The following is a 144,179-nucleotide window of genomic DNA, read 5'->3' on the forward strand; positions in this document are numbered from 1 at the left end:
CATCAGCTACAGCCTGTGTTACACGGATTTCCTGAAGGGAAGGGAAGGGAAGGGAAAGAGGAAAGGAAAGAGGAAAGGAAAAAGGAAAGGAAAAAGAAAAGGGAAGGAAATTCTGCTGTACATCTTCCTAAGACTTCTCTCATCTCCCTCTCAAAACTGGAGTTGGTTTTTGTGGAAACAACCAGTTTAATGCCACAGTATTAGAAAAATGGACACTAAAATTTATTTCATAGCCAGGACTAGTTGCAGAACCATATGTCTACTTTCCATGCTACATTTATAGAATTAGGGTTCCAAGATCATGTAGATGGAAGAGGAAATAGAAATGGACATTTCTTTGAGCTTGGAACACAAGAGATGAGCATTTCAGAACAGAAATCAAATGGAAAACTGTCAGGGTTTATTTTTCACAGAATCCCAGGGTGGGTCAGGCTGGAAGGGCCCACGGGGGCTGCTCTGGTGGCACCTCCCTGCTCCAGCAGGGCCATCCCAGAGCCCAGGGCACAGCAGTGTGTCCATGTGGCTCTGCAGTACCCCCAGGCAGGAGCCTGCACAGCCTCTGTGCACCACCTGCTCAGGGCTGGGCACTGCCCAGGGCAGGAGCTCTGCCTCCTGGGCAGGGGCAGCTCCTGGGCTCAGGCCCTGCCCGTGGCTCTGGGGCCATGGCTGGGCCCGGAGCAGAGCCTGGGCCCTGCTCTGCCCCTCCCTGCACACGGGGACACCCAGGGCTGAGGGCCCCTCTCAGCTGTCCTTAGGCTGAACAGGCTTAACAGCCTTTTCTGAAACAACCTGTAAGTTTCTGGAAGAGAGAAGTTGGCCAGAATGAATAAGAAAAATAAAACAAAACCCAAAATAGACAAACAAAAAATCTGCACAAATCTCTAGGAATAGAAAACTACCCCCTTGAAACACTTAAGGGTTAAATTCTAACCCTCTTGATGACAAATATTCCTAAGTCTCACCATCAAGTCCTGCCTAGGTTATTAAACAAGTATTTACATTTTAACTTTACAACCTCCAAAATAAGCCATTTTTAAAATGAAATTCATTTGCAACCGAAGTACATTAAACTAAATTTAGACATATTCTGCCTTCCAAGGGAGGGATCCAGGTTTGGTGAAGGATCTAGAGCAGAAATCTCATGAAGACCAGCTGAGGGAGCTGGGCAGGGGCTGAGCCTGCAGCAAAGGAGGCTCAGGGGCCCTTGTGGCTCTGCACAGCTCCTGCCAGGAGGGCACAGCCGGGGGCTCGGGCTGTGCTCCAGGGAACAGGGACAGGAGCAGAGGGAACGGCCTCAAGCGATGCCAAAGGAGGTTCAGGTTGGACATTGGGAAACATTTCGTCATTGAAAGGGGCTCTCAGGCTGCCCAGGGCAGACTCCCAGTCCCTGGAGGGAAAATCATAAGGGTGTGGCACTTGGGGACATGGGTTAGTGGTGGCCTTGGCAGTGCTGAGGGAATCTTAGAGGTCTTTTATAACCCACTCCCATGCTATTCCTAGGACACCTCTTAGTACTCTAGTCATCTTCATGCTCTCCAGTTTTTGGAGTTTATAATTTCTATGGCATACTTAAAATGAGCAGCTAAAGGAATATTTTTATAGTGTAAAGTGAATTTCAATAACATAGATCAAGAGTTCTTCATTTTAAGATTTTGAGATAACTTCTTATCTGAATTGGTAGGTAACATCTTGATATTAAATTTAAACTTAAGATGGTTAAATTGTATCTTTGAAGGCACTGAAAGTGTGTATTTAAGAGAAACCCACAACACATAAGCAGGAAAATAGTGCTCCTTTCTAAGCACTTGTAGAAGACAATGGATTACTTGTCCCCATGCCCTGTTCTCACTCCATGCAGCTGAACAGGGCAGGGGGACTTTGCTGTTATTAATATTTAATGTTTGTGAGTTATTGATCACAAACTTGGGCTGTGAGCAGGGCACAGGTCTGAGCAGTGCTGGGAACTGAAGAGCAGCTCAACAAGTTCTGAGGTGGATTTTCTTTACAGGCAATTTTGAAACCATGGTTGGAAGTTCACTTTTCTAAAGACCATTCTCTGCCTCAAACAGAAAATAATTCAGGAAAGACTGTATCTTAAAAGATCAGATGAGATGAACACAATTTTTTTTTTTGTATTCTGCACATATACAACTCCGAAAAATGAAAGAGCAACAAATATATTCAGGAATTGTTTTTGTGATGAAATGCATGAAAATATTTGGAAAATATTTTTATAGTAGAATGAATACAAAAGTTCACAGAGATTCTGTACTTTACTAGAAGTACTTTTCCCTATGTAAAATTCAAGCCCAAAGGCAGTTTCAGCAACAATTTTATAAACATTCTTAGTATATGCTCACCTCCTGACTTGAAAGAAGTCCAGTGTGAGTCAGTATATATCATGTTTTTTTAAATAAAACATTCTATTACACTTCCTTACCCTGTGTGTTTATATATCTAAAATGGCTCAATTTGAAAGGGCTGGGAAGAAATACAAATTAATGTTTTACAGATTATCCACGCACAAATGTACATTCAAATTGTAATACTTGCCATTTTCTCTGTCCAGTCAGGAGATAACTTTTAGCTTCTAAAGTTACAAAGCAATTGAGTTTTTTCCAGGGTGGTTTTTATGGAAATAACCAGTTTAATGCCACAGTATTATAAAAATGGGCACTAAAATTTGTTTCATAATCAGGGCTAATTGCAGAATCATATGTCTAGTTTTCCATTCTCTTATGAAAACTCTGGGGATGGTTGCATGCAAATGAAGATTAGGAGCAACTAAGTGAGGACTGCATGGAATTTTCTCTGATAAAATCAATAAAGTCTGTGACTCAAAATAATATTGGATAGATTTCTATTTTTTCCAACCCAAATAATTATTCTTTATATTTGCACAATAGCAAATTGAATCGTAATATCTACCATGTTTTAATTAAACTTCCAGGTAGAAGCATTTGTTAAAAATCCAAATTTAATTTAGCTGTAGCACTCCACTAAAGCAATGCTCATTTTCTAAGCAAGGTTTTGATGTATAGATCTCTTGTGTACATTTAATGCTGCTTTTCATAAACACTGCTGTACTTTCCTATTCATGCCCTGCACCAGCTCCTGCTCATATCCCTGCCACGCCTTTGGAGCTTCAGTATTTTCACTGGCTATTTTCTTGGAGAAATATGCACTGGTTTAATTTCAGGAGACATTTAAACTTATCCTAATTAAACTGGTACAACCTATATTTAATGCATTTTCAAGGTGGTTTCTTTTGATGCATCATGAACTTGCTCCTAAAGGACAATCAGGAAGAACTACCCTGAATACAAACGTAACCTCCTTTGAGAGGAGACAGAGCAGCCAGGAGCAGGGGGAGCCCAGTGAGTCACACACGGTAGGACGGAGCACATGGAGCCAGGACTGGAGAGGAGCTGAGCCAGCCCCGCTCCTTCCCAGCAGAGCATGTGCAATGTCCTATCCACTGAGACACCTTTTGCAGTTTTTTGGAAACCCCTGAGAGATGACAACATGAGGAATGATTCACCACTTCAGAGCAGAGCAGCAGCTCCAGTACATCCCAGTTTGCAGGCTGGCACAGACAGATCAGGAACCCAAGCTGCTGCCAGGGTCACAAATCCATGGTTACCTCTTGTGTGTCATTCATACGGGAAAATGTTTTTATTCGCAGGGTCCTCTCGAAGACACTGTCATTAGCTAAAAACCCGATTGTGACGGTGTTCACAGGGTCTTAGGTTGAGGGAAGAGACGAGATTTGACTCCATGTTTCAGAAGATTGATTTATTATTTTATGATATATATTATATTAAAACTATACTAAAAGAATAGTAGAAAGCATTTCATCAGAAGGCTGGCTAACAATAGAATAAGGAATGATAACAAAAGCTTTTGTCTCGGACAGAGAGTCCGAGCCAGCTGACTGTGGTTGGCCATTAATTAGAAACAACCAACATGGGCCAATCCCAGATGCACCTGTTGCACTCCACAGCAGCAGATACATTGGTTACATTTTTTTCCTGAGGCCTCTCAGCTTCTCAGGAGGAAAAATCCTAAGGAAAGGATTTTTCATAAAAGATGTCTGCGACACCCGATGATTTAGGACCACTGTCTTTCTCTTAAGTTATTTCAGAGTGTGTGAGGAAGCGCTGCTGGGAAAAGGGCACAAAGGAGTGCGATAACAAAAGCGTTAACAGCAAAATTAACTACCTTGAATTTCCGCGAGGATGCCAAGGGAGCAGCACGCCAGGGCAGCTGCTCTAGCGATGCAAGAGCCTTATTTTTGTTTTCCAAATCTTCTGAAACAGCGTCCCCGTTAGGAAATTAATTGTATCACTGCAGCCATCCTGGTCTTGGCTGGGGCAGCAGCTGTGGATCTCGGTAACTGCAGAGCGGAGCAGTGACACCGTGAGCTGTGCGTGCCTTCGACTTTGGGACAGCTCTGCCCGCTTTGGGACAGCTCTGCCCGCTGCACATCCCGGCTTTGGGACAGCTCTCCCCGCTTTGGGCCAGCCGGGGCGGTTCGCTCGATTCTCCCGGCGGGACGGGACGGGCCCGCCGGCCGCCGCCGCCTCTGCGGACACCGGGCCCGGGGAGGGTGCTGCACATCCCGCGTCCGTCCCAGCGGCACCTCCCTGCACCCGCGGCTTCCCCAGGGGCATCGCCGCCCTCTCCCTGGGCGGCCGCACCCGCTGGGACGCTCGGGCGGTCCCGGTTCTGGGCGCGCTCCCGCCCGGGCTGTCCCGGACCCGGTCGCGGTGCCCGTTCTGGGCGCGCTCCCGCTCGGGCGGTCCCGGTCCCGCCCCGGGGCGGGGCGGAGGCGGCGGCCCCTCCCATGGTGCCCCGCGCGCGGCAGAGCCCCGCGCATGCGCAGAGCGCCGCCGGCTCCCAGCTCAGCGCAAGATGGCGGCGGGCGCGTCGGACCCACTGGAGGAGATGCTGCTCTTCTCCGAGGAGGTGGACGAGAAGGCGCTCAGCGACCTGGTGGGATCCTTGGAATCGCAGCTGGCCGGCGGCCGCGGCCCCGCCGAGCCGCCCCCGCCCAGGACCTCCGCCCCGTCCCAGCAGCCGCAGCAGGGGAGCCTGGCGGGGGGCAGCAGCCCCGGCCGGCAGCAGCACGGCCGCCCCGCGCCCCCTCCCGCGCCCGGGGCAGGGGAGGCGGCGGGGCGCCCCGGCAGCGCGGGGAGCCGAGCCCCCGCTCAGGGGCCTCTCCCGGCCCCGTCTCCCCCGGCGGCGGCGGCAGCGGCGGCGGGGAGGGGAGCGAGTGTAAACAGTAGTAGTGTGCAGCAATCACATGGAGCGGCTCCCGGCGGCGGCAGCCCCGCCGCTCCCGCCCCGCCGCAGCCCGCCGCCCCTGCCCAGCCTGTCAACAACCATGTGGCCGCTGCAGCCGCCGCCGCGCGGGACGCGGGGAGCCCCGGCCCCGGCCCCAGCCCGCCCGCCGCCGACGGCGCGCCCGGGGCCGCGGGTAGCGGCGGAGCGCCGGGAGCGGCCGAGGGCGCCGCCGCTGCCCCCACGCCGCGCCCCGGCCAGGCGGCGCCCAACGGGGAGGGCGCGGGGGCCCGGCCGGCCGCGGTGCCGCCCGTCAGCGGGCACGGCGGGGCCGCCGCCGCGCAGCCCCAGCCCGCGCCCGGCGCGCTGCCCGCGGTCACCGCGCTCGGCGCCTCCGCCAGCCCCGCGCCCGCACCGCCGGCCCCGGGCTCGGCCCCGCCGGCCCCAGCGGCCCCCGCCGCGCCCAAGCCCGCGGTCACCGCCAAGGCGGGCGCTGCCCTGCCCGCCGCCCCCCAGGCCGTGTCGCCGCGGCCCGCGCTGGGCGCTGCCCCCCGGATCATGGCCCCGCAGCTGATCGTGCGGCCCCCGCCGCAGACCACCATCCAGCTGCCGCCCGGCTTCACCATCCCGCCCGGTAAGTGCCGCGCTGCGCTCCCCGCCGCTCGCTCTCACCTTCTGCTCCTGGCCGAGGGCTCTCCTTTCCCCCAAAGCTGTCATGGCCCCGCTGCTCGGCGTGCTGGAAACCCAAGAAGAGGCACCTGTCTGAGGGCACCGTCTGATGAAGCGGCTGCCGCTAATTAGGGTGTAACTGGTATGGCTAATGCAGGGTAATTGCAGCTGCTGTCGGGTGAGTTACTGGTTTTGTCCTGGGGAGAGCGGCGGTCACGGTGAGTTACCCTGTGATGGTGCGGTTGGACAGCAGATAAAGAGCTGGAGTGGACGCTTAGGATAACTTTATATGTGTTTTAAAGGACTTCTGCTTTACACTTGATAGTCCTGAAAAGTTTTTCTGATAGAAGGAACGGTTTCTGCTCTGGACCAGGTGTTAAATGTGCGTAATCTAAAATTTATAATTTCACTAACTGTGATAATGTCATTGTTGTGTGAGGGTAGTCTTCACATCACCAGATTTTATTTCCAACTCTGAAGCAATCATGTCCTCTTTGTACTCCTCTAAGTTTTATAACTTGAATTACTAAAAATTTAAGTTCAGCAAGGTTGCTAGCTGACCAAGCCAGCATCCCTTCATCCTCACGATTCCTACTCTTAACCTATATATTGTTTCATGTGAAGGGTACTGTGGTCCCCTACTTAGATTTTCATATTGCAAAAACTTGGGTATCTTCATGTCTTCTTGATTTAGGAGCTGATTTAGCATTTAAGCTGGTTCTTTTTTTTTTCCTGTTAATATAAATAGCATAATAAGATGTGGATTTATTGATGTAGTCTGAAATAACTGAGTTCTTCCAACTTATTTCTTGAAATATTTGATATTTATTAGCTAAGTAGAGCAGCAATGTTATGATGTAGTTGTTTGCCTCTGAATGGATTTTCAGTAGTTGTGTATTTGGCCCTAGTTTATGAAAAATCCTCCAGAATCTGCTGCTCCAAACGTACAAATCTTGGTGGTTTTGTGAAGACCCAACTAACTTGAAACAGATAAGCTGCTGTCCAGACTGTGTGCCCTTAGCCTTTGCCTCCCTTTGTTAATCTGTTGAAGATTGCTCCATGCAATGATAACTGTGCATTGTAACTTTGCACACAGTTTCTGAAGTTCATTGTGTCAATACTTTGATCTGTTACTTTCAAACAGAAGAGGGAAAACTTAGCCTTGGAAACAGTCTGATGCAGGATTTAAGAATTGTTAAGGAAATAATACACTAGAAAGTTTGAATTCCAATTTGTTTTATTACAAGATAGTTGGAAATCCATTACATTTGCATAAACATGAAGATAGTATGTTCTAAAAGAAAATTATTCAAAAATACAATGTTACTTTTGAGTTTTTAACTTGTGGATCATTTATCATTAATCTGAAACTCCCATATAGCAAACTTCTATATAAAACAGAAATTTAGAATCAGTTTTTGAGAACAGGTTATTTTAACAGATAATGCTCCTAAGTTGTGCATTTCATCTTTATGTGACTGACAGGAAGGTAAAATTAATCTCATCATTTAACTGGCTTCTAACTTGCACCAGCTGCTCAGTAACAGGAATTTGTAGTCCTCCAAACCGAATTAAAATATAATGTTAACACATGAGCATTTATTCATTTATAGTAGTAATTCTGTCTGCAAATTTGATTGAGACTGTGTGGCACGTGTTTCAATTCGTTTGTCATTTCCACTCAGTTTTTCTTTATTCAGAATTAGGTTTAGAAAATGGGAAGGTAAATTAAGAACACACCTGTGAATCTGTGTAATGCAAATAGAACATGTATTTTTTAATGTGTGGTAGGCATTATCCTATGAGGATTTTTCTCTAAGGTTCACAGTCATGATCACAGAAGTGATAACCCGTTTGGCCAGTTGGCATATTCAGGTGTCCAGATGGTTTAGGAATGGCATATACCAAATACATCAGCTGCTTGCAGGATTTTCTGCAACTATAAACTGTGAAGCTTGGTGCTTAAATGGCTAATGGACCTTAAAAGTTACCTTTTAGATGAGTTTTTAATGAGTTTCTTTCAACTTTCTGTTTAAATTACTCTTGGCTTTGAAAGAGAGTTATTATTATGGCTTTTGGATGTGGTCCTTGCTGTAGCTCTGTATGCCTGTTACATTAAACTTGATTTCCATGAGTTTTTAGTTTATAGTGGCAGAAATTTGCCTTCTGTTTGTGTTTGTAGCAGGAAAGGTTGGCTGGCAGCACCCAACTCTGTGAGTGAGGGCTATTATGTGTGCTGCAGTTCTCTCATGTGTTCATCCCACAACTGGGATTTGGTTTTTCCATGTCAGACTGAAAGATTTTCTTGCTGTAGGGTTCTGAAATCTGTTATAAGAGTGTTTGAATTTCTTTATCCTCAGGGTATTGTACAAACTGTGTCCCTTTAGCAAGGTGTTTTAACTGGGAAGTTAACAATTAAATTGGATGTAAGCTGTTACCTTTAGAATTGGATATAAGATTTTACCTTCTTCATTTTCCTTTGAAAAGTTAAAAAAGTACATGAAGCAATTTGCACATAGAGGTAGGTTGTAGGAACAGTGTCTACTGACCCTGTTATCAGCAGACTGAAAGTGACTTCATATGTTTTTAGTTTTTGATTCTCTAGTAGTTGCAGACAAGATGATTTTCTGTTTATATGACCTGTTGTATCCTATGTAGGTTAAATTATTAAAATGTATTCTGGAACTAACTTGGAAGTTCTTTTGAATAGTCCGTCTGGAGAACTGCTTCTTAGTTCTGAGGGAACTATGAGAAGAACATTACATGCTTTGCAGTGACCTTGAATGTGTGAAACTCCAGGATGCGTGGACCACCTTAGCCATTGTCTCCCTTTTTCTGACCTGCTGCCTCCAAAACTTTGGGCACAGCTTGATGGCAATGGCTCTGTTGTGTAGCAGGCCTCTATTTGTGAGGTGTTTTACAAGAAAAGAATCTGAAAAAAATTATCCTTTACTTCCAGAAAGTGTTAGAAAACACTTGGCAATTTTCTGAGTTTTCTGCCCTGTGTGGTTGTGTGCTGAGGAGTTGTGTTGGCTCTCTGGGCCTAGCAGTGTTTGCTGTTGGTGTTTAAGCCACAGGTAGCGAGTGCCTCCCAAAGTGGTGATGCTGGGTAGGTACCAAAGGGATTAATCTGCTAATGCTCAGTGTTAAGTAAATCTCAGATGTTGTATACTCAGAAATGTGTCTGGGCAATATTTGCATGTCCCCTAGGCTGTTGTTTAGTAAAGCTCTCAGGTCTTTCTACAAGTCTTTTCTAGACTTTCTACAAATTTTAACATTATTTGTGGTATCTGGAAGAATAAGACTTGTAGAAAGTCTTGGTCCCTGGTCTGCATGTACTCAGTTGTGTTCCCAGCAGCTGCCTTGTCCTTCAAGTTTACTTTTAAAGAGTATTTATTTCTAATTTTGTTCTCCTGACCCTGACTAGACTGCTAGAAATCCCTGTCCCCCAAACACTCCAGTGGCTGCTTTTTTCATCACTGCTTTCCACAAACTGCAGTTGTTTCAATTCCAAACTGAATTGGGTCTGCTAGTGGGGGCTCCCTTTCTTTCTTCTTTGAAATACAATCAGGTGTTACATGAGAATCCCAAATGATGCGCTGCAGGGCAAGCTGTGCAGTGCCACAGGGCAAGCTGTGCAGTGCCACAGGGCAAGCTGTGCAGTGCCACAGGGCAAGCTGTGCAGTGCCATAGGTGCCCTTTGCTGTGCACTCTGTGCTCTCCTGCTCTGGCTGCTGTGCAGTGACTGTTCCTTTCCCCCCAGGGATGGTCCTGGTGCGCACGGACGCCGGGCAGCTCGTGATGGTGCCCCAGCAGGCCCTGGCCCAGGCTCAGATGCAGGCCCAGGTGCAGACACAGGGACAGGGTCCTGCCAACATGTCACCCAGGCTTTCTGTGCCCACAACTGGCCCTGTTTTTCGCCTGTCAACAGCTCAGGTATGTCTGCCTTGATTTACCTTTGGTGCATTATGTCTTACACATTATTACCTCATACGTTGCTGCAACTGTGCTTTCCTCCCCTTTTTGTTGTGAAAACAGGAAATACTTATTCAAATGCAGTTTATTTTAGGAGGCCTAGGATTTTTTTTTTTTTAATTTAAGGAAAAAATCTGCTTTAGAGAGTCTCCTAAAGCTCTGTTCAGGCTGAGAGATGATTGGAGGCTGCAGAGCTCAGTCTTAGTCTGGACTGTGTATCATGGTTTAATAAATGTCCCTTGCTGCTCTGAATCAGAGGCACTGTGATATCCCAGCATGCTGGATCCCAGGATAGCTAATTTCACTGGACATTAGAAAAGAGAAAGCCAATCACATTCTATCCAAGGATTTGCAATACATTTAAAATAACTTTTTAAATATACTTTATTCAAAAGAAATATTTGATTCTTCTAATTTGCTTCTGGGCCTGATCTACACTGAAAGTTTTTCCTGTGTTTTGAGTACATTTCCCTTTTTCTCGGGATTGATAGGATAGATTGCTTTCCTATCTCAAACTCATCAGTGGAATGTGTTGATTTGAACTTGGAGCTAATTTATTTTCTAGGGTTGATGTGGGGTGGTCTTGTGTTTTTTGGTTTGGTTTTGGCTTTTTTTTTTGGTGTGGGCTTTTTTGCCTTTTTTTTTTTAATTTCTTTGAAGGCTGCATTGGTTTAAAAGTTTGTAGAGAGGCAATTTACCCTGGGGCCATTTAGGGCTAGAACTGAGCTACTTTACTAAAATCTGGAGGCAAACATCTTTGGATCTTAGTGCAGGGCTGCTGTGCCATAGCAATAAGAGGCAGAGTTTAAGGCAGTTTTGCCTAAGGTCTGTGTTTGCAGAAGAGTTAAGTAAGTCTGTGTGGAAAGATGAAAAAGGTGCCTTTACAACTTTTTAGTTGTTGTAGAAGTTGCTTGAAATAAGTTCAGCAGGTATTTCCCAATATTTATCATTTCATTACTTTCCCTTTATATGCTTTTTGTATCACACTGTAACTGTATTTATAGTCTAAAAGATTTTTAAGTTTAATTCAAAAACAATAATAAACACTTCAGACAAGAAGTAAGCTGGAATAAATTTGGAAAACTGAAAATAGAAACACGAGGCAATCTGTAAACCACAGAGTAGCCAACTAGAATGTAAGTTTTAGAAGTGAGTGTTCCTATGAAGACTATAGCTCAGGGTGAAGAAAGACATAAATGAAAGCCTGGAAACACTTGGAAAAACTTTATGCTCTCAACAGAGAGGCAAGTGCAGTATTGGATGAAATTTGTTAAAGAACTCTTTGCAGAACAGGCAGCAATGTAATGTTAAATTTTGTGGTATCTGGAAGAATAAGACTTGTAGAAACCTTCAAAGAGAAATGTATTCCAGGAAAAATAAACACAGAGATAAGCCTGTGTTTGTTGACAGATTTATTTTTTTTACTAGGTTGATGACAACAAAATTGCAGCCAATTCCTGAATTTGTACATCTGCCTTTGGTTGTTGGGACTTTCTTTGAACAGTTTTTTACTTTCTTACTTTCCCAACAAAGAAGTGCAGTCACTTCTTTGGTAATTCCTACAAGCAGATGTTGGAGCAATGGCTCCTGAGACAAGTGCATAGAGTAAATGCAGAACAGGTGTGTGGTGGGACTGTACCAAGAATGGGATCTAAGTCTGTTAATTTTAGCTATTTTTCTTGTGTACTGTTAGTTTTTATGTGGCCAGTATTAATTAATAGTGAATTAAAATTCAACACGGAAGCATTCATAACAGATATTAACAAATTGTTTGTAGTTTGAAGATTTCTGAGGAATGATCTTTACTGCACATAGAAGGAAGTGTGCAGAAATGTAGATCAATATTAACAAATTGTTTGTAGTTTGGAGATTTCTGAGGAATAATCTTTACTGCACATAGAAGGAAGCGTGCAGAAATGTAGATCAATATTAACAAATTGTTTGTAGTTTGGAGATTTCTGAGGAATAATCTTTACTGCACATAGAAGGAAGTGTGCAGAAATGTAGATCCCTGCTTGGCTCTGGGCTCACTCTGGGCTTTGGGTCCCAAAGTCAGCCTCGAGATGTGTACATTGCACAGCAAGGGGAGATCATGTTGATCTCAGGCAGCTATTCTCTACTTGTATGAGGCAGTTAATGTTGCAGAAGTGGTGTAATCCTACTTGATGAATTTCTATAAAAATAAACCCGTGAGGACAGTGCATGTTCAGGTGTTTGTAGAGTCAGCTGGGATCTGTTCAGGTATTGGAAAGTTGTGTTTGTTTTGGGCAGGGTTCTGCCCAGATGGATGAACACCCACTGCACTGTAGGTGTTCTTTGCACTGCTCAGGACACAGGAAGCCAGCAAGGCCTTAGCAATGATCAATATCTTGAAGAGGCAAAAGTTGGATTATTTTAGTGTAGGGGGATTAGGAAATTGATATTGTAGCTTGTCAAGATTCAGCTCCTTTGAAAATCTTAGTGGTAGCTGCCCAAACTGTACTGCATCATTTCTGTATTTGTTGTAATTAACAGGGTTAAGAAATAATTAATATTACCCTTGGGAAATTTACATTGAATTTCCTTGACTCTGCACTTGATCTTCAGTCTTGTGTTTTATGTATGTTTGACCTTAGAGAGTTCTTTAAAAATTGTGGTTGACAGCCTCTTAAAACAAGATTGTAAAGATATAAATTCTAAAGATATATCTAATTGGAACTAGACATGAGACTTTTATTTGATTAGGTGGATGGTTTAAAACCAGAGACTGTTCACTGGTTTTCCAGATGAAATGTTCAGTGATAAATATTATGCTAAGGTTTTAGAAATGTCAGTTATTTGTTTGAGTAGTCATTATAATTAGTTGATTCAGGGATCAAGTTCTAAAATAAAGGAAATTGTGTGTACTGAAAAATAATTTTTTCAGGGAATTTTTAATTAAGCTGATTTTTTTGAGGATTTCTTTCTGGTTGTCAGAAAGCTGAATTCAGTGAATTAAAATTTCCAGAAGAAGTTTAAAGTTAATCAAAAATAATGTGCTAGGTTTTTATGTGTATAGAGCATCAGTGTTCAAGAGTCAGTGGTGTCCACTGTGACTGAAACACAGGAAAATTCTGGTGCCATTAGCTCAAGACAGACAGAATATAAACATTAATTGCCTGAATCCTGCAGAGTGTTCTATGAGATGGATGAACATGCCAGGCTATGAAGTTTTAACCTTTCTTTCTGATATTATTTTCTGGTATTTTACTGTATAGAGCTCAACATAATTACTGTAGCTTTATTCAGTTATTTTAAGATAGTTTTATTTGGATTAAAATGCAGAATGCTTAAATTTGTAGAGCTTAGCATTGTATTTTAGTCACTGAGTTTGCATTTTACCCTTCTTTTACCTATGTGGAAAGTCAGCACAGGGGAAACTTGCAGTCTGCCTTAAGGATTCTAGGAAATAATATCTTAGGAAGAATGTATCAGAAAAAGACATGGCCTTCATACTTTATGGGTATTAGGGTTACTGGTCTGCAGATTGTCCTAATTTTTAGCCTGTGTCAGGTGTCACAAGTTACTCAGCTAAGTGATTGTTTTCAGTGTTCATTTGCTTATACACTTTAAATAATTATTATGGTGAGAAAGTCTGTTGTGAGCTATACTAGATGTAAAATACAGGATATTAAATGCCAAAGAAATTGTAAAAGCTGGCTGTTACTTTTGGCAACTCATTAAGAAGTGTTGAGTGCTAACTGGAGAGCATAAAATGGATTTGGAATTACTCTTTTTAAAACCAGAAGAAGGAGTGTCTGAAAAACTCCCAAGTGTTCATCTAAATTTGAAAGCTCTTTGGTTCTTTCCCCTTGACAACTGTGTAATTTTTCCACTCTCAAAAAAGGAGTGGAAAATAAGGCAATATTTTAAATGTTCTGAAATAAGATCAACTTGACCAATATATACAGAGCTGTTCAGATTCTAACCCCCTTCTGCAGCCTGGGTACTACAGTAGGATTTTTCTTTCCATACCCAGGGCTGTCATTTGCTCACAGGTATTTTGGAGGAAAATGAACCAGATTTGCCCTGAAAATTCCTGTAACTTCAGCAGCTGGGCTGGTATCCAGGGTGTGAGGAAGGAGCCACCTTTCTCTGGGAGCCATGGAAGCTGCTGACACCAGGAAGGTGTAGTGTGTGTCCTGAGGAATTGGTGTGAGGCTGAAGTAAAGGCTTTCCTTAAAGGCAGTGGCTCTGTCCTTGCCTGTTCTGGTGGTGAAGGTTCAGAAGGGAAATCTCTGTATACAGCAGTACTTACCCTGTGGGGAATTTATAGAGCCACCCCTCTTCCCTTCCCAAGTTTAAAAGAAGGTGAGTTTGGATTGAAGTGCCAAAGACCAGAGTTCAGGAAGACTGAGATCCATAACTGCTGTTGATCCCACCCTGCTGTGTCCTGTGGGTTCAGTCCTGCCATGATGAATGCTTCAGCTGGGCACTCAAGGCACATGATGGAGTTGCCCAGCACACTTAAGTCTGATGTTTCTTATTCTTTTATTGCTTGGATTTGCTATTTAAGTTGTTTGACTTCTGCTGTTTACAGCATCTTTGTGTTGTGTTTTGCAACTTTCAGGAGTAGAGGCAGATGTAGAGCTTGGGTACACTTTTGTGTTAGATTCTTGGGAGAAGTGAGGCAAATCCATTTTGAAAGGAAGACTTGGGTTCTTCTTAGGTGGGGTGATCTTTGATTAGACATTTAGTTATGCTCCTCCTAATTGCTGCTGTGTAAAGCATGAATAAAATCTGATTGTTTCCATTCTTAGTGGGATTCTGGAAAACTGGCAGGTGGGGATAAGCACAGGCCTTGTAGGGAGAGTCTCAGCTGGGTCAGTGTGAGGCTGAGCTGGGAGCTGCTGGGGTTGGACATGTGTCCCAGGAGGGTGGGAGGATGGATGGATGGATGAGGGAGGATGGATGGATGAGGGAGGATGGATGGATGGATGAGGGAGGATGGATGGATGGATGGATGGATGGATGGATGGATGGATGGAGGGATGGATGGAGGGATGGATGGAGGGATGGATGGATGGATGATGGAGGGATGGATGGAGGGATGGATGGATGGATGAGGGAGGATGGATGGGGGAGGATGGATGGATGGGGGTGGATGGATGGATGAGGGATGGGAGGATGGATGAATGGATGGACAGATGGATAGATGGAGGAAGGATGGGTGGATGGATGGATGGAGGATGGATAACGGACGGATGGATGGACAGACGGCCGGACGGATGGATGGATAATGGATGGATGGATGAGGGAGGATGGACGGATGGATGGATAATGGATGGATGGATGAGGGAGGATGGACGGATGGATGGATAATGGATGGATGGATGGATGGATGGATGGATGGATGGATGGATGGATGGATGGATGGACAGACGGACGGCCGGCCAGATGGACAGATGGATGGATGGTGTCTGCAGCACACTCAGCCCAGAGGAGCACTGAAACACATCCAGGGAATCAGAGCCTGGCAGTAACAGCACTGCAGGCAGCAGTGACTGAGAGATGTGTTCAATATTTTAATGATCTTTTCCATTTACTGTGTTCCTGGTTTCTTTAAAATATTCAAGAAAAACATGAGTATGTGCAATTGTACCAAATAACAGTTTTAATTTAGTTTAAACTATAAGATTGCATAGGATTGTAATGGGAATGTTAATGGTTGGACTCACTGACCTTTGAGGCCTTTTCCAACCTAAATGAATCTACAATTCTGTGGCATTAACTACTCTTAGCTGCAGTTTTTCTCCAGTGTTTTGTTTTGTTTTGTTTGTTTTTTTGTTTAGAGAAAAATTGCAAAATGCTCAGGTATATTAAAAGTATTTTTCATATCAGTGCAGTTACAAGAGGCTTGTCTGGTTTTTTTTAATTGGTATCTCAGGGTTTTCATGGAAATAGTTGGTCTTCCCTGAGTATTATAATAATCTGTGGATGCATTAAAAAGTGCAAGTTTGTTGTATTGTGAAAGTGATAATGTGCATCTTTTGAAAAACATGATTTGGATGCTTTTGACTTAGCTGTGCATAATTTTAATTTAACTATTTTTTCTTTGTGATTTTAGTTTCCATTTACTTTTTCATTGACATTAATTCAAGTTGAATATTAATAATTTTTTAATGTTGCCAAAATTTTATCAGCTTTAGAATATTAGCTAAGGTACAGGATTTTTAGGAAACAAGTCATAATTGGTTGGAACTTAAATTGATCTTAGAAGAATTCTGCTCTGGATTCTTGCACTATGAGCAGCTCAAACAATGTGGGTTTGCTTGCTCTACTATATTCTTCAGAGATAATAAATAAATTCAGAAGTCTTTTAAAACTGGTTATTAGATCACATTAAATTTTTGCCTCCATATCTTGTTTTGAATTTTAGACTTGTGAAATTGTGAAAAATAGGGAGGTGCTGCCATCTAGTTTTCCTTTGCTGTGTTTCTTTTGTTTATCTGCATTTTTCATTTGTACACTTCATGGCTTTTCATGCCTTTGATGTGTTTTTTTTTACCGGCTTTCAATATCTTTATACCCAGGTGAGCTTACATTCATAACCAAATAGCAAAAAAAAAGTTGCTATTTCAAATTAATTTTAGTTGGAATTCATTTATGTTAGTGACAAAATTAAAGTGCTGCTATAAACTAATAATATAAAGTGAATATCATACAGGAAAGACCAATGTTTTCCTGGCCCACAGTGTTTTATTTTGGAATATCTGTTATTGGAGCTTCAGAGCAGGTGAAAGAGTGTATATTGGAGTTTTCATGGGACTGCTGCTGACAATGGATTTGGCTTCAGAGTTTACAAATGGTTTTGTTTCAAATTTGATTCAAAATGTGTTTTCCATTATTAATTTTTTTTGTATATTTTCAGTGATCAGAAAAGGCAGTTATGTGTGAAGTTTGATGGTTTAGTGTTTTGTTTTCATTGTCTAAACAGCCTGATATATATTTTTTTTAAGAAAATGACAGTTTTTTCTGGCTTTCTTTTTTCTTGCTTCAGGCATAACTTCTACTCTTTGAATTGGAATTCTATATAATGAATGCTGCTGTTGTGTTTTATGTGTTTTGATACTCACTTTTTGTTAAGTTTCACTTTGCCATCTCTTTTTAAAATGAGAGAAAATAAAGTTTTTTGTGGGTGTGCCAGGCAGTGCATGCCCTGCTCTGGCTGTGCCTGGCTTTTGCTGTGGAGCTCAGGCTGTGCTTCCCTTGGTGCTGAGGGCACTCTGAGCCTGCCTGATGGATCCCAAGCTGCTGCCCTTGCTAAATCAGAGCCTTGCAAATCTGAGATTGGTCTGGTCATACACTCATAATTGGATTTTCAGCACTGTTTATATTTTTATGGCAGCTTTGGTATTTTTTTCCTTACTTATTTATTAGTATTGACTCTTGTTTTTCTTTGTTTTCTTTCTGCTTTTCCAACAAATTCTTGTTTTTTCTCTTTGCAGAAATTTTAAGCAGACAGATAAATCTTTGTAGCTGCTAAGGTGCACTGCCATTGCCATCAGATAAACTAATCCATACTATTTCTTTTGTATTGATGATTTTTGGGCTTCTTTGCAGTGTTCTGGAGAACACATTTATGGTACTAGGGCAGGTCAGAGAGAGAGAGTAAGAAATGTGTGGTCCTTACTGTGCTTTAACCACAAAACTATTTCTTTCTTTTCCTTCACAATGAGTGATTCTTTTCTGTATTAAACAGACAATAGGTTTTCAGTACTTACAAATGATACTGTTTACATTTTTGTAGCATTGACCCAGCTCTAAAACTTAGAAATCACTCAAATGTTAGTGAGGCTGTAAATTTAAACATGCAGAGATTAGCAAGTGCTCTAAAGGAGGTTCCTGAGCACTGTCACAGTGGCTGCCATGTACCTATGCATGACCACATACTACTGTTATTTTTAATTTTTACTGTAGGCTGGACAGTCCCAATTAATGAAGATTTTGATAACATTTTTCCTCTGTGTAGTGGGTTGCTTCAGGCTTACTTGTTGCCCCCCTCTGCAGTGGGAATTAATAACCAAGCAGGTTTTTTTGTGAAGCTTATCCCTGTAACAACTTTCTCAACAGTGCAGTTAAGGGGATTACCAGCCTCCTTTTGTAGGTAGGAAATTGAGCCTAATTGTCTCTATTTTAAATATGGAATGAGAAATGCTGGTTAATTTATTGTGTTCAGTTACAGCCATGGCCACTCCTGGTCACAAACTCCACGTTTCAAGTGGGGCACTCCTATAAACATTGATTTAATACAGAAGAGTATTGATTACAATGCATTCATTATCTGTATTTGCAGGCAGCACTAAGAACTAGAGGCAGGAGTAGAATCCAACTGAAGTGACAAAAATCAGCTGGTTTTTAGTCACCAGATATTTTGGATGGACCCTAGTGATTGTAGGAGGAGCACAGCCACTTCACCTGAGCACAGAAGGTGCTTTGATGAGTATTTGCTTCAGCAGTAGGGGTTCTGGACTTCAGGTTTCTGAGGGTTTTCTTTTGTGGCCCCAAACTCCTCTGCCTGTCCTGTGTAATTGCTGCCAGTGTTTTCCTGCCCTGTTATCCCAAGGGGACACTGTGCACATGGGGAGCAGAGCAGCATCTCCTGCTTTGGGTTCTGATGCTCCACTCAGTGACACTGTGGTGGCAGTGAAGGTTCTGCCTCTGCTGTTAGAGATGCTGTTTCCAGTAATTTTCTGTAATTGTGCAAATATTAGGCTTTTAAAGGGATAATTCTTTGGGTCAGTTTTGCTGTATTTTTACTAGGCTGAAAAAAAATCAAATCTGATTAAAAAAATTTCTCTGCATTGAAGTGGCTGTTCATGTGAACTGGAACCAGACTTTCATTTTTGTCTTTCCTGACTCTGAGCTGAGTCTTCCTAGCTGAGAGGCAGTCAGTCAGCTTGGGGAGCTTCTCATGAACTCTTCAGAAGTTTCAGTCTCAGGAAGCAGAGTTTGCTGATGGGGAACAGTTAATGGATAAATAGCAGTTCAGGCTACAGCCATGCCTGGAGGAGAGACTGTATGAGTTAGTTATGAAAAATTATGTGGTGATTGAGCCTGGCTGGACACCTGGTGCCCACCAGAGGCTTTCCATCCCTGCCCTCCTCAGCTGGACGAGGAGTGAAAATGTAAGGAAAGTCTTGGGAGTCAGGATAGAGATCCCTCACCAGTTACTGACACAGCAAAACAGGCTGGACTGGGGGAATTAATTCATTACCAATCAAATCAGAGCTGGATAATGAGAAATAAAACCTCAATCTTTAAACACCTTCTCCCCACCCCTCCTTTCTTCCTGGGTTTAACTTTACTCCCAGCTTTCTCCACCTCTGCCCTGAGTGGTGCAGGGGGATGGGGAACGGGGGCTGTGCTCAGCTCATCCCAGGTTGTCTCTGCTGCTCCTTCCTCCTCAGGGCAAGGGCCCCTCACATCTTCCTGTGCTCCAGTGTGGGGTCCCTCCCACAGGGGACAGTGAGCTCCTTGAGCTTCTGCAGCCTGAGAGCTTCCCATGGGCTGCATCCTTCAGGAGCTGCTCCAGCCTGGTCCCTTCCCATGGGCTGCATCCTTCAGGAGCTGCTCCAGCCTGGTCCTTCCCATGGGTGCAGTCAGTCCTTCAGGAGCTGCTCCAGCCTGGTCCTTCCCATGGGTGCAGTCAGTCCTTCAGGAGCTGCTCCAGCCTGGTCCTTCCCATGGGTGCAGTCAGTCCTTCAGGAGCTGCTCCAGCCTGGTCCTTTCCATGGGTGCAGTCAGTCCTTCAGGATCTGCTCCAGCCCAGCTCTCCTGTGGGCTCACAGCTCCTGCCAGCAAAGCTGTTCCAGCTTGGGCTCCTCTCTCCACAGGTGCTGCCAGGAGCTGCTCCAGTGTGGGGTTCCTGGGGTCAGAGCCTCCTCCAGGCACCCCCTGCTCCTGTGTGGGGCCTGCAGGGGCTGCAGGGGGATCTGTGATCCCTGCTGTTCCCCAGGGCTGCAGGGGATGATCTCTGGTCCCTGCTGTTCCCCAGGGCTGCAGGGGATGATCTCTGGTCCCTGCTGTTCCCCAGGGCAGGGGGGGCTCAGCTGCCTCTCCCTGGGCTGCACCCCGGGCTCGGGGGAGCCTCAGCTCCAGCCCCTGGAGCAGCTCCTGCCCCTCCTGCCCTGCCCTGGGCTCTGCAGAGCTGCTCCTCTCACACATCCTCCCTGCTCTCAGCCAGCTGCAGTTCCAGGGGGGTTTCCTCCCCCTTCCCAAGTGTCCCCAGAGGTGCTGCTGCTGTCACTGAGGGGCCCAGCCTTGGCCAGGGGTGGGTCTGTCCTGGAGCCTCTGGAATTGGCTCTGCTGGACACAGGGGAAGCTCCTGGCAGCTTCCCCCAGCACCTAAACCTGGCCATGCCAGCCCAGTGCATGTGAGCTCCCAGATTTGACCTTTAGCTTGTGCTTCTGCCTGTGTCTGTGATCCCACTTCAGTTTCTTTGTTAAACAGTTCCCTTGATTGTTTGAGGCATCTCAGATGGCATCTTAGCATGGCTTGTTGAGTTTATGTCTTCTAGATTAATGATTAGAAATAAAATTGAATTTCATTTCAGATTTTGCAAATTTAATTATAACTTAAAGATCTCATGAAAATTGAGTTTTGCATAACAGTGAAGCCTGTATTGGAAGATGTAAAGAGGTGTCACAATCTGTATTGTGAAAAACTTGGCTTTTTTGTTAATGTTTGTTCTAATGTTATTGAGGTATTTTCTTCTTTTTAGTTGATAGTGGCCAAGTTTATTGACAGGAATGATCATGAAAAATGTATGGAACTTACTTGTCAAAAGTGAACTGTAGTGCAGAGCCTGTGCTGCTGGTACCTGCAGGGTTGGTCAGTAGATGGTTCTACAGTACAAAATGCAAGTTTTGCTCCCAAGGATTTGCATACTAACCTCTGACAGTTTGACTTCATTTGATAAAGCTGTGAATATGCAATGCAATCTCTAAAATTGGTGCAGTCCTGCCTTGGCAGTGACAAATAATCTTTGGTTCCTTTGATTGTTTTCTCCATATTCAAGGAATACACAAGGCTGCATTTGAAAAAGCAATTCACTTGAAGTACAGAGAAGCTTGTTTGTGCACAGCAGGTACAGTGGATTCTCTCCCAAGCTTTGCCTCCCTATTCATGTGCCCAGAGCTCTGGGGAGAAGGAAAGTAGAGATGTTGTCTAAGGACTGAATTTACAGGACACAGAGTTGTTCTGCACTGTGAACAATTCCAGTGGGCTCTGACAGCCTAAGTGGAAGTGACTCATTGCATCCTGAAATCAGAGTTTTACCTGTGTTACCTGGGCAGGCAGAACAACCCTTGGGACCCCCTCTCCCAGGCTGTCCCTCCTGGAATCCTCCTATTCCCTTTCCCTGGGCTGTGTGCACAGAGCCAGCTCAGTCTGGGTGCAGGTGCACCTCCAGTGTCCCCCTGGGCAGCAGCAGCAGCAGCAGCAGCTCATTGACTGCTCATTCACGGTCTGGCTTCCTGCCTGGCAGTGTCTGAGCACAGGGCAAAAGGCTCTGCAGTGTTACTTCCCTCTCTTTAGGGAATGTAAAAACATCTGATTTATCTTATAAAAAATAATAGTTATAGTTGAAAGTGTATTTCTTTCTAACTCTTCAGGTAATTTCAGAATTAAGTAGCATCCTACCAAACCTCAGCAGCTTTTCCTCAAGGAACACCATGAATTCTTTTAGATTCTTCCAGTAGGAACTTGACACTCTGGGTTGTGATTTTTTGTTAAAATAACGTTGATATTTTTTGTTTTCTCTTTGACATATTTCTCATGAGATCTGTTTACAGATTTCCTTCATAGAAAACACACCTTTTCTTTCTAAATAACTTTTATCAGTTCTCAAAGCATTCATGTTGGGAATCCTTTGAGTGTCTTCTGGCAACTTGTAGCTGTCACTTGAAGATCATTTCCATGGTATTTAAGAATTTCTCCAGGCTAGTTCCTTGTTATGTTTCTCATCCCTTCATTTCAGACTTACCTTTTTAACCCTTCTGAATTTTGGAACCATGTTAATAAACCATTGCATTGCTTTGTTTGCAGTTCTCTGGTGGTGAGGGATTTCTTCATATCCAGCACTTTAGTAGATTTTACTGCCATTTTCTATTAAAGGCTTTTGTCACTATTGATTTTTAAAACCAAGGGTGAATTTAGTTTTCAAGTTTCACAGTTTGCTGCTGAGGTTTGGCACATGGGAATACATTCTTAGTTGGGCGTTATAATAGTGAAAATTTATATTTTAATTATGTGCAGTTTTATTTTCAAGTATGCTCCTGTGATGAAAAATGGGCATTTATTTGCTGAGAAAAATTCTCTAGCTTGCAGTCTCCCTCTGTATGTGTGGATTTCTGGCTGCAGCTCTTGCCTGGAAGCTAGTAGCTGCCAGAAGTGCCCCTGGTTATCTGCTTTTTTCCTAAATCCTCACTTCTGGAAGCCCAGACTGATAAGGGGGCAGATATCACAGGCATGCTATGTTCTTAGGCTGGAAATTGATTATAAGCAAGTGAATTAGATCCACAAGATTCATATTTCAAATGCAGCACTCATTAGGTAGATATAATTTCATTCAACCAGTATTTTAAAATACTTGGTCATATTTATAATGAAGAAAAGAGGTGTAGGGTGTTTAAAACAGGAGAAGCTTTATGTGGTCCTTCTTACAAAAAAACAGATAATTCTGCCTCTTCATAATGATGCTGTTTATTGTCTCTAGGCTATCTCAGGATGGAAGGCATCCCTAGTCAAGATTTTAAAAATCTTGAAAGCTTTACAAACAAAAAAAGGGGTTTGTTCAGATGTCAGGTAGATTGATTTGATTTGTTTTCGTTCCTCCTTTTTCCCCCCAAGTACAGGAGATTGATATCCAGTAGATGATGTTGCTGGACTGATTTGTAAGGAATCCTTGGGGCTTTGAATGCCTGCCTGGGCTTCTGTTCCTTTTGGAGATATTTCAGAGTACACTAGGTGTTCTTTGGAGAAGTATTTTATGTAAGTTTAATAGACAATGTAAGAATCTAAAATAAGCAGTTCTTTATAAAATACGAATTTTAGAGACATATGAATTAAAATTTAAATCAAGGAAAACTGGTTTTATCTTGTGAGAACCAACATCAGCCATGATTTATTACTCTATCCACTTAGAAAAATTGTCTTTTTCAAGTGTGTGAATGCAAATCTTAATAAATGCAAGCTATAAGACACCAATGTGGCCTCCATTTTTAGTAATGTGTGGTTCTCATTTTGTCATGATTGCCATGTTGTGTGATGCATTTCGTTTATAATGGTATTTACCTTCCTGCAGAATTAAGTAACTTCTCTGGAGACATTTTTTAATTCCTAAATCTTGTCCTTTTGTAAGATGGCAAGAGATTTCAGTCTTGCAATGAAAGTAAATCACAAAATAAGTAATATGATTTCTAAATAAGATAAATTTTCTGAGCTATAGAATGTACTACTGACTGAAAGGCTGTAGGTCAGTCATTTTCCTTTGTCTGCTCTTCATATTGCAGTTGCTGTGTGGCCACAGAGTCTGTGTTCTATGACAAAGGCTCTCCCAGTGCTTAGATTTCATTTCTCTGCAAGTTAATTTCTATAAAATCCAATCTGAAATTATTTTAAGAAAATTTAGAAAGCAGAAAAATATTCTGTCCATATTAATTCCGTAAAGAAAAAGCACTACAGCAGGCCCATAAATACCAAGAGGACCAGTATGTGTTACTGGCAATGATAAACTCAAATATTGATGAATACTGACATGTAAATATTACAACTGAATTAATGCATCAATGTTTTTGCAGGTCACATTTGTTTTTTCTAATCTTTTCCATATAGCTGTATGAGTAATGGCTTTCAGGAGTACTGCAAAGCTGTCATTGAACACGAGAAAGCTGATTTTTCCAGTACTTGTGAATGTACATATAAAAACACACTACTAGGTTTGATTTTTTTTTTCTTAGTATTAATAATAATAATTATTAAAAAGCCTTGGAGATCAAGTTACTAAGGAGAAAAAAAGTAAAATAGTTCTTTTTCCTTTCTCAGCAGCCAACGTCCATGGGCACCTCCAGCGTCCGCCTGGGGCTCCCGGTGCAAGCCAAGGTGGTGCCATCGACAGCAGCGCCCGCCAGCGCCACAGCCACGCTGCCAGGAGGGGCTGTGCTGTCCCACACCACGGTCAGGGCCTGCTGGGGACACTGCCAGGGCTGGGGGCACTCTGCCTGTGCTGGGCACACACTGCCCGTGCTGCTGGGGGCACTGCTGGGGGCACTGCCCGTGCTGGGGACACTGCCAGGGCTGGGGGCAGTGCCTCTGCTGCTGGGGGCACACACTGCCCGTGCTGCTGGGGGCACACTCTGCCCGTGCTGCTGGGGGCACACACTGCCCGTGCTGCTGGGGGCACACTCTGCCCGTGCTGCTGGGGGCACACTCTGCCCGTGTTGGGGACACACTCTGCCCGTGCTGCTGGGGGCACTGCCCGTGCTGGGGACACTGCCAGGGCTGGGGGCACACACTGCCCGTGCTGCTGGGGGCACTGCTGGGGGCACACTCTGCCCGTGCTGCTGGGGACACACTGCCCGTGCTGCTGGGGGCACACTCTGCCCGTGCTGCTGGGGGCACACTCTGCCCGTGTTGGGGACACACTCTGCCCGTGCTGGGGCCACACTGCCTGCTGGGGCTCTGGGCATGAGGGGACATTCTGGGTGGATGCATGGAGGAGGTGTCCCTGGGAGGGTGGGCAGGCCCAGAGCAGCTGTGGTTGCCCTGGGATCCCTGGCAGTGCCCAAGGCCAGGTTGGGATGGGGCTTGGGGCAGCTTGGGGTAGTGGAACTGGATGAGCTTTAAGTTCCCTTCCAACCCAAACTATTCTATGATTTTCATATTTTTTTGAAAGTGAAAATTGACATGTTTATAATATAAACTATTACTAGGTATCAGTAGCTACGACGAGCGCTCCCAATCTGTTCAAGACGACGGTGGCAGGTGGAGCTCCATCCTCCCAGCAGCCTGCAGTGCTCAGCAGTGCCCAGAGCCAGGGCTCAGGGTCAGGGCAGCCCCCGGGGCAGCCGCGGCTGCCGCTGCCCCCTCCCACGGCAGCGCAGGTGCCGGCACAGCCCCTGGTCATCCCCAGCTCCCCTGTGCCCGGCACCACCGTGGTGTCACAGGCAAGTGGGGGAATGCTGGAAACTTTGTTTTCTTAGTGCTTTAGGAACTCCTGGGGTGTGTTTGGAAGCAGGAGGAGCTTTTCTTCAGGCAAGCATGTATCCCATGATGGGACAAATACTTGGCAAACAGGAACCCTTCCCTGGTTTCAGCCGCGTGGGATAGAAATGCTGAGAGGGAGGAAGAACACTTGTGGTCAGCTCTCCCCACCTGCCATGTCTGTGGCACTGGTGAAAGAGCAGCTCTGTTCCTGCAGCCAGAGCAGTCAGGCCTTCAGTCTGGACTATCCTCTTGCTGGGCCTCAGAACTGTGGTTACACTGAAATGTGATGTTTCTGTTTCTTGGAGCAATTACACCATATAAAAATAATGGCTTGTTTTACTACTAATGAAAAAAAAGATTAGATAGGATGATGTTTGAAGACTTATTTCTAATTTGATTTTACTGCTGTAGCTGTTTTGTACAAAAACATGCTGAATCAGTAATTTAACAAATTAAGATAGCTTGGGGAACGTTTGTACCTTGTCTGTTGGGCATCTCAAAGGGGAATTCATCTCCAGCAAATTGTTGTCTTACTTCTCATATTTAAAGTTATTTGTACCAAATCAGACTGTGAAATATAAAATATATTTCTTTCATTGATTTTTTGTTGTTATTTGTGAGGTATAATGTTCAGTTACCTAAAGAAAAGAAAATCTCAGGTAACGAGCAGTAATAGCAAAACATATTTCATATATGGCCTGAATTAGAAAAGTTTCATCATTTTCCTTATTTGTAGTGATCAGAGCACGCATTGATTGTGATGGAAAAATAGCATGAAGCTAATAGTTGTTTTCTTTGGTTTTTGCAGGAAATGCAAGAGAATGTGAAAAAATGTAAAAACTTTTTAGCTACCCTTATAAAACTTGCTTCTCATAATTCACCATCTCCTGAAACGTCCCGCAATGTGAAAGCTCTGGTTCAAGATTTGTTGGTAAATATTTGGTTACCATTTATTTTGTCAGCTTTCTATGAAACTTATTTATGGATGCTGAAAACTATTGCTTTGATCTTAACAGTTCTTTTGGCTGCAATGAAATGGGTTGGGTTTCATGAAAATGCAATATTCTGTATGCTATAGCTATTAAAAAATCTGTTAAAGGCAGACTTTCTTTTGGTTTTTGGAAGGGGAAATGCAGCAAAGTATTTAGTAGGCAGTTGTTGAAGCCACTCTTGTTTTGATGAGTAATACTTTGGTTTGAACTTGAGGATTCGTTATTCTAAATATGGGATCCCCCTAATCCCCCTAAAATCTGGGATTTTTCCTTGAGGATTCGTTTTTTTTCCTCCAAACCCTGTTCTTCTCAGAAACAAGAAGCTCTTAATTTTTTGAAGCACAGAAGAACTGTAGATACAATCCCTTCACAACATGGGTTAGAGTTGCTAGGACTGAAGGAGCAGTGTTTTCCTGAGCTGCTGATTTTCAGCTGTTCTACAGACAGGAGCCTGAGTGGCACAGGGGTTTCCAGAGGCAAAGCTGTGTTAGAGTGCTCTGGCCAGAAAAAGGCTGCACTGGCTGCAGGCTCCAGTGCAACAGTGAATTGTATAAATGAGCTGCAGACAGAGCTGGGAAACACTCAAGCTGCTTAAAAGAAATGTAATATAGTCTATGAAAAACTTGGATTTCAAAGTAGTTGCTATACATTTCTTTGAATTCATTGCCAGAGAAATCTGTGTATTTTAGACAAGCCTAAGGCCATTTTCAAGTGTGAGCTGTTCAACAATCATATTCAATGATTCCAGTGAAAACTTGTTTTAACTTTTACCAACTTGAAAAGACTAAATAAATAAAGGTAACTACTTACAGTATTTTAAACAAAGTACCAACACACGTCTATAGTAAATATATTTATTGAAACTTGTTTTGGTTTGGTTTTTCTCTTTTCTGTAGCAGTCGGGAAGGCTAATTAATTTTTTTTATTACAACCTGAACTTTTAACTAATGATACTTTAGAAATCTCATAAAATGCCACCCAAGTTAGAATTCTCTTGAATAAATAAATGTATTTATTCATATACTAAATAAATGTATTTGATATAAGTGTGTATTTTGTGAGCATACATACAAATTCATAGAGGAGAAAATTTTATATCTACTTATAAGCATACTTTTTATGTATGGCCATGCTTCAGATATATAGTAGTTTTATATATAGTTTACAGTTTTAGTCCATAGTTTTATATATATGGATTCTCCAAGGTAAATTGTACCATCAGAATTGGTTGACAAATACCATCAACGAAGGCTGACAAATTTCATATTTTTAAGGTTACATCAACAACCTGTTGTTGTTGTTTTCTTTTAATTTTAAAAAAAGAAATCACTATGTAAGTGTTAGCAAGAGAGTGAAGTCCCAAAAGAGACTTGAGTGTTTCTGGGGCCTTGTTTTGTCTGCAGTTGTGCTTCCCCAAGAGAATTCTCTGCATTTTGAGTGGCATGTTACATGTTTGAGTTAGTGCTTGGAGAAGGATCTTAGAGAGGAGTTCAGGGACTTCAGCTCTGAAAGTTTTTGGTGTGGCAGCCTCTTTAGCTAGAGAGATAAGTGTGTGTAGTAGTTGGGAAAGAGGCAACCAAACAACTGAACTGAGATGTTGATGCTTTTTTTTTTTTCTTCACCCTGAAGGATGCAAAGATTGATCCGGAAGAATTTACAGGCCGTCTTCAAACAGAACTCAAATCATCTCCTCAGCCATATCTTGTACCTTTCCTTAAGGTAATGTGAATATTGTTTGGATAAATTTATTTCAGAGCAAAATTTCATTACATGAACTCTTAGAATATCTTTTTTAAATAGTGTTATCTTCAGTGGCCCAGGACTACCCTTCCTTTACTTCTAAATGCTGCCCATTTCTGCCAAGATCTTCCTGGCTGGATGTTCTGTGCAGGCTGCACCTGGGTCAGGCCAGGCAGGGGCTGCTCCAACAGCCTGGGACAGTGCTGAGAAACAGGGAATTCCCACAGGAGGGAGACCTCGTGTGTTTGGGACCTTGGCTGAGTTTTGGAAAAATGGATTTGTCATCCAGGAGTTCACAGCTCGAGTAGCCCTGACCTAGAACGTTGCAGTAATCCTATTAAAAAATAAAAAGCAGTTACACCCTAGTTTGGAAACCATTCATTGGCTATTCTGTAGTGATCCTTTACTGTTAGAATAAATACACTTTTCTGTGGTAGTAGGTAGTTTTTTGTGAAGAAGAAAAAGATTCACATTTCAAAGAGTCCCAAGTTATATTTACAGAATGCTTCAAGTAATTTAATAAGTTGTTTCCATACTGTTTTCCTAATCTGTGTTTGGGTTGTTGATAACTTTCAATCCACATGTAACAATGATTTATATTATGAAGAACTAAACTGGATAAAGTGTTGTTTAGATGATTTTGCTTCTAATCTGGAAATAATCAACAGTAGAATTTCTGACATGATACCAAATAGATTTATTGTGGGGTCCTAAGTTAGTATATGTGGGGGTAAATTTAACTGTTAATTGGCTCTGTAAATTAGCTACAATAATTTCCATATGCAGGATTATATACAAACATGTTTTTAAAAAAAGCATGTTTAAAAAAAGGATGTTTACGTCCCAACAAAACTACAAATATGATTTTAGAAGTATTTTTGGTCTAGTTCAAAACTTCTGTGTTCAGGGCAGATTTTCTCTCTCTTCACTCCCTGCAACTTTGCTTCACAACTTCTGCTCCTGTGTTTTCAAGTTACCATTAACACTTGTTTGTGGCTTTTACTGCAGTCACTTCTAGCATCATGCTAAGAAGCAGGAACTTTCAAAGAAAGGACTTTCTTTGAAGTCCTTTCTGGGCAAGAGGCATTAAGTTTTTAAATCAATGTTAGAACTTTAGAAAGAGCTGTAGCTTGGGTTAAACACTGTTGCATTCTACAGCTGCCTGAGGGAGCACTTCAAAAGAAAACTTCTGCCACTTAAGAAGTAAAAAGTTTGTTCATGAAGGTACAGTACAGCATTTCAGAAGTCTGTTTTCCTTGAAATGGTATGAACCTGGGGCTTACAATAGTACACTTTTCTAATGCACTCACAATACATGACTTCAGAACTAATGATTGCATTATTAAACAGCTACTGCTGTAGGGCACTGAGAGGGAAATCATTTGGTTGTAGGTACTGGAGGTGTGTTAGGAGGAGTAAATTGGTGCAGCTTGCTGGGAATAGGGTTGTTCCATGGTTCTATCCATTTCTTGCCCTTCCAAAGACCTAAGCTCCAAGTTCTAGATAGTCTTGAGAAGAAGAGTGATTTTTCTGCTACAGTAAAATTAAGGGCATGTGAAAATCTGCAGGGTTGCTAAATCCAAACTGAAAGCTTATTAAAAACTGAACTTTCTCTTACAATAAATGTTCAATCTTAGTTCTGTTTGATGAACAGGCAGTTAATTATATTTCCAGCAAATTTCAAAATGCTTTTTGTCAATCTGCTAAGTTGATATTTCATAAACTTTCTTCTGTTTTTAGAAAAGTCTACCTGCACTGAGACAATCTTTACTGAACAGTCAGCATTTGGTTTTGCAAGGCCAGCCATCTCAGCAGTCACTCCAACAGAGCAAGCTCTCTGCAGTGATACCTCAGTCTGCCTCGGGAATCTCCTCTGTTGTCACCACACAGACAATAGGAATAAGGCAACCAAACAACATTTGCACAGTCTCTGTATCAAATACAGTGCAGCCTCCTCAGGTTAAGGTGGTACAGTCAAATCAGAGTTCTCAACTGGTAGGTACTGTAGTGTAAAAGAGGATTTCTTAATGAACTTACAGCAGTTTTCAGTGTCACTTTCATTGCAGCTTGTTTGGGAAAATTGTTTTTTGTTTGTATCATATTCTGTGATTTGTGGTAGTACCTCATTTTCTGTCATTTCACACGTATGCTCAACCATTATTTCAGCTAAGATTATTAACATAAATTGAAGGAAGTGCACTCTTGGTATTTTTGTCTGCATAGAGTGGTTGTTGTATGAGCACAGTGGAATTTGAGGAATTACACATGTAGAACAGAAAGCTTTTCCAAGATTTACAGGCAAGAGTATAATGTTGAGTATGTCATTAGGTATGCTGCTTTGCTTTAACATGAAAATGAACTCTCTCATTTTAAACTCTTCTGCACATAGTTACAAAATCTTGTAGAAGAAGAGCTGTGCTGTTCCAGGTGTTCTGTTTAGCAGTAATGCCATTCTCTGTTACTCACTGAGCTCTGTCTTTGTTGTGCACAGTGGAGTATGAAGTGCTTAGATTCATTAATTTAAAGGCACTATCAGTAAGGCAGCTGCACAGCCAGGCAGTCACTGAGAGTGTGGTGACTTTATCCTGCTGTTACACAGGATTCTGTGTGTGTGTTTGCACTTGGAATTAGAAGGTGTTTAGGATTTTTACAAGGTCTTGAGTTTATACAGGCAGCATTACTCTTTGTGAGAGTTTCCTTGTCTGTGGTGACTGTGCATGTGTGAGTAAAGTACTTCACTTAGATCTCAAAATCATAGAGAGAGGTTCCAGAACATGGATCAAGTTGGTAAAAATTTATATTATCGAGGTGGAGAAATGCAGCTGTGATAATGTAAAACCTTACAGTGATCTATCCTTGAGTTTATAGGCTCTGTTAAGCATATAAATAATTAGTGATGTGTGTGGAGAGAGAATATCTCTTTTGCATTAATTTAAAAGTAGCAGTGCACAGTCTGAAAATACCTGTGCTGTGTCTTGAGCCTTGCAAACACTTTGTAGTGGTTAATTTATTAACTTTAAAATAAAATTAATATAATTTAATAATCCTTTAGTGAGCATAGTCTTAATGTGGAAGAACATCTTGAGTGGTAAGATTTGTGACTCTGGCACTTGTAATACACACAAGGCAGTTGGGTGTTTTTCACCTTAGCTTGACTGCTTCAATGCAGCTCCAGCCACTTGCATTCTTTCTTTTTCTCAGATGGCTTCTCCCCACCCTGTCTGGATTGTTGTATTAATTAGAAAAGTGTTCCTCACACTTTTTGTGACATCTTTGTGATTTGTCTGTGTTTCATGACTGAGTGGACAATAGCTTTGGCTCTTCTAGGCAGAAGAGTAGCACCTGGTCAGAATTACACGTGGAAAAATCCCTCCCTTTCCTAAGTTAAGCAAATTTGTGCCTGCAGATGACAGATTGCTTAGAGGTAGAAGTGTCCATGGCCAGTAAGTCTGGCATTGTCTCGTGCCACAATCTGCTGCCATGTAACATGGCTTCTGCAGTGCTCTGCAGCCCACCTCAAGTGCTCCTGTGCCCACTGGGCAGGTTTCACCCCACCTTTTGAGAAACATTGATGCAGGACAAAAATGGGTAAGACCACAGGAATTCTTACTCCTATGATTATAGTTCTGCTGGAGTATTTTCTGCTTGGGATAAAGCCAGATTTCTGGGAGAGGCTGTCTCATGTCAATGGATACTCTAAGCAAGCAGTTGAGATGTTGTGAGTAGAGCTGAAGAGCTTTTCTGACATGCCTGGGTAATAGGAGGAGCTGGAAGCTGCTCCAGTAACATTGTGGAGATTGATGTGATGGCCAAGAGAAGTTGGTTTTCTGTCTGTAAGGAGGTCACAGGTGTAGGGCTGAATTTTCATTTACTGGATACTTGAAATGACCACTACATTTTCAAAAGGTCACCAACTGCACAAAGCAAAGCTGTGGTTAAAACTATTTCTTTTCTGGAAAAGATATAATATATAAAAATATATATAATAGGGAGAAGACATTAAGAATCATAATTTATTTGCTTTAGTGTGAAACTGTCTTTTCATATTTCCTTTAAATTTATCAGTCTTTAGTTAATAGAATCAAGCAGTACTTAACCAGGCACTTAATGACCCTCAGAGTAGCCCTATGCAGACAAAAGCAGCATCAGACATCAAGAGTTACTGCATCAGAAAACCTTAGCACAGCACCCATCAGCTCAGATGCCAAGCAGGCAGCACAGCAGCAGCTCCATATCAGGCCAGTAATTGCTGATAAGTATTGATTTGCTTTGTAGTGCCACTGTCCCAGTTCTCAGAGCTCCCTGAATCAGAGCACAGGCCTGCTGGCCATCTTGCCTTGGACTTGTCCAGCAGAGGAAGATTGCAGCTGCCTTGCCTGGGGGCAGCCAGCCCTGATGGAAGAACTGGCTGAGCTCCAGCTTTTCCAGGCCTGAAGCTCATTGGAGAGGGTTCCAGCTGGCTCTGCAAACTGTCCAGCTGCAGAAGGGCAAGCTTGGTTTCGACTATGGATCTTTTCATACCAGCCAGTTTAGTTTTCCTTAAAACATGAGGGGCTGTTAGCTGTTCCTTCCTTTGTCTTTGCTGTTTCTCAAAGGTGCCAGCTGTGGGAATGCTTTCTCCAGTTGCACTGAGGTACCTTCAGTGTGGAAATCCTGTGTGCACTGTCAGCATGCAGCAGGGCTTGCACAAAGGCTTTGAAATGTACAGTGCTAACAGAGATGAAACAGAGATGTTTAATCTGTTTTGTAGAGTACTGGAATCGTCCTCCCAACTATGAAGAACAATGTTTTATAAAGCTAGATAGTGCTACTTCTACGTAAAGAAAAGGGGAATAATCTTAGCTAATATTTTATTGATGAGACACTTATGAGATAAGCCAGCAGTAATTTTTTTAATTGTTCTAAGTGCAATGTTCAAAGTTTGTCTAAATTGCCATTCTTGGAGTCCATGTGCTCTGTGTTGCCTGGTGTGTGCAGACATTGCCTGTCTTGTTTTGAGTGTTGCAGCAGTAAAATCTGTAAATTTTGAAATTGAGTGAGAGAGATGTTCTTTATTACACATGTGGAGGTTACAAGTGCATTGATGGGTAGTGGAGGTGGATTAGCACTTCATGTATTATGTTGGCACTGCCTCATCATAAGGAGAAAGCACTCCTGGAAGTTAAAGCCAAATATTAAACTTGAGTGATAAAAACACCCAGTAAGAAGTGATCCATCTTAATTAAAACAAATTTAATTATATATAAAGCTGTATAAAGATTCATGCAGGTCAAGGATTAGGAGGGATGTTTGGAACTACATCTGCCCCATTTCTGCTGCACTGGTAGGGCACAGTGTCCCTGGCAGGCTCTGCCATATTCTAAGTTACAGGAGAGCAGGATTTGCTCAGACATTTCCTGACACTTTCCCTGCACTCTCCCAGTGGTTGGGGTCTCTCAGAGTTGAGATAGAGTAATGGAATTTGGAAACAAGATACAGCAGCAGAATAAGAATTATGTTATATGGGGATGTTCCACTTGGCTTTTTAATTCTCCACTGAAGCTTTTCTGGCATCATTTTTCTGTTCATGAATGACTGTAATTTGTACACATTTTAGTGAAATTTTAGGATATTGTTTTCTTTTTGTCTTGTCTGCAAGGCAGCTTAGAAATGGAAGAGTAATAGATGGCTGTTTGGATAAAAGGAATATTTTCCATTAATTGACTAATAAAGGTTTAGCCATTGATGTGGAATTTGGTGTGCAGTAAAATATAAATAAAAATGGCTGTTGAGCAGTAAATATCTGGGATCCATTAACAGGAACAAAGCCTGTACTTGACAAATTGTATGCCCATTTGAAACACAGCCTAGTGCTTTTCTGAGTTGTTATCATGGACTTTATTTTCAGAATTTTGTGGGCTGTACATTAATATAAGGAGAATATTCACACTGATTGTTGTTTGGAAACTAATAACAAAAGGCCAGGCTTGAAAGCAAAGATTAAAAGAAAAGCTTAAGAGAATTGACCACACAGAATTTGTTCAGACACTGATTGTAGGGGAGAATAAAAGGGAAAATTCCTTATTTGGAACAGACCAAGATGGTAAAAATATGAATAACAGGACATAATTAAATGAAGTAGGATTTAGGTAGGATACAAGGCAAAATATCCTTAAAGTAAGAGAGGATATTAGATGGTAGATCAGGCTCCTGAAGACAGTGATGAAAAAGCCATAATTGAGCACACTCAGAAGTGACCATTTGACCATTGTAGGAAGAATTGTGTAATAAATTGAGGAGCAGGGGGAACAAGTGATGTCATGGCTTCTGTTTCATTGTTCTTCATTTCTTGGTTGAGAGCCTATACTCAATGGAATAGTGTTGTTGTCATATTAACATTAAAATAGTCAATTTTTTTTTTTGTTTGGGAGGAAGAAATAATTGCTTATGTAGATTTTGAGGCACAATTCAGAAACTGTAGCTGCTACTGCAGCATGATAAGCAATGGTAAATATGAATTCTAGGCCCATAAGAGCATGAACATTGTAAGTTAATGCTGCCAGATTACATGATAGCTGAGGTTTGATATGACATTTATCTTCAGGAGTGAGTAGACTGATAAATCACAAGTGGCATAGCCACAAGTGAGTTAGCAAGTGTTTACTCATGAGTGAAGATAAATGTCATATCAGACCACAGCCATTCTGAGTTTTATGTGTTTATGCATGTCTTGTTTCTTCCTTCTACATTATTTTTTTCACTTAATTGAGAGGAAAAAAAAGCTTGGTAAAGGATATATTTTTCAAATCCATTTTTGTTTTTCATTCTTTGCAGAAGCTCTTGTTTACTGTGTTTTTGTCTTTATTGCAGTACTTGATAGGTTTAAGCTTTTGGTTCAGATCCTTTTGCTGCTAAGGGTGATTCCTGTGAATTGAGCCAGGCTGGTTTTGCAGCCCTTGTCAAGTAAAGGTTGGAACCTTGTGCATCTGCACTGGTCCAGGAGATTTGCAGAATCCTTGTCCTCAGAAACTTCAGCAATGAATTCTGATCTTACTGTCCTAAAGGAATTTTCCTTTCAATGCTTTGTAGGTAGTGGCTCTCATGTAATTGTGTCTCTCTTGTGCAGGCATGAGAAAGACTGATAACTTCTGTTTTCTTTCTCTTTCTGTACAGTTGATGTGCTTTGGCTGGATTCTTTCTCAGTCTGTATTTGTTGGTTTTGCTGTTGATTATTGCTCTGTGTTCATGGCTATCATTTGTTCTCTGTCCTGCAGTAACTTACACTGTAGAAGATGTCATGGAATGATCATCACCTTTTGGCTTGAGATTAGGGGCAGAGAGAACCCTTACTTTATTCTCATAGAGTTACCAAATCTGCACTTTTTAAAGAAAACCCTTAGGGAAAAAAAAACATTATTTCAGCTGTCACCTCTTTGCTATTCTGGTTATCAGTAATGGGATTGTTGTAAATTCCTTTTTTTGTCTTTCTGAGCCTGCTACCTTATGGAAGCAGCTTTGTACAAACATCCCTTTTTTCACCTGGGAAAATCCAGTCAACTTTAGCAAAGGGCAGAGTGGTGTCTGCAGTGTTTGGGAGGTGAGAGGAAGAACTGGTCTGGCACAGCAGACAAATGGTGAATCAAAGTGAGTGTGGTGAGTGGAGAGAGGTGACAAGGGGAGAAGAGCAAAGATGAAATCAAAAGAGAGGGAGAATACTTTTTGTTGTGAGAAATGTACACCTTACTTTGCAAAAAAATGTTCTTTTATAGAAGAAAAATGTAGGTAACTGTTGACACATTGGACTTGGAAGAGAATGCCATGGCTTTGCTGCTTTAGTGTGTTCCTTGAAGGGCTCCAAAGTGCAGCAGCCTAGGACATGATTCTTCAATTCTGACAGATAAATTGAAGAGGAATAACTAGTATATGACAGTACTTGCTGTCTCAACACTGTCTTGATCATAATTTTACCATTTTCCTAATTCTGTCAAATCTAGGCAATGACTAAATCACATTCTTTTCTATTTTCTGTGCCTTTGCTTTCTGTTGTTGTGCTTGCTGTCTTCAGAGGTGTACATAATGAAAATGCTTCCCTTTTTAGGGGAGCTGGAATGATGAACAGTTCCTGTGTGCTCTGAAGACATTCTGCATTCTGTCTCTTTAGCTTTGTGACTCAGCACTTGAATAGATTCAGTGATGGTGTGTTTATGGGCACAGTGGGAAAGGTGTGAAAGGACTCCTGGAGGTGTCTTGTGCAGCCTCCTGCTGACACATTGGGATGTCTCCCGTGTGGCCAGTCGTGTTTTGAGTGTCCTCAAGAAGAAATTGCACAGCCCTCTTGGGGCAGCCTGTTCACAGCTTGCCCACCCTCATGGTAATTGTTCTTTTCTTCTATTATATTGGAATCTCCTCTATTCCAGCTTGTGTCTTTAGTGCTACATCCTTCTGCTCTGCACATCTGGGGGAGTCTGACTCTGTCCTCTCCTCACCTTCCCAAAGGTGGTTCCAGCAGCACTGAGATATTTCCTGAAGGCAGGAATAATGTCCCTGCTAACCTCAGTGTCCCCAAACTCTGTGTCTGCTCTCTCAGTCTGGGTCAGTGCTTGTCAGCTGATCTGTGGCATTCAGCTGTGGTTCAGAATGTGGAGAGATAACCTGGCCTGGGGTACACTTGTTGTGCATGGTTTTCATCTGTGAGGAATATGAAATAATTTAAGTTCATCATCTCCCAGACCAGCTTGCTGGTACACTTGTTCATTGTCTACAACTGTGAGGTCAAGCTAAGGACTTAATAGTAATGTTTATGATCTTGGGAAAACAGGCAAGAAGATTAGAACAGTTTGAATTATCTTAATTGGTGAATGTGGCTTAGATAGTTACAATTTTTAATGCAGGATCCTCTGATTCATTGACTTTTACTATGTCCCTAGTTTGCCAGCAAAGAAGTTACACACTCTGCTTTACAATTAGCAAATTGCTAATTTTAATTCCTTAATGACCTCCAGATCTGGAGATTGCATGTTTCTTAAAACTCCAGTACAGAAACTGGAATTTAGTGTCAGATGCTGCTCTGAGCTCTGGTGCAGTTGTTCTTTTGAGAGAGTATGTGCCTGTTGCTGGTTGGTTTCTTTATGGAGTTTAAGATGATGATTTTTGGTCTCTGCCCCTTGGAAAAGTTTGTTTCTCAATACTTGTCTAGATTTTCAGTGTTTCTACATACATTGAAGTCCTAGTACAGTACTTGCCAAAAAACAGTTTCTGGAATGTATTGGGTAGTAAAGAAAACTTTGCCATTTATGTAATTTTAAATGGTTAAATATTGTCCTGTCTTTAATGGTGTTAGTGGCTCATTTTGTAGGGTACTCACATGAAAATATTAATTGAGGGAAAAAGAACTTGGTTCTGAACTGTAGAAGTTGCCTCACAGAGAGAGAAAAAAAATGCAATTGCAGAAGATTTCTGTAATGCCAGATAGTAAATTCTGTCCAGGGGTCCCACACATCTCCTTTATGCCCTGGCTTCTGGTCCATTAAGGTACAGCAGCTTTTCTTCACTGTTCTCTGCAAACTGATCCAATAAATTATTGAAAAAGTGGCATCATTCTCCTTTTTCATACCAACGTATGTTTTCGTAACATGGACTATTCTGTCTTTTTACCAAACCCACATTGTTCATGTTTCCTGTGCATCAAATTTAATTTAGTGCAGTTTGATTCAACTTTTTTCTGTTATTTTCACTGATCAACTCTATTTCTTTCCTGTTTTTAAGCATGGTAGCTGCTTTATTCTTTCCCCTCTGAATGTGACTATTCACTCTCTGTCTTGACCAAGTAAATTTGTATCTATTAGCTCCATTTCTGTGCTTAGTACAAATGCTCCATTTTCCTTCAGTGTCCATAGTTGAAGCTGAATCCTTAATCTTTTTTCCCTTTTCTCTTTCTGCAGGGTGGTTATTGCTAATACTTCTACATCCACAGGTTTATTATAACTTTTCTCTGTATTTTAGGACGTACAAAATGCAATTTAGTAACTTCAGAATGGCCCAATTTGTTTTTTCTCCAGAATTCATCAGAGATCCCTCATTACTCTTGTCTTGTTTTAGTTTTCACCTGTCTCCCTTGCAGTTTTGGAGCCCTGGTTGCAATTCCCCATTGCTCATCCTGCTGTCCCATTTGCAGATGTTTGTGCTTTCCTTTTCTCCAGAGGTTGCTGTGCAGTCACAGCTTTGGCCATTTGCTGTCCAGCTGAGTGCAGTGATTTAGGAACTCCCTGTGGGAGTGGTGCTGCCTCCCAGGGAGGGGGAGGAACTCAGTTGTGGCTGTGAGCAGCACCAGAGTTGTGGTTGGAATCTTCCTCAAATAGCTGTTTGCCAGTGGTTTATTTTCAGAGTTTATTTATGGGGATTTTTACAGCTCTGCAGCATCCACACATCTTTCTGAATCTTCTGTTCATTACATCTGTGCCCTGATCATATGAATGTTGATTTTTTTTTTTTTTCAACTTTTTTTTTTTGTTGAACGTTTTGCTGTTGATTAAACATGACCCTTGCACGTGTTTTCTTTTTGATTTGATTTGTTTATGGGTCAAATTTTACATTTCTAACCCAGGCTGAGTTTTTAAGGAAGAACTTCAGAACCTGAATTAGTAGTAAGTGAAACCTTGAGAATATCAAATTAGCATTTAAAAGATTTGTAGTATATGATCACCACAAAACTTGGTTTGCTTTCTTGTGTGTATCTGACTTTGGAACCCATAATATTTTAGAATTTATTCTTAGTATGTTTTCTTTAGAAAGTGTAGATATTTAGTGCAAGGCCTAATGTTTGTAGGTGGATACCACTACAATGATTGCAGCATTTTCTTCTACAAAACTGCTTTTCCTCTAGTAAAATGTCTAAAGACAAAAGTCTGAATTTTCATATTAACCTTACGAGTTTGAAATATATTTTTAGTGAAGGTTGTGAGGTATGACATCTGTGTCGTATATTATTGAATTTATTTAAAGCATAATGGCAATCTAGGTATATACACACACACACAACCACATGCTTTACATGAATATGACTTTTGTCACCAGCTGCTTGTGCTTGTAGAGGTCCACGTGCTTATCTTGGTGCTGACAGCTATCAGTGTATTTACCTTGTGTGTGTTTGTGTATAAGGAGTATAATACAAGTATACTTTTCTTTAATAATAGCAGATTATCCAGTCAACATCTGCTCAAACTGTGAAACGAACCCCTGCTTGCCAGACTACCCAGATTAGGATGCCAGTGGTAATAACTCAGACCATTAGACCACAAGGTATGGGTTTCAATGTTTTAGTGAGATTGTTACCTTTGTATGAATTTTGTTGTAATTACAAACGACTAGCATGGAAAAATGTACAGTGTTGACATTGGCAACATTGGTGACATTTATTTTTACTTTAAGCTGGCTGAAAAGTGCATGTTTTCATATGCAGTTTCAAGGTGTTTTGGACCAACACAGTGAAATGTTTCAAAACAACCCTAGGACTAAACTCTCCTATGTTTAGCTCCTCACTTAGCAGTTTTTCATTGAAAGTTCTAAACCAGGTCAGGAACTTGGCTCTCACAGTCTTAAACTGTAACTACGGGCCAAGAAAAAGATTCTTTATTTTCCTGAAGCCTCATGGATACCTCACTTTAATCATTCTACTTCTAATTCATACTCCTGAAGCAGAACATGGTTATTCCCATCTCTGCAGCTACAGAGGTCAAGGTGGGAGCCCTAGAGAAACTTGTCAAGCCTCAGGTTGGTTTTCTTTGACTCCTGTCAGTGTGTTTAATTTTTGGTGAGGTCAGAGACTGCTGCTGCAGCCTGACATGCCATGATGAGCCACAGCATGGGTTTGTGCACACCTTCCTCAGCTGGCTGTGCACAGGTGGGTTCATGTCTGGCTGATCGTTCCCACTTTCTAAGAGGATTCTTGAAGCCTCCTTGCTTCCTAATAAATACCCCATTTGTTCCTTTCTGCCACTGAATCTCTTAGGCTTGGGTTTTATTTTTCCTGAATATGTGTGAGAGTATCTTACTGGATGTGGGCATTTACAGATTGAGGGTTTGTAATGGAATACAGAGCTTGTCATCTTCAGGTCCTGAATCAGGACTCAAACCAGTTCAAATGCACATAAAAGCTATTGCTGCCTACTTGACTTCATTGCTTCGTTGTTTCTATTCTCCTTGGGAAAAAAAGCATCAGAAATGTTTAACAGCACTTGATGTTTTACTTGCTCTGCTCTCCTAGGGGAATCCGAAGGTTGAATGGACACAAAGACCAAGCTGTCACTATAACCCTGTAGGCAGTTAGGAAGGGATACAGTTACTCACCATAAAGTGTGTTTGTTTGATAGCACTGATACTCATGTCCTGAGTTTATAACATGTCCATGCATCTTACAGCATGAGCTTTCACTTCTGACTAATGTGTTTGAGAGTGAAGGCAGATTTCATTTCTTTGCTTGTTCAGTCTCCAAGTTGTGAATGTCAACAGTGTACTGAAAATTTCACTGCATGATACTGGCATCTGTCTTTTAAACAGTAGGTTCAAAATATGAGTTTATTCTTGATAGCCCTTGATCAGCCACTGCAATGCAACTTAACTGGCAGTTTGTCTTATGGCAGATGGTTTTATAAAAGCCAATTTATGCAAGGTCCTACTTTCTGGTGAGCTTATTCAAACTTACAGGTTTGGTGAAGCCCTCCAGTATATGGTTTTATTTACACAGACAAAGCAAACAAGAATAGGCATTTAGAAAACATCCCAGTATAAAACCACTCATCCTGCAGCCCAGGGAGCAGGCTGCCTGTGTGCTGGCAGCACTGCCAAGGGTGCATCATTGTGATGTATTGTTGAAACCTTTTCCTGTAAACACCAGTGTAATGATATTTTATACTGACCCAGGGATGCCTGCAGAAGGAGCTAATATACTGGAATAGGGCATCATCTCAATAAAAATCCTGGTAGCATAATTTTGTGGAGTGTGGCTTGTTAAGGGTTCTTACCTCAGAACTGGGCTGACCTCCACACAGTGCTGCATTTTCCTCCTTGACAGGAGTGAATCTCCAAGTGTAGTGTATCTTCAGTACATCCATGTGAATGGCCTGTAATGCTTCTTAAGACAATAGTTTAGATAAAACTGGCATGCTTTAATGACCTTTATATAAATAAAATGACTTCCACACCAGTGGAAGTAACACCATTGTTACTGCATGAAAAATTCACACTCCTTTACCATAACACTGCCAGTATAATAATTAGGTGGATTCCATCTTATGGATTGGATGGAGGAATTGAGCCAAATAATAAAATAATGAACTAGAGTATTTGTTGCAGCTATTCAACCAGTGCTGAAATACAGCTAGGAATTTATAAGCTCCTAAATTTGGGCTTATTTTTCTAGATCATGCTAATTAAAACTTGAAGCAAGGATGCAGTGGTGAAAGACTCTGTATGTCATTACCAATCCCATGAAATATCTAGGCCCACAGGTGATTTTAATTTTCAAATATGTTCTGCCCATAATAAAAATGGATGTTTTAGTCATATTTTATGTCTAACCCTTAGTCATGCACAGTTGTAATTTATTTTACCCAGAAAACTCAAATGTCATCCCAATTCTTACATTCACTTTGCCAGATCCATTGAGTGGAATTACATATACTTGGGGTGAATGTGAGACTTAATTCTTCCATATCCATGTGGATATACATGTTTTGGGGGTATTTTTTGATCAAGTATCATCCATAGAAAACAAAGCATTGATACTGATTCCAAAGAAATTTATTAATTCTGGAGGAGTGCTATTGGTAATTTCAGTTTGCCATTGCAATAATTTTCAAGGTTAACACATTTTAATCTTCTAGATCTTAATTGTACAAAGCAGAAATCTGCTAATTTTTTATTATTGTATTATTTCTTTCCTACCTTCCAGTTCTCTGAGTAGAAAACCTTTCCATTAGTTCATCTGAAATAGATAAATGAATTGCCTGGTCTATGAACTTATGCTGTCTGTGACATCTCATGGACCTTGAATATTCTGATGACAAAATATTTTTCTTCCCCAGGCTTGAGCCTGAAGTCCTAAATCTGGTTTTGTATTTGCTGATGTTGAGAGTCCACATTAGAGTTTATTTATACAGATGGAGAACTGAACAAACACTATCAAATAATTTTCTCTTTAAGATCATATGTTGGAGTTGATGAAGACTTCAAAATAAAAAAGTAATGCAAGACTCAGTCAAAGCTAGCAGCTTTGTGTTAGCCAAAAAAATGTTCTTAAAAGGATTGATTAGGATAGTTGTGTTTCAGATTTTTACTATTCATGAAAGAAAAATACTGTAACTCTGCTGAGGTTCTTACCATGCCATTTATGTGCACCTGAGTCCCTGGGGTGCAGGAACAGCCTTCACATCTTCTCCAAGTCTCAACAGTCTGTAATGCTCAATAAAATGGAGTGATGCACAAGAGAGAGGTGATACCTTTGAAATCAAGCAGATTGAGTTGTTTTTACATGCCAAAACACAGGTGGGATTAAAGGAGCCCAAAGTGTAACCCAAGTAAATGTGTTTAGGCAGTCAGGGAGGGCCTGCTCCAAGTTCTATGTCAGGGAGGAATTTGGATCTCTTTAATTTTCTGAATGTCCACCACACTTTGGCTCATTTAGAAAGCCCTGTTTTACTTGTACCTCAAGACTTGTAAAGTCTAGATACAGACATGAATTATTTTTGAGTCATTGTTTTCAAGATGAGAAAGCAAAAGGCAATCTTAGAGGGGGTGTGTATCAAATTTGGCAACAATGTTTTTTTCTTTTATATGCCACGCAAAACATGTTAAAATACATGCAGTATTTTCAGTTCTGAAATACATATTTTCCACTGCAATAAAGGACAATTACTACATAGAAAATGTAAAAGGCATAGCTAATACCCTGAGTAACTCTGACTTAAGTGTTTGTATTAAGAACATTTCAAATTTGCCTTCTTTATTCTGTACAGTTTATCCAGAAAAGTGGTTTACTGGCAATTGCAAACACACTTACAGCCATTATAAATATTATAGCTGTTCATGGCCAATGGTTTTTGGTTTTGGAATCTTCACTGTTCTGTAAATATTGAACAAAATATAATGTTAATATAAATTTTGTATTTTAAATTGTTCTTCTTCAGCATATAGTCTTTAAAAATAATAACTTCCTTTGTTTGCAATTTACAGACAGTTAAATTTAGTTCCTGGACAGAAGGTTCTTTGATGTAAATTGTCTAAGACAGCTCATAATAACATTGCTTGGTGTTTTTCAGGCACAGTAGGGAAGGCACCAACAATACAAGCCAGTAAAAGTCCTGGGGGCTTTGGTGTTCAGGTCTCTGCAAATCAGAAAAACAAGCTGAATGACCCTGGAGGTGGTTCTTTCAGGTAAAAAAAGCAAAAATAATAATAAAAAAATGCAGCGGGGTGGTTGGGGGGGATTTGAAGTATAAAACAGAATTTAGAATTGGTGTAACACCAGAGGGCAGTCTTTTACAATAATTCCTGTCTTTTTTTCCTGGGATTGGATGGCAATTTTCATATTTAATTCTATTTTTAAAGAAAGAAGAGAATCATTACATATCTTGAGGATTTTTCTCTAAATGCACATTTTAACATTTAACAAAACCATAAATTCTGTGGATTATAATAAAACTTCAGCTGAATGGAATTATAAGAATCTGTGGTTGGTGTTATGCACTGGCTTCTGCTGCTCCTGTGGAATGTGCCTTGCTGGGAAGGTGCTGGTTGTGAGGACAAAGCCTCTGTGGAGCAGGGACAATCCTGGGGCCCAGGGGGGGTCCCTGAGTGGGGAATTGTTGCTCCTGGCTTTAAAGGGAACAATTTGCTGTGTCTGAGCTCCCTGTGCTTCCTCAGCTCATGGAGGTCGGGTGCTCTGTGGGCCCCTGTAGGAATCAGGTGCTGCAAAAAGGGTTCAGCACAGTACAGGGATGCACTGAGCTGCTCTGCCACTTCTTTATACTCCAGACTTCTATTTCTATGTATTTGGGATATTTTTACTTCTGGTAGTGAAAAGCAAATCTTACGTTCACTGCATTTTGCTCTCGCTAACACCATTTTAGTTGTGTTAAAATATTTTCTTTCTTCATTGAATGACAAAATATTCCTAGGTTTTAATTTTCATCTTCTGGGATTCTTATGTTGCTCTGACATCATCAAACCACTAATTAATTTTCAGGCTTATGCTTTTGCAGGTGAAGTAAAGGAGAATTTGTAGCTCTTTGAAATATCTCTGCTTTGAGGCGTGTCAGTATTGTAACTAATAGTAGTAGTAGTTAGTATTAATCTGGAAGCAAAATCATTCAATTTTTTATTTTCCAATGCTTTTGCCTCCCACTGAGTATTTAAATGAATTAAAATGTCTGTTGGGTTCAATTGTACTGTCTTAATAAGTATTTTTTATGTTTGTAAGCAACATGAGCATTTATTCTTCGTTAGTATTGCTTTCAATTTTACATACACCAAAAGGGACAGCATTTTTTTAGCTGGATGTTGTAAACTGTGCCAGGATTGATTCTTGCATTCACTTAGTTTATACATGGAATATATTAGGTTAGCTGGAATTGTTAATTTTCCCTTGGGGAGAAGCAAATGCTCAAGGCACTGATTGATAAATCAATAAATCTTTAGTGAGTTTGGTAAATAAGCTGTCAAGGGTGTATGTCATTTTTCCTCTAGAGAACAAATTTTAGTCAGAATGAATGTGTTTGTTTCCTTACATTGTTTTCTCCTTCAAAATAGTAAGACACAAAGCTGCATTTAAATAAGTCCATAAAATTGCAAGGATTTATTAAACAGCAGCAAAGATCAAGCTTTTTCCTGATATCTTAACAAAGAATTCAGTTGTTTGCATATTTGCATTTCAACCCCTAACCTCTCCTGAGGACAAATAGATGTCTGACTATTAAGCCTAAAGGCACAGAGCTGGAAATCTGTATTAATCCTCTGAATGCTGACTAGTTTTCCTCAACATTCCCAGCGTGTGTGAAGAATGTGTTTTTAGCCAGAAGGCAAACTGGCATCTAAAGCAAAGCAAGAATTTTGAAAAATAGTTGTGTTATGTATAAATTTATTTTGCCCTTAGTGTTTTATTATTGCATATTTGTTTCATTATTTTGCATTCTGCTTTCTTTAAAATAACTTATTTGAACTTTTCACTTTTGTGAGCAAAGCGTTGGTCACTAGAAATAGAAATTTGAACTTCATTGTTCTTTGGGGTTTTTTTCCTCTCTTCTGAACTGTAGGAGATACAAGATGGAATTACATTAAAGATCTAGCAATTAAGAATTTTGCAGATTGCAGCCATGCCTTTAAGGGCAGCATTTATTACTGAACTGTGAGACTGCACACATGAGCTCACTGTTACAGTAGCTGTTCTGGGATGCAGAGTTCTCAACCCAAGAGTTCTGCAATGTGAAGCTGTGCTGGTGACATTTTAGGTCACTTTTTTGGTATTAAATTTATTATTGCTGTATTTTTCAGAGAGAACTACATACAACCCCAGTTAGTTGACTTTTCAACTCTGTTAATACCTAACAGAGTTGGTATTAACAACCATTTTTAGCAATGTTTCTGTTTGTTTTGCAAGCAGAGGTCTAGCCTTGGGTTTGTATCATAACAGGCCAGCTCGAGGTTTCTGTGGCTGAGAGAAGCACAAATGCCACTGAGGGGTGCCAGGGACCTGCCTGTGTGTCCCCAGCTGCTGCTCATCACCTCTGGTCCCCTCAGAGTTCCCTGGCAGCAGCTCCTGCAGGCTCCCAAGGGATTCTCCCCACGGTTCAGGTGGTGGCCATTGCAGGGAGCCAGTGGAACCATTTGTTCCTGATGCTGAGATGGAGTCACTTCAGTGGGGAGGTGCCTGTGTGCTCTGTGTTCCTCCAAGGATGGGGTGGCTCTTTGTCCTCTTGTGTTGTCCCAGCCCTTCCAGACCACTCAGCAGGGCTCAGGGGCAGGGCCAGAAGTGAACAGATCCATCCCTTGGTGTGTGGGATGATGCTGTGGTTTGGGTGCTCCTTCCTTTTGACAGGAACCTTTCCTTTTCTGGAGTGCTATTTCTGAGTTAAATCTCACCTGGAACCTGGCAGTGTCAGGTTTTATGCAGCCAGTGTGATGGGGTTTGTTTTCAGAGACAGTTCTGTGAGGTCTCTGAGATCATTTGAAGCTGAGCTTAGTATCTGTGTTTTATTCTGCTGTCTGGCTGCATTTTGAGGTGGACTCTATGTAGAAATAAAAAGTTTGTTTTCAGACCTACCTTGCATAGCAAAAAAATTTCTCTTGTCTAGTATTTTATTTTTATTTTTAAAAATAAAAGTATAGCAACATAAGCAAAGCTGCTTGCCCTTTAAGTGGTAGAACACTAATGTGGATGTTAAATGGATAACTTCAAAGTTTTCATCTCAAAATGATATGTGAAAAAACCTTGCCCTTGAGGTTTTTGTTTTTTTAAATGAATATTTCAAGCTATAAAGGGATTGTGTTTTTTCCATGTATTTCAAAATCAAGGAAAATGCTGATCATTAATGTGGTCTGTTCTGTCAGCCCTTTTGCTTATCAGAGAGAAGATTCTGCATAGAGAATGGATTGTGTGGCAAAGCAGTACTAGGGAGACATTTCCAATTATAACGTGAATGTCAGAATAAACATTATAATTGATGTGTAAATGGAATCTATGCCATTTATAAAATATAATACAGGAGTGGCTGTTCCAGTAATTTCTAGTCACCATTTATGTGCCATGTATTGTTGTTAATCTCTGATTGTGTGGTCCATGGGATCAGTGGGATGTTGGGACTTTGTCCTAATGACATGCAATTCCCTTGCAGGAGAGGGGAGTCAATATGTAATGTTGTCTTGATTGTTTGTGCATTCTTCTGGCTTATTTGGGAGCAGTTCAGTGGGGCAGTTTGGGACAGCAGTGACTCAAGTCTGACAAAGTGCCCAAGAAAGAAAAACTGCAATCATGCAGTTAAGGTTTGCTCATAAGGAAAACGCCACCAGGTTTTCTTAATGGCTTGTCTTAGTTTAAACAAAGTCTTTGAAGCCTTTCATAGATAATTGTGCAAATACTTTGGGTTTTCCTGCTTATTTTCAGATAAGATTTGTTTTTTGGCAATCGCATGAGTCTTTATAGTCAGGGAAAAGGAGAAGGAAGATTGTTACAAGAGGCTGAATATAGGAGGAAGAATTGGACTCTTGGATTCTTATAAGATACAGTTTGTGTTTGGAGGGAGTTTGAGAAGTCATGCTGTCTTAAAAATACCATGTGTGTTGGAATGTTAGATTCATCCTATGAGACTCAGAATTTAGTTCAGTACAAACCAGAAATATTTACTGAAACAGTAGAATTAGGACAGGTATAGTTATATATGCCAAGAAATACGAAATTGTTAAGTACTGTGCTCTGATAAAAAAGGAAAGCTAGACAGTAATCATCAATCTAGATGACCACTGGATGGCATCTTTGTTCCACAGAATAACTTCTGAAAACTCACTTATCTGAGCTTAAAAGTTCACTTTTATAGGAAAGTGTTCAGCAAGAAGAGCAACTCTATATAAAAATGTATGTTTCAGTATCCAAACATTTTTTCATTATGAGGTTCCTTGAAGTAAGAAGGGTAGGGTTCTTCCAGTCAGAAAAAATTGTAGTCCCAGCTGTGATTAATACATTTCTTATTTGTCTTCCATGTAATACTGAAAAAAAATAAAGGATGTACTTGCAGATTGTAGCTTGCAAGTGTAAGATGGAAGAAAATTATTCTCTCCCGGAGTTCAGTAATGGTCTTTGTAAGTGCTATTGCATTGGTTTTGATAATTGCATTGAAATCTAATGTGTCCAAAATACTTGTCTGATTTTATTTCACAAATATTTATTTATAATGTGGTCACAGATCTGTACACTGAATAAAAATCAGAGTAGCTGAACTGCTAAGCAGAAGGAAGGTAAAAGATGGATGGTATTTTCTTCAGCTATGAAATAAGAGAGAAGTGGAAACCTCTCTGAGAAGTTATGTTCTAGAAGTCAAGACTGCTGTTTTGAGTTTTTTAATGGATGATTACTTGAAGGAGATAAAGGACCTTTGTCCTGACAACCTGATGTGGAAATACAGGATTGAGACTCTTGATTACTGCTGGCCAGATGTGCCCAGCTGTGAGAGCTGCTGGGTGAAGGGACAGGATTGGGAACATCTGCCCAGCTGGGAGAGCTGCTGGCTGAAGGGATGGACAGCACTGGGAACCCCTTTCCAGCTGTGAGAGCTGTTGGGTGAAGGAACAGCACTGGGAACCCCTCTCCAGCTGTGGGAGCTGCTGGCTGAGGGACAGGATTGGGAACCAACCCATATCCAGCTGGGAGAGCTGCTGGCTGAGGGACAGCACTGGGAACATCTGCCCAGCTGTTAGAGCTGCTGGGTGAAGGAACAGGACTGGGGACCCCTGCCCAGCTGTGGGAGCTGCTGGCTGAGGGACAGGACAGGATTGGGGACCCCTGCCCAGCTGTGACAGCTGCTGAGGGACAGGACAGGATTGGGGACCCCTGCCCAGCTGTGACAGCTGCTGAGGGACAGGACAGGATTGGGGACCCCTGCCCAGCTGTGACAGCTGCTGAGGGACAGGACAGGATTGGGGACCCCTGCCCAGCTGTGACAGCTGCTGGCTGAGGGACAGGACAGGATTGGGGACCCCTGCCCAGCTGTGGGAGCTGCTGAGGGACAGGACAGGATTGGGGACCCCTGCCCAGCTGTGGGAGCTGCTGGCTGAGGGACAGCACAGCAGGGCTGTGTGGGGCCAGCCCTGGGAACCTCTGGGTTGGTTTTTACCTGGCTCATCCCCTGGCACCCAGACCCACAGCGGGGTGAGGGCCCACGGGATGTCTCCACTGCACTGGTGGTTTGGTCAGTTTGAGCTTTGTTTTGAAGTTCTGGGTTCAAGTCTGTGTTCCTGAAGCTTCTGTTTTAAATAGTTCAGAGTTTGTGTTCTGGGAACTGCCTTGGTAGGAGTTTGGTTTTCCCATGGTTTGAGGCCTGCTGGATTTGGGCCTTATGAGTCCTCATTGGTGAGGGTGGTTCTCATTCCATTTCAAGCATTCAGGTTTTAACCTGACAGAATCTTCATTTCTTTCAGTTTTGCCTGCAGTTTTTCACTTGTAGAATTACAAATGTTTGAGTTGATCATTGAATGTTTCAGTTGGTGTTGGTTGTGTGGTGTGGGCACAGAGCCGGTTCCTCAGTGTGGCCCAGGGTCAACACTTGATTATTGTGTCCACACCATGTCAGATGTAAAAGTGACAGGACTGGGGGGATGAGGCACCTCCCTAGGAAGAAAGGCTGAGGGAATTGGAATTTCTCAGCCTGCAGAAGAGAAAGCTCCAGGGTGACCCAATTGAGGCTTTCCAGCACCTGAAGGGAACCTGCAGTGAAGATGGGGAAAGACAATTTACAAGGATGTGGAGTGCCAGGACAAGGGGGAATGGCTCCAAACTAAAGGGTTATAGGGTTACATTGGGTATTAGGAAGGAATTGTTCCCTGGGAGGATGCTGAGGCTCTGGCCCAGGTTGCCCAGAGAAGCTGCCCCTGGATCCCTGGCGGTGCCCAAGGCCAGGTTGGACACTGGGGCTGGAGCAGCCTGGGACAGTGGAAGGTGTCCCTGCCATGGCAGGGGTGGCACTGGGTGCACTTTTGAGTTTCCTTCCAACCAAAACCATTCTATGATGTTGCAATACTGTTCTCAGGAATTTCATTTGAAGACAAGAAATCAAGTGCTTAACACTCCTGGAAATTAGTAGAAGCTCTTTTGTGTAGACTTTTTCTGGAAAGCATTGTAAAATATTCAATTTTCTGCCTCAAGTGTTCAGCACATATCTGCAGGTTTACACAAATAAAAGTCCCTGCTTGACTTCTTCCCACAAAAGAAAACAAAACCATTATCTATCAAACTATTGTAGTCTTCCACCAACATTGGCTGCTGTAGTGCAGCTAACAGGAAAAGTATGGGAGGAGAGGGAGGACCTTGATTATGGATTTCTGGATTTCCCTCCTTTTATTCTCAGACCTTACTTGCAATTGGTTTTTACTGTGGGCATTAAGCTTGTTATAGTGTCAAAGTATTCTAGGGTGCATGGGACATCAATTATGTAACAATTTTTAAAAAGCTTTTAAATTAAGCTTTTGTTTGCTTATAGTAATAAGTATATTATTGCAGTAATATTACACAGTAATAAGAGTCTGGACTTGAATGTTCTTATCCATATATATATGTATTCTGAAAATGATATTCTCAAAGGTTGTGTAATCACTCTAGAATATGTTGAAATAGTGTTTGTGTCAATAATAGCTGTGAAACAGAATGTGCTAAATCCAGATGGCTGTTTCACAGCTCTGAGTCATACCTCAGACAGGTAGGAGGTAAAGATGCTTGGGAGATACAGGTATGGAAACTCAAGTTTGTTTGTACTTTCTCAAGCTGTTCAAAAGGATGGCCTGGGAGTTGCTATCATCTTCTCAAATGCAGCTCATGTTCCTAAAACTTGTTGACACACCTGATATTTGTATGTTGCCAGAGAAATTACAGCATGTACTCCAGCCACACTTGGAGGCCAGGCTTACCTGTGAGCTCAGCATGGCCAGAGAATGCTCCCTGATTGTTGCTGAAAATGCTTTGATGCCTGTTTTAGTAGGAACTTGTGAAACAGTGCAGGATTAAAAATTCCTGGATGTGCTTTTAATTTCTGTTATTTATTTTACCATTTTATGCCTAGTTTTCTTTATATAGAGAAAATCCCAATGTTCAGTTGTTACTTTCTGATCAGCCTGGTTTCACTGGTATCACTGACTCTCAGATGAAGACACCTCTGTCACATCTTCTGTTATCAGTCAGATTGTTCTGCTTCTGATGTTTTCTGATATGGTCAGAGAAATAATGGTTGTTTCTGAAGATATTCTATGAAAATGGAGACACCAGGGGTTGTGTCTCAATTGGCCCAGCCACTGGGCATGTGGCATGATGATTCCTTCTGCAGACACAGATGATGCAAAAAATGAATATATGACATGCAGAATTTGGTTTTATATGTTTGGTTTTTTTATTGCAGAGATGATGATGACATCAATGATGTTGCCTCTATGGCTGGTGTTAACCTTAATGAAGAAAGTGCCCGAATTATGGCTACCAACTCTGACTTGGTTGGAACCCAGATGCAGTCCTGTAAAGATGAACCCTTCCTTGCTGCTGTACCTCTCCATAAACGCATACTTGAAACGGGTGAGAAGCACATCCTTTCCTTCTGGGAGTGTTTCCTTCAGAGTGAGGAGGTTCTGAGGAACAGGATATGCTTAGCACTTAAGATGGTTTTTTAAGTATTTGATTCCATAATTTTGTATTTCTAACTTTCAAGGTTTTTGTGATAAAAGTAACTTACCTCAAGTTGCAAATAAAATAGCATGCTGGTGCTTTTAAACTTCATGCTTTTCCCATGTTTTTTATATCCAAGGATCTCAAGCTCTTTGCAAACATTAATTATTTCTCACAATCCTCCTTCATGTTTTACACATGAGAAGATTGAAACAGAGAGGTAAAGTAAGTAGTACAGGTCACAGAGGACACCTGTGAATAACATTTAACAGAATGCTTAAGTTTCCTGTCAAGATTTTCTTTCCCCATACAAACCAGTTATTCAGTTCTTAACACCTGCATCTATTTGAATGTTCATAGTGATTTTCTTATGGCATGTTTTCCAAAAGCTGTGTTTGTTTATCATAGCAAAAAGGTATGTTTATTTATTCTGCCATTTGAAAGTGGAAGTTAAAAACTTTAGTAGAATAACTGTTCAAAATTAGTGAAGGTTTAAGGGTAGGAAATAAAGAATGCATTTTATATGACATGCTTTATTAATGTGCACTATGTGTTCTGGTACTTAAATGTATATTTTCATCATAATTTTTGTTATATTTTCAGTGCCATCAGTGTCTTAACATACTAAGCTCTGGTTATTTAGGGGTGTAAATTCTCTCTCTTTCAGACCTATGCTTACATCACAAATTTTTAGGGATCTAGTTCTCAGAGTTTTAAAGATAAGACCAAAATCTTGTTGCAAATCAGCGCTGTCAGGTTTTTTTTTTAAGTCATGTGGTTGCTTCTGAAGTGCTGTTTGTGTTTATGTTCATTGAATTAACTGGAGCCTTTTTATATTGCAGTTGCAGGCAAGTTCTTCATTGACTTATTGTCAGACTTCACTCTTGTACTTGATAAAGGCATTTTAAGTTCCCCTTCAGAGAAAGGAATGTTTAGCAGGCTGTAGTCAGCTGGCTGTGAGGATGGCTGGGAAGCATGTCCTGCCTTTTGGGACTGCCTCAGCACCACCTGACACTGCAGCCAGCAAGGTCCTCATGAATTGTGCCTGACAAGCTGTTGGGAGGGATGCTCACACAATAGTTGATACAGGTGCAATAAAGGAAAAGGCAACAGACATAAAACTGTTCGAAAGAATGGGAAATCAGTAATGAATTTGCCACATCAGCCTTAATGAGCTGTCTGGCTGTAACAATTGCTGCACAACATGGAGTTGTAATTACAAGTGCAGGACTTACAGGAATCTGTACATACTTTAAGAGCCACAGAACCCATCACACTATTCATCACTGCCTTTTGGGGTTTGCTTCTCTGAGGAACAAATCCCTATGGCTGTTTTTGAAGCTTTATTGGCTTTGATAATTGAAATGAAACTTTCAAAGCTTTTAAAAGCAGCTGCAGGGATTTACTTCTCAAAAGCAGTGAATCCAGAAGAGAGACCACTCCTAGTGATCTCCTGCAGCCACTTTTAGAGCTTTATTTTGGTTTTACATGAAGCCTTTTATAGTTTTGAAAGTGGCTGTGGAGTTCAGAAGTGGCCACTATCTGGGATCTATGGCTCTTGAGGAGAGAATTCCTTCAGCTGATTTTGAAGTTTTAGAAGCTGGGTTTTCACTGTGTGTGGCCAGATTTGTTGTTTGCTTAGGACCACACACAAATTTAGTAATTTGTGCTACTGGGCACTTAAAATAATGGCATTGTAAGTTCACTACAAGACTCAGTATTGCCATATGTTGCTGTGACAACACCAGGACTAAGCAAGGCACCCGTGACCTTCTCGAGCACATTAGGAAAAAGTCTGTGATGTGAGTCCTCATTCTTCTGTTTTCATTATGCCTGTTGACAAATGAGATAAGATACATTGTTTCTTCTTAATTTTGCCTGAATATGACTTGAACTATGTTATTTTCTACCTTTAGGTCTATTCATATTTAATCGCTTCAGTTTTAGGGCAGGTTTTTAATGTTTTAGTAAAAGAGAGATTTGTGGTGTGTACAGTATTAAGAAACTGCTCTTGTTTCCTTCCTCTGAAGCTAGATCTTTCAAGTTTTCTGTAATATTAATCTCCTCCTCTCTTTTCTGAGTAAGAGCTCTGTCGAGCAACTCGGTAGTGTTCCCCAAAGGCTGTTTCAGAGATTGTGCTTCCATTCACCAGAGTTGGAATATAAACTGCTAAAGTGAGAGCAGATGCTCTTCAGACTTTGGCAGTAACCACCAGCCAGATGCCTCAAAGACATAGAGAAAGAGGTTTCTTAATATATTGTATGTTCTTATCTCTACTTGAGCTTGGCAGTGTTGTAATCCAAAGTTTATTTTAAATCTAAGGGACTAATATTGATCCATTTAAATGGAAGAAGTAACTGAAAGGTAATTCATGCAAAGATATTCATCCCCTTCCCACATGCTTCCCTATCCAATTTTGTATCTAGTCATTTTGGGCTGCTAATTATTGCCATTTGTTCATGTAGGAAGGCAAGGCTGTGACTGTTTCAAATTCTTCTTTGATGCAAAATCAAGAGTGGGTATTTCTCAGCATATAATGTATTTCTTTTGTTATTCCACTCGGAATCATAAAACTTTAAACCCTGATCTTTCTGCATGACAGCAGAGCACAATGAAACATAGACAAAGGGTTGCAAGGCTTTTGTTTCTCTTTTTTGGGAACTTGAGAGGCAGAGGTTGATATGCATCATGCATGTGCATACCAACTCCTGGCACTTTCTAGGTCTTTAGCTTTGGTAGTAGAATCAGTAGTGTTTCTTCAGAGGGGCAAGCAAGCTGATTAGACCCTCACAAATGAATAATGCTGCAAAATCCTGGCTTTTCCACATGGTTTTATGGGAATGAAACAAGAAAAATAACCTTAATAATTTGTAATTGTTTCACTTTTGTTCATTCATAAGTTCCTTCTTGCTGGGTCAGAATGCTGTGTTAGTTAGGTTTTAGAAGCTAGTTTTTGACATTGAGTTTTTGCTGTTTACTGAGTGAGGCAACAGGCAACACTTAGTGAGGCAGGTTTTTAAGTGTGAGTTTTCTATAGCTCATAACCATCTTGTGAAAATAGAGACTCCTTGGCTTTAATTCCTTGATTACAGCATGGTTTCAGAGTGCTGATAAGAACAAGGCTGCACTGCATGTTATAGTAAATGTTAGTGAAGGGTAGCAGGACACAGCAAAGGGTGGCATAAAACATGATCCTTTTTATAATGCCTGATAACTAAATCCATGGCAAGAGGGAACAGCTGCCTCATGTACTTTTCTGAGAACTTGGTGGTCTCTCAAACCTTCACTGGGGCTCCAAAAATTTTGCTTTATATTTTGTGAACAACAGAGCATGACACCTTCACAGGCTTAGAATCTGCAGCAGCTTATTAATTCCCACAACTTATAGTTCTGATTTCTTCTACAATCAGGTGATGCCATTTTGCTTTTATTAGCTCTCCTTAAAATATCACAACTTGTGAACCCTAACCATAAATTAACTGTCATAATGAAATAATATTTAAGCAAGAGTTTGGCATACTGGATTCTTTGACTTAGATGCTTCCTTTCTCTCTTCACTTTGTGTTCTTCACCTCATTTTTCTCCTTCAGTTTTATTGTTACAGAGCACTGACTGAATAGAACAGATGTGGCATTTAAGAAACATGGGACTGGTTTGGCCACATGGAATACATTTTGAATACTGTTCATCTTGTATCTTCCAAATTATTTTCCCTTAAATGCATGTGATAGAAGTTTATTGGAGAAGCAGCCATGACATTTTTATTTCACATTCATTCAGAATTTTTTACACCTGCATTAAGAAATCAGATTCTCTATAGCATGGTTTTACAAAATGCTGTATCTGTTACCAGTGTCCTTTGGAAAAGTGTGTTATACTGACTTAGCATACATCTGCAATATTTCCCACCACAAACATGCTTCTGGATTCTCTTGCTTCCTAGAAATAAATTTTTAGTCTAGAGCACACATAGTGGTGCATGCCAGTTGTTATAAAGCTTGAAAATGTGCTGATGAATCCAGTGTCTCCTAGTTCAGTAGGTATAAGGCCTGCAGTCCTCCTTAAAACAGCTTCAGAGGAGCTTGGCTGGTTAGAAGTGAGCCACTGCTTCTGTCAATATAACAGTTGTATGGTTAGGCTCAACATAATTTATAGATTTACCTTTGTGTTATTTTACATGTAAAATACGTTTTTAATTCTGTCTGATGAAATATTGATCATTGCTCTGCCTTGATTGTTTCTTTGTTCAGCCACGCTTGAATTGCATGTCTGCTGTACCACTGCATGTTAAACCCTACAGAAATAGCTTATCTGGCTTTTCTATATTCTGGGGTGTATTGAACCCACTGTGTGGCATGGCAGTTGGTGTGCATATCTATATATTTTAAATACAGAATTTGTGTGCTCTAGAGGGCATTTTATATTGCTAAACCATGTTAAAACCCATAGGAGTACCCTTCATGGAGCCAGGCCTGGTGATTTCAGCCTCTATTTAAAGCATTTGTTATTAGTTCAGGGAGTCTTTCTGGCATCCTCTTTCTCTGGGTTGGTTTGTCAACATTTGTGTGCTTGTTTGAATGAAATGAAGCTGTCCTGTTGATGGCTGCTCTTTCATATACAGAGCAGCTCTAACATAAAAGTGTGGTTATTTCTCTGGTTGCTTTACTTCAGAGAGCTTTTATAGCTACTTCAATTACAGTGCTTGTGTGTTCTGGAATTCTGAGCTCTCCTATTGCCTGTGAATATAATATTTTGTTTTCACTGCACTTTTTGTTGATGTGATTTAATTGTTTTCACTGCTGACTTTTAACTTTTTGTCCATAAGTTGATTTGTCTTCAAACTGAAGTATTTGTTTGAATATCATTTTTTCCCATCAGCACCTTTCTGTCAGGATGACTTCTGTAAATGCCTGTGGACATAACTCTTGATTGTGTTTGGGGATTGCTCTAACACCTACCTGCTCATAAGTGTAGCAGATTGAAGTCATGCACTGTCCTAAGGACATGCTTGAACTGTACCTACAGTGGAGTTCTCTGGATTCTACTTCCTTTTTCTCAGGGAACAAAAAAAGTCATGTTAGGTATTGTATAATCCAAATTGCAAGTTATTGTGCATGCCAAAAGCGTGGACGTCCTCTAGTTTCTGTAAACTTCAGTCTGGCACTGCAGGGGTGTGGCAGGTGCAGAGATGTATCCACATTCTGACACCTGGAATAGTTCTGGAACTTGGGCTTTCTTCATTAGTATCAAACAGTTTGCTGGAAACTGCATTTAGATGAGAAGATGTGTGCTGCTCCCAGTTTTCAAACCAATGTCCAAAGTTGTGATAGCTGTTTCTTAGGCTGAGATTGGAGTTCATTGTACATGTTCAATAGAGAATTTGGTTCCATATTCCAACTGAATCAATTGCTAATGTTACTCTATTATAAGACAATTATATTTGATTTACATTTATTATTTCCTTTTCAAAAAAGGTGAGAATACATTCCCATCTTAGTATCAGCAGCAGTGTTGCCAAATAAACATAATCAGTAAGTGCTTCAGCAGAATGTTAAAGCCTATTGTTGTTCTTTCTTTAATAGGTCCATGATTAGACTTCCTGTTTTACAAGATGTCCCAACATGTGTTGGAATGGTAACTTCAGTACCACCTGAGAGCTTGGAGTCTGCCTTTCTGTGAAAGGTAGGGCAGCTTCTGTTCAATCTTTTTTGTGTATTTACAAGGTTTTCTTTTTATTAATCTTATTGGCTCTGCAACACTACAGAATCTGAGTTATGCTTTTAGCTGTATCACCTTTAGGTGTCAGAACTGATGTTATTTCATCAAGCAGTAATTTCTCAAAATAAATATGATTAATTTAGCTATGTTTAAACTGTGACTATTTATGAAGAAAATGATGCTGTTTCTTCAGGCATCATTTTCAAAGGTTTTACTCCAGCTGAACTGAGAGCATGACCATTATACTTGGTCTCAGAAATATTTAGAGAATTCAAGTTTTGTTTTCACCATAATTTTGTTTTCACCCGTTTTTCATTCTGTTTTGTGAATGTAGTGAAAGTGCCATCTTTAAAAGGTCTTGCTATTTCTGGAAGGCAGTTCTGGCCTTCAGGGCCCACCAAAATATGTTACCCAGCCTCAGAATAAGTTTGCATCTGGGAATTGAACAGCTTAAATTTCCAGGCCTCTGCAAAGGAGAGTAAAATTAAGATCATCATTCTGTGGAGATGCATTCTCTACCAGATTCATTTATAAAGTCCATGGATGTAAAATAAGAACAATAAAAAGAAAACCTTAGAGAACCATTCAGTATTGCAATAAAGCTGACTTACATTATCCCTGTAGGCAAACTCCATGCTCTAGAGGTGGTGCTAATGTCCCCAGCGCTCAACACATGTTGGAACATCTTAGTGGAGGAGGAAGTCATTGATCAGTGAGCAGCATCTTCAAGGATCGTTTAAGGGGGAAAAAGTCAAAGGTAATATTTTTAAAAACATGTTGGAATGATTGTTCATTATGTTTATTTGGCAATCCTGCTGCTCATACTAAGGTTGTAGTGTTTTCATTTCTTAAAATTACTGACAAACTTTGTAAACTTCCTTTAGTCTTTCCTTCTCCCATTGTCAGCCTCCTTCACGTTGCTGAGTCTACTGCACACAAGTCCAGAATTTACTGTAACTCATTGGTAATTTGGCACTTTTTTCAGTGGTTGTAATGCAGAAAGGGTTAATCTGTGGTTTAACCAGTTTTGCAGTCCCTTGTGTTAAATAAGTCAGAGCCAAACATTGAGCTGGTGTGAAGACATTCTGCTGCTAACCAAAGGATATTTGTTTTCAAGGAAAAAAAATTGTTTGTGTAGCTGCAACACAAAGTTGTGGCAGATGAGGTACCACCATCTGTTCTTGCACAATAGTGTAGAAGTGCAACCTCACTGTAAACTAAAGCTATTTTGACAAAATTAAGCTACCATATCTGACCTGGTTAAATTTTGCAGTGGTGGATCTGGTGATGCTCTACTTGCTATTAATGAATGTGGGATGGTGCCCTGATCTTGGCAGTTTTAATTCTAATCCTGGGCATAGACAGATGAAGGTGCTGACATTTTGAAATTCAGGTTATGATCTTTGGTCTGCCCTTCTGGTATCCTTTGAATTTCCTGTGTTTTGTGCAAATCCTGCCTGTGTGACATGTTTATCCTGCCTCACATGTAACAAGCCTGGCATCAGGCTTGTGGTGACAACTGTGATGCCTGCTCTGATTGTGGTGTCAGAGATGGTTTCTCGGGGGAAAAAAATTGTCAAAATACCTGCTTTGTTCACACAATTTGCCTTAAAAGAGCAACTTTAACTTGCCACATAGGCAAGTTCTTATACTTGGTATGCCTCTGAATCCTGTGGATGTGATGGAGAGTGTGGTCTGTTCCTTGTAGGACTGTGCTCTAGGATGCTGGCATCTGTTTGTCATCTCTGACATTCTTACAGGGGCTCTGCTCCATCTCTGTCTTACCTGGTGTACTGTCATAATAGTGTATTTATGGTCTTTAAGCCTGAGGAATTGTCTTGGTTACTGGTTTGGGTTTAGCAGACAAACACATTTGTCTGCTCTGCATGAAAACAGATAAATCCCCAACTAACAACTCTGTTGTTTTCTTAGGGACTCCTGTTGGTGTCATTGCCATGTTAGTACTTTCTGGTCTGGTCCTTGTAAAAATCTCTTTTGATTTGACTCTAGTGAGTAACCAAGCACAAAAGTGCATTAAGGCATTTACCATTATTCATAAAAACAGTGAACATATTTTCTGGTCCTCTACACTCACTCTGTGTTTATTCTTGAATGTTCCTGGATGTATTTGGGCATGCTTCTTATGCTGTATTTTTTGTTTTAGGAAAACCAAGATGAAGAAGAAAAGATCATATAACTGTTATCTGTGTGTTCTTATTTGACACGTTGAGACCTGCCCCTGTTTCAGTTTTCATCCCCTCCTCTGTCTTTAGTGTTTTCCTCACACTGTTCAATTGCTGCAGCACAGGTTACTGGGATTAGAGGGTAGGATGTGGAGCTGTAGTTCTCAAAGACTTTGTCCTTCAGTGCCTCCTTTTAATAACTTCAGCACCCGCCCTTCTTTTAGAATGCACACATCAAATGGCACAAAAAGAATCTTAAAGTTGAATTATTTAAAGAGGAGGAATTAAACATCAAATGTAAGGATATTGTCTTTGCTTAACACATGGAGATTTTGATTTCTTCTAAAAGAAGTTAGGTGATACACAGTTTAATTAGAGAAGAGAGCAGGGAAACAATTAATTGCAGTGCTTTATGTTCCTTCAGAGTTACCATTCTTTCTGTCCTGTCTGATCAGGCTGCAAGCCTTCCTTGCTGTGGGAATGCCAAGTGTTCTCTGCTCCAAGATCCACTGTTTGTGCTTCCATGCTTTGTGGCAGCTCCTTCCAATTCCAAGCCTGTGCCTTGCTGTGCAGAATGTTGTTTGGTGACTGGCTGGGTTCTGTTAGAGGCAAACCACCAGGGGTAATCAAACAGACTCCTCATGGATGATTAATAGCTGCCTTTCAGCTGTTTAATTATCTAGCTTAGAGACAGAATTTTGGGAACTGGATTGTCTGGTTATATATACCTTAGCACAGACCTCTTCTCAAAGTAGTTTTTCTTTTCCCCAAAAAGCATGGATTATGAGCAAGTTCCCAGACTTACCCACTGGTTGAGACAGACTGTTTAGAGAAGTGGAGGCTTTTTGCTGGTCAATGCACCACAAAACACGAGTTATGTAGTTAAGGTTAAGTAAGATTCTTGAGAATTCTTTCTCTACTTGATTAATTTTTTTATCCTGTCCCAAATCTTATGGACTTGTGTATAAAAGCTTTGAATCAGCACAGAAAATAGGATGAGACTATGGCCAGGGTTACACATAGATTTTGCATGGATGCAGCTATTTCTCTGGCTCTGTTGTGTTAAAATAATTACACCAAGATGACCCTCTAGAGTGGAGCTATTTTGCTTGTTTACCTTTGACAAGAATAAAGTGTATTAAAATTAGAGAGTAAAAGTTCAAAATAAACAAAAAGGTCATTTTTACCGAGTATGTAGTTATTAAGTTGTGGAACTCTTTGTTTTATGATGTTGCAAATTCAAAAAATTACTTGAAAAATCAATGAACAAACATCCCATCCTGACCTGATAGACAGATAAGATGCTCTAACAGACCAAGGCATAATTTTGGTGCACAGTGAGCACTACACACTTTTTGTTTTAATAATCTTCTAGCAGCATCTCCTAATGCTACTGTTAGAGAAAGGATGATGAACTCTGTTACCCACTGTAGGTTTACTTACCCTTTTATACAGTTACATAAATACATAAGTGTTTATTAAGTATAGTTTGTACTGAAAGAGTTAAAGCCACTATAGTGCCTGAAACACTTTAAATGGTTTTGTGCTTGTGTATTCACACTACAGAGCTTAAAAGTCTCAGCTGAATCTTACTTTGCTAAAATAGCTTTGGTTGGCATTTACTTTGGAGGGGGCAGGAAAAGGCAATCCTAAAAATTGTGTAGCATTTTATTCCTCATTTTTATTCTTTTAGGTTACATTGCATGGCTGGTTATGTTTTTTCCCTGCTGTGTCTTGCACTGAGCATGGTATGTATTTTGAGGATTTTAATCTGTAAGTTTGGAATTTATTTAAAAAAAAAAACTGATATTTGAGCAGTTTGTCAGTTCCAAAAAAGCTTCCTGGGCAATCAGCCCAAGGTGGGTAGTCCAGAAGAAGTGTAGGACAAACACTACTCCCAGAAAATTGGGAAATGGATTTATAGAGAATTCTCCAAGCCTGACAGAAAGCTCACACAGTGTGCATCTGTATGTAAACCTTGAGATAAGAAATGCTGACTTAGAAATGCCATGGAAAAGGACAGACATTGTTGAGAGAGAAATGGAACTAGACACAAGTTTCAAAGGATGGCCTTGCAAGTAAGACTGGATACTTTGGAGAAACAGAACTATGAGAGATGCATTGTAGTGGGACCCACGAGGGGTAATTTTAGATGATTGGCTTTAAGGCATTTGCAGCATGGTAAGATGGGCCAAGAAACACTTCTAGTATATTGTAATTAGGAAATAGTTGGCTTCTGATTGTGATGGTGTGAATTATAACATCTGTGTTGTCTCCCCCTTCTCATGAGACTGAAAATGGAATAAAAGTTTTTGAAGCACCTCTCAGTTGTCCATCTCTGGGTCAGAAAAGGGCCTAATCTGACAAAGAAGCTTTCCAGTTTGTTCAGAAATGGACTCATGAGTTAGTTCTTAAGCTCTGAGAGGAGGAATGTTTTTTACAAGCAAGCTTATTGAAGTAAGGAATGTAGGGCTTTCCATTATTTTGCAAATAACAATTAGGAAGTGATAAGAAGTCATTCTCCCTAGAAGTCCCTGTTCCCCATGGAGGTGCACTGGGAGTGTTGGGCAGTGGCAGAGGCTGCTGTGCAGAACCTGTCCTGTGTCAGCCCAGGGTGGTTTGGAGCTGTGGGTTCTGTCTTGGCCATCTGCCCCTGTCAGAGGGTGCTGGTTTGTACCTGCTGCAGGGAACCTGCACCAGATCTCAAACACTTGGCAGGGATTCTGTGCTTGGCAGCAAACACTCCCTGCCCTGGGGCTTTCCTGAGCAGCTCCAGGTTACAGCTCCTCAGAGCTTCCTTTGGCTTGGCTCTGTTTGACAAGGTAGCAAACAAAGTTTTGTAGTTTCTCCTTTCCTCACACTGTCTTCCAGCAGCAGACCAGCTTAACAGTACAGCAAGTCAACATTGAATGAATTATTTATGCATTTAGTTAGTAAGACTTAAATTGAAGCTTTTATTCAAGGGACTGAAACCAGAAGATTGCAGCTAAAATTATCTTGCTGTTTCCTTTGCCTGGGATCACTGGGTTATCTTACACCCTTAGGAATCTCTAATTTTAATCATCAGAACTAGGAGTTGCTGTTTGCCCTACCACTGTTTAACAGGCTCTGCATTCAGTTTCTAGTACTGAAAGTCTGTCTAGGGCACTGTGAGCCCCCCCAGCACAACCCCAGGGTATTCTGAACCTGAACAACCACCTTAATCTTTTCCTCTCCTCTGTTCCATCCCTCATTCTCTAGCTTAATATTGTGGGTTGGGTTTTCCCCTTGATAGCACTAGGAATGCAGTATTGATGGATGACTTTGTGGGCTGAGGACACTGCTCTGAGGTTGGGAGAAGTGAGTTCAATAATTGCCATTTGTGCTTCTCAGGATGTCAAGGCCCCTTAGTGCAGTAGAGTTGTTCCCTCTCTGTGTTTAGTCAGCCTGGGACTGCTCAGTTTAGAATTATTAATACACAGTATTTAGAATTATTAATACACAGTATCAGATAAAGCTCCAGTTGCTTTCTCTTAATTTCATGGCTTGCTTTCTGTAGAGACCACACAAGCTGAGTCTTACACAAATACTGCTTATCTGGTTTCAGAAGGTGAACTCTTCTCCCTCTCACCCCATTTTTTTCAGCTTGTAATTCCCCAAGTTTCTGTGTATTGTAATTCTTGAACAGTGTCTACTTAACCAGTCATGTTGTATTTAGTTATATGTACTTGTACAGAGATTAAGGTGTTTTAAATGTTTCACTGCTGCATCTACAGCAGCACTATAAAATTGTCACTTTCCCTTATGCTGGTGAAATGAAGGAATAGAGTTCTTTGTTAGAGAATTGAATGGTTTGGGAGGCTGCAGGAACTGAAGTGCTTGTGTTCCCAATGCATTGCCTTTCCTGATGGGGAAGCTTGCAGGGGGACTGAGGCACAAAACTGTGCTGGTTCTTTTGGGGCTTGAGCCTCACTTGTAGATGCAATCCAAGGCACAGCCCAACATTCTGTGGGATGTGGACAGAATCATCTGCTTTCTGTGATGTGGGTAGATCTGGCCAGATGCTTCTTTGCTGCATTTTCCTAGATCTGATGGTGTTGAATGAGGTTAAACAAAAACTTAAATAATGTCTCAGATGGGAGGGGGATGGACTTGCCTTTCTATTTTGTGGTGTGCAAGCCAGCTGTAATGGCAGAAGGGGTCTGCACCTGGCAAGACTGGCTCCAGTTGGATCCTGGGCCAATATTTCACACACAGAATTTCAAGTTCAGGAAGCTGCTGCTGGTGTTATGTGACAGGAGTGAGTGCTTTCTGCATGTCTGACCTGTGGTTGGGGCAAACAGACCCTAATTATGCACCCTGCCAGTGTTGCTCCTGAAGGACAGCTCCAGCCCTAAATCTGAGCTGTGGAACTGCTTCAAGCCACTTCTTCAAGGTTTTCTTGTTTTGAGTGTAAACGTAAAGAGATTTTATACAGCACTCAATAATTTATCACATCAATAATCAGAGTCAGACCTGATGTTTTACAAATAATTTTTTTTATCTTTGATCTCAATTCTGTCAGTCCTCTTATACTATAAATTATTGAAGTAACTTTTTGATTCTTTGAAAGCCTATCTGCAAAGACAGTATTTTTCTTCTGCTTCCCAAATAGGGCAGTACCCTCCTTATGATTTGTTTTGGTTTTTGATCAATAAAATATAATTAAACTTCTAAAGTGCAGCAAAGCCAGTGACTTTCAGATAACTGAGCAGATGATAGCAGAATTTTCACTTCATGAGACCTAAAAATTTTCAGTTACAAGGTTTAGGTGCTTTTATATTTGTAAAAAACAATCTTGTGCTACTGACACATATGCCAATATCAGAATAATATTGCTGAACGTTTTTTCCCTCAAGGTTTTTGGAACTTGTATCTAAATTCTGACTTTACAGTAACTCTGTTGCAATATCAAAAAATTTAAAATATAATATATTTATTTGTAGCAAAATATCCTAACATGCATGCTCATATACTGTAGATCTTTATTAAATTCTGATTGAACTAGGGGCTTGCTATTAAAGCTTCCAGACATGTAATTAAGAATTAACATGTAGACAAACTTTATTGTGTTGTTCTGTAATGCTTGGCTGTGGAAGGGGCTAACAGCAGGGCCTGTTAGCTAAAGGAGCGAGAAGAAGCTGAGAAGTAGAAGAAACTGATAAGGAGCTCTCTCCAAGGCTGTAGCCAAGGAGACCGAGGGAAGAAAGATAGAAGAACTTTGCAGCTGGATGAAACATTGTTAGAAAGTTAATTAAGTCACCATAACTTCTCACCAATAGTATTATGTTGATTTCTTGTGGCCAATAGTAAAGATAGAAGAAGGATAAACAATTAGAAAGTGTATAAAAATCAGCCATATTCAATAATAAAGTGTTGCCAACTGAGACTGCTTGTGGTCTCTGCTTTATGTCGTGACCACCTCGACAGCGACACTTGGCAGATTCAAAACTTGCAATTTGAGTACAGACTTGTCCCTCATATTTCTCATGTAGGATACTGTGACTCTTTAGTAGCATCTGATGCCTCTGAGGATGTGCTGGAGCTGAGTTCTGCCACAAAGAATTGAAGTTTTCTTTCGATCAGCCATCAATTCTTGATTGTCTTGTACAGTTGTGGTGTAATAGAGATCTGGCAAGAGCACTTGAATAAAGAGTATGACCTTAGTTTTGTCTTTAACAATATCAAAACTTGAATTCAACTAGAGAGATGGGTTAAAATTATAGCTTGGAGCATTGCTTTGCTCCAGCTCCTTTTTTTTTTTTGTTAACCTTGATAATGTCTTTGTCATAGCTCTAGGAAAAGTTCAAAATTACATTGCTAAAGTAATTTTAAAGACTTGAGGCATTTACTTGTTATCCAAAATGTCTAAATTAAGCAAATGTATTATTTAAAAGCAAGCAACTCTTTTCAAATTCCACATAATGATACTTTTGATCACAAGATTGCAAGTTAAGATTGCCACATCATCAAACTTAAAACACATTGAGATGATCACCTAAAAATCAGGAAGAAGTTAAACTTTTTAAAAACAGAAGACAGACAGAGGAAAGCACTCTGTTGATAGAAGTAAGTTGTTTTGGTTTTTTTTTTAATGTTATTTTCTCCTTGGTTTCTGCACATATTTAAATGTATGTATTGTAAAGATCAAATGGTTAGACCAAGTTAAGACCAAAATTCAGAATGCTAGGGCCTAAATAAAAATATCAGTAGATGAAGCCCACTGTCCAATAACTTGGTTAGAAAGATGAGTAATAACAAGGATGTTTGTGATATAATTAATTCTGTTTTGTATTTTAGACTATATATGTGTATCTATAGATTTAGAATATCTATGTGTATGTATCCATTTCTTAAAAGTATAAATCATATTTCTGTTCCACTTCATTATCGCTCTAGGGAATCTTGAAAAGGGAAGAGTAGCCTTTTCCTATTAACACTGGGTAAAGTAATTAAGCAGACTAGAAGAATATGTCAGGAATTTCCCATTTAGAGATAAGTGTTGTTTTCCTTTGATGGCAGACAGGATTCCAGTATGCTTTCTATAAATGGGAGTGGATGAACTTTTATACATTTCATTTTAAGAAATTTATAAATGAGAGTGGATCTCAGGAGGAGAAGTGGCACTCAAGAAAAAAAGACAAAACAGAGACTTTAATATAGAAGCATGTGAAAATGAATAGTTGCCAGCTCTGTGCATAAATACAGTTTCTATTTTACATTTTTTGTGAGTAGCACAAAGCAAAAAAGGGCCAGGCTCTAAGCAGTGGTATGACAACATCTCATGGGTCAGTGGATTCAGCACAGTGGTGTGAGCAACTGTGAATGAAGGGATAAGCAGGCCAACATTTTCAAATGTGGATGAAATTGGTAATTTTCCCACCCTTGCCCCAAGTGCAATCCAAGTTTTCAAGGAGCGTGCCAAATCTTCATGTAGTGTGCAGCTCTGGAATGCACCCTGCTTCTGACATCCCGAGCTAGCAGGGTTTAACTAATGTAATTTAGAGCAGGGAGGATGTGGTGATGCTTCACACATGATGGATTGTGTGGATGACAAAGATGACTTTTTAAAAATCTTTTTGTAGTCTTGTTCCTTGATGCTAATTCATTTGGGGGGAAATTGTATTCTTTTCCCCTTATCCTGTTTTCCAAAGAATTTTAGCCTTAAGTGATTGGATATTCCATTTGCCTTTCTTCTTTCCCTTCAGGTCACTTTTGAGTCGATTGATAAATCAGGAGTTAGATAGAGCCCCCTCTGTGTGCCTGAGCTGAGGGGGAAGTGAACCCATTTTTTTTGCTTTTCTTTGCTCCTCTGCCTGGTTGGCTGCCAGTGAGCTCTGGCACAGACTGGGCAGGCTCAGGGTGCCTGACTGTGCTCAGCTGGCATGCTGGACAAATGGGGACTGGGACATGTGCCAGGGGATGAGCCGAGATGGAGCAGAGATGTCACAGTATGTGCAGTAATAAGGAATATGGAGGCACATGTGCAGGAGGACAGGGATCACTGAATCACTTTAGTCTCTTGCTCAAAGCTGGATCAACATTCAATTTACACTGGGTTGTTAAAGGCATTAATTGGCCTAGTCTTAAAAACCTGAGACGTGGGACAGTCTACAACTTGTTTGTGCAAAGGGTTCCATTATTCTTTTTTCATGACAGAATTCATCCCTATATCCAGTCAGAAACAGCTGTTTCAGTTTATGAATTTATTTTTCATTCTTCTTCCAGGCAACCTTAATAAAGGGTCTGGCTCTATCTTCTCAATCAACTCTCCCTTAAGTCTTCTTACTCCAAGAAAAAGAACCCTCATGTTCTCCTCATGCAGGTCGTGTGCTGCAACTCCCATCACCATCTTGTTGACTGTTCCTGGATTCAAGTTTTTTCAAGCTTTTCTTGTACTGGGTGAGCCACAGGTGCAGGATTGTAGGTGTGGGCTGAGTGAAGAGGAGGAGTTGCTTCCCTTGGTGGCTTGGTTGCCACTGATTTATTGTTTTGGGTGCCAGGGTGCAGTGCCAGGGTGCAGTGCTGGAACCTGGGTTACCTGCTGGCCTCCAGGCATCCCACCAGGGCTGCTGATCCCATGGCATTCCAGTGAGTCCAGCCCAAGCACAGGGATTTGCACTTGTCCTTCAGGAGCTCCATGAAGTTCCTCTCATCTCACACACCAGCTCCTTTCCCTCTGCCCTGCTCAGGGTGGTGCCATCTGCAGACCTGCTGAGGGGACTTTGTGTCTCAGCCCCAAGGTCTCTGAGACACCCATTAAAAAGGGTAAGTCCCAGGGCAGATTCCCAAGGGACTCTATGGCCTCTGGGTAGATTTCTGGACTTGGGAAAATTATGTTGGGGGATTTTAGGAGAAGATAGTTAATGGCATATTGGAGAGGCTGATGAAGGACAAGAATCTTTAGGCATCAGGTATCTCAGAGAATGGTCCATAGATTATGGTTGAATCTCTGAAGAGTTAATTCTGAAGCTATAATGGTTGACTTTATTCAGAATAAAATTCTTTGAGATTAGAGAGACCTTTATTGTGAAAAGACCCAAGATGGCAACAGTTCTTGTTATAAAAGGAGTGTGTGTGTTTTCAGGGAAGTTGGGTAGCTGTTACCCAACATGAATTTAGTTACACTCAAATTCAAAGAACTGTAACAATTACACATTCTGACCCTTACCTAGAATAGGGCAGAATTTTCCATCTCCAAGCCTCTTTTCTGGATGCTAGTTAATTAAATGTCCTTTCTTGCTTGCATTTTATCTTTCAGACTAGGGTTTTCTGAGTGATGGCTTTGCTTACACGTGTTTGCGTAGTAAAATGGTGCGTGCTCAAATATTGCCGGTCTGACTTGGAGGAATTGCTCCTGCCTGTAGGAATTGTCCTCCCAACTTCAAGGACTTCATTTGCCTGGGTGGCAGTGGCAATGTTGGGATTTAATGTGTGTGTCTGCTTGCCATTACTCATTCAGCTTTCAGCAACCTGAGCGCAGCTCCAGCTCTATTACACAGGACAAATTGGGCACCAAGAAAGGTTTAATTTATTTTTTCCCCCCATGATAAAGCAAAAATTAGTTAAAAATCATATATACATCTTGCTGAAATCCTTAAGGTAACATGTAAGATAGGGAGCCGGTGATTAAGTTAGTTTAAGAGGTAAAGGCTTCAAAGAATTCCTAAAATGAACACCAGCGGTAGCCGGAGTAGAGAACCGTGCTGGGGAGGCGCGGCTTGGGAGCGGAGTGGGGCTGATCCAGCCCCCGCTGGAACGGGAGATCCCGGCGGGACCGGGTGTGCGGGAGGGCAGAGCCCGGTGTGTGGGGAGGGAACCGGGGAAGGGAAGGGGCAGATCCCGGTGGGGAGGGAGCAAAGGGAAGGGAAGGGGCAGATCCCGGTGGGGAGGGAGCAAAGGGAAGGGAAGGGGCAGATCCCGGTGGGGAGGGAGCCGGGAAAGGGAAGGGACAGATCCCGGTGGAGGGGAAGGGAAGGGAAGGGGCAGATCCCGATGGATCGAGTGCCAAGGGAAGGGAAGGGGCAGATCCCGATGGATCCAGTGCCAGGGGAAGGGAAGGGGCAGATCCCTGTGGATCGAGAGCCAGGGGAAGGGAAGGGGCAGATCCCGGTGGATCGAGTGCCAGGGGAAGGGAAGGGGCAGATCCCGATGGATCGAGTGCCAAGGGAAGGGAAGGGGCAGATCCCTGTGGATCGAGTGCCAAGGGAAGGGAAGGGGCAGATCCCGGTGGATCGAGAGCCAGGGGAAGGGAAGGGGCAGATCCCGGTGGATCGAGAGCCAGGGGAAGGGAAGGGGCAGATCCCGGTGGATCGGGTGTCAGGGGAAGGGAAGGGACAGATCCCGGTGGGGAGGGAGCAAAGGGAAGGGAAGGGGCAGATCCCGGTGGATCAAGAGCCAGGGGAAGGGAAGGGGCAGATCCCGGTGGATCGAGTGCCAGGGGAAGTGAAGAGGCAGATCCCGGTGGATCGGGTGCCAAGGGAAGGGAAGGGGCAGATCCCGGTGGATCGGGTGCCAATGGAAGGGAAGGGGCAGATCCCTGTGTGGAGGGAACCGGGGAAGGGAAGGGGCAGATCCCGGTGGGGAGGGAGCCGGGGAAGGGAAGGGACAGATCCCGGTGGGGAGGGAGCAAAGGGAAGGGAAGGGGCCGATCCCCGTGGATCGGGTGCCAAGGGAAGGGAAGGGGCAGATCCCTGTGTGGAGGGAACCGGGGAAGGGAAGGGGCAGATCCCGGTGGGGAGGGAGCAAAGGGAAGGGGCAGATCCCGGTGGGGAGGGAGCAAAGGGAAGGGAAGGGGCAGATCCCCGTGGGGAGGGAGCAAAGGGAAGGGGCAGATCCCGGTGGGGAGGGAGCAAAGGGAAGGGAAGGGGCAGATCCCTGTGTGGAGGGAGCGAAGGGAAGGGGCAGATCCCTGTGTGGAGGGAACCGGGGAAGGGAAGGGGCAGATCCCGGTGGGGAGGGAGCCGGGGAAGGGAAGGGACAGATCCCTGTGGGGAGGGAACTGGGGAAGGGAAGGGGCAGATCCCGGTGGGGAGGGAACCGGGGAAGGGAAGGGACAGATCCCGGTGGGGAGGGAGCAAAGGGAAGGGAAGGGACAGATCCCGGTGGGGAGAGAGCAAAGGGAAGGGAAGGGACAGATCCCCGTGGATCGGGTGCCAAGGGAAGGGAAGGGAAGAAGGAGCGGGGCAGGTGCGGGCTCCCCCCGGCTGCGGCCCCGCCCCGCTCATTTCTCCCACTTTGTTTGAGCCGTGGGTTTCTTGCTCTGGAATTCGGCCAGGCAAAGGTAGGAACGCCTCGCCGAGCCAACACTCGCTCTCTGTGCAGCCGGGGTCGGCGTTTGCTCAGGGACCCTCCCCAGACGAGGATTCCCTTGCAGTTGGTCTGCAGGAAGCGCTGACCGAAATAGTCCCAGATTTCTGGGTTTTGCATAACCATTCATGTGTCCCGGCCAAACTGCTTTTGAAAGTCTTGAGTCCATTCAATGGGAAACTGACTCAGCAGATTTATTCTTTTGTGGTGGTTCAACACCAATGGTCCATACAAAACACAAGTACCCATTTTTTCCCTGTGGGAAATATATCTATCTGTGCATGCACACAGGGAGTTTCCTACCCAGAAAACTGTCCTGACTGGGACCATGTATGCCTTTGTAGGACTGTAGTTTAAATAAGTACATATATTAATATACCTACAGATTTATATCCAATACTTGGTAATTATTTTGATGAAATTAGGAGTCCTTGAGTGTTACCCATAGTAGTTTGGATGTTTTTTAAATATATAAGTGCATTAAACTCTAGACTGTTTGCTTTTCTTACAAACTCAGCACAAAGTGTCAAATGTCCAGGTAACATTGGATATGTATTGGGGGGACAGCTGGTGTTTCTAAACAACTCTTTTTGATATGACTTTATTTCTTTGCCTTCAATTAATAGTTGGTTTTTTTTTCCCTGAAGAATTTCTGTTATCAGTATTATGGCAGTGGTGTAGGCTAAAGGATGCAACAGAATGCTTTGCTCTCAACCCTCACCTGCTCAACACTGAAATTCATCTGCACTAATGCTTCTGAAAATAAAGGAATTGTTTTTTCTTCTGTAGAGCAACTGAGAACTCAGATTGTCTCATACTCTGACATGCCTCAGTTTCATGTGCCAGGCTAAACTTCAGCAAAGTTCTTAGGTGCTTTCAAGTGTTAAAGAAATTCTCTGGTTTTTCTTTTAAACTTGTAGAGTTGCACCCTTTCAGGGGGTCATGAATGTGTCACCAAAGCCACATAAATACACTGTTATGGATTTTTCTATTTAGGAAAATGAAGTAGTGATGTACAGTCCTTTAGAGCTTTGTTTGTGTTTTGGGGTTTTTTCCTATGGAGGGTAAGCTAATCCTGTTTTGTTTTGTTTTTTTGCTTTAGCTAAAAAACTAGGAATTACTGATGTGCCAGCTGAGGTGGTTACTTTTATTTCCCATGCAACACAGAGCAGATTAAGGACAGTGATAGAGAAGGTGACAGTGATCACCCAGCACCGGATGGAGTCGTACAAAGTAAGTGTGCCCAGGGTTGGTGCTCCCCCAGCCAGTCCTGCTGCCTCCCTGCAGCTCTGGCAGCAGCACTGCTGCCATGGGCTCTGCCTGCTCATCCTCTCCTCTCTGGGCCCTTTGGCTGGGGAGTTGTTTCTGTCCTGTGCTGAAGTGTCTGGCATGGAGCACATGCTAAGCTATTTCTGCTCATGGACTGTGAGTAAGACTTGACTCCTTTTGTGTCCAGGGTATCCAGGAATTGGGTTGAAATTGCTTTGGTATTTAGGAATCTATAGTAACTTTTCTGGATGTGATAAATGTTAATATGGCAAAATATTTTACAAAAGCTGCCAATGTCTGCCTTAGCAACTAAAGAATTCAGCTGTAAATTCTTCACTGATTGTTTTGTTCGTGACTGTATTCCTGAATAAAACTGAAACAATTTTGATATCTCAAACCAGGGGGAAATTTAAATAAAGATCTACAATCCAGTTTGAAATTCAAATAAATCAAACATCTTTCTTGATCTATTTGAAATACCTTCTCCAGTAGAAGTAAGATACTTGTTAGTTATTGTAGTTGTTACGTGTTAATTATTGTAGTTAGACTGGTGTCAAGGAAAATGGCAATAACTGGTTGTGTGTTGTCTAAGCTGTGTTTAGATTTCTTTAGCATATATATACATTGAATAGCTCTGGTTTAGTTTGTTCCTTGGTTTTGTGGTGTACTTTTTTGTATTCCTGGAGTGGCAGTCTAGTGAAACAGCCTTGGACTGCATCTCAGCCTATCTATTTCCCAAAGCTGAGGGCCCCATGACCTGAGTCATGGTTGGACTGCTTCTATGTGATATTTGCAAAAACAATAATCTCTGGGATCTGTGACTATAATCAATGGCATTGTGATAGAAAAATGGATTAAAAAATAAAGGCCACTCTTCCTGGTTACTACCTACACTTAGATCTTTCATTGCAGTTGATGGATATATTCTATTATATTGGATTAAAAGTAAATATCCTTGTTTCTTTTCAGTATTCTTTATCATCTTCAGAAGTGTTAAGTCCCTCCTTCCTTCTCTCTAGGATGATGTCTGAGAAGAAAATGGTTTGCTTAGTCCATGTTAAGCCAAAGAAGAATTTAAAGCAGTGTCTTAAAAGATCCTTAGGAAACAGATAGTGTTGTCTCTGATTGGAATGTAGCATTGTCACTGTATTGTGTATTTTTCTTAGTTAATGCTATTCTTTGATTTCATTGCATGGTAGTCAGAAGGAGAACATTAAGTAGATAAATAGGATGAAAGTAATGTGGAAAACTTATTTTTCTGACTGACATTCTGAGTGTTCTCCGTGTGGCTCATGCCATAAACTCTCCAGGTTGCTGTGTGCTAGGAAAACTAGCATGCTCTTAGTTGTCATAAGCTTCTGTTTTAATTGGAGTTAAAGGCTTATTCTCAACTGAGTTTTTAGCTTTAATGCTTTTATAAGGCTGCTTCTTGAGAAAGTCTGTTACTAGTTCAAGATTAGTACAAATGGAGGAATTATAAATTATGAACTTGCTTATAAACTCTAGCTAGGATTATTCAGTAATAAAGTTAAGCATTTTAGATATTTTCCATCATTAAGTCAGTTGGTTTTACTTTTTTTAACTCTTTCATGTATCTGGTGCTGATAAACCAATTCTGGTTCTTTTAAAATTGCTTAGATATTAATTAAATTATCAGATTCTTGCTGTTTTATTAACCATAGGCTGGCTTCACTCCCCCAAGCCCAAAAAATAATCAATTTATTATTAGTCCAATGAAAAGGTTTTAATGTGTACCAGTTGCAGTCTGTAAATGCCTGGTCTGGGTGGAGTGGCTGCTGTTCTGAGGCCTGTCCCTGTTCCACAGGATGATGAGTGGTATGAACAAGCCACAGATGTCCGATCCCAGCTGAAGTTCTTCGAGCAGTTGGAGCGTCTGGAAAAGCAAAGGAAAGATGAACAAGAGAGGGAAATTTTGCTGAAGGCTGCCAAGGTATCACTTTCACTGTTTTTAGCTACTTAACAATCCATCCTTCAAACAATTATTTAATTTTGTGGTATGTGTTTGCTGAGCACATTCTGTTACAATAAGATGGGTGCTGTTGGTGTGACACCACACCTTGAACCCATGGTCAGCCTCTGCTCTGTGCTGACTCCAGGCCCCCCTGCCTGGGATGCCTCTGGTTTTTCCACATACAGCCCCAAATTGGATGAGTTCTTGGGAACACAGGAGACAGTGGCTAACACTTGCAAAATAATTCTGTGAAATGATTTTTACAATTGCCTTTGAAATTTAATAGACGCCAAGGGTTTCTGTGCCACTGGAGAATCATAGCTTACACTTCTGGCCTTTAAACAAATTCAGTAAATTCTGATTAATATTTTTAGAGGCTTTTTACTTCTTAGGTTTTTCGACTTTGTTTTGAAGCAGTTTTGTTCATTTGTTCATCTTCATTTAAATGTGTTCCAGTCACTTGTCTGTCCCTGCAGTTTTTGATTGGTTCAAGCCTGTCTTCAGGGAACTGCCACTTCTCAGGACTTGCTCCTTTGTAACTTTAATTCCAGAGACTTTGTGTTGATAGGTGCAACAGAACCAACTCAGATGATATTGTTTCAAGAGCACATAGGTATAGATAAGTCTCTATGTAAATTTAATCATATATATCATATCTAACTGTAAATAAGTTCATTCCTTAGTGATCCCATTTTTAATTGTGTTTGAATCTTCATTGAGTTATTTATTGTAAATTCTGAAGAGGTTACACAGAACAACTCAATGTTTAATTGTAACAGCCTCCTGATTTTATGCCATTAATGTTCACAAACTGAGAGATTAAAAAATAAAAAAACCCCAAACTTTGCTTATTTAGAAATCTATTTCTCAATTAGGCTACTTTAATCTGTCCAGTTTGTACTCTTAATTTATACTTGTTCACATTATTAAATATTAACACATTTTTACACAACATAGATACTCTTTAAAAGTTTTTATAAAAACATATTTGCTGTTTTCATTCTTAATTCTTATTTATTAAAAATAAAGAAATGCTTATTTATTTTTTATCCTGTTGTCTCCATTCAGTGACTGCATCTTGGTGAATCATTTTCTGTGTATCCTGCTGCTTGTTAGTTACATTGGTCATTTTTTTTTTGAATGGACATTGAGAAAAATGCAGTAGCTTATGGTCCTTAGCTCAGAAATGCTTCCCTGACTGCACAGAGCCTTATGCAGGCTGGACCTCCTGGTGTTCCTTCCAACCTGAATTTCTTCATGAATTGATATTCTGGTTTTAGGACAGTTTCTTTGTTGTTGTTGTTTTAGTCTTGGATAATATGAAGTCTTCTGAAGTCTAAATTTAGGAAATAAATACACAATCATCAAGTTTGATTCCTATAAAATACAGGAAGAGCAAATCTAAGAATTCTGCAACAAAAAAAAAGTAAAAGAATACCCTAATTTATTTTTTTAAAAATTACCTTAATGAAATTATTGAATACATACTTCATTTTCATAACCAGGAGACAGCTTGGAAGAAATGCATGAAGGTGAAAAATAAATGAAGGCATTAAAAATCCAAAACCAAAGCCAAGAGTAGCCATCAGCAGTGCTGATTTATCAGTGTTAATATTTAGAGAGGGCAGCAGACACTGTGGACCCCTTGGAAGGTGCTTCTGCAATGTTGTGATTTAAACAATAAAGTAAGATCTGAGCTTGCTGTGTTTAGCTGGTGTTCCCCATTCAATTCTGATGGATGGGTGACCTAGTGCAAGGCTTATGTAGGACATAGTTTGGTAAAATATGGTCAGGTTACAATTTTTTATTCTAAAAAACAGATTTCCCATTATTTCCGTAGATTCTCTGGTGCTGCTCAAATGCAAGAGCACCTGTACATGAGCAGTGGTATTTGTTGAGCCAGGATTTTGTTATTTCTGTTTTTTCTGCACGTGCTTTGTTGTCTGAGGAGATCTCAGCCCCCGTGGGAGGGTGCAGTCCTTGCAGTGGCCCGGGGATGAAATGGCCCCAGGTCCAGCCTGCCCGGCTGAAGTGACACCAGCAGCACCCGCTGCTCTCTGCCTGCGGCCTGGTGACATTGGAGACACATTGGTGTCTGCCAAGGGGAGATGTTCAGCTGGCTCTGGGGGCTCAAACACCCACCCTGCAGAGGCACTGGTCCCCCAGCCACAGCACCTTTGTCCCCTTCAGAAGCTCTCTTTAAAATATTCAAAACTTGGGCATTTGAAGTGAAATTTCTGTTTTCCTTCCTACAGATGCTTAAATCTAAAAATCATATTTATTTCTAACTGCAACTTCTTAATGTGCCTTTTAGAAAAGCAGCATGATCTTTTGCCTTGGAAGTGTTTTGACAGGTTATTGTGCAACATGTTTTTAAGGTTACTCAGCAGAACCATTTTAGTGACAGTTTCAAAGCTTCCTTCTGGTGCTACCTTATCTACTGTCTCGTATGGAAGAGCATAAAAAGGTTGAACTTGCACAGTGAAAATTCTTTTTTAATTCTTACACTTTGGAGTTTTGGTAACAGCCAAAGTCCAGGTTTTGATGAAGTATAAGGGAGTGAAGGAAATGTTTTGGGCATTGAAGCAGATGGGGTTAAATAATCTGCTTTGTAAAAGGATAATCAATGGAGAAGAAAATGAAAAATGAAGGAATAGGTTAAAATCAAAAGGGAGGCAGCATGAGTCTTTGGGAAGCCTTAAAGCTGGTCTGGTAATTCAGCATTGCAGGTCAGTAAGTGGTATGAAAAAAGAAGGTAAATGATGGCCAAAGAAAGTGTCAGGTTTCAGGTTTTTGTTGTTTTGGGTGATGGGTAGGTTTCTTTAGGAGGAGAAAGGAAAATATTTGGCACAAGTGTTCTGGTTGATCTGCAACCATAATTTCAGTTGGTACAGTAGGAAATTATTGCAAAATCTGTAAGCACTCAGATGGGCTTGGTTTTGCTTCAGGAAATGTTTTTGGAAGGAGAGAGATCAAATCAGATGAGAAGGTGGAAAGAAATAAGTTAGATTTCAAAAAAAAAAATTTTGACGTTCTAAGAAAAGTCACTGAAGTTAAAATTAGCTGTGGCACTACAGGAGTGTCTGTGAAACAAAATAGCAATGTTATTTAGCTTGTTAAATGAGGGAATTTTACAAAATCTAATGTCCCATGCCTGGGAAATACTTGAGAAATAGAAACTTAATATCAGCAGCTGAGAAGCCTTGTGAGTGATGTTCTCATTCCAGTGGGATATTCTGGGGGAAGACAAACTTGACAGGAAAGGAAAAATCATGGTATGCTGCAGTAGCCATGCAACATGCAATTCCTTGTGCATCAAGAATCTGAAAATTGAAACTTCTACTGCTCTGTTGCAGCAGCCAGAATGACCTCCTGCACCTCAGGGACCCTGCATCATATCCACAACATTCCATAACCTTCCACACTGTTTCAGAGTGTCCCACAACATTCCAAAATATTCCACAGCATTCCCATACCAGCCTTGAACATGTGGCCCAAAGCTTTTCTCTAATTTACTTTCTAGAAGCTATTTTTATTATAGAAGTGTTAAAAAGTCCCCAAACTGTGAGGTACAGGCACCTCCTGCTGCTGAAGAGCTCCTGTCTCAAGCCCCCAGAAAATGTGAGGTGTCAGAAGGAGGGACTGACTGAGCTGCCTTGGCTGTCACTGGTTTTGGGATTTCTTCCTGACATGAGCATCACAGGTGAAAAAAAACGGCACAAGGAGGGCCCATTTTGTGTATGAACACAGCTGTAGAGCACATCTCTTTAAAGGAGGTATTTGGGAGAGTCAACTCTTGGCCCTGGTTTGTTTTGCCATGAGAGCCACCGGCTGTTGGTGCCAGGTGTGTGCAGGGCCAGACATCCTCTCTGGGCCTTTGGGGATGGCACAGGCAGCTGAGGGGAGTCTTAAGGCTGCAGAAAGGTCAAAAGCCAGACTAAAATCACTTGAGGAATTTACCTTTCCATTTGACATGGTGTGTCTCGTGCAGATTTAAAAAAAAACCCAAACAAAATAACAAACCAACAAAAAAAACAAACCCAAACCAACCCCAACAAAGCACTGGTCTTATTATAGTAAATCTGTGTTCTTGCTGCTTTCAGAGCTACTTCCAAAATCTGAAAGATGCAGGTGGTGTCTGTCAAGTTGAATGAAGTTCTGGTTCTGGGCTAATAATTGAAATATTTCTGGCAGCAGAAGGAGTAGGAGGTTGTAGCTGATTTGTTGTTGTTTTGTTGATTTTATTTCTGAATTCTTTGTGGAGAGAGTGATGACAGTAAGGAGTTACAGCTTGGGGTTGTCCTGGCTCTCAGGAGTGAATCATATTTCTATGTTATGATCTATGATAAAGTGGATCATGTTAAAATTAGTGTGTTAATTGATCTGCTCAAACTGGCTGAATGCCTGTGTATTTTATTAGAAAATTAATGCTGAAGTTTAATTTCCAATATATGCATTCAATTAGTCTATTATTTTGAGTGTTATGTATTAGCAGCACAAGTCTGTCAAGTTCTGGGATCTTAACTACAACTATCACAAGAGTAAGAAGCATTCTGTAAAGAGAAAATTTACATAAGTAAACGGGAAATTATGTTTGGAATTGTTTGTAAAGTTAATTAGCATTTATGGATGATTGGGTAGTACTATAGGCTGAAGGGCTTTTTATGGAGAGATCACTGAGATTTGGTGCTGCAGATTCCCCTCCACCCTGAGCTGAGATGGCTGGGAGGGGCCCTCCTTGAGCCTGAGTTCCATTTCATCCTTTCCCTTTCTGCCAGCAGTGATTCAGTGCAGCAGTGATTCCTGCCTGCATGAGCACTTGGAACTCCCTTCTGATGGGAGCAGAGCAAAATGGCAATTATTGCGTTGAGATAATTTCTGAATTTTTAGGAATTTGTTACTGCCATTTTAATGATTTTAATGTAAATCATTTTCAGACCTGTGCTTCTGCATTCCACCTCACCATGGCTGTAACATGGAGCAGCTTTTTACCTTCAGCTATGATGCTTTTAACTTTCACTTTTTATTAACAAAGCTAACGTGAAAGCAAAGTGTTTCATGTTGCCAATTTAATTTCTTTAATTAAAAGTGAAAGTTATAAGCTGGTACAGCCGTGGGTGAAGTTCTAATGTCATCAATGGGGAAAAATAGGTATAAAATTGAAACTGTTGGCACAGCAGTGGCTCTTCATAGTACAGCACCTGCAGTTGTGACTCTCTCATTATTTAATGCAAAAAGATGAATTTGAGGCATTCAGGACCCCCAGTGTAAATACTGGTCTGGGGCAGTAGAGCTGCAAGTGCCTTAGTTGGGATCACATGTAGCCAAATGCAGGAGAGACCCTGTGAGGCATTTCCCAGCACAGGTGTAACAAGCTGAGACTTTAAAGTCCTTACAAATCTAAACAGAACACTTAATTTTGTTAGTGGATCAAAAATTTAGCAACAGTGCAGCTTTGACATTAATAATCAAGCAAAGTATTGAATAATTATGGTAATGAAACACATCAGGAGTACTTTTAGTCTGTCCATCTGCATAGATGCAGAGTATGCTCCAATTAAAAAAAAATAGGTGCATGTCTATAACTATGGTGGGGTTATAAATACCCTTATAATGTTAAAAACACTGTTGCTTTCTAGTTTAGGACAATTCTGTGAAATCTGAAATCCCCTTAAAACTACACTGTTCATTGTGTAATTAGATGTTTCTTTTGTGGCCTCCTGCCTTAACACAAGCCAGGGGAAGAGCTGAGGTTTGGAACATTAGGAAGTTTGGTACCATGTAAATGAAGCCCCTTATTTCTGTTGTTTTGAATACACACATTTAACATGCTCTGCTTTTCATACTTTGGAAGTCCAGTATTTCCATAGACATAATGTGATCTATGCAGTTTTCAGTTTCCAGATCAAGAACTCTCTAACACAAAGCATTTGGTTCTTCCCAATTAAAATAGCAGGTTGTTTGGTCTAATAAAATAGCTGGTGTTTGGGAGAAATGTTAACAAACCTGGTTTGCTGAATACATTCTCAGGAGGAGACAGCATTTAATATATTTAGAAGTATGTTATCTGCTTAGGATCAGTCCTGGCCTTCTCTGAAATTACTATGGGAAGCTTGCTTGCTTTTAAAGGTGTTTATTCATCAACAGGAAAATACATTATGTAAATGCAGCCTGCTGTATTTACAGATCTAGACATGATGAACAGGGAGGGGAAGGCAAAGGAATTGTGATCAAGTCCTTGAGAGGATTTGATTTAGTGGGTTCTCTGAGGAGTGGGTGTTTCCAAAGCTTTAGAGGAAGGAGACATTGATGCATTAGAAGACTTTGGAAAAGAATGTTTCACAAAACAGGTGTAGTGCAGCATATTAGGATTTGGATGTTAGAGATAAAGGAGAAAGGAAGAGAATGCCCCAAATATGAATTAACTGGAAGAAAAAAGTTAAACTGCCATTAAAAAAAAAGCTAGGAATGATTAGTCAGTAGCTTGACAAAAGTGAGTGTAAAATAGTGAAATATTTGCTTGGTGATGTTGACATGCAGACAAAGCACTACAAGAGCTGAGCAGCAGCAGAATTGTGCAAACTCTTCAGAGGAAGGGAGGGATGTTCACATGTGGAATGGAGTGTAAAGGGAATCCAGTGACATTTCTAAAGCTCATTTAGGCACCTCTCTTAAGCTTGACATTTGCATTTGCTTATATTTGCTTTAATCTGTGTTGCATGAGCATTGGTGAAGCCTTTTATAATTTACATTAGATCATAAAGTGAAGAATTAATGAGATAGTTGATGTTTCTACTTGTCCTTTAATACATTTTAGCCTCTGTATGCTGATGATTTTATTTCTAAAGCTTACTGGCATGGTAACCAGCAGGAAATCTGTTTTTAAACAGATTTAAAAATCTGTTAAAATTTATCTGAACACAAAAGAGTTAAATTCCTTAATTATTTCAGTAGTAGTGATACATCCAGTGTAAAGTTGGAATTCTGCTTGTTTGAAACAAGAATCAGCCTGGATTCTTTGGAAAAGCTCATTGGCAAGGATCCAAGCTATAATTAGAAAATCATTGCATTATTCTAAATGTAAAAATAGTTCTATCTTCACCTTCAATCTGGTTTTATATTAAATTTCACCTGGTATTTTAGATCTTCATTTTTGAGACAAGATTGCTATATTTGATATTGTTCAGGAGCTGAGCACCTGCTTTCACCTCTGCAATAATATTTATCATGTATTTACTGTGAACAAGCTGGGGGTTTACTCAGAGTAGGTGATTTGCTTTTGCATGTTGAGATTATCCTGAGCTCCAATCTGCTCTTACTTGGCCATTTTCTGGGGAAGAAAGAAAAAGCCCCAACTTTGAAATGTGTTACTTTAGTCTGTAACACTTGCAGAGTTTTTCCTTCACTTATGGAGCCCAGGAAATTGCAATGTTACTTTGCATCTCCTGCTTTAATTTTTCTTACAGTCCCCAAACACTACATACCTCTGGTGTGTTTTGCAGGATTCTATCATTTCCTTGTAGAAAGTTAGTAACAATATTAGAAGTCTTAGTTGGATTCTCTCAGGACACTCTGCTTCCTCCTGAAGCTGCTGTGCTTTCAACTTGTACTTTGCATTTGGCAAATTCTCAGCTTCATACAGGAGTGTAACAGTACTTTGTGTTTCTGTTCTGCTTTCACTGTGAGACTCACAAGGCAGCAGAAGTTCACTGTACATTTATAAATTTATCATCAAAACCCATGAAAGGGCTAAATATGCTTTTCCATACATCATACTGGAGAAACTGAGGCTCCAACAATTGAATTGTTCTTGCAAAATGACAGCAAGGACCTTGTTCAGCTCAGTTCATGAACACTGACCTGAGCCCATCTCCTGGGAAGCAGCTCACTGACTGGGCTTTGGTACTTTGGCTTTTAACCCAATAGCTATAAATATAATCCAGTTCTTGCTAATTGCTGTGTTGATTAGAAACCCAGCTCTCTGGCAGACCCACATATTTCATTAAACACCTTTTGCCCTTTGAACATTAACTAGGTGACAGTATCTAAGTGTTTATTTTTGGGGTTTCTTCCTTGGTTGGCACAAGTCACATTTGGTCATTGGCCACCTCAGATCTCAATTTGGCATTCAGTTGTTGCAGACACTGCCCTGTCCTAGAACCTCAATGCCAACAGACACAAAAGCACTTGGAGTTGTTGTTGGAAGGTGAAGCTGATGTGCACACTGGAAGAGTTCAGCACATCTAAAAATCTCATTATTGTTTAATGTCACCCTATGTTATCAGCACTGTGTTTTATAGGTGTGCTATATTCACTGGAAAAAAATAATCCCAGTTCAAACAAAACCAACCGGACCCACAAAACCCACAAACCCACAAAACTGACAGGAGAAAGGTTACAGAATTCTGTGCCAAATCAAGCCAAGGCACTCTCCAGGTGTATCCAAAATAGTGCAAGCCCTTAAAACCTATCTCCCTTTGGTTTTCTTAATGGATTTTGGAATTCTGACCAGAATATGGTATGAAAAATTTAAACACTGGGAAAAAATCTGAGAATATAGAACTTTGCAAACAAATATTCTTTCAAGTTTCTGCCTTCAGCATAGCAACAAGCAGAGAACAACAGATAGGAGAGGGCACAGACATTCCTTTAGGAGTTGGGTAAATGATTCCACTTTAAATCTCAAAGAAATGCTGAAGTAGAACTACCACATCTCTCAGGTATCAGGAACAACAGTTTTCCATGGCTGTCACAAGTTTTACTGAAGCTTCTTGTAACTTTTAATGCAACATTTGCTGAATGCTGACCTAACACACATTTATAAAAGTATAATGTGTGTATTATCTGCCTCTTGAGTTTTGAATTCCATCAGTCTTAGAAGGCATAGTGAGCACAAATATAAATTTAATGGGTTTTTAACATGTGGTTATAAAATACTCTGTGTCTAAAGAAATGTTACAGGTTGTTATTGTTATTGTAATTAAATGATCTGCTTTTAGAGCTTTTCCTGGTTTTGAGGGAAAATACAAAAGTTGTCATTTAGCAGTATTTATCCAGTTTTATTATTGACAACATTAATATTATTAGTAGTGCATGAATGGGTTTAACAGAGTGTATTTCTGTGCTGCACTCCAAGTAAGCTCATATGGAATAATAATGTCTTTATTATAAAGATTTACCTTTTGGGAGGGCAACTCTGCAATGATTTTCTTCATGTTCTCTACCAAGACCTAAATACAAGCTTAGTTGCAAACAGTAAATTTTTAAATATGTGATTGTAAGGACTTAAATTTAAAAGTTTGGATAATGGAAAAGGGGTAACTTCTGCTCTTGGATGCTTGAATCTGTTGGTATTAAATAATTGAAATCTAAACCTGTATGGAAACTTTCACATTGACAAAAGCATGGTTGGGTTTTTCTGGTTTTGGTTTGGTTTGTGGGTTTTTTGGTTTTTTGGTTTTTGGTTGGTTTTTTTTTTTTTTTTTTGGTGGGGTTTTTTTTGTTTCTGTTTGGTTTGGTTTTGGGGTTTATTTTGGTTTTTTGTTGGATTGATTTGTTTTGGTGTTTTTTAAATTCAGAAATCTTGACTGTATCTCATTTACAACTGAGCATTTAACCTCATTTTGGGCGAGCTCCTGGGTTTGAAATTGCACTTCTGTCAATTTAAGTGTCCCATGTTTGATACCTTGTATCCTGTTCCTATTTCTTTGCTATTTTTTAACTTACTGCAACAGATGAGGGGTTCTTAAACCATCTGTTAACCTTTTTTCCCCATTTTTTTTAAACATGTAGAGTCGCTCAAGGCAAGAAGACCCAGAGCAAGCTAGACTGAAACAAAAAGCAAAGGAGGTAAGCAGAGCTAGAGATCATTACACTTGACATTTCAAGGCTTGAACATATTAATTTTTTATGCCTTGCTACTTGTATATCGTTAATAAAAATCTGACTAAAAACTTTTTAGGATGTATTTGTTGCTTCGCCTTTGATCTTAATGTTTGCAAACTAATACATTAATACATGTGAAGCCTAAGGAGATTTTATAAGAGAATATTTCCATACATTACATTTTCATTTCCATTTTAGGTAGCTGTAGCTTTTGTTGGGTTGTTGATGACAGCAGCTCTAGATTTTGGTGGAAAATATATGCCTTTGTCTTTTTGTAAAATGTCGCTTTCTTAGAAATGTGCTGCTTAACCATTTTGTTCCGGTAACATTCTTTCAAGTAATGTAATTGCCAATCATTTTCTCTATCCTGTGATTCAGTGGACTGTTTACTCATTTGTCTAAATTACAATAATCTAAAAAATATCAAATAATTTCCCATGAAGCGGTGATGTGTTACTCTAAGAGTACCTTAATTCGCTGTAAATGAGTGAGTGTCCTTTGCTTAAGGCATCTCATGCCTTAGGATTGGGTTGTAACTTAAATCAATTAGAAAGATTAAAATATCCATCAGTTGAAAGCAATTTCAGCAAAATGATGCCATTCTTTTTAGCCAACTTGTTTGGATATACACATTAGCAGGTAATAATTATGCACTGGAAGGTAAGATATACAGAAAAATGCATATAGCAAGTCCTTTTGTATTGACCTATTCTTCCTGTTTTGTTTTCCTCTTGGCAATATTCTGGAGTCCCGTTAGCTACACAGATTTTATGTATGGAACAGTCAAAAAAATCCAAATACATGGATGAGTTTTATTTGTCTTCATTTCATTCTGTGATTATGTAGTAAGACTTGCTGAAATGAGTTCTTGTAAACATTAGACCAGGCCTTAGTGTTTCCAGAGTTGGATTTGTCAAGCAAGTATTGAAATGAAATACAGTAATCAAATTATTTGGCAGGAAAAGGGGCAGGATTTTAATAGTACTTGAGTTTTGTAGGCAGTCAGTGTATGCAAAGGAAGAATGAGATTTCTGAGAGCAATTGGTGGCAGCAGAAAGGGCTGTTGAGCTGAGAGCTGAAGGTGCCGTGCTGCTGGAAGTGAGCAGAGCTGGGATGAAATGCAGAGCTGCTGCATCAGTGCTGGCTTTCCTGGGCATTCCTTCCCGGCCTTTGGAAACCTGAGGCAGTGCAAGTGAAAGACAGGGCCAGAAGGGCCGATGTGGCGGTGCTCAGGGTGGAGCCGCTGTGGGGGAGCCCGGCCCGGCGCAGGGAGCGGCGCGGGGCTGGCGGGGCACGGCCGGGCCGGGCGGCTCCGAGGCTGCGCGGGGCCAGGGCTGGGCCGGGCCCGTCTTCGGGGGAGCCATTGGAGGGGCTTGGGACACACCAGGCTGTGGGTGCAGTGTGGCTGTGTCTGGGCGCTGCAGGGGCTCCTCAGTGCTCTGGGCACAGCGGGCTGTGGGTGCAGTGTGGCTGTGTCTGGGCGCTGCGGGAGCTCCTCAGAGAGGCTTCAGGCACAGCGGGCTGTGGGTGCAGTGTGGCTGTGTCTGGGCACTGCAGGGGCTCCTCAGTGCTTGGGGCACGCCGGGCTGCGGGTGCAGTGTGGCTGTGTCTGGGCGCTGCGGGAGCTCCTCAGTGCTTGGGGCACAGCAGGCTGTGGGTGCAGTGTGGCTGTGTCTGGGCGCTGCAGGAGCTCCTCAGAGGAGCTTTGGGCACACCGGGCTGAGGGTGCAGTGTGGCTGTGTCTGGGTGCTGCGGGAGCTCCTCAGTGCTTGGGACACGCCGGGCTGTGGGTGCAGTGCTGGCTGTGTCTGGGCGCTGCTGGAGCTCCTCAGAGAGGCTTTGGGCACAGCAGGCTGTGGGTGCAGTGTGGCTGTGTCTGGGCGCTGCTGGAGCTCCTCAGAGGAGCTTTGGGCACACCGGGCTGTGGGTGCAGCTCTGGCTTTGGGCACTGCAGGAGCTCCTCAGTGCTCTGGGCACCCTGGGCTGTGGGTGCAGCTCTGGCTTTGGGCACTGCAGGAGCTCCTCAGTGCTTGGGGCACACCGGGCTGTGGGTGCAGTGCTGGCTGTGTCTGGGCGCTGCTGGAGCTCCTCAGAGGAGCTTGGGGCACGCCAGGCTATGGGTGCAGTGTGGTTGTGTCTGGGCACTGCAGGAGCTCCTCAGTGCTTTGGGCACCCTGGGCTGTGGGTGCAGTGCTGGCTTTGGGCACTGCAGGAGCTCCTCAGTGCTTTGGGCACCCTGGGCTGTGGGTGCAGCTCTGGCTTTGGGCACTGCAGGAGCTCCTCAGTGCTTTGGGCACCCTGGGCTGTGGGTGCAGCTCTGGCTTTGGGCACTGCAGGAGCTCCTCAGTGCTCTGGGCACCCTGGGCTGTGGGTGCAGTGCTGGCTTTGGGCACTGCAGGAGCTCCTCAGTGCTCTGGGCACCCTGGGCTGTGGGTGCAGTTCTGGCTTTGGGCACTGCAGGAGCTCCTCAGTGCTTTGGGCACCCTGGGCTGTGGGTGCAGCTCTGGCTTTGGGCACTGCAGGAGCTCCTCAGTGCTATGGGCACCCTGGGCTGTGGGTGCAGCTCTGGCTGCTCCTGGGCCCTGAAGGAGCTCCTCAGCCTGGCTGCTGCAGCCTCTGCCCTCGGAGCTGGCCCTGCCTGCTCACACAAATGCATCATCTGCTGGCACCACTGATGTGGAATTTCATTCTGCATGTTTGAAACCATAGGAAATGTCTCTGGTTTTAGTAACCAGGGTTCTAATGCTCTAGAGACTTTCACTTAAATACTAAAATTTAGTTAGTAAAAACATTTTCTTTTGCAAAGGGGAGTGTGGCATGGTGCTGGCAGGATGTTGTTTTAAGATTGTTCATTTTTTTTTCTGCACTGGTTACTGCATATATTCTGACGTCTTAAATTATTGGCACTGCCAAAATAAAAAAATAACTCATAGTATAAAAGGTTGATTAGAAAAACTGTCTTGGGCATGGCTTTGTCATTTGAAATTAAAAGTTTAGAATCAGTGCCAGCAAAAATGTAAAAAATTTCAAAACTTCACTGCCAGCTGGGCTACTCTTACATGTGCTTATGACCCATAGCTCAGAGAGAAATTGTGTTTCTTCCAGGTTTTGTATAAGCTGATGAATAAAATACTGTCAGCTTCAATAATAAGCTGGATTTGAAGCTGTGATTCCATGATTTCTGTCTTGAATCTTGCCTGAAGACCTTTGTTGCACAGATATTCTTGTGACCTATAGTGAAGTGGTGTTAGGTAGTGTTTTAAAAAACACAGAGAGGGCCCCCAAGAAACCTGCAGCTCTTCTAGCTTGTATTACTTCTTTAATGATATGATTGCCAGATAGCTTGTTTTTTCATCCCAGCAAACCAACTGATAATTGTTTTATTAATAATGATAAAAATAATGATAATTTTGTTCTGAAAATGGATAATGGTTCAGGCTTTAATCAGTTTGAACAGTGACACTACTGACAGAAGTCAGAGAGAGAAAGTGAAATACCAAAAGAAGTAATTTGAAGTCTTCAAGTCTTCTAAATCTTCCCTTAAAAGGAAAATAACTATTAAAAACATCGAAGGAACTCTGGAAAATGCTGTCTTGGAATGCAAAATAAAGGTACCAATAGAAGGATAATAGGATGAAGAGGAAAGAAAGAAAACTAGGAAAGGGTATTTGTTCCAAAACATTCTCCTTCATGGATATTTTGGAGTCTTCATTCTGTAACACTCTGTTTTTCTTCCTAATTTAAGAAGAAAAAAAGATTAGTTCAGTTTCTTTCACAGAACATCTACCAGTTGAAAGATTCCTTCTTGCTTCTTAGTGCTATAAAGACAGTGTAAGTGGAATCCTTTGAGCACATTTTAAAATTAATTTGATTAGGTAAAGATTATATTTTTTCTCTGTAATTCCATCTTGATCCATTTATTAGCCATTCTTCAAAGCACTCTGCATATTGTTTATACCAAATTGGCATAAATCAGGTTTAAACTGCATTAAATGCTTACCCCAACACAGGGAAGGCCCATCTCTTATTGCAGAGACAGGACCATAACAGTCAGCTTTCATTCACTGCCAGACCAGCACTGATTTACTTAAGGCAGAGCAAACCCACTCTGATTTCAGTTTCAGTGACTTATTTTGCTTTGGTATTATTGTTTCAGGTGGACTTGAGTGAAAACAGTAGCAAAATGTACCTGTGGAGGATTCTCTTGCTCAGAACTCTCCATTTACTTTCACACTTCTAAATTGGTGCAGCCTTTTTCAGTGGACAGCATGTGATTGTTTCAATGGTAAAGCTATTTAATAAACTATTGGAAATATTTTCCATTGAGACTATTTCAGGGAAAAATGAATTTCAGCTATTACTTTGTTGCATTGCTTTGTAGCAAATTCTGATATGTCTGACTTGGTACAACTTAATGTAAGAAATAACATCATTTGTGAGCAGTGTCTGTTTTGTTGGAAATTATATAACTTTCCTAATTATTTTTTTCTGATTAATGGTTTTAATTAAGTTTTAAATTAATTGCTGTAATCAATAATAAGCAGAGTATTGATAATAAGCAGTGGAGTTTTCCATTTTAGCCAACACATAGTTAAGTTTTTGCAGAGACTGCTGTTGTTAAAGAGTGATTAGAAAGTCACTGAAATTTTAAGTTTTGCTAAACCAACCCTGATAAGCTTCAATGAACAAAGCATGACTAAAGCTTTTAAAATCAAGTTTTAGGAAATACACTGATTTATGTAGTCTGGAAGTCACAAATGTAAATTAAAGAAATGATGAGTTCTCTAATTTCCTTAAAAAGCTTCATTAAATAGAACATAAAAGAAGCCATGTAGCTGATAGCAGGCATAGATGAAGATTAGGAATATCTGAGCCAACACCTAGTAATTAATGATAGAAATGATTTAAAGGAAAGGCAGGGAGGGTAAGATCCTTAACATCCATTCTGTCAGGGGTATTCTGCATATCAGGGTCTGTTGCCTAAAAAATGTTTTAATTTAAAAGTCAAGTAGCTGAGGTTGATCCTGAAAGATGAACTTGGTTCAAACTTTTGTATTATCACCAACCAAGAATGTGGCACAATAATGAACAAACCAGAGCCCATGAATGTCTGGGCATGTGTGCAGGGTTAGATAAGCTGCAGTGGGATCTGTTCTCAGATGTGCCCATCAGCCATGCAGGGGAACTCTCTGGGCTGTTGATGTTCGTGCCAGAAGCCTTCCAGTGCAGCCCTGTGTGTGCCCCTGCCAGCAGAGCTGGCCCAGCTGCCCGGCCTGCCAGGTCCTTTAGGCTGCCCAGGTCCTCTGTGGTCCCCTGGCCAGGATTTTGGGAGTGTTCAGCTCCTGCAGGAGCACAGCAGGCAGAGAGAGGCTCTTGCACTGTGGGAAGCACTGCCTTGGGTGCTGCCATCATCCCCCACCTGCAGCATCCTCCAGAGCAAGAGCCTTGCTGGGCTGTTTCAGACTTTGACCTGGGTCCTTTTCTGAGTTCTGTGCAGGAAAATAGGGGAGCTGTTAGCAGGTGGAGTTCTAGAAAAAGCTATAGGATCCTTCTCTTCAGAATAATGAAATATCTACATCCTATGATGTATATGTTATGTGGTTCTACCATTGCCTTAGAGTTTTAAATGCCCCAGAACTTGACTTGTAGCAGAATTACTGAAACTCCAGCATTGTATACTTAGTGGCTACATAGGAAAACAGTTCTACACTATGTAAGTTCTTGTCACTACACTAATATTTATGTATCAACTCAGTAGGAGTGGTTTCTTTTGAAACATTTAAATGATATTTTACTGCAGTTAGCATAATTACTGAAAATGAAAAGCAAGTGAAAAGGATTTTGCTTTGTTTGGCAAGTTCATTTATTCACCTTTTCAGCAAAGCCAAAGTCCTTAAATATTTTACTGCTAAAGCAGTGTCTCAGTGATGAGAAGTCAAAGTAAGTTTTCTATTTTATCATGCCTGACATAAAAATATTGATCCAAAAGCAACAATCTTATCTTAAATTGCTTTCTTACAACACAGTTCACTGAGAAGTGGGGCACTTGAAAGGAAATTTAAGTTAAATTTCCGTGCAGCTCTCTAACCCATCTGTGTGTCAGGAAGTGGAAAGAAGGAAAAGCTATAAATGTGATACCTAGAGTAATGATGAAGCAATGTTGAAGCAACACTGCTTCCTCAGAACAGAGTTATTTCATGAAGAGTTTTCTGCATCAGGTTACAATGCTGCAGCTGTGATGCAGGAGTGCAAGCATTCTTGTCAATACGTGTAGAAAGTCAGGTAACAGTCATTTTTTTATACTTTCCCTGTACCACAGATCTGTTTGTACCCAGAAAAATGCTTTGGCCATTCTCATCTGGTTTAAGATGGATTTGGCTTCAGAGTACAAGATTTTTCTGAAGTTACAGAGTTGCTGCAATGACCTAAAATGTTATTAAGTTTACTGCTTGTGTTAGCTGTTGCTTTTTTTTTTTTCCTTTTAGCAGATACTACTTTAGATATACAGGTGTATTATGGTAACAGTCCCAAATTCTGATGACTGAAGTTGATTATAAAACTTATAATCAAGGAAAAGGGGAATGGTATTACATTTGCATGTACAAATGGTGCTGGGGAAACAAGACAATCTCTAACCAGTAATAAGTTTATTACATATGGATCTTGGTTTGTAAGTCTTCCAGATTGCTGTGTTTCCAAGGATGAGGTACTGCCCTGTGATGAATTCTCCAAGTCTGGAAGAACTTTGTTCAATAGCAATCTTACTGTTCAGCAGAACTTCTTGCATATATCTTTGTAAAATTGAAGGTGATGACAATTCCACCCTGTTCCCCTGAGCTTAGAGCAGAAGTTGTGGCAAGTTGTCTGGCTGAAGTTGAAGTGTGGTGTCACCCTTACTGTACAGAGTGTCAGAAACTGGATAATTGACAGAAAAATGCTGGGGGATCAGAGGAATAGCTGTGATACCTTCCAGCTGACTCAAATTATTTATTCCTTCTTAGGTAAAATGTATATTAATTAGAGCTGAGTCAAGGGCTGGGCTTCTTTTTGTCTTCTCTCTAACCTAGGCTTGACCCAAGCTTATCATATTAGTCTACCACAAATCTAAATTAAATCCAATGCTGTCCAATGTAATAATTTTCTTCTACAAAATTGAGTTGGTGGCATTCTGTAGTGATGCATTATTCCAGCATACACATAGTGCCCAGCTCTTGTTTAGTTTTCATGAATGCTTATTTTTCATGACTGATGAAAACTGTTGGGTTTAGCATTTTTAAAGGGAAATGCTTTTTTACTGATAGAGGAGCTAAATACACAGCCATTTTTAAGTAACAAACTATTTCTATACCACCATCTTTATAGTATAAAGTAAGAACACTCCTTTATCTTTGTTTATAATTGCTACCTAGAAAACAAATCCTTAGAACTTGGTTTACACCAGTGTGAGTGCCTTGTGTGAGAAGGATCCATGTATTGCATCCATGCTTTGTTCCTCACAAAGTTCTGTGTCACATCTGGGAGGCTTTGCAAGGGCAAGCAGGAAAAATGACCTTGCACAGCTTGGAGAGCAGGGGCTTATGCACAACAAAATGGGACAGTGAGCATGGGATTGTTCAGCATGGAGGAGGAAGCTTCAGGGTGACCTAGTTGTGCCCTTCCTGTACCTGGAGGAAAGATGGAGAGAGACAATTTACAAGGAGCCATAGGGCACGGGAGAGTGGCTTCACACTGACAGAGGGCAGGCTTAGATTAGACATTAGTCAAAAACTCCTCCCTGTGAGGAGCTGTGGCTGCCCTGGGTCCCTGGCAGTGGCCAAGGCCAGGCTGGATGGCCTTGGAGCAGCCTGGGACAGTGGAAGGTGCCCCTGCCATGGTGAGAGGATCTTTTAGTTCCCTTCCAAGCCAAAGCATTCTGGGGTTCTGTGGGTGTGACAACAGAAAGGAACAGGAGAGCCAGCTGTCCACTCGGGCATTGTTCCTTGTTCAGCTGATGTCTCACTGAGTATTTGAAAGGTATCAACCTTCCAATTAACCCACCAGCAATGTAATTTCCTTAGATCTTGTATTACAAGTGTATTTGTCCTGGTGCAATCTGCTGTTTGAAGCTTTTGCAGCTATTCATAACCAATGAAACAGTGATTTTCTTACCCTGCTACCAAAAGGGTTCCCATTTAGTGCTCTGAGAATGAGGGGCATGAAACAACTAAGACTTGTATACACCTGTAAAAGCTGGCTTTTCTTTTTGTGATTGTTTCTTGTTTTCTCATGTTTCCTAACAAAATTATAAGTACCTGTGTACTTTTATTTTTCAAGTAAAACTAGTGAGGAAGAATCAAGACTCATTTTCAAAACAGAGTTTAGCTCTGGTGTGAAATGTGTTTGGCTCGTGCTTGACCAGTTCCAGAAGAGCAGTACCTATTACAAATAAGTCTGCTCTACCTAGTGGATTTTACTTTTTTTAAAGCAAAAAGGTGGTAGGGAAGGAGAAAGCCATCCCTGTTGTCTCCATCACCTTCCAGCACACACACCCTGATGGAGTCCTGCCTAACACAACACAAGGTTGTTGAAATAAGTAACCTCTCATTATACAGCAACAGGACTCCTTAAATGTGAATTTCCAGAACTTGAGTTTAGAATGGTAAAAGCTTTTTGCAAAGAATTTTTGAAGCTGAAGACAGCTTTTCTCTTCTGAATTTCACCAAAATAGTCCAGCAGGAATTTCCTCCTGTAAAATGAATTTTTTGAAGGTGGTAACAGTAAAATCTTCAGACCTTCAGCTCTCCTGTAGTTTTCCTTCCATGTCTGTAGGAATAAGCAGTGCTACTGCTTTTTGATTTTGAACAAGTGGAGGGTGGCAGCCCCCTGTTTCTAATCCCTTTTGGATGCCTGGACAGCCAAGCTTGGTAAAAGATAAGGGGGCTATTCTCTTCCATGTTTGGCTTTTAAGGTTTGTGATAAGGGTGGTTTGAGTTTGCCTGTCCTGACAATACTGACAGTTGCATCCAGAGGTTCCAGAAGAAGCAGCGAGGAATGCATGGCATTGGTACTTCTTTTCTGAAAGAATTTTTTATATTTTTAAAAATCTATTTAAACACACACACTCACTCTCTGTATCTGTGTGTGTATACATATATATACACCAGATGAGTTTGTGCAAGGGAGAGGTCAAGGCTGAATTTGCAGTTCTCCTTTTGCTTCAGTGGTATTCTGTCTAAATATGGGTCTTCCTCAGGTAGAAACAACCTTGTTCAGAACAATTTATCACACTGGCATAGATGGGGGAAAAAAGAAAAAAAGCTGTTTGGAGCAAGCTGTGAATGTGGAAAAATCACGTAACTCTTTTAACTGAGCACTGCAACAGATTTACTTTCGTGCTAATTTGGCTGAATAACCACACTTTAGAATATGATTGCCTGTTTAATAAGTAGAGGGCAGCAAATGTCAGCTGTGTCGGCTTGTCAGAAACTGAGGAGGTTGCTTGGACAACATGAATTATTATTTAGATGATTTGGCCCCTAAGCCAAGCCTGCTCTACTCCGTAGCAGCTTGCGGGGGTGGGGGGAGGTCAAGGTGTATTTAGGCTCAAGCCTGCAGGGCAAATTTTCCCCCATCCCCTATGTGCGCGTTGGTTTCTGACTCCAAAACAAACCTGAATGAGGGCTTTAATTCTGCTGCCGAGCTAACGTGTTTGTAAGCCCTGTTTGGCAGCCTGGAGCGCCCGAGGCAGCCACAGCTGCCAGCTTTCATCTGCCCCCGGATCCTGCGGGGCTCGCGTCACATGCGCTGCCCTCAGGGCACGGAGGCGAGCGCCCGGCTCTGTGTGCCCCTTCCTGTGAGGGGCTGGGGCTGGGGCCGCTCATCCCGGCTCCGTGTGCCCCTTCCTGTGAGGGGCTGGGGCTGTTCATCCCGGCTCTGTGTGCCCCTTCCTGTCAGGGGCTGGGGCTGGGGCTGGGGCCGCTCATCCCGGCTCTGTGTGCCCCTTCCTGTCAGGGGCTGGGGCTGGGGCTGTTCATCCCGGCTCTGTGTGCCCCTTCCTGTCAGGGGCTGGGGCTGGGGCTGGGGCCGCTCATCCCGGCTCTGTGTGCCCCTTCCTGTCAGGGGCTGGGGCTGGGGCTGGGGCCGCTCATCCCGGCTCTGTGTGCCCCTTCCTGTGAGGGGCTGGGGCTGGGGCCGCTCATCCCGGCTCTGTGTGCCCCTTCCTGTGAGGGGCTGGGGCTGGGGCTGCTTATCCCGGCTCTGTGTGCCCCTTCCTGTGAGGGGCTGGGGCTGGGGCTGCTTATCCCGGCTCTGTGTGCCCCTTCCTGTGAGGGGCTGGGGCTGCTCATCCCGGCTCCGTGTGCCCCTTCCTGTGAGGGGCTGGGGCTGGGGCTGGGGCTGTTCATCCCGGCTCTGTGTGCCCCTTCCTGTCAGGGGCTGGGGCTGGGGCTGGGGCCGCTCATCCCGGCTCTGTGTGCCCCTTCCTGTGAGGGGCTGGGGCTGGGGCCGCTCATCCCGGCTCTGTGTGCCCCTTCCTGTGAGGGGCTGGGGCTGCTCATCCCGGCTCCGTGTGCCCCTTCCTGTCAGGGGCTGGGGCTGCTCATCCCGGCTCTGTGTGCCCCTTCCTGTCAGGGGCTGGGGCTGCTCATCCCGGCTCCGTGTGCCCCTTCCTGTCAGGGGCTGGGGCTGCTCATCCCGGCTCTGTGTGCCCCTTCCTGTGAGGGGCTGGGGCTGCTTATCCCGGCTCTGTGTGCCCCTTCCTGTCAGGGGCTGGGGCTGGGGCTGCTCATCCCGGCTCCGTGTGCCCCTTCCTGTGAGGGGCTGGGGCTGCTCATCCCGGCTCTGTGTGCCCCTTCCTGTGCGTCCCTGCCCGCCCGGGGGCTGCACATCGCGGCTCCCGTGTCGCTGTCCCGGCTCCTGTTTGTGAAGCCCCTGCACTGACCTCCCCCTGCTCCCGCAGCCGCCTCCCGGCCGCAGTCTGGGTGGGTGCTCACATGTTCCCTGCTCTCTCTCACAAGAATGCATACATACGTTTGTTTGAAATGTATACATTTCATAGAGCACACTGCTGTTCATAAAATCTGGGATCTGTTTCTAACCTGGTAGTGGAAGATGGTAGAGTTCATGCGAGCACAGTTAAGGCAAATGTTGAAATGCAGTAGTAAAATTTTAAATAGAGAGTAATTTAAAACTTCCATGCCAGCCCATTTTTGAGAAGATTTAATATCATTAACAGTAGGGTAAAAAGTGTCCATTTTGGTTAACTAAACACTCAACATTTCTGACTGTAGCCAGCTTTTATGCAGCTCTTCTCTAAACCACAAACTAGGTGGCTGGGCAGTAATAGATGCTAAGGTGTGTTAGCATCTATTTCCTATTTTTAGTTTAGTCTTGTCATTCAAAAATACTGTTTCAGCCTGCGAAAGAGTTACATCATCTTAGCTGAATAATGAGATACTGCTCAACATACCTTGAAAAAGTATTTAGCCTGCAGTAGTAGTAGTAATCTTTTAAATAAATAAAATTTCTTATTGTCATTCACAATACAGACTGTTTTCCCCTCAAATAGTTTTGTTAAAGGTAGGTATGATTCTCTCTAAAATGTAAACACTTGAAAGGTATTAATGTATTTTTAATGTTATTGAGCAGTTGAATAATGATTAGTAAGAGTTTTGGTTTCATTTAGGATTACAAATTGCTGCTGAATTGGTGCTTAATTTCTAGATTTCCATGGAAATGGTCATAAATACCTGATTTCCTAGAATGAGAAGGCATGTTATATGCATTTATGCTGATGAGTGTCTGTACACTGAGGTGTTCCAGCTTCCTACAAACTGCTCCCTCAGTATTGGGTAGGGCTGAAGGGAAGCAAGTTGAAAAACAGTGTGGTGCAATTACAGTTCATGGGTTTATTGACTCTGCACAGCCATGAGGTACAGAGCAGCCTCTTACACTGCTGTGTCCTTTCCCTCCACTAGTAGAAAATGTGTTTATATCCAGAACAGACATTTATATTCTTGAAACAGAAATAACACCCTGTAGATTCTGAAGATTTCTCTTAATGGCCAAAAGCCATATTCATGTGGTGAGGTGCTTGAAAATCTATTATTTAAAAAAAATAAAAATCGTAATAATAAAAAGATTTGTCCTGGCAGAAGTGCTCATATCTGGCAAACATGGATAGTTTAAGTAAGCTTTAGGAAAGTGTCAAAAGTACTCAATAGGAAAATAAAGCATAATTGCTAAACTCAGGTGTTAGTTGTGTTCAGGACAACAGGAGAGGGGCAGAATGTTCACTCCACTAGAAACATATTAGAGGTGAAATTGGTGAGAAGAAAGCATGTTTTTATGAGAAACAGGATAATTTTGTCTATTTATTTTCAAAATCTCTGTTTAAATTCTGTGGAAGTGTGAGCTGTGTTTCCACAGAGCCCTTAGTCCTAAGCAGCCCAACATTCAGTGGCTGTAGTGGGCACCTGCCAGCTCTGGGCAGGTGAGGTGGGCTCCCCTCAAGGGGGTACCTGTAGAATTTCCAGGATTTCTGCCCTGCCTTAGTGTGACAGGGAATGATTGTGAAGGTTAGTGAATACACATCATCACTCACTGCATGTGCTGCTGTTTAATTGAGTCAACTGCTTTCAGCCTCCTGTTTTGAGGAACAGTAAATTCAGTATTCAGCAAAATTGTTCTCTCTTAATAATGGTCTGTCATCAGCATTTGCTAGTCTTTCCTTCTTAAGCAGTATGTTCAGGAATCTCTTGTGTATGTCAGAAAACAAAAGTTTGGGATGATTTCTTCCTCCCTCTAAGAAATAAGTGTTTGCATCTTTTTGCTGTTTTTACCTTTTTTGTGATCTAGGTGACTACAAGATAGAGTGGTACACACCTTTAGGTTGCATGGAAACACCTAAAGAATATGGAGTTCCATTAGCTCACCTTATGAGTTTCTGTAATTAAGTTTCAGATTGAAAACTTGTACCTTATTTTAGGGTGCAAAAATCAAACAATACTCTGAATTTTAGCAGAGGAGAAAGGTAACTTCAGGCCGTGAGAGACTGGCAAAGTTTCCTGAGACCATTTCTTTATCCCGGTTTTGTCAATGTTTAATCTGGTAGTTGACATAGAGGTAAAATATGCTGAACTATTGAATTAAACTTTTGTGTGTTTTGTGTGCAGTCGTGGTGCTCAGTACAAGGTGCTGGGTTTCAGTAATATGTGACAGTGTTCTGTTCCTTTATTTATTTGATGATTTGGATAGAGAGCTACTATAATATTTAAATACCTTGTGCGTTGTTATGCTATCTAAAATGCATATATTTCTTAAATTTGTCAATGGATGCTTCTGTTAACATTGCAGTATAGGATGACTTCTGTGATCTGCTCAGCTACACAAAAGAAAAAAAATCATAAATGTACATTTCATAAATATCCTCAGGTAATTTTAGCTGAGACTTTAAAAATAATTCCTCCGTTTAAAATGTTCATCTGTCCATCTAGCTATGGGGAGAAATAATTTCTGGGAAGTACTGAAATTTGAAAAACAAACATCCTATATCCAGTGGCTAAGGAAATGTCTGCCTTAGCAGGCATGCCAGCATTCAGGAATGCCGAGGACATGTAGTGGTCTATGTAGCAAGTGTGAGAATGATCTGACTGCTCTGTGATGGAGATTTTTATTTTTGCTCTGTCAAATAAAATGCACCTCTGAGTGCATTTTTGCTCCTGTTGCATTTTAAATGCGTGTCCCTTACATTTAAATGTTATAATTGAATCCTTCTGCCCCACCACTGTAACTATGGAACAACTCTTACTGACATCAGTAGCAATATTCAAAACAGAATTTGTCCCTCTGCTGTTAGGTATCATCTCATATCATAACAATGCCTGTGGACAATTAGGATTTACTGTTATCAGCTGCACCTAACAGTTTTGCTTAAATGCAAAGTACTTTTGCAGTTGTATCTATAAAATAACCTGTGTATGTTATCACTGGCCAGGGTCTATGTGAAAACCACGAACAGGACGGCACTGCTAGGAATGTGCCTTGAGCTGCTTTATTTTCCAGCATCAGTCTCATAACCTAAAAATCATAAGTTCAGTCCTCACACAGAACACCATTTATTGTTGGTTGGGGGTTTGTGTATAAGTTATGAACGGGATGGGATTGTTAGGAATGTGTTTTGAGTTGTTTTATTTTTTAGCATTACTTTTATTACGTGGTTATGACAATGGGAAGATGTTATTAGCTTACATTTTAGACAGTAGTTGAAGAACTTAATGTTACAACTTAGTTTAAAAGTTTTTTGACTAATTGCACAAAGCAAAAGTATATTGACAGTAGTTTTATCTAATTACTATATATGTATTTATATGTATATGTTTTATCTAATTACTATATATGTATTTATATGTTTTATCTAATTACTATGTATGTATTATACTATATATGTATAAATACATATTTTTGGTTAAAACAATATTTGCTTATTTTGAATACAATATTTGCTTGTAAGTTTTAAAACACAATGCACAGAGCTTTATTATTAAGTTTAAAACTTTTTAATATTTCATTCTTTGTCTGCTGTCTGGGATGTGAGCTGCTGGCATCTTCCCATTGTCATGACCATGTAATGAGGCTGGTGCTGGAAAATAAACCAGCTCAAGGCAGTTCCCAGCAGTCCTGTCCTGTTTGTGATTTGGACACAGACCCTGGCCAGCGATATATGTATATGCAATTTATCTGAAAATCCGTCCTAACCACTCAAAGGTTGTGATTTTGCATTGATTTCTGGGTGTGCCTGTGTGGTGTCTGTTTCCATCTCCTGGACTGTGTTGCTGCAGGTGGAGGATCTCAGTGCAGGCTGTGTTTAGGCAGTGCAGCCCAGCCGTGTGCAGCACTGGGGTGAGCAGCGCGGCGCGGAGCCTGGCTCTGCTCACTGCTCTGTTCAACAGTAAGCCTTTGTGACAGGCTGCTTGCTGAGCCCTTCCTGCCTGCATATGGCACAGCAGAGTTCACTTGTTAGCAGATTTTCCTTTGTGCTCTGATGTTTAAAGTGGATACTTCCAACCTGCGTTTGGAGCTGTCCTAGGCAGGGTTGTGCTGGGTGGGGTCTGAGACAAGTTGGGAAGTGCACACAGACAAGAAGGGGGAAATGAGCACAGCAAACAGTGGTGATTCCAGTGTTCTCTTGTCATCCCTGACAGTGTTTATTGTGAATTTAAAACCACTTTGAAAGAGCTGGCCAGTTCTGTAATGGAACATCATTAAATATTCTTCAAATTTCTGGCCAAAAGACAACCTTTAAGGGGGTGTAGAACAATTATTTCTTAGGGGAAAGTATTTTAATTCCCATATTTTTTAATTGGACAGGTCAGAAAAATGTGGGGTTTTAGACATTAGGATTTTGAACACCAGTTGTAGAACATAATGAAGTTTTACCCTTCTACCTTTACAATTCAAAGAGGAAAATCAGAATTCTTTTCCCCGCAAGATTGTGAGAAAGAGGAGCCTGTAATGAGGATCTCATCTATAGTTCTCCTTACTTATGATAATATGCCAAGGAATAGAGAGCAAAAAACATAGTGGAGTTTTTCTGTGAAGAATTATATTCTGCTGGTGGTGACACACATTTTAGAAGTGTAATATGTTGAAGGATTGTAAAAATTTAAATCAAAGGTTCAATATGCAGTAAATTGAAAATTAATTAACCCCCTTGTGTTGTTTTGGAGATGGGATGAGTGTTTCTAGGAAAAGCAGACGAGGGAAAGATTAAAAATATTTTACTTGGAAAGAGGAAGGTAAGGAGGTACATTTTAGATCATGTCATTTCCTTTCTAATGCAAATCTGATTCTTTGATTATTCACTTATATTATTTATTTATTCTCATACAAAAGGTAGAAATTATGACATGTTGGGAATGTAGGCATTTTTTATACTGCAATAATTGTGCAACTATTGCACTCCTTTCATCTAATGGTGAAAAAGATTTCAAGAAAAAATAATTTTGAATAGAATTAATTAATGGATTCTTAAAGTCCTAAGCGTGTAATGTAGCTGCAGTCCTTTAAAGCAGAAAAACAAGAGAGAAAACAAATAATGGCCCTTGAGCAGATGCTTATTCACGTAGGATAAGTAGTCTTTGATTTTGGAGAGGTGGTGTGACTTGCAGTTGGAAACCTTGATTTTTTGTGTCGTTATTTATATCTGCAATAAATGAGGAATAAGCATAAAACATGAAAAGGAAAATTAAGCATTATGCTAGTTCTCTTGTTATTTTATTTACTTGAAATAGGCATTTTTTAATGGTGTGTTGCTGTGCCTTTTGTTGACCATATCTGTGCGCCAGGTCTGTCTGCTTGTTTCCATTGGCTTGTCATGTTCACTAATTAGGGAACTGCTGCATGATTCACCTTGTTAATTAGAGGGACTTGCACACAAAGGCCCTTCGGGCAGTGCGAAAGAAGAGCCTAGCACTAGTGCCCTGAGAAAGCTACAGCCTGTGAAGTAATTCTTCTCATCTACCTTCTATTTTTTATTTGAAATGAATAAATCATTGAGATTTTCCTTGTGGAGTGAGAATGCAAGAATTCACATCTTTGTAAGATGTAAATTATATGTGATCAATAGAAGGGGATGACTACTGTATTGTACTTACAAGATTCCCTAATTTACTACTTGTCAGTGTCTGAGAAATTGCTTGAAATATTTTGTCCCCACACTGTGGTGCGTTGTTCCCTTGATCTGCAGCACAAATGAGCAGCAGCACTTTTGCTATAGCTCACTCTAAAATAGAGAAGATGTAGATTATTTAAATTCAAGCTTGTTTTGCATGCCCAGTGGAACTTCCATTTTACAAGTGAACCCCCAGCACCACCCCCACAACTTTTAAGGGGAAGAAGGTGGTGGGCGTGTGGCTATTTTTGTTCCTGGTGTTTTGCTGTGCCTCAAACCTCACTTTCCAGCAGAGTAGCACACTTGCTGTATTGTGTATTCTTTAGTTGAATATAGTTTCAGAATAAATTAAATTTGTTTTTGTCATGTCACTTAGACTTGATCAAACCACAATCCAGACTGCAGAAGAGGAAATTGCGTTAAAAGTGCACAACCAGTCGCTACACTGCACATTCCCCATCTGTTTATGACACTTCAGACATTAACTCCAATGCCATTCTCTCTAACTATTTGATTAAAATTACTTATTACAGCCAAATGATTTTTAGTAGATTGCTACATTCGCCTCATTTCCTCAAATGAGGCTGGCAGTTTCAAGATGCAGATTTCCCATAAGAATGCTAGAGGACTGGTATCAAAATCTGGACATTTTCTTTTGGAATAATCTAGTTAATAAAGCCTCTTACTAGAATTTCTGATTAACTACTATTTTAAATGCACTTAAAATTTCTGCTATTCTGAAGTTTTGTGCTAATGGAATATAGCCAGAGAAATTTTACCAAAAAATAGAAATACTTATTTGGAAAAAAATGGGGAAAATCCTTCAGGCTGATGTGAGATTTTATGGTATGAAATACTGTCACTCCTCACTTCAGGGAAGATGAGATCTTCCTGTGTGCCTTAGTCTTCAGCTGGCTTCATTGATAGACCAGCCAAGAACTTCTTCCATCTTCTTGGTGCAGTTCTGGTGTACTGGTTTTAAATATATTCAGATTTCAAGTTGTGCCAGAGATGAACAGAAATAAAAGTAACCAAAGGCCATGCTCTCCTGATGCGTGGAGAAGATGGTGGAGATAAAACTCCTGATCTGACTCCCCTAGCAGTAACACAGAGTTGCAGCAGCCATGGAGAGTTCTCCCATCCAAATAGCTGTTGTATTGCTCAGACACGATGGAAGAGTCTTGCAAGGGTATTTGCACAGAGGTTTATTGCATACCTGCCATGTGAAAAGCAGGGCAGTGGATTCACCTTCTAGTCCAGCACTGAGCCCTGTGTTACAGTGGGCAGCACAGCCTTTGGGATTACTGCCTGCACTCTTATTTTCCTGTGCATGATTTTAGAAAAGCCATCTCTGTGTTGAGTGTCCTCCCATATGCCAGTGCTCCTGTCACTTGTCCCAAAGTTACAGCTCAGCAGGTTTCCTGCTCTCATTACTTCAGTCTGTAACTCTAGACATGAGCGAGCTCCACTCAGGCTTTCGCTGTGTGTTTTACTCCCTGATCTTGATGCAAACAACAGTTTGAGTCCTCACACAGTGTCTCACTTCAGTGGGAAAGGAGAAGATCCTAGCAATCTGGGGAGTATAGTAAACCCCCACTTAGATGAGCAAAGGGAAAATACCTTATCCATCTTTCTTGCCAGAAGTGAGGATGTGCCCTGGGTGCTCTTGAGTTGAGGAGCCCCTGAGTGAAGCCAGTGAGCTCTGCAGCTCATATTCTTCCCACCCATACTGATGCTGTCTCGTGTCCTTTGAGGAACACCTTGAGAAGATTGGTGATTGTCCATAGTTGCTTTGCTCCAAAATAAAATTAACACTGATAATTACTAAATAACAGCTCTATGGGGATTTTTTTCAGAGTTTTTTTCTGATCTCACCACAGGTAAGTTACTGACACTCCAGTAAGTTGCCAGCTCTAGTAGTGCTGATCCTGCCCACTTGTCTGTGCCTCAGAAACCCTTGGCTCAAATGGGCTTTGCTCAAATTTGGCTTGGCAAATCTGCCACACACTTACAGGACATAACAAATAGAAAGGTTTAAAACAGCTTAGCATAGGAGAGCCTGGAACTGGTGCTACTGGAGAGAAAGGGTTTGAGGAATAGTATAACCAAAACCAGAGAAATTGTACTGGAGCTCAAACCACAGATTCTGAGGAGTGCAGGAATGTAATGATTAAAGTTACTGGAAGGACAAAATGCCCATTGTTGTAGAACTCTTTCAGAGGTGTTTGAGGGATATCTTCCTTAAGTATTTATTAGACTCTTTGTTACTCTAGTTAGGAATATGTAGCTTAAGAAATAGTTGGACTGTTACAGAAATAAATGTGTTTAAGTTAATGAATAATTAAATAATAGTGCATTGTATTTGAAAAATCAAAAAATGTAACCCAGTATGTTAAAAAATCGCAAGAGTTTAAAATCAAATCTCAAATTCTTCATGCTTTTGATTTTTTACAAATGATGAGTCAGCTGTTAAGGATACTTCCAAGAAAATTAAACCTGTGACTATTTTTTATATACACACCCACACAAATACACATATATGTGTGTATATATATATATATCAGTTCAGACAGTATGTAGTCTTGAGTAGTAAGGGGATGAAATTGTAGATATTAGAGTAATTGTTTTTAAAATCCCATATAACTGTGTAATGTACAAGAGTAGAGAAAATTACAATTTTAAGGCTTTTTATTTCAAGGAAAAATAAAAATGAAAGGCAGGATGCACCTGGCATTTTCTGTATCAGAGTTTGACACATTATCTTGAAAGTAATAGAGCACGTTTAAATGGAAAATTTGAGTAAACTTGTAAAACATGATGAAATTAGATGTAATAAACAGAAATGTCTGTTGTAGGAAAGATACTTGGTCCAAAGTACCCCAGTTAAGATTCCAGAACTGTGTTCAGTTGCTCATTATTTTGAGAAACAGTCATCTTGAGGCTGAAACATTCCCAGCTTGGTCTTTGCCCAGGGTGATTTTTTTCCTAACGCTATGCAATAATTTTCAGCTGCTGTTAAAAGTGTGTGGGTAAGAAAAAAGAAGAAACTCCCCTCACCAAAACCCAGCAGACAAACACCTTTCACAGTAAAGAACAATCTTGATCTAGTTCAGCTAGATGTGCAGCCATTGCAAGGGACAGCTGGAGCTTTTACTGACTTGTGGGAGAACACTTGAGAAGGAGCAGCATCCAGCTTTGTACTGAGCAAAATTAGATACAATTTGTCAGAGCTGTGAGTGTTTAAAAGTCTCACAGAATGTGTTTGGTGCATGAGCTGCTGTTACACAGGTGAAACCTCTCTGGTGTGGCATTTTTGCAGTGCCTGTTGTACACTTGAGTGCTTGGAGCAGTTCCTTACCAGGAACTGGAGCTGTGCTGGCCCTGAGAGATTTCAGAGCCAGAGCAGGGCTGGGGCACAGCACAGGGCTGCTGCACACACAGGCTGCTTTGCAAGGCTCCCTGAAATTCACTGAGGCACCCATCCTTCTTCATCCTTGTCCTGGACTTCATGAGGTTCCTGCCAGCGTTTCTAATGAGTTTCATTTTTAATTGCACCTTCTGTTGTGGCCATCTTAGGACATGTGTAATGGTTCCGCATTTCAGGCACTCCTCAGCAGAAAAGATGTTTTTCCAGGGGGTGTAATCAGTGTCTGAGACTGATAGATACATGTTACAGAGCCATCAATTAAGACAAGTTTTTCTCAGCATATGACCCTGTTATCAGGAATTAAGCCATCCATTGCAAACAGAATTAGGAGGGATTTCCATTGATGCCTATTGGCTAGAAATCAATGCTTAAATCATTGTTTATATGATCTTACTGTCATCAAACATTTCTGCCATTTAGCACCCTCTGTTGCCAGGTTCCTGCTCGGGGTTCACTGCTGGCTGTCCTCACCCATGAATGCTGTTGATATTTATAGCTTCTGTGGTGCTGGGAGCCTCCTCTCATTTCTCCTTAGGTGGTATTTCTGAGCTAGGTTGGGAATTTTAAGTAGATAAAATGTAGATCCTGGTGGGCTGAGTTGGCTCTGTGACTACAGAAACTTACTTTTACAACTTAGCTTCTATTCCCTTATCAAATCCTATATTGGCAGTGTTTAAACATACATGACTACTTCCTTAAGCTCTTTCTTCTTTATCTTCACAATCATCTCTGTGTCTCTGTCACTGGGTTATTTTCCTTCTAGGCCAAAGAACATCCCTGAATTCTGCCTGTAGGCACAGAACCACCTCCTCGACCTTTCTCTCTCTCATGTGATCCCACTCCCTCTTCTCCCTTTAATTTTTGAAGGTATTTATATGTAGACTAGAATTTTAGGAGTTCCAGCTGTCCTCTTACTTTCTGATCATATGGAAGGAAATTGCTCTTAGTCCTTAGCACCTACAGCTCATACCCATATTTTATCTACATTTCTGCTTTAGACAAAGCTCACTTCTCTTTGCCTGGGTTTTGCCTGACAAATAAGTGCATTCTTGGTTTTTGGAAATTACTAAATCCAGCTTTTAAGATCTAGTGTTGATACTTCACATAGACATATGGCTGTCTTCCTTGTGGCATATGGCTTGTGGCACTTCTTTCTTAAATACCTAAATGGATCATAACAAATAATGATCTACAGAAAACAAACTAAAATTCTAGAACTTCTCTGGTTAGCTACGTGGTAAAGTAGTATTCTTTCTGTGTTTTTAATGCTGTGCCACCATCACAAGTCAGTGTTCAAAATAATGCTTTGTTCTTATGGTGTACTTTTCATCAAATGAGAAACCTCCCATGCTAAAAATACATTTGGATTTGATAAGGAGTAAGGAACAGAATCTAATTTGTAAGCATTTTTCTTGTATAATGTATTAGAATATTTGTGTTTTAGATAAATATTTTTACTTTCAGAAAAGTTAATTGTTGTTAATGAATGTGGTTCTGAATTGAAGCATTGCTTTCTTCCCAGAGGACAGAAATTTTGATATGCTATTGATAAATATATCCATATTATTTGTGATAAAGGCAAGTTAAAGAAAGATTTTGCATCAGGAACCCAGTATGAAAATAAGAGTGAATGAATGCAGCTGTCAAAGAGTTGCATTGTGTTGGTTATGTAGTGAGTTACATTCATTTCTGGTAAATCATGTTAAGTAACAGGAAATTATTTTATCAGGATGTACAGATAGTAACAGGTGCTTAATTTGTTTAAATATCCAGTAATTAGTAACTGGCTTAGTTAGAAGATAAACTGTATTGTAGAAACAGGCTGCTTTGTTAGCTTTAAAATATAATTGATCATGTAAAGTTAGTAGTTTAAGTAGCTTTAGTTTTAGAGGTACTTCTAAGAGTAATTTCAGAATACTGAAGATGGTGACATTCAATTCCTGTCATTCTTAGTGCTGAGAATTCAGAGGGGGGTACAGTGGAACCAGGTAAGCAAAGCTGGCTGCAAAATCAAAATCATTTCCACTTGACACAGAGGATGTGATTCCAGAGTGCTCTGGGGAGAAGAGCCTCCACAGGCCAGGGTGTGCATCTGGTGCACAAGGTCCAGTGTCCCCTCTTTTGAACCAAAGTCAGGATATCACTTCTGTGAAAAATTATTTTGAACTGAGATTACAATTGGGGACAAAAAAATGTTCATATTTTTCATGAAAAGGCAGATGATGGGTAGGAAAGAGAGTGATGTTGGTAATCTGATGAAGGCTGTGAACAAACAGAAGTGTGTGACTTGGAAAAAAGATAAAGTTTTAATAGGAGTGTGAAGAAGCCAATAATGGTGGGGTGTTAAAGGGTGCTCTGGAATCTTAATAAGGTCTCCTCAAATGTCTTGCTAGTAAGTATCCATAAACTGCAAAGATGTTTTCTTGTAAGCAGCTTCAGGGTTAATAGTGTGCAGAGAGGCTCTCCTGTCAGCTGGAATACACTGACCTCTGCAAGCTCAAGGCCTCTGTTGGGAATCAGTATCAGGATCATAACTCTTCTGATTATTTTTAAATGTAATTTTATGATTCTCTGCTTTCAGATGGGCTTTAAAGAAAGCATAAAAAGCCACCAGTGATATTTTATAAAAGATTGTTGAGAATTTGTGCAATACAGTATTTATCAAGTATTTTCAACACTTCAGCCTCTATGTTATTAAGCATCAGGATCCTGTGATCCCACTGATGATGTGTTTGATGTATTAGAAATTTTTTGATCAGCATTCATGAAGGTTACATAGGGTTATTCTTTCCTGCTGTAGTTTACCCCAGTGTGTGCTGTTAAACCAGTATCAGAAACTGTGTTGTGTTTCTGTCTGGATCTTTTGTACCTGGCAGCATATTCCTTATTTGTATTACAGGAATGTCTGTTCAGCCCACTGGGGCTTGATGGTAAGTGAGGCACGTAGAGGAGGAGGATCCTTGTCTGGAGAGCCTATAGCAGACACAGCCAGGCTGGGTGATGTGGGCAAAGAGACACAGGCAGGTGAAGAATGAAGTCTTAGCAGAATTCACCCAGTGTGGGTAGAAAAGAGCTCAGCTCCTTTGGCTCTGTCTGTTGAGCCAGCTGTCCTGTCAGGGGATGAATTGCAGGTAGTGGAAAATCTTGTGCATTTGTCAGGATTAGTATATGATATCAAGAGCCATCTTTAGTTTTTCTCACTGATCAAAAAAGAGAGGACAAAGAACCTGAGGAATACATGAGTGCAACGCTTTCTGCTGATTCTTGAAGCTATTCCATAGTTTCTTGGTAAAACCAACTTGCAGGTTTCAAAGTGAGGGCAAGATTTATCCCACTATGGGAAATTTAGAGAAATGGCACATTTTGCTTTACAATTTACATGTGCAAAAAATCTCAACAAGAGGCAGTATGTGCTGCCAGGAAACAGCCAGGGTGTAGTGTAGTACAGGTAGCACAGAGAGCCAAGTAAGTATTAGCTTCCTGTGGGTTTGAAAATGGTGACTTTGGATAAGACACTGATACAATATTCATATAACCTTTGCATAATACCAGTTATGTATCAGACTGTATTTCTGACCTGCACCTCCCAGGAAACGAATACTTACTCCAGTGCAGAATTTCTTATTCTGCAAAGCTTGACAACTTCGTCTGAGATCACTCTAAGCCAGTTGGCCCTTGCTTAAATATTCATCAGACTTCTGATAATTGTGATAACCCTTGTAGGCTGGCAAGCAAGGCAAATTAGCAAAAAGATGATTGATCTTTTTTTATATGCAGTTTTATCTTCAACCTTTCCTGGATATATGTTATACTATAGTAATAATTTCTTCTCTAAGGTATTTGCCAGTATCTAGATTTGCACATCTATTTACAGTTGCCTTGAAGCCTCATAATTACAATACAGCTGAAATGTCCATTTTCTTTCCCTGACTACAAATAGGGATCAATGGAATTTTAAATGACTGCTCACGGGCTAGCTTCCGATCATGACCTTTGTAAATGATTAGAGCTCACCACTGCTGCTATCTACCTTGAAAGGGTAAGCGGGCAGCTCTGGCTAACTGGCATTTAATCTGGAAGAGAGCCAAAGATATTTGAGCTAAAAACCTAATATGAGTTGGCAAAGAGAAGTATGTATAGACCTTTGCACTATTATTGAGATATTTTTCTACATTTCTTTTTTGTATTTAGGAAATTCTTTTACCCTGTAGATGAGAGATGTATTTTTAGATAATGTTATACTGAAGTTATGATAATAACTGTGCTTGCAAAATGTATGAAAGCATGAAAGTGTGAAAAATGGGGTTTCAAACTCTAAATGACTGAATTCAATTTTCTGAAGGATGTGAAAATTCAAAATGGTTTGATTTGGGAGGGATCTTTGAGATCATCTTGTTCATCCCTTGCCATGAGCAAGGGACAGGATTTCAATCTCTAATGGGGTTTCAAAACAGGGTTTCAAACTCTAAATGACTGCATTCAATTTTCTGAAGAATGCGAAAATATAAAATGTTTGGTTTGGAAGGGATCTTCGAGATCATCTTGTTCACCCCTTGCCATGAACAGAGACACTCTTTACTGTCCCAGGTTGCTCCGAGCCCTGTGCCCAGCAAGGCTGGACACAGCCTTGGACACTGCCAGGGATGGGGCAGCCACAGCTTCTCTGGGCAGCCTGTGCCAGGAGCTCAGCACCTCCCAGGGAAGGATTTTTTCCTTGTATCTAATCCAAATCCACTCTCTTTCAGTGTGAAGCCATTCCCTCATGTCCTGTCACTCCAGACCCCTATCCAAAGTCCCTCTCTGTCTTGCTTGTCAGCTGCCTTTAGGCACTGGAAACCCCCAGTGAGGTCTCTCTGGGGGTCTTTCTCCAGGCTGAACATGGCCAGTTCCAGCTCAGTGCTGTCAGGATGCTGGGGCTGTGTTAGGTCCCAGTGTCCCCATCATGGACGAAGGTGGGAGAGGTGCTGCTGGTGGTTGACAGTGGCTGAGCATGAGCCAAAGTGTGCCCAGGGGGACAAGAGGCCAATGGCCCCTGGCCTGGATCAGCAGCAGTGTGGGCAGCAGGAGCAGGCAGCGCCTGCCCCTCTGAGCTGGGCACTGCTGAGGCCACACCTCGAGTGCTGTGCCCAGCTCTGGGCCTCACTTGCTGCCCCCAGCTCCTGGGTGCTGCCCTCCAGGGCTCTCTGGGTCACCTCCCCTGGCTCTGGGGCCCCTGGCACCATCCCCTGGAGCTGGAAACACTCCCTGGCCAGCCTGTCACCAAAGCTGGTCAGGCACAAGTGTCTTGGCTGCCAAATGAATTCATCTGAGAGCTGCTCTGAAAAGAGGTATGAGGTGGATCTGCTTTTTCTGGACAGAGGTGGATGGAGAAAAGACATTTCACACTGGCACTTTTTTGCTTAAACCTCCTTTTCTTTTAGCATTGGTTGAGATAGTTCAGGCCCTGCTTTTATGTGCAGATCATGTGTAGGTAATGGCTGAGACAGTTCTATCTCTGCTTGTCAGTTCAGTTTCATTTTAATGAGGAATTGTGCCTGTATCATTCAGTGTTTTTTTTACCACCCATGAACTTCTCGAGGTGTTGTTCTGTGCACTGCTGCTGAAGTGGGAACAAGAATGACATCAGTGGGATTAGAAAGGAAGCACCTCTCAGTTTATTGATAGATTTTGCAAACCCAAAGTTTTGACATGAATAAGAATTATTACTAAGAGATATGAATGCTTTTGTCTAATTAAGATAATATACTGTGTTGCCTAATCAATTATTCTTGTGTGGTATTGATCAGAATATTTATTAAAATATTAGTTTCTTGGGAATATGACACTTATTATTAACACTCTGAAAGAATTACACAGTTCATAGTGAATATGCAATTTTGCCTCTCTGCTGGCCAGAGCACTTTCTCCTATTTTCTGTAATGTGCTATATTGTTACATAATGCAGCTGGCAGCTGCTTCAAACTGTTCAAATATATTCTTACCTAAAGCCTAAGCCCAGAAAGCACTTGGAAAGTCAGTTTCTAAAGGTTTTGTGTCAGCATTACCTTTGGCTAGCATTTAGATAGAGATATCTTATTAATCTAGATTTTTAAAATAAAATATCAGATATGTTTTACATTCAAAATAAATGTAAGATAAAAAGTCAGTTATTTAAAATTTGGATTGGTATTTCAATTCAGATTGGGTTGGTGGTGCCAGAAGAATGACAGGGGGTTGGAAAATCAGGGCAGGGGGGTTCGTGCATCCTAAACCAAGGTCTGGGTAGTGGAACCACACTGGGATGGAGACTCAGTCCTGGTTTGTCAGGGCTGGGGAAGTTTCTAGCTTATAACTCAGCCCAGCTCAGCACTCCCTTCCCAAAAAAAGAGGATTTTCCTGCCTGGCCATTCTCCTGCCATTGGAAAATCCTCCAGAAGTGCAGTGCAGGATGGACTGGAGAGGTGTTGGTTAGAACACCATTCTTCATGATATTCTTCCTATCAGTCATAAGCTGGAGATGTGTAGTTAGTATGCAGTACTTGGTAGGGCAGTTTTTAATGAAAAGGATAGTGTTTTTGGAAAGAGTTGAGATATTTGGAAGCAGAAATCCTGTGAAAAGTCACAAGAACTTCAGTACCTTCATCATTGCTCCATGGCCAGGCTGCTGGAATAGAGCAGTAAAATGCTCTCAGGGGTTGCTCACGTGTGACTTCACCTCATGCTTGCAGGTCTGAAGATAACTTTTAGATAAGGCAAGAGAACCAAACTAAAGAGATTTCTTTCCCTGTGTGGCAGATGCAGCAGCAGGAGCTGGCCCAGATGAGGCAGAGGGATGCCAACCTGACGGCGCTGGCAGCCATCGGCCCCCGCAAGAAACGGAAGCTGGATGCTCCTGGCCTGCTCACCATAGGAGGAGAGGTAAGTGTGCACTCAGAGCAAGGAAATCACTCCTGCAGAGCCTCCCAGGAGCAGCTGGGGCTGCTCCTGCTGCTGCTGGCAGGGAAGTGTGTCATTTGGAAATGCACATCAGCACGGGAGCCCAGCTTGGCTTGCCACAGTTAAAATGGCATCTCCTTGTAGTTGTATTTTCAAGTGTGAACTCTGAGCAGGTCATTAAAGAATGTTTCTTAAATAGTTAAATGTGAAGTGTAAATCTTGAACTGTTCACTGCCTTTATATCTGTTTTCTCCTCTGCATAATCTGGAAAAACCCAAGAAGAGTAGGGAATGAAGAAGTACCTGAAAAAACATAATTGTAGTCTTGCTTACAGTTTGAACCAAGAGCTTGTAGTAACACCAGTGTGGGTTTATGATAAATATATGTCCAAGGTGAATGTCAAGGTGTCCCCCACCACTGCAAAGATGAGTTTATCACCATGCTAAATTGTAATTTCCATAAGAATACTGTGCTCTAGAAATAGGATTGAGTTCATTAGCATGATTCTCCTGATATTTTAAGTGAAGTAGCCGTGCTACACAATAAATGCCAAATTGTCCAAAGCCTGATCTATGTTAAGCAAGGTGGGGAGCCAGGGTGATGTGGTGGCAGTGCTGTGGGTGGCTCTGTCAGGGCACTGTGTTGTTTGGTACAGATACACTTGGGCTGCTTCTCCTTCTGCTGAGTCTGCCCACGCAGTGGAGTCAGAGGAATTCTCCCTATTACATGCCTGTTCTGAGGAAAATGCAAACATTTTGTTTTGAATAGCTAAACTAACAGTTTTGGCTCAGACATTTGACTGTCTAAATGCCAGGCATTTCCAAAGGCCTTTTTGTTTCCCATTTTGGATAGCTTTTATCTGACTTCTCTCTCTTTTCGTGTGCTAAGATTAGTGCTAGGGAATTAGCTGAGCTGGGAACCGAAGTGGATCCTGTTTATACTCTAAAATTGACTTAGGACTTGAGATATGTAGGAGGTGCTCCCGTTTCTGTAAAATTTGTTTCAGACTGAGGGAGTTTCTCAGGTTTTGTGTTGTCATGTTGTTATCCCCTTCCTTTCAGCCTCCCTCCTTTATCTTACATTCAGTCAAGGATTCTGTTCTGCCCCACGTGCACCTGTAGCAAATCTCACAGCAACAGGCCCAAAGGAGCTTTCATTAGAAGCTTGACTGGGTGGTCATAGCTTTGGCTTTCCCTCATTTAAAAATAATTTGAACCTTCTAATAATATGTGGATCCCTTCGGATTTTTAACACTTCACCAAAAGAATATTTTATCCTAAGGAACAGAATTTAATGTAAATGTAGACAATTACATTTTTAATTTAATTGTCTATTGTCCCTTTAAAAAATATTCTTTTGTAAGTATTAATAATTTGATGAACAAAATTGTGGTCACCTTCAGTGAGTGAAGCATTTTAATCAGAGCTCTGTATTTGAATGGATTATGATGAACAGCTTCCCTCTCTCTCTAGAAGCTCCTTGTTCTCTTGCTGCAGTGCTTCAAGGAAAAATGAAGGTCTGGGGCAAATTCCAAAGGCTTCTGGTTATTTTTGCTTCCTTTTGCTGCTCTCCTAGCCCAAATTTTGCTGAAGAACTCCATTGTTCCATTGGCAAACTCTCCTTGAAGTTTTTGCCGATCCATGGATTTCCTGGAGCCATGAGCCGTGTGCCAGTTCAGATGGAACTGCTCCCATGCCTCTTCTCCTAGCTTCAAACCATCCTGGCCAGCTGATAGAGATGGCTGGCTGCAAGCTGATTTCAAGGTCTTGGAAGCTGGATCTGCATTATTCAATGTCTTTTGTAGGGAATAGGACCTAAAGTGCTGCAGAAGCTGTGTCACACAGCTTGGCTCCTAGAAACTCCCTTTCTGCTGTTCTTCTGAGCTTATTAGGGGCTGCTATGCAGAAATAAACTCAACTCCTCCAACATGTTTCCCTGTAAAAAGGTACTGGAAATTTGTATTATTTGTCTAAGACTGATATCTCTTTTTTGGGTTTCTGGAAGTTATAAACATCATTAGGATTCTGTGTTCTGTGGTACCAACACCCCCTGAGCCCAGTTCCACCTTCAAATATCCAACCTCCTCTATGGTCTAGGACACTCTGATTTCTCCCAGCAATTTCTAAGCTGCTTAAAGCCCTTGCTGCTGATAATCTCTGCTTGCAAGGTCTGATTTGGCTAGAGCTTTTTTGGACTGCTCTTTTTTTGGTCAAAATACAGTTTTTGCATTGAAGTTGCTTGTCTCCTCATTGATATCTTTGAATTACATGTCTGCTTTTGTTGCAGCTGGGACCCTGCATGTTTACTGATCCAAAGAGATGTCACTTACAAATCATCCCACCCATGTTCCTTTATTTTCCCTTTTCTGAACTAACTCTTGTTTGACACTTTACTTAGTTGCACTCAGTGAGCAGTGCTGGATTGCAGTCCAGCCTCTTGGTTTAACAGAAGTACTAAGAATTTATTTTTGGAAATTGGATCTTTTTAGTAACACCCTTTTCATCTGAGCAGGAGGCTAATTTAGGAGTAGTGATGGATATTCTGCTTAAGACAAGAAGTTCATAGAAAAGATTAGCATTTCTGTTATTTAAGTACTGGTTTTTAGCTAGAGAGAAACAATTCTTCTACAGCTTTTGGAAATGTGAAAAAGCTTGTGTTAATAACTGTAAGTATTTTCTACCAGTACTTTGTTTGAGAGTATTTTCTTAAAACTTTGTTCTCTGTCTCACATTGCCAGAACTCATTTGGACTTCTTGCTTCTTTTCAAGCCATAGCTAAACAGACCTTTTTTTTTGGATGACAAGATTATTATAAATTATCAAGACCAGGCCCATCATTGCTGGACTAGTACAGCTAATTTTTTTCTACCACTTTTACCTGGGGACATGGAAAATCAGCAGCTTTAGAGTGAGGTTATTTTTACATGTTTTTTTGTTGTTTTTTTTTTTAATTTGCTTCTATGTGCAACCATATTAAAAATGCCTTTCCAAAACATGGGAACCATATCTTGTAAAACAGTGGATGAGCAGGGGCTTGATGTTCCCAAAAAACACTGCTGCCAAGTGAGTGGCTGGTTTCAGACCACAAATACAGAGTGGGCTCATGGCACTGTCCCATCCCAATCCCTGCATTCCTGCCCTTCCCTTGGCCCTGGCAGCCTGGGCTGACCCACCTCCATTTGAGAAACAGGAGGAGCACTGAGCTAACAACACTAAAAAGTGAATAGCTCCTGCTTGCTTGTTGAGGTAGTTTGGCCTAGAGCCCAGTGAACACTGGAAAAGGAACTGAGAGCCAGCCAGAGACAGCAAATGTGAGATCACCTGCGCTTCATTCGCTGCCTTTTCAGTGCCTATTTTACATGATCTGCTAGAAACACAGCTGCCTCTGTGGCAGCCAGCAGCTCATCAGAAATTCAGCCTGCTTATCATTCTAATGTGCTTTAGATCAAGAGTGAAGGAGAGGTAAAGAGAAGAGAGATACCTTTGGAAAGATTCAGCTTCTGTGCCTGGCAGAGGTGAAAATACTGCATTTGTGGAATTTTTTAGGGGCTTTCCATTTCTTTAGTAATACTAGACAAAAATTACTGGGAAATATCTTCTCAAGTCACAGCTTTTTGGAATTCAGCCTGCCTATTATTATTATTATTATTATTATTATTATTATTTTTATTTTTATTTTTATTATTATTAATCATATCAGTGTGATTATCAAGGTAGGTATCTAAGGATCCTGGCCCACATTATGTGCTTAGCAGCAGTGCTGCCCAGCTCTGTGGTCCTGTGATGCTCAGCAGTGGGTGACACAAACAGGTTACAACATTCAGGACAGCAAGCTCTGAAGTTCTTCCATCAGCATCCCTAAGCACCTTTAATGTCAGATTAAATATAAGGTTTGGGTTGCTTTTTTTTACCTTAGTTGCTTTTTGATTGATTTTGAATCTATTCAGTTAACACTTCCAGTGGGTTTTTTTTTTTCTTGAATTATAAGGCTTCTAAGAGTTAGAATTAAAATTTTGGTTTGTTTATGAAAGAGATGTTTTCATGTAATTGTAAGAATTGGAGCTATAAAAAAAGGATTAGCCATTGCAAGACTAGGTCAGGTGGCTTTACAAGCTAAATATTTGAGTACTGCTAAGGTGGCATGAATGCAGAATTTTCATACTTTCAAGTCCCTCATTTCTTATTATGGAATTAAAGTGTGCAGGTTAAATACAAGTATTTTTCTGTATTTAATAATAATAATTAAATGATTTGGCTTTTCATCAAGACCTATGGCTAGTATCCCAAAATACATAAATACAGAGTATATGTTTGAAATATCTGAGGGTATAATTTGTTTAAATATCAAGTGAAAGCCCTCTCCTGGTACTTGCTGGCACAGATGGTTTTTGAATACTGAGCTTCCAAAGGCTGCTTCAGGGCTAGTTCAGTGAATCACTGCTTATTGAAGACAGTCATTTTAGGGATAAGAAAAAGCCCTGTTCCTCACACAGCAGCAGAGCAGTCATCTTAAGAATATTCTGCAAACTATCCCAAACACCATCTTTCAAAATGTGCAGGACCATATGTTGGGCCAGTGCTCAAGGGAGATCTGATACCCTGGCTGTTTTCTCATCCACTATATTCCAGCCATTATAAAAATCAAGAAAGATAATGTTCCTGCAGATGTGGAAAGTCCCACAACTAACAGTTAAAACAGAGATGTTTTGTGGAGAGAAAAGCTAATTACTGAAGTGATTGCGAGGTGTATTTTGGGTACGAGGCACCACATTTTTTCATTTAATTAATCTTTCAGATGGTATAATTTGAGTATTTTAAAGCTGTTTTCATGTTTAGGTTATCTACAAAACATGATGAAGATTCTGGTTTAAGACACTGAAATGTGTGTTGTACCAGAGGCAGACATAGAGAAAGTTCCTTGATGGTACTGTCTGTTATGTCTTTACACTTTAGGAACTCCTCATTTCTGAGTGGAAATGTAAGGATGGATTCAGGATTTTGTGGGAAACACTTGGGTCTGTGCTGGAGTTGGAAAAAAGTACTTTTGACTGCAGTCTCTTTGTGGTTCTGCAGTATTGAATGTGATTCATTTCACCATTTCAGCTGACATTCTCACCTCATGCTGGATTATCCATGGACATTTCAGCAACACCTGCAATTATCCCTCAAAGCCATTGTCAGTATTTTAACGATATTAAGAAGAAATTAGGATACTAGGTAATTTTCTCTTTGGAATGGGTTAGACATGAGCTGTCTCTTGGAAAACCTGGCCTTGTTTCCTTCCTCTCTTGCCCTTTTAAGCCATAAGGGATGTGTGGTGTGTCCTGCAGAAGTCTCTGTTACAGGAGGGCTGTGCCTTGGCTCTGTCCCAAGTTTATACTTAGTGAATATCACCCACTTCAGAAGGTCATGGATCAGCCAGTATGTGAGCCATAACTGCTCCTGACAGACCCAAAGAACTAGAACCAAGGAATTGTCTTTAATTATTAACAGCCAAGGAATAGTCTTTAATTTTGGGGAAAAACACCAATCATCAGCACTGAGGTTCTCTGGGCAAATCCTTAGGCTGTTCTTTCTGGAGCTAAAGTTTATTTTATGGCATCCACTTACAAAGGTCCTTGGAACAATTTGTTCAACAACTCAGGTTTCAGCTTGGTCATCCTACTGTAGGGCTGGCTCTTGATAAATTACTTTTTGTTTAAAGTGGTCAGATATGTTTAGAAAGCACTGGAATCTAAATCACTTTGCACTGTTAAGTTTGAGTTATATGGAAGAGATACAATGGAGCAGAACACCTTTTGCAAACATTTATGGATCAAGAAGTTAAAGTTTGCTTTTTATGCCTGTAGACTAAGAGCAGAACAAGAGGAAATTTTATGATTTGTTGTATCATTACCTTTTCAAGCACTCTTTGCTGCATGTCTCATTGACATGATAGAATGCAGTGTTCTCTCAGACCTGTTTTGGTGCAGGATGTCACTGCTGCTGACAGTTATGATTTCATTTGAGGTATCCCAAAACTATCACTTAAATTTATGGGTTGGAATTTTCAAGGAGAGAGAAGAAAGGAGTCTGTCCTTACATTTTTTTAAATGGAATTACATGCATACTACTTTATGAATCTTTTCAAATCTCAAGTTTGGCTTCAACTTCTCTTTTACTTCTGTTTTATTTTACTTCCTGTTTTCAAACTTAAATCAGTATTAAAATAGTTCACCATAAACATGTTGATATCTATTACAAAAGCACTATTTTGAAGCACTCTATACATGATATCCTAATTAGTAATTGCACCTTTTTCCTTATTCTTAAATGAATGAGACTTCAATTTAAAAATCAATTGCCCCAGTGAGGAGTTTTCATTTTTAAAAATTTAATTCAAACTGTGTTTTAGCCCATGACAAACTGGTTCTTTTTAGACTTCTAGTTTTATTTTGTGAAACAAAACTTCCAGCATTACTCTAATGCTTCTTACAGACTTAGCAGTGAAACTAGGAAGACATTGGAGATGATGGATAATGAATGTTTACACTGATGATTAACAATTGTGACTGGGAGTGAATGTGTAGAAATACATTTCTGTGCCTGCTGCAAACAGGCAGGAATACAGGCAGTGAGGCAGGAGGCAGGAGAACATTTTTGCATGGATCTCAGTTCACAGGAGGAAAAAGCCAGGCAGCAATGCAAGAAAATAGCAAGTGGGCTCTGTGCCAGGAAAAACATTCTTTTTTACTAGTAGAACAGGTTTGCATGCTGTGTGTATTCCTTTGATCTATGGAACACAAAATATTCTGACAGAGGTTCAGTGATATTAATAATTTTTCCTTATTGGCCAAGACAAATTTGATTTTTACTTCCTTTGGAGATGGAAGTTGGTCCCACCTGACTGCATGATGTTGATGTAGCATGCAGGAGGAGCCCATAAGAGCATTTTTTTCTCTGCTTCTCAAAGATTTCTACTGCATTCTTACTGAAATAGTTTTTTGTTCTCTTTTTTTATTAATAGAAATAGAAATCCTCCTCCTTGGTTATAAAAAAATTACTTCATTTTTAAAGAGAAAATTGTATCAATATGGTAATAATAAATACTGTTGTTATATTTATGGATACCTTATAAATACAGTGTGTGCAGCTTATTAGCATGGAAAATGAGAACTTGGCACAAAGATGTCTGAGTAGCTAAGAGTTCATCCATTATTTGTCAATCCCTATGGAGCTCTACTGCTCTTCCTGTGTTTTTCTTGCAAAAAGCTACCTTGAGGATATGTAGGGACAGAGGGTAGATGAGTTTGCATTTTGGGGGTTTTTTGGAGTTAGTTTTGATTTGAGTTTTTCTGTGTTTTCAGTTGTTTTCTCTCTGTCTTCCTGATTTTCAGACACTGAAGGATAGAATCTATTTTGCAATCTCTTTTTCTGATGCTTATAGCTACAGATTTTTTCCTTCTTCTGGCTAAGTAAAACTGCTAAGACAAAGAGAAAGCATGGAAGGTCTAGCAGAGGGTTTGCCCATTGACTTAGAAGGTGAGGCCCAAGGTGCTGTGACAATTTTAGATGTCAGTGAAAATAATTTTTAAAACCTGACCAGAGAATTTTCAAGGTGTAACTTTTCAACCTGTACATGGAAAGATTCATAGCTGTATCTTAAGGTGGCAATGTTTCCCATTGAAGTCATTCTTCCCTAGAGCAGTCAAATGAATCATCAAATAGATTAATTTCCTTCTGCTTCAGTCCTATTCAGTGCTAGGTAAATTTTGTGGGATAATCTTTTTCCTCTTTGTCTAAAATATTTTTTACTGAAGTTTAGGTTTGGAAAAAGCCTGAGGAACTTAAAATGTATTAAGATGCACATTTTTTTTATTTCATAGCAATGGCCATGGCTCCCTCTGCAGTGGCACTGTGCATTTTGTACAGCTGAATGTGGTCTGTTGATAAAAAACTATGAGTTCTTAAATTAAAAAGAAAACAAAACAAAAGCCTGACAGATAAACATTTAATTCAGAACTTGCTCTCTTATTATGTGTTCAAAAAATTATCCCTTCATTTTCAGTTGTCTGATTGAAAACAAGCTTAGTGTGTAAGAAAAAGAAATGAAAAGAGGCCTTTCATGGTTTCCCTTTACCATGTGCAAGTCTTCCAAGATTTTGCTGTAAGTCAGAATGTTTTTATGAGTGTTTAATATGTGCATATCATATGTATATCTGGCACAAAATTTGAAGGCAGGTCCCTATTACAGGCTTCATAAGTGATGTCATCATGAAATGACACAATATCAGCAGTTTGTGGTGCAGGCAAATTTATCTTGACCAACTTTGCTGTTCAAGGAACGTGATACATTTTAATCCCTGTGATCTGTTCTAAATTCTAAGAGTATTTTGAGCAAATACTTGTTTCATTTGGAAAGGAATGCTCACCTTTCTTTTTCACATGTTGACCACTCCCCTACTGCCTGCACTCCTCCTTCAGAATTTGGCTGAAATTTGCCAACAATAAAATTCAAAGGTGGAGCTCAAATATTTCAATTTTGAGCTGAAACAAGCTTTTCAGCTTTGTTAAGAACTGTTCACAGCTAGTGGAACAGTGTGCTTTGCACATCCTTCCTTTGTAGGAGTGATGGCAAAGTGGGTCCTGTTTGGCCACATTCATGAGAAGGTGAGCGTTGGAGCTCCAAACCTGCAAGGACATGTGCACATGCTTCACTTTAGCAGAGTGCTGAGTTTGTTTGAAGTCAGTAATGTGCCTCGTGTAGAACATTAATTACCTGCAATAAGCTTTTGTTGGAGCACTGTGTTCCTGTCAATCTCCCTGTGCTTCCCACTGCATGAGCTTGGCTTTGCTAATTCCTGACTGGTTCTGCTGGAGGAAAACACTTTATTTTCTCTATTCCCTTCTATATTAAAACCAGGGTTTTCTGTCTAGAAATTGTCATATTGCATGCTTTTGGAAACTCTCATGCTTATTTGACATGGAAGTCTTTGGGGCTAATCAGTGTGTGTTAAATGCAGGTTTATGAAGTTTCCCAATGTGTCTTGGATATTACAGGCAGTATTTTGCTTTCAAAGAAACAATACAGTAAAAACAGCTAATAGTGGGATCTTCATCTTGGTGTTCCTTTTGTTACATACTCTGTTCTAGTGAATGACTAGGAAAAAAGGGGGGTTTTGTTTTTGTTTTGCCTGGAGTCAAACAGGAGCATGCTGGTTAAAGGGATTCTGTGGGGGCTGGAGAGAGCCTGAGGGAACTCAGAGAGACATCTACCACCAGCAGCTTGTCTGTTCTAGCTAATTATAGCTGGGGTACTGTTTACTTTAGTGGTGTACTCCTTATTTATTAGTTACTTGGTTACTGCTTGCCTTCAAGTTACAGGCTGGCAGCCAGTTCCTGCAGGGGAGGTGCAATAGGGAGGGAAGGGCATCAGGCAGAACTGCAGCTCCCCGACCTTGGCAACATTTCTGAGGCTGCTGCAGTTTGGGATTTTTTTAATGCTGGCAACCAGAGAGATGGTCAAAAAGAGAAGCAGAGAAGTTAAAAAATAGTGACAACTTAAGGAAATGTTTTACCATCTAGAAGGACTGTGGCTATAAAATGATCATGAGTGTCTCCGTGACTTGTAAGTCAGACTTGGGTTTTTCCCTACTTCTCCTCCTGTCTTTGGAGAAAAATCTGACTTTTTTGGCCTATGTGAAGTTAAAATGATTTGCATAAAATTCCAATCTTCATAGCTTTTTAACCAGTGTGAGTTTGTGGGATTCTGCACTTAGTTTCACGGGGTAGTTTTGCTAACGAGTTACAGATCACTTTTCCAAGCATGACTGAAAATACACACAGACATTTCAGTGTTAACTAAACCAAGGTAAATTATTACAAAACTTGGGTATGGAAACCATGGGCCACATAGGAGCCCCAGTCCTTAAGAGTCAGACCTCTGGACTGTTGAACCACTTTGGGAATTCTTACCCTACCTCACCCTCCAACGTTCCTGATGAGTTTTGAGCTGGCCTGAGGATGAGGTGTCTGAAGGAGGTAGTGCAGTGGACCTATTTTCACTGGCTTGGTTGTTTTGTTTATAGTATTCTTGGTTTAATAATTATCTCAGCAAACAAAAGGGCAAAGAGGCAGTGTTGTATGGGAAAGCAAATGAGGAGAATGATGAGGTTTTCTGCAGCTGTGTTTGAGAAAGTAGGAAGTATCATAAAAAGTGATTTCTGTGCTGTAGCAGCATGAAAATAGTGTTGGTCCATGCTATAGTTTAATCAAGAGAGGGGATAATTCTCCAGTCTTTTTGAGCATGACACTCTCTTGCAAAGAGCTCCTAACAAGAGCTGAACTTCTTGATGAGCATGGTGCACCAATTACTGAGCAATTTAGAGGAAGCTCTGCCAGGAGAATGAGCAAAAAGTTCCATTAAAAAAGGCAAAGTTCCTATCTGCAAAGGAGAAGGAGGAATACAAGGAGCACAACAGGTTAAACAGCCTTGGCCAAAGAAGTGAGTACCCCTAGGCAGAGCAGCATCTCTAATCAGTGGTAGTGGTATGAGCTCTGAGGGGAGGGAAGTTCAGGCTGGTGCTCTCATGTAACATTAAAAAGGACAAGCAGTCTGTCAGGGGAAGCAGTCATTGGTGTGGGATTTCTTCTCTTGATCAAAAAGACAGCAGCACTGCAGCCTGCTCTGTCTGTAGGGGAGGTGTTGGCAGAGGGCATTTTTTTCCCAGGCCATATCAGTGGCCTGTGCTACGTTTTTCCTAATCCATAAAAGATGCCACCTGCATTTCTGTCTTTTGCAGAGTTTTGTTAATCCCTCAGTTTTCTCTTTTTATTTTGTTTTCATTTTTATGCTATTACAAATTTTTAAACAGCAACTTTAAGAGACATCTCTACAAAGCAAAAAATGAGCTGCACCTAATGGGCTTAAAAAGTGTGCCTAGTGCTTGTCTGCAAAGCCAAAATGACTTTTCTCAACCTGCAAGTAATTTTTATGAATAGCATTCAGTTTCAGTATCTTGAAGCTCACTCAAAGGAGGGAAGGGGAAACAAAGTGCACTCTGCACAAGCTTGCCTCCTGCCTCTGGACACCCCTGACAGCCATAGGTGTGTTGCATTTTGGTAAAACTTGCATTGCCACAAAATTCTTTTAGCAAAAGATTTTATTTTCAGCTGTGTAGCTGCAGTGAGATGGGATAAATTTGATGCTGCTGCTGACTTGGCTTTTACCTTACTCAATAACAGAACAATGAAGAACTGCAGGTGCTGTTCCCTGGTATTCTTGTCAGCTATGCAGGTAGTCAAAGTAATAATAATTTGCCAGTGATGTTGAGAGCAAACATACATCAAGATTTCAAGTATTCTTTTCAAAATATTTCTTAAATAACTCAAAACCAGTATGGAAGGGTTTCCAGAAAAAAAAAAAATAGAAGGTAGGTTTTCTCTCTCTAAAGAAATAAATAAAGATTGCATATTTGGAAGTATTTGACATCATGTCTTATGTCTTGACTGAGAATTCAGAAGAATTATTTTATTTACTTCAAGAAGTACTATTAGCCTGAATCTTCAGTTAGTTGTTTTTTAATATTGTGAACTGTTCCTTATTTTAAGGAGCTTAACTGTACTGGGACATGTTCTCTGGCTTCTCCTGGTTGAGGACAAGAAGTAGAACAACAGGTGATTTGATTCCAACACAGATCATTAATTTTCAGTTTTGAGTGTCCAAATCTCTTAAGCAATAGTACATTATTTTAGAAAATTCCTGATGGAGAGTATCTGGAGTAAAGTCTTAAAGCACAGGCCAGAGTCAGTTGTTTGTCCTCACTCTGGTCTCTGCATGACCAAATCTGGGTGTGTACATTTGTATTTCAGTGTGATGTCTGCCCACTCTGCAGCAATTAGTGGAAATTATAAATGTTTAATGAGCATTTTAATGCTTTTCAGTTGGTGTTGTTGATAGGTACTGAGGGCTCCAATGTTCCAAGTGTCTTCAGAATTCTCTACCTTGATCTATTTTGTGGCCCATGAGTAGATATTATTCACATCTAGTATTTATTTTAGCTATAGTGATTAATACTTCAGTTTGACCTATTGAGGTTTCTTTTCTACAGTGCCATATATAAAAAAATGTAATGCAATCCATAATTCAGCTTGTGCAGCCTATGTTGGGCTGTAAATCCTGCTTGGTCTGCAGTCAAATGCATTTCTTATATTACCTCTACTGGGATACAAGATTTTGTGGGCTTCATACAACTTCTAAAAAGTTATATATTGCCTTTTATCCTGGTGGTGATGAAGACCAATTACTTTTTAACATAATTTCCTATATTTTGGCCCTTACTCTCTGGGTATTATATGCTGCTGTGGTAAATTTATTAAGTTTTACTGGGTGTGTGGGTGGGAGATAGCAAAGCTATGTTTCTCCTTGTGTAACTGTTTCTCCAACTACAGATTCTACAAAATTAGATTTTTGTTTGTCATATTTAAATGATGAATTTAATGTAAGCCTTCTAATTTCAAAATAATTTTTAATGAGGCAGTATCATCTGTAACTTCTGAGTTATTTAATTAGTGCATATACTGAGATTCATTGTTTTTCAAATTAAATGTGTAATCCTATAAACCTTAACAATAGTTATAGTTTTTAAGAGTTTCAGGGAGGTATTTTTGTCTCTAGCATTCCATTGTTTTATGTAAGTATCTCCTTTAGGAAAACTTCAGATTTGTGCTGAATTTCTGATACAACTTTTCTTTAGAAGAAGACCCAAGAGCAGCTCATGAGTAGCTTTTTGTGCCCTCTCCCTGCCCAGATAAAAGGGACTGCCCTGTCCCTGCTGGGATGGGTGTCCCATGAATCCTGAGCCCTGACCCTGCTGGGATGGGTGTCCTGTTAATCCTGAGCTGTGTCCCTGCTGGGATGGGTGTCCCATAGATCCCTGAGCCCTGTCCCTGCTGGGATGGGTGTCCCATGGGTCCCTGAGCTGTGTCCCTGCTGGGATGGGTGTCCTGTTAGTCCCTGAGCCCTGTCCCTGCTGGGCTGGGTGTCCCATGGGTCCCTGAGCTGTGTCCCTGCTGGGATGGATGTCCCATGGGTCCCTGAGCCCTGTCCCTGCTGGGATGGGTGTCCCATGGATCCCTGAGCCCTGTCCCTGCTGGGATGGTTGTCCCATGGGTCCCTGAGCCCTGTCCCTGCTGGGATGGTTGTCCCATGGATCCCTGAGCCCTGTCCCTGCTGGGATGGTTGTCCCATGGGTCCCTGAGCTGTGTCCCTGCTGGGCTGGGTGTCCCATGGGTCCCTGAGCCCTGTCCCTGCTGGGCTGGGTGTCAGATCAGGCAGACACCCCAGGCTCAGAGCTGACACCCAACCCCAGGTGCCCATCAGAGACCCCCTTGCACCTGGGCTGTCCCTCTGGTGGGAATTGTTCTCCCAGCTCTGATAAGAGGACACTTCTGCTGCCTGTGCTGGCTCATCCTGGCGTTGGGGACACAGATCCATGAGAAGCATGGCATGGTGACAGAGCACTGCAGCAGTCATGCTTTGTCTCAGTTGATGGGGGACTTGCAGCACACAGGGTAATTCGTGTTGACAGTAAGAACTTGCAGATAGGCAGCCTAAAATGGGGAAATCATTATAGAAATTTATTTAACTGGTTGAGTGGCCATAGCAGATTGGTTGAGCCAGCCAAATCTGAAGACTGTGAGGGTGGTTTCTGCTCTTCTGCTTTTTTTTTTTTAAGATTAATTTTTGGCTTTTTAATATATATCTTTGGAACATGTTTAAATATATATTTGGGACTTTTTAAAGTCTTTGAATATTTATGCTAATAGCGACGTTAATAGTAATTGGTAAAATATTATGTATTTTTAAAATATTTTTTAAAAATATTAAAAAATATTTTTATCTCTGTTCAGACGTACAAAAGTTTTGTTTTAATAGTTAAAAAAATATTGAAAAGAAGGCAGTCATATAATTAAAAATAAATCCATTGAATTTTTCTTTGAATTTCATTCTCTTTAGAAGAATGTGTTAGCAATTTAGCAAATAATATAGTTTCACAACTTGTTTTAATTAATTCACGAACAATTTTTCGATTACTTGTTATTCTGTGGTTTTAAATCTCTTATCTGTGACAAAAATCAGAATTTTGTTTACAGAAATTGGATAAAGATGAGGAGCTGTCTTAAGTGTTTAAACAATGCTCTTCATTAAAGAATCTATTTTTGAGTTACATTTCCTTTTTTTCCTTTTAGAAGTGATGTTTTGCAGGCTGATCTCATCTTCCCCCACAACCACAGAAAAGTCTTCTGCTAGGTATTAGCTGCAGCATAATTTTGCCTAATTAAAAGGGAGATGTGACAACCTGGGTCCATAAGTGTAATGCAGGGGCATCCCTAAGTGAAGAACAAGAGGGATGACATTTTGTCACTGCATTTTGTTTGCAGGCAGTGCCAGCTCCTTTTGCCTAAGTGTGACAGTCTAAGCTGTCTTCCTGCAGTTTTTGTTCATCCAGGACGATGCTGGGTTTGAATGAGACAGGGAAGCCTGTTGGTCTGGCAATATTTTTAATGTATTATTATTTTTCTCCAAAGCACCTGATCCCACAGCCAACCCTGTGTATTTATTATTACAGGCAGTTGGCTCTGAGAAAGAGACCTGGGAGCACCTTCTCTTCTTGACTTTACCCAAACCCTAACCAGTCACCCACATTTATATATTTCCTTAGAACTTAATTTCAACAAGTTTTAGTCATCCCCTCTAGGATCTCCATAATACAATTCTGTAGGTACAGCAAATTCCTCACATCGCCGTTAGCAGCAGAGCACAGGCGTGTTACAGACTGAGCACCAGAGACCTAAGTCTGTAGAGAGATGTATGCTTGGAGTATTATCCATATTAAAAAAGAGATATCCCAAACTTTGCATTTAAAAATATTTCTCTGAAGAGTCTCCTTTGGTGTAAATGCTGATGTGTGCTGGCATTAATGGTTGTGTGGAGAGCGCTCCCGAGCCCGCTAGGGTGGGAATTCTTCCATTGTCAGTCTGGCTCTGCTTCCATCTGTGGCTCACTCTAGCTGGCTTTATCTCATGTGCTCTTATCTTGTTCATTGCTATTCATAACCCATACTTTGTGAAGATGGGCCTTTATTCCTAAGAAATATTTGCCAAGTTCCTTGTTCCTTTATGTAAAGGAACAATAAATACTATTTGCACATATATACCTTTGATTTGTTTTCATTCCCAGTTTAATTATGTATTGTGTATTTTAGACACATATGCCAGATTCTTGTCTTACATTAATTTGCCTTTGCATGTTAACAAGCACAAAAGGCAAGCAAGCAAAAGCAGAATCACTGTCTAGGTACCATCTCTGTGCAGTGCTAGCCCTGCTTCAGGAGAAGGCAGCAGCCAGGTGCTTCTCAGCTTCTGGATCATTTAAGGAAATTGTCTCCAAATATGTAGAAGCTGGCAAGCTGTCAGCTGTGTGAGAAAAGAGATCTCTGACATTTGGCTCCACTCCTCTCTTCTTCTTTTATTCCCCAAACTCCTGCTGTGTTCAGCTGGGGAGAAAAAGGCTGGTTGTGTAGTTAGGCTGTGGTAAGCAAGTGGAGAGCATAAGCTGTGGTTTTTTCTGGTAACTGGTGTAAATTCTGTCAGCTGGAACTGGTGTGTTCCAAACCTCTCCCTTTAGTTTTTCAGGCTGTGGAGTTGAGCTGAGCTATGTGATGGTTAGGGAGAAGTAATAACTAAAAATTCTCAAAGCAAATGGAAGTGCATGGATCTGGGATGGATGTTCTGATACGCTGCTGCCCAGGTACTATGTAAGGTTACCACTTCTGATTGAAATCTCTTTTTCCTTTGTATGAAAGCAGCATAATTAATCAGGCTGTAATGAATTCAGTTACTGCTAGTTTGTCACCTGAAGAGAGAAGTTACCAGAGCAGGCTGAAATCCAACTGAAAACACGGTCACAGTGTTTAAAGAGCTCTTTTAACATGTGTAGTGTAACAGTAGGCACCTTGTGGTTAGGCTGGGAAATGTGTGTTGGTTTGAAATGTTGTATGGTTTGAAATACACCTCCAAAAATAAGTGAAAGATGATAGGAAATTCTCTTGCAAATTTTGAATTAAAAAAATACTGTTCTACAATGCATTTTACAGGTTGGCAAAGGAATGTGTCATTCTAGATAAGGAATTTGCAGCTCTAAATGTTACCTGATTTGTATATTTAGTTTTGTCTTTATTTACAAAAATCTCAGATTGTTTCAGTGTGAAAGTTACATCAAGTACAATCTGTGCCCTCAAAATCAAGAATCACCAAACAACCCAATGTTTTGGCTTGTGTTTTAAGTTGTTACTCTTGGTAATCACTTACAAATGTTATTTGAACAAAGGTGTTGGTTTTGGTGCTGTGCACAGTTTAGGTTATCATTACTGTTTGTGCTGTTTTCAGATGGCAGTGCTGTTTGAATCCTGTAGTACAGTAGGAAAAATCCATGGGTATGTTTGTTTAAAAAAACAAGAAATAAAAATCAGATGCTATGCATTGCTTTATTTGCTTAGGTGATTTTAAAAATGCTTTTTATTTATATTTCTGAGGGAGATGGTATTTTAGCAGTGCCTGTTTTCTGGGGCTTCAGAAGGAGCGTGCCAGTGCCAGGACTGCTCTGGTTGGCACCATGAAGGGCAGGTCCCTGCCATGCTCTGTGCCAGGCACTCACTGGGGCAAAGCCAGCTGGGCCATGGTGGCCCCATGTGAGCAGGGTGGCCCTGCCCCAGTGAATCGGGGCAGATCCACGATAATGACTGCAGCAGGGGGCACAGAGCCCTTCATCTGCACAGCTGGATCCAGAGAGAACATCTGGCTGTACTCTTAGACTCGACACTTCTGTTAGTACTGGGGGCTGTATTTGCATTTGTTAGATTATTTTGGTAACAGTTCTTTCCCGTCTCTAGTGTTCCATTTCTTTCCATAATCCCCTCTCACAGCAAAATCAGTATTGGCAATTCAGAAGAAACAGAACAATTACTTTCATGTAAGCCTTTAACAATTATTAACTTTCCTATACTTTCCCAGCAATGGTTATACATGTAAGTCTCAGTAAAGAGCAGCTGTGGAATGAAAATAAAGGAATTACACAAAGAAGCTGTTTGGCTGTGCTGAGGTTGCCGTGGAGGAGCTGTGTGTGAACTCCCTCCTGGGCCAGAGCTGGGGAGAAGGAGCCCATGTGCCCATATTCCTGGGATACTTCAGTCAGGAACTCCTCTCTGTGCCTGTGAAAACTGCATGGATGATGGGAGGGCAGGATATTTGAATTTACAGGCCAATGCACACTTGACCATAACTGAGTTGATTATAATCATTCTTTTAATAATTTAATGACAACGTAAAGAACACAGGGAGGAGAGGCTTGCATTCAGAAAAGCAGTGTTGGAAAGGAGCAGTCTTGGTATTTTGAAGCTTCCCTGCTTACTCCTATTCATGTCTTTCCCTTTTCTGATATATTCCCTATATGCTTCAGAAAAACAAATCTTGTAAACATTTGCTCAGTTTTGGCATAGAATAATAAAGCAGACAAGTGTCACATGAATGATTGTGACACTTGTACAAATGTCTGTGAGCTCAAACAAGACAGGCAAATTATGTTTTGACCCATTAACTATAGCTGTCTTAGGTAGAAAAAAAATGCCAATTTATCTAAATACTTAACTCAAGCATGCACTTCAGACTTAAAAATTTTGCAGAATCATAGCTTTTAAGATTAACAGTTTGCATATTAAAAGCATGTCAAGATGCATCATCGTTCCAGCTTCGCTTTACTGAGAAATCACAGTTTGGGTGCGTGGCGGGCAGGAAAATCAAGCTGGGTGTTTTCATTCCCCTTCAAACTGATCCAGACCATCCTTTTGCCATTCCTACATTCATCCACTTAGTCATAATGCTGTGGAAAAGAGAATGATGAAGACTTTGGATATGTCATGCTTTGGCATTATCAACTTCCCAGATTTCCTTTCAACTTGTCACAGTGTCAGGACTCTGGGGTGGTTGTAAGAAGTTCTTTACAGCATGGTAAATACATCTGGCTCCCCATAAATGAATGGGAGTCTGCTTGTGGGGCTCAGATGTGATGCTGCAAATAATTTATTTTGTCATTTTAATTTTGATACTTTTTTTGTAAAAACTCCTGGACTGTGTAAATTTTGCCACGTTTCAAAATATTTCCAATTTATCATTATTTCCTTTCTAGTGGAGGTGTTTCTGTAGTTACACACCTCCAGGAAGCCTGATACCATGTGAATTTTTTCAGCCTTTTTTAATAGCCTTTTTCTACAAGGATCATTCAGTACCTGTGTGTTGCAGTGGCTCAAGATTCCCACCCTCTGCCTTTGTTCCTGTCCTCTTCCTCACACGTTCCTTTCCTTAGCTTTCTCTACATACAGAAAAAAAGTAGACCAAGACAAATTATTTTAGACCTGGAGTTCATTTTTCAGATTTGAGACCTCACTTGTGGAGCAGTTTTTGAAAATTGTGTTAATGTTAATGAATTCTCTGCTGCTTGGTTTTGGTTATGTAGTTGATAATATGGTAATAGGTAATGCATCTCAAGAATTTTGGACAAAGAATGAAAGTTTCAAGTATTCTCTTAATTTGAGCATTCCAATGGGTCCTCAGTGTGCAACCTTTTATTAATGAGAATATTTTGGAACAAGCTGAGCAGTCTGTGGCAAGTAATAAACAGACTGAATGCACGTTTGTGTAGACCTCTTTAATGGGAACAAGGAAATGAGGTTGGATGTGCTTAGCTAGGAGATAAAAAGCCCATCTAAGTTAAAAGGCATAATAGGAGTAAAAAAGTGAGACACAGTTTTAGACTGAAATGAGAGTGAAGACTTGGCAGATTAGATTTGCCTTTAGTCTATGATAGTTAAAATAACCCCATTTAAAATTTTGAAACTGTAATTTACATGTTCCTTTATTATTATTCAGATTAATACTAAAAGGGCAGAAGTCATCCAAGGAACTTATGCATTAATTTTCTTCCCTTTCACTATTCTGCAGATTCCTTTCAAAATATTATTCTAGTACCTTAAATTTTGTTGCTATTTTTTGTTTTGACAAGTTTTCTTTCTGACTGTCTATTAATGCTACTGAGAAATAAAGATACTTTTACAAAATGCTTTCAAGCACAAAAGGAGATGGTTTTCAAGAGATTATTTTACATATTTACATATTTTACCTTAAGCATTTTGTAGTCACTGCCTACTGGTGAATGTATCAGATTTTTACACACACTTTCAAAATGAACCAGTTTTGCTTCTAAGCCATTGCAAAGGGAGGAAATGAATTCTAACTTTTTTCACTTCATTTTCACATCCTCACATTTCCTTATTTCACATGGTTTAAAACAAAATGCCTCCAGCATTATTTTTCCTTTCTCAAGAGCAAAGTGAATGTGACTTTTCTAAGGGGGTCACAGGATGCCTCTGAGGCCTGTGGGTGTTACTGGACTGCTGCCTGCTTTCAGCTTAACTGAAGGGCTTGTCATAGTTTTCATCTCCTAAGAAATTAGCCCTAGGTGCTGGCCAGAAGCAGGAGAAGGCAGCATTATGAGTCCCACGCTGGTTATTTCCCACTGACATCAAATCCTGAGGTTTTTAAATTAATCCTGCACAAAGACAACCCTTCATTTTGGTGCCAGTTTGAAATTAGACTGCAATAATGACCTTTTAAAGATGTCTAGTTGTTAAGATAACCCCCTGTTGAAAGCTGAGGGTGGCTCTCGCACCCCGTGTTGCTCAGCCCTTCCCGAGCCGCGGCCGCACGTCACGCCAAGGTGCCGTGGCCACTGCCCTGACCTGGGTGGCCACCAGCCCTGGCAGGCAGAGCTGGGGGAGCCCAGGGAGCCCCAGAGGCAAACAAAGGCTCTTTGTGGAGTTCCAGAGGCAGATTTGTTACACACTGGCAATAGGAGGCTGCACAAAAGGCACTGACTTGGCCATCAGGAGTGGATTCTTGGGTTGGGGTGGGTTGAAGGTATACCTTGTGTGCTCATACCCTCTGTGCTCATACCCTCTGTGCTCATACCCCCTGTGCTCAGATCTTCTGTCTCTTGGTTTGGAAAGACAGGAGTCTGCTAAGGAAGGCAGGAGCCTCCCCTGAAATGGAAAATGTGAACCCTCCCCACCCCTCTGAATTGCTGTAAATTTTAAATTAAGGGGCTCTCAGGCAAAAAATATGGGAGCAGGAAATAACAGTTCTTTAATAGGGAAGAAAAAATAAAAGGATAAAATAAACAATGCAGTGCACTAGAACAGCACTGCCAGAGTCAGAACCCAGCCTGACACCCTGTGGGTCAGGGTGTTGGCAGCAGTCCCATTGGAATTGTGGCTCAGCCCTCCTGCAGTGCCAGGGGTGGTTCTGCTGGACCAGGGATCCTGTAGAGAAGGATGGATTCTGCCTCTGAAGATCCAGGGGAAGGAGAGGCAGCTGCTGTTCCTCTGGGAATCCAGTGCAGAAGCTGTGCTGGTGTTCCAGAATCTCCGGATTATATCTGGGTAGCAATGCTTGGCTCCTCCCTCTGGGCTCACATCTCCCAATGGGATGCTGTAGTTCTTATCAGCCATGCAGGGACATTCAATAGCTGTTATCAGCAGGTGTCCCCTCCAGAGGGAGGAGTGGATGTGATCACTCAGAGAGAGATAAGGCAAACTGCCCACTTGACAAAGATAATCTGCCATACAGATGGTAATGGAATACATCTTGCCTTGAAATCTGGAACACTTTCTATGCTCACACCTTCTATGCTCACACCTTCTGTGCTCATACCCTCTAGTGCTGTGCCACTGGAAAAGCTTGGAAGAAGGACTATTAACAGCCCCTGCTCATAGAAACAAGAAAGGGATTTAATACATGCCCTGTGAGGGTGTTCACAGGGGTCTTAGGATGAGGGAAGAGACCAGGATCTGACTCCATGTTTCACAAGGCTGATTTATTATTTTATCATATATATTATATTAAAACTATACTAAAAGAATAGAAGAAAGGATTTCATCAGAAGGCTGGCTAAGAATAGAAAAAGAATGAAATGATAACAAAGGTTTGTGTCTCGAACCAGAGAGTCTGAGCCAGCTGACTGTGATTGACCATTAATTAGAAACAACCACATGAGCCAATCCCAGATGCACCTGTTGCATTCCACAGCAGCAGATAACCATTGGTTACATTTTGTTCCTGAGGCCTCTCAGCTTCTCAGGAGAAAAAATCCCAAGGAAAGGATTTTTCATAAAAGATATCTGTGACACCCCCCAAGTGTGAAGTGGAAACTGGCCCAGTAGAAAATGGGAAACGTGAAACAGATCTGCATAATATACAGGAGATTTTTGTCTATTGGAATAAATAGAAATTTGTGTTGGTCCTAAACTAAAGTTAGTCACTTAATCATTCCTGTCTTTTCACCTTGGGGTTTTGCATCATAAGCCTGCATGAATTTACCACGTGCAGAATTGTCTTTCATAACTAGTAATAAACAGGTATGAAGCTGGAGATGGTACCTCTCTGTAGTCAAAATAGATGTGTGTAAACAAAGGCAAGAAACTGCATATCTATGACAAGTTATTTTGGTAACCATTACTCTTAGCAATTGTTTTTCTACATTTAAATTATGAAAAAAAATTACCATCATACTTTGTTTTTGTTAAAATGCTATATGCGTTTTTTACTTGTAAGAATTGACTACTCTTTTTTTTGAGGGTTTTCTAATTTGGCAATGCTCAAAGGTGGTTCCAGCTGTAGAAGAGTATAACTTTGATTGCTGAGACAAATTTAGACAAATTTGATTATGATTTCAACTACATGTGATATATGAAAATTTCAGCTGTTTAACCAGCATCAGTGGCATGTTTTCCTTTAAAAACTGGAGTAGATCCTGTAGAATGAGCACTTTTAATCTGTTTAAATACTTCACCTTTGACTACTGTTATATTTTAGTTCTATTCATCAAAAAATAGAAAATACTCATTAAACATTTTATTATTTGATGGTATACTCCACCATCTGCTGCCATGATGCACACAACTCTTGTTTTGAGAAATGTACTGTGAAATCTTTGTTTGAATCTGTAGATTTTGAAAATGCACAATATCCAGACATTTAAGCCGTCCTTTTTTAACTCTTAGCTCTGTTAGAGATTTCAAGAGCTTCTTTACAGCATGTCATAAATTCAAAAATACCATTTGTATGTTCTATTTTTCTTTTGTGCATTAAAATAGTGGGATTACTTGTTTAATCACTTAAGGAGGCAGTAGAAAATCCAATCTCTTATTTTATGATCATTTCTCTTCTTTAATACATTTCACCTAGTTTAGAAGTATGGATCAGAAACTCACAAGGAAAACTGATGCCCTTTCCTGCAGCTAAATTAACAGGAATCACGTGGAAAACAATCTGAGCCTTGTATGAAAAGGGGAGCCATTAAAATTAGCCCTAAGCTATGGACTGCACCCAATATCACTAGAACTGCACTCACTGCAGATGTGGAGGCTGGCTCTCAGGCAAACTGAGCTGTGTTGTATAGCTACAATTAAAATCAACTCCTCTGCCAAAAAATAAAAGGGAGGAGGGTAGAAGGAGAACATCAAAGACAGATTGAAATGTGTAGTTAGTAATAAGAGTGGTCTCCTCTTGAACCAAGCCCTGCAGCGATTCATGGCCCCCTTGTTAATGAGAAATTTTGACCTCTGGTTTGTAAGTTAAACTTGTAATCCCAGCTAATGAAGTAAATCAATCCCAACTTCAGTCTGTTGTTCCCATTTTTCTTTCCACAGTGTGTCTGGGAGTTAGTATCCAGGTCTACAAATACAATTTTGGGGATAAATTATTCTGTTGCTATATAACTTCTTCTGTTTTGCAGATTCACTTACACATATCTAAAGCAGGCAGATTATTTTAACTTGTCTGTGTGCTTTCAAAATGTCCTGTTGGTTTTGGGTATTTGTGACATTTAAATAATAGGTCTGAGCTAACACTTTAAAAGGGAACCTGGATTTGTAACTATCCAAAAATATTTATCTCCAACAAGTTTAAGCTTTAGAGGTGCAGATTGATGTGAAATTATTTGAGAACCCTTTTTGTAATTCATGCTCTATATTTAAGGGGACACTGTTGATAGTTTTGTGTCAGAAAAAGTCTTCCACTCTAAGAGTCTCCATTCTAAGAGGAAACATTCACTAGCAATAAAACAAATGCAAAGTGAAGATGCCAATTTTCATAATGTGTGGATCATCCTTTGAAATACATACTTTTGTGTCTTGTGAGCCACTGTGACAAAAAAACCCAAATCCCGCCCAAAAGCCCTGGTAAAGCCTCTGAGTAGATTCTGTGTCACACCATGTTATTAAGGAATCTGTAAGAGATCAGCAACTGATATAAAAGGAGGTGAAGTCTTTTTGGCAAAAATAAGGAGATGTCAGATTCGTAATGTGATCCCTTAAAGGAAAACATAACCAGCTAGAGACAAAAAAGAACTTGTAGCTGCTTCCTTTTCCTCCTGTGTTAGTAACTGCTGGTGCTGTGGACCCTTCTGAATGACACAGACCCTGTTTTTGTGGTAATATGTTTAGCTCCAAAGAGAGTTTTTACATTTTTTTATGGCTATTTAGTGCTACAGACACTGTTTCCAGGGGAAGCATCTCCCAAACTAAATGTATTTTTCTAAATGAAGGGTGCACATGTTCCCCTCTTGCTGCATCTCTGCTCTCCCTGCTGCTGTGGTGCAGAATTTTGGCTCCCAAGATTTTGGCCCTTATTAGTTTTTCATATCCATATTCCTGCAGTTTGGTCAACAAAGCTTACCCCATTTTACAGCCTTTTGTAGATGTGTCATGCATTTTGGTTTCTGTCATGAAGAGGGAACAAATGACCACATGCTGCTGTATTTTATGCAATTTTATTGTAGGAAAAAGTAGTTTTTTGCAGCAGTGAAGTCAGAGTCTGTGGAGACTGCCCAGTTCAGCAGCTGTTTTTCCTGGGCTCACCCTGTGGGGCTGTGCTTTGGTTACCTCAGGGACCAAGCCTTCTTTCTGGGAGAAGGAGCTGTATTCTTTTGATGCCTTTAAAAGAGAATGACTCCTGCCTAGATGTGATGACTTGCTGCCTGAAAGGCACAGTGATTTCCTGAGGGCAGGCAGTGTCAGGGGCTGTGCGTGCCCAGAGGGATGTGTCCCCCCAGGCAGGGACACACAGGAGGCTCCTGCAGAGCTCCAGGGAGTGACCTGTCAGCAGCAGGTGACACCTGGCCCTGCTGCCCCCTCTGAGTGATGGGCACTGGGGAGCCCTGGCAACAGAGATCCAACCAAACGTGCAGAAAAAGCCCTTTGGAGCTCACTGAAAGCTGTGCCTTGCAGTGACAGCCCCTGAGTAAGGTCCTTTCAGCCTCTCTGAGAACAGCAAAGCACCTCAGCTGTGGGTCTGTAAAAAGAACTGGATGAGCAGAAGGTTCTGGAACAAATCATAGAATGGTTTGGGCTGGAAGGGACCTCAGAGGGCACCCGTGAGTTGTGGAGAGTGAGATGCAAGAGGCATCTCCTAAGGAAAGGGAGGAAGGGCTTTTCTGTAAAGAAACAAAATATTAATGCAGTCCAAATATAGAGATTATATCCCCTAATAAGTTTTAGCCTGTAATGTATATTTTTCCTAAGGATCAAATGTAGTGGAAATTTTTATTACTCAGAGTTTCTCTGTATCTAGAGGGACTATTCAGTTTATAAGTAACACATTAAGTGTTACCTGTGATCTTCAAAGTACACATGAAGGGCTAGATTAAACTGTTTAGTGGTTTTGTTTGTGATAATACTGCACAATCATTAACATTACCTGTATTATTCTTTGAAGTTGCTCATGACCCTCATAATGGTTTGAAGCTGGTTGCCTTACACTGCTGCAAATCATTAGTGCATCATAAGTAAGACTTCATAATAACCTACTTTTTGTCTCACTAAATTTAAAAGAAGCTTTGTTAATTGTGACAACAAGTGGAAAAACACAGCAGCAGATCTGTTCTCAAGTGATATACCTTAGTATATGGAGGATCCTGTTGTGAAGAACTTGGGAAATAATCATGGTTTATTAGCTGCACAGTCTTTTCCCCTTTGTTTCTATTCATTTAATTTAAAGTGAAACAACTCAGCATGCAAAACTAAAATTAGCTGCAAAAGAAGGTGTAAGTGAATAAACAGGCAAATCCATTAGAGGGGATGGGTTATTGGATCCCTTGCCATTGCTCAGATGGCGGCCTATTAAAAGTGGTAATGTCTGCCTCCAGCGTGGCCTGCAGGCTCCAAGAAGGCCAAGACAGGCATATTTCACATGCATCAGACACAAGAATTAAATAGACCAATGTTCCCTAAAAGACTGAAGTACATCTCTTTCTGACGTTCATCTCGGGCAAAAATTCATTGATCTCAGTATGTCCCTTGGCAATTATAAAATATTAAATCCAAGTCACACTTTTCTAGTTGGCTTAATTTTTTCTCTATTCACAGCTTTCTATTTGATCAATTTTAACAAGTTAGGAATAGCATCTAATAATAAAATAAAATCTGCAGAGTGAAAAAGTTTGTTCATTTCGCATTCTTATATTTTTATATTTAGTTTTTAGACCTGCCTGTCATTTTATTGTGTTTTAAATAAATTTGCACGCTAAATAGATGAAAAGAATATATATTTATATACTCAAAAAACCCCTCCATGTTCTCCTTTGAATTAGCAGTTTCTTTTTAAAGCTAGAGATTTGCATGTGGCCACAGTATTGCAGTGAAATCTGTATTTTAAAACTAAATCTGTGTAGTTAATCAGCATCATTTTTCCTAGTGTCAGACAGTAATTATTTCTGCTTCATGTTTCTCTTATGTCAGGCTGGAAAATGTAATCTGGGTGGAATCTTAGTTCTGAATTAGTACTTACATGAACATGTTTGTTTGTTTGTTTGAATTGAAATTTGGATTTGTTTGTGTAAACACCAGTCAAGCAAAATGAAAAATAACCTTTCAGAACCTGTATCTGTTTTAATACAAATGAGGAGATTGTAACATTCATTACAGCAGAATGAATGTCTGCTGATGAGAGAATACCAGGGGGAGATTTTTCCATCCAGGCACTCTACCTGTTGTGATTGCTCCTTCCCCTCCTGCCCAGGACTCATCTGGCTGGCACATTCCTGCCTTCCCTGCCTTCAGTGAGCTCCTTGCCCAACAGCTGGAAGCAGTCTTGGCTGAAAAGATGTCAAGAAGAATGCTCAGAGTCTTGGTTAGCTTTCAAAAAATGACAATTTTGATAATTTACTGTCAGCAAAGTTACCCCATAGGAGGGCAGGGGAGGCTAATCAGGAGGTCTTAAATTTTCAGAAAAGCAAAGCTCAAGATTTTGCTTTACATTTTGGAAACAAGACCCTGTTGCCATATCACCTTTTTTAATACACCTAAGCTGTTTTTTGCAAACAGAAAAACTATTATAATTGTTAATGAGATGGAGGGAAAAGAAAAACAGAGTGGCTGCCAGCACACTCCTTTAGCAGCACTGAGAGAAATCAGTGTGCTGCCCCAGTGCCAGTTCTGGGCATGGGCACAGTGCAGCTCTGCTTCTGAGCTGCTTCTGGAGCTGCCAACCTGGCAAAGAGGGCCTGAACCCCAGCACAGGGTGACACTGCAGGGTGACACCTGGCTGTGTCACTGAACCCCAGCACAGGGTGACACTGCAGGGTGGCATCTGGCTGTGTCACTGAACCCCAGCACAGGGTGACACTGCAGGGTGGCACCTGGCTGTGTCACTGAACCCCAGCACAGGGTGACACTGCAGGGTGACACCTGGCAAAGAGGGCCTGAACCCCAGCACAGGGTGACACTGCAGGGTGGCACCTGGCAAAGAGGGCCTGAACCCCAGCACAGGGTGACACTGCAGGGTGACACCTGGCTGTGTCACTGAACCCCAGCACAGGGTGACACTGCAGGGTGACACCTGGCAAAGTGGGCCTGAACCCCCAGCACAGGGTGACACTGCAGGGTGGCACCTGGCAAAGTGGGCCTGAACCCCCAGCACAGGGTGGCACCTGGCTGTGTCACTGAACCCCCAGCACAGGGTGACACTGCAGGGTGACACCTGGCAAAGTGGGCCTGAACCCCAGCACAGGGTGACACTGCAGGGTGGCACCTGGCTGTATCACTGTTCCTGGCTGTGTCACTGTCCGCAGCACAGGGTGTCACAGCAGGGTACCTGGCTGTGTCACTGTCCCTGGCTGTGTCACTGTCCCTGGCTGTCCCTGGCTGTGTCACTGTCCCTGGCTGTGTCACTGTCCCTGGCTGTGTCACTGTTCCTGGCTGTCCCTGGCTGTCCCTGGCTGTGTCACTGTCCCTGGTTGTGTCACTGTCCCTGGCTGTGTCACTGTCCCTGGCTGTCCCTGGCTGTGTCACTGTCCCTGGTTGTGTCACTGTTCCTGGCTGTCCCTGGCTGTGTCACTGTCCCCAGCACATGTCCCTGCCCTTGCCATGGGACCAGCTCCCTGCCCTGGCAGCCCAGGGAGGAGCAGGAGGACACAGCCCAGCTCATCATCCCTGCTTTGGGGGTGTCTTGGCCGTTTTTGTTCCGTTGCTGGTGGTGTTGGATTGGAAGTTGTGCCTGTGCCTGGCTGCCCTCTGTCCAGTGAATATTGCAGGAGGGCTCATTTCAGAGGTGAACACAGTTACCAACTGAGCAGCATCCATCCCTCCTGCCTGGCACCAGCACAGGTGTGGGTGGGATGTAGGTATGACATTCAGGAAACACAGGATCGCTGTACAGAATCCCACTGGTTGTTGAGATGTTTTTCCTTTTTCATAGCACTTGTGATCCAGGAATTTAAAAGGCACTTCAAGAGCAATGTTACATATTGAAGCTTGAAAAATGCAGATATCATTTTCCCTCTTGAAAATTAATTTTTATTTATTCTTCTGGAAAAGGCACATTTTGAAAAAGGTCTGCAATATGGCCTAGACTAAAATGTTTGTGTATCTCTCTCCCTGTACATGTGCACATATAGATGTATATGTGTGTGCTTATAAAATAACTTTTGATTATGTATCTGATTTATTATCAGCCATTTGACATAACATTATAAGCTGTCTCCAACATGGCTGAGAAAATAAAATTAGAGGAGTTGTGTTCTTTTTTTTGATGATTATGAGTGGCTGGGGTGAATTGGCTCTTTCCAAGGGCCAGCATTAAATACTTGTTAGTGTGTTCAGGGTGGTGCTGCTGGTGGTTTCTTGGACAGCCAGCACCTTTATGACCAACCAAAGTTTGATTTCCATTTCCTATCTAAAGGACTGGCACATGATGTATTATTTATTAAAGCCATGATTCTAATTGATGTTTTGTCTTAGTACATTGGATTCTGAGAGCATTTTTTGTTCAAAATACTGTTTCCTTTATTGAGTCCCTGCTGCCATCAACCATACACCCTCAGTCTCGTGCTATTTATCTCATCTGCCCCAAATATAATTCTTGCCTGTTTCTTTGAATTTATAAATTATAGAACTAGGTTTGCTTTTGAAATCCACTTAAAATTTTGTATTTGAAAATGAGACCAAGTAAGATGATTTTAACTGTGCCTATTCTGACTATTTCAAAGACATTACATTATATGAAAAATGGCTCTTCTCCAACAGTTTTATTTTATTCTACAGAAATAAATATAGCTGTTCTTATTTTTTTTTAATTCTTTAAACATAAATTAATGATAGTTTAATCAGTTTTCTGGCTGTTTACATTTTTTTTCCTAGTCGGTTCTGCACCATGATATTTTTGTTCATTATATTATGATATAAAAGTAAAATTAATAGCTGTAAAAAGTGACAGAATTCTGCTGTAAGGATGTACAATATTGTTTATTAAAATTACGCTGTTTAAAGAACATTTTACTGAACTTCGTTTTTCTTGAACTGCATACTAATTTTAAAGGTCAGTGTGGTTAGTTACCATAGTAGTGACCTAAAAATAACCTTTCCAGTGTACCTGTATATTTCTGATCTGTAGTGTTAGCATTCAGAAATGTTCTTTCCCTTAGAGTTTCAGCAGCTAAATAAGTTGCAACCCCTTCAGCTATACTCATAAAAATTTGCTTCCAGACAACATGGTCTGTTTATTGTGTAATAATCGAAATGGCACTAAATTGCAATGATTGCTGAACACTTAGGAATTGCATTAACCACTTAACTGCTAAACTATTTTCCATTTTCTTCCTCACTGTCAAGTATTATATTGATTTTCCTCTTAGTTAGAGCTGCTTACTCAACCTCTGAGAAGAACAGAATATTTTAGTAGCCTCGTACACTGTCATATTTTGAGTCAATCAGCAGTGACCTTGGCAAAGAATTTTCTGGAGATTTTTAAAAAAGCCATCAAGCAGAATAGCTTTGTGCAGCCATGTATCTTTACAGAAAACAGAGGGAAACACAAAACGCCTGTGCTAAGTGACTTTAGTACATTATGTGGAGGATTAAAGCTTTCTCTTCTCCTCTATGCTAGATAGATATTTCCTGCTACTTTTAATACACTGCTGCTAAGACAAATTGGTGAATAGTTATGGGCCTTACCCAGGGACTTAATCGCAGCCTGTAATGTGGTGCTGGGAGTGTAATTAAAAACCTAAATACAGTGATAAGTGCAGGATTTTAGTAGAGCTCTTGTATTCTTGGGGGCTGTTGATGATTTTTTTGTTTTCTAACTGTTGTTTGTTAACTGAAGCAAAGCACAAACATGAGAGCAGTATCAAACTTCAAAGCTCCATGGCGATTGTTAGCTAAACTAGTTGTGTTGCCAAATATTTTACTTTCAAATCGATTTCCTTTTTCTCTCAAAGGTTTATAGAGCTAAATTCTGGCCCTGTTTCTTTCTGAGAAAACTTGTCAGAAAAAGCAGATTATTTTTTTTTGGGGGGGGGGTAATTTTTTTTTTTTTAGCAGAACCTTTCTGCAAAAAAAAAAAAAAAAAGAGAGAGAAGTGGGGGGGAAAGGCTGCTACAGGTAAGGAAGAGTTAACTAGAAATGGAGCGGGGATGCTGGGGGGCAGCAGTGCTGCAGAACATAGCAGTGTTCGTGCGAAGGCAAGTCATTTCCCGAAACACTGCAGACACATGGCCCCGGGCGCTCTAAAACCTTTGGAGACCAAAATGGCTCGCAGGAGTTAGAAGTAATAAGGTGTTTTTCCCTTCTTTCTCCTTCACTGAAATTCTGTAAGGTTGCTATGCATTACCAAGGAACAATGCCACTATTTTTGTGTTTTATATGGGTATTAAGATCCATTACAATTTGACATTTTTAAGATTGGTTATCCTGTAGTTTGGTGTTAAATTGAAGTTGTTTGTTTTGAATTTAATTCTTTCATTTTTCAAAGGAAAAAAAGGCAGCACTGCTGTGCTGATAGCTTACTGAAGTATGCCAGGATTTGATGTTTGAATTTAATGCTTGCTATCCCAAACTATAGGTAAAATTATCTATAAAAGAAGTCTTGAGTTTTATATTTCTTTTAATACATTTTTTTAAGTCTGAAAGGTGCTTTCTGGCTAGCTTTTCACAATCAGGTTGTAGAAGATACTGCACATCTAATATCTTCCAGGCATACAGGTTCTGGGATTGTTTTTAACACTGTGTTTGTTACACACTCAACTCGTATTGTGCTTAATGCAACCTGCTTATGATTATTATAACCCTGCATGTTTGCAGCAGCTAAATAAACTCCACATCAAATAAATTACTGCAGAAACGTTATTAGGCCAGCAGCAAAGCTAAGGACATCTGTTAACTCTTTTTTCAAATGCCCTGTCCTTTACTGTTTATTCTAAACATTTATGTTGTTAATTACTACCTGAAGTAGCTCGGACAAAGCTGGGAAGAGCAGCTGAGGATGAGGAGGATGAGATGAGCTGTGTCCCATTCCTAGCCCTGCTCTGAATGCCACAGCAACAGTCTGCAGCTCTGTGTTTGGGGGTGAACTGTGGGAACTCGGGGCAGAGCACTAAATAATCCCATAGGAATACCATGGATTTCCATGGGATAGATAATTTCCATGGGATATAATAATTTCCACTGACACAGATAATTTCCATGGGGGTGGTGACAGCAGTGGTCATTGTCCAGCCTTACCTCCATCAGCAAGGCAGAGTCCGAGCAGCTTTCCCCATCTAGGTCCTAGAAGTCGAAGTTGTTATTAGAGCTGGTGAAAAAAAAAATACTATGAAACTTCCTCTGTCAAAATATATTTTTGTCAAAGATAAAATGTTTAGCAAAAATACATCTGTTTCAAAAACATATTTGTCAAGAAGGTTTCTCAGCTCCGAGATGACATTTCCAGTGAGAAAGTGAGTCTATTGCTGAGTGGTTGCAGCCCAGATGCAGGAGATGAAAGATGAATAGTGCCTTAACCACTGGGCTGACAAGTCTCTCTGCCACTCATGTGTGTTATAATGCAGGATGAAAACGTTGTTGAGGATTGAAATGTTTTCTGGCTTAGCCTTTATTATAAGGTAAAACATTACACACTAGAACCCAACTCACGGTTCTTTTAAATATCAATATTTTACACTTGAAATTCACCTGAGACCAGAAGGTGTTTTGCTAGCTGACACCAGGAGTGGTCCAGGGCTCATCTTCATTTGTAATTCAGTGAATGGCAAATACCTGGTCCTGAAAACAAACAGGATGCTGTTTTTCAAAGGTTAGATGGAACTTGAGAGCAACTCTAGTAAATTAAAACAAACAAGCAATAATAAAAGGACTTGCTGCAATTCTCTAAAGACAGTGTCTAAAAAGTTTCTGTTGGGAAGTTTGCCAGAATACTGAGAGCTTTTCATCAGCATGATAGAAAAAATAGATGCAAAGTAAGGAGTAGTCCATAACTGTGTTTTGTTTCTGTCATCTGAGCAATGTCTGATTTTGAAATTACAGTCTTGCCTCTGAATGAGATTGAAGTAAACCTGTAGTACATACTTTGAGTATTTCCAGCTGGAGTGTTTTCCTTGCAGTTGAGTTAGGTGTTGGCTCGTTGCAGTGTGGCTGTGGAGGATCACAGCTGCAGGAAACCTCTCCTTCCCTGCTTCACCTGCAGCCAGACTGGGCAGACAGAGGCAGGGCTGGCTGCCTGGAGAGCCCAAGGATGGGATCCAGGAGGGCTCCTCTGCTTTGTCCTCCTTCCCCTTTGTGGGAACCCAGCACATCCCTCTGGCTGTCCAGGACACCCAGGAGCCCTGCCAGGGGCTCAGAGACCCTGGCACAGAGCCCAGAACCCTGTGGGTTTGATTATGGCCCATGGAGCAAATTACCAACCTTGGATGAAGATCAGCAAGCCACAACAGTTTAGGTAGAATAATAGTGAAGTTATCATGGGGTGGAAAAATAGATTTTGGGGTTTTTAGAATGGGGGTTCAGGGGGCAAGATGAAGGGATCTGGGTGTGTCCAGCCTTTCTCCTTCTTCTTCTTGGCCTCCATCTTCTGCTGTGATGGTGGCACTCACAGATTGGTTTAGAGTAGAAGCTCACTGTCTAACACAGGTGATGGGTATTGGGAAGGAATTGTAAACATTGTACAGGTAGTTTTTAGTATAAAGACATAACCCTGCCCTGGGGGCAGGCAGAGTGCCTGGAACTGTCCTGCTGGATGGGCCTGGCAGGGCAGGAGAAAGAATTTTATAGATAAGGAACAATGAACAACCTTGAGACCGAGAAATGAAGAGCCCTGGCTGCTTCCTCAAGCACCGGGCTGGGAAAAGAGACTTTGAACAATCTCGGGGTTACAGCACCCCAGAAAGAGCCTGAGACCCCTTGGCCACCCCAGGGCACCCAAGGAGGTCTGGGCCCTGCCCCTGCCTCTCCCTGGCACAGATTCCCACAGGGGCTCCCCAGATAACATCATGGGCTGGCAGCTCCTGTGCAGGGGCCAATGAATTATGCAACTGGGGTAATTAGATGGTTTTGTTCTCTGAATCAGGATTATGCTCCTGCGGTGCCACCTAGGAAAGTCTGTGAAACTGCATAATAAAAAAGTCATTTTTATGCAGAGGTGGAAATATTTTGAATGCAAAGAAGAATTGGTGGGGGAGGGCAGACCCGATGTCCTCCTGTATTTGGAGGAGAAAAGTGAAGTCCAGTTGTTAACCATTACAGCTCTAATTTCCCTTGCATGGTGGGGGGATGGAGGAAGAGGCTGTTTTAGCATAAACTCCAGGCACAGAGTGCTACTCCCTTCCCCCAAGCAGAGCTGTAGAATATAGATCCATTGGTGTGTGTTGGAAAACACGTGTGGAATTCTATATTTAGGGGCTCTCTATGTTTGTATGGGCACTGTATGCCATCTGTGTAATAGGACCCAGATTACAATTAAAGCCAATATTCCTCATTTAAGCCATGGATTCCATGGTATTCTTCAGCTGGGTGTTTGGGAAGACATTTGAGGTAACAGACTGGTATGTAGGTTTGACTTCTCTAACCTCCATGCCTTATGTTTGTGCCTCAAGATAACATTGGATAACATATTTAAACTGCTCATGTGTGAAAAAGCAAAATTATATCTCACGAAACTGATTTCTTCACACATTCAAAAAATCAAATTCCCCTTTTGTTCAGATTCTAAACAGGAATCCAAAAGGAAGCAGTGTACACAAGATGTGGTATTTCAAAATGGAGAAGATACAAGTACTTTTAATAAAAAGACATTATACTGATTATAAAAGTCAAATAATTTTACAAAGATATTCCTTTACAAATGTAGTTTTCATTGTGTAGGCATTACAGTCTGGTTCAGTTGATAATGAGTCAGAGAAGTTTACTGAGCTGTTATGATTTACTGTTGTGAGTTGAATACAGATATTGTAAAATAGTAATTGGTGATAATCACATTTGATTCTATCTTCAACTTCATCATCCATAAGAACTGGTATTGTCAAGAACTACAGTAAAAAATAGAGGGGCATATTCTTGTGGCTGTGATTAGTATATATTAAAAATATATTTTTGTTTTCCATATGTCTGTGTGTATGTAGTAGTTTTGCATGGGTATGTTTAAATTATA

The 144,179-nt window shown here is 41.1% G+C and overlaps 1 protein-coding gene across 1 annotated transcript; it reads left to right on the forward strand.

The window, feature by feature from the left end:
- The first annotated feature begins 4,914 nt into the window (after positions 1–4,914).
- LOC118691407 (transcription initiation factor TFIID subunit 4-like) lies at positions 4,915–111,997 on the forward strand. The gene is made up of 15 exons (XM_054516181.1): positions 4,915–5,917; positions 9,716–9,888; positions 23,993–24,124; positions 24,880–25,113; positions 25,962–26,084; positions 27,775–27,864; positions 29,626–29,880; positions 39,057–39,162; positions 43,179–43,293; positions 51,012–51,181; positions 71,102–71,232; positions 73,094–73,219; positions 83,033–83,089; positions 109,975–110,097; positions 111,920–111,997. The coding sequence occupies exons 1-15, from the start codon at positions 4,915–4,917 to the stop codon at positions 111,995–111,997; spliced, it is 2,916 nt and encodes a 971-aa protein (XP_054372156.1).
- Positions 111,998–144,179: the final 32,182 nt, after the last annotated feature.

Source organism: Molothrus ater, chromosome 12 (assembly GCF_012460135.2).
Source record: "Molothrus ater isolate BHLD 08-10-18 breed brown headed cowbird chromosome 12, BPBGC_Mater_1.1, whole genome shotgun sequence".
In the NCBI taxonomy this organism is placed as follows: domain Eukaryota; kingdom Metazoa; phylum Chordata; class Aves; order Passeriformes; family Icteridae; genus Molothrus; species Molothrus ater.

Coding starts and splice junctions, on each gene's coding strand:
- LOC118691407 (XM_054516181.1), top strand. CDS start 4,915: ATGGCGGCGGGCGCGTCGGACCCACTGGAGGAGATGCTGCTCTTCTCC. Junction 29,881..39,056: donor CAAATCAGAGTTCTCAACTG/GTAGGTACTGTA, acceptor CTTTAATAATAG/CAGATTATCCAGTCAACATC. Junction 39,163..43,178: donor TCAGACCATTAGACCACAAG/GTATGGGTTTCA, acceptor GGTGTTTTTCAG/GCACAGTAGGGAAGGCACCA.